The sequence below is a fragment of the Felis catus genome, chromosome A3 (assembly GCF_018350175.1).
Source record: "Felis catus isolate Fca126 chromosome A3, F.catus_Fca126_mat1.0, whole genome shotgun sequence".
Lineage (NCBI taxonomy): Eukaryota > Metazoa > Chordata > Mammalia > Carnivora > Felidae > Felis > Felis catus.
Genome location: NC_058370.1, coordinates 78,955,390 through 79,064,543, shown reverse-complemented (window position 1 = coordinate 79,064,543; position 109,154 = coordinate 78,955,390). Strand labels below are relative to the sequence as shown.

At 37.1% G+C, this 109,154-nt stretch overlaps 2 protein-coding genes across 6 annotated transcripts; one reads left to right on the top strand and one right to left on the bottom strand.

The window, feature by feature from the left end:
• Positions 1–5,141: 5,141 nt before the first annotated feature.
• PEX13 (peroxisomal biogenesis factor 13) lies at positions 5,142–25,149 on the bottom strand. Its single transcript, XM_003984030.6, has 4 exons — positions 25,008–25,149; positions 11,007–11,701; positions 10,349–10,474; positions 5,142–8,032 (listed from the first exon to the last, which is right to left on the bottom strand). Exons 1-4 carry the CDS (start codon positions 25,097–25,099, stop codon positions 7,734–7,736), a joined length of 1,212 nt encoding a protein of 403 aa, XP_003984079.2. The 5' UTR covers positions 25,100–25,149; the 3' UTR covers positions 5,142–7,733.
• PUS10 (pseudouridine synthase 10) lies at positions 25,149–99,180 on the top strand. 5 transcript variants are annotated; one of them, XM_045054248.1, is made up of 19 exons: positions 25,149–25,271; positions 29,486–29,626; positions 30,709–30,732; positions 32,698–32,961; positions 33,695–33,781; positions 63,755–63,789; positions 67,757–67,868; positions 69,979–70,040; positions 70,286–70,331; positions 72,724–72,788; positions 74,137–74,222; positions 75,300–75,425; positions 81,741–81,797; positions 82,644–82,720; positions 82,814–82,869; positions 83,921–84,038; positions 92,080–92,222; positions 95,495–95,594; positions 97,663–99,180. In XM_045054248.1, the coding sequence occupies exons 2-19, from the start codon at positions 29,501–29,503 to the stop codon at positions 97,699–97,701; spliced, it is 1,623 nt and encodes a 540-aa protein (XP_044910183.1). In that variant the 5' UTR covers positions 25,149–25,271; positions 29,486–29,500; the 3' UTR covers positions 97,702–99,180. The 5 variants fall into 5 exon arrangements, 4 of the variants coding, with proteins under 4 accessions (XP_044910183.1, XP_044910182.1, XP_044910181.1 ...); XM_045054247.1 differs by lacking the exon at positions 25,149–25,271 and adding an exon at positions 25,484–25,633; XM_045054246.1 differs by lacking the exon at positions 25,149–25,271 and adding an exon at positions 25,588–25,712.
• The last annotated feature ends 9,974 nt before the right edge of the window (positions 99,181–109,154 follow it).

Below are 109,154 nucleotides of genomic sequence, written 5' to 3'. Positions count from 1 at the left end.
GGATAGTTGAATTCAGGTAAATAGCAAATCCTATGCATGCCCTCCAAACTAGCTTTAACATAGTTCGCAAACCAGCCCGACCTGCCTGTTCAAGATCTTCAATTAGCTGTTTACTCTCTTATTATTATTTTTTAGTAAGCTCTATGTCCAATGTGGGGCTTGAACTCAGGATCTTGAGATCAAGAGTTGCATGCTCTACCAACTGAGGCAGTCAGATGCCCCTGGTCTCTTATTCTTAAACATAAGCAAACAACCAAAATTCAGCAGAAACCTGAGGAAAAGATTTGTCATGAAAGACCAAAGATATACAACAGGGGGAAAAAGACCATGTAGGAAAATGGAAACCTCGAAACAGAACCACCAGTTCTCTTATGTGGAATGACTCAAGAGAAACATAATGTTGCTTTCTGTTACAGCTTATTAAAAAAAAATTTTTTTAATGCTTATTTATTTTTGAGAGAGAGAGTGCAAGCAAGGATGGAGCAGAGAGAGAGGGAGACACAGACTCCAAAGCAGGCTCCAGGCTCTGAGCTGCCAGCCCAGACAGAGCCCGATGTGGGGCTCAAACTCACAAACAGTGAGATCATGACCTGAGCCGAAGTCAGGCATTCAACCAACTGAGCCACCCAGGCACCCCATGTTACAGCTTATTTTTAATGTGATAGAGCCTGGGTAAGCCTGGCCCAGATTATTAGCTGTATGTGATTAGCTAAACTGCATGGTGATGAAGTCCTTGCCCTTTTCCTTCAAGTCCTGTTCCCTGGATCATTTGAGAACACACAAGTGATCTACTCCTGATTGAAGGATGGCCACAGGGAACTTAAAAGCAGAAAAGCCTAAGCCCCCACTCCCCTGGACTGTGTTACAGGCAGATATTCAGTTCTAGTAGTTGGTACTTTCCAAAATACACTAACTGTGGATAACCCTGGGTTTCCTAAGATTTGCTCAGGACCTTGCCCAATGATTTCTCCAGAAATGGTTCTTGTAAATTCTCAGAGAAACTGAAGCCAGACTATGATCCAGTGCGTCTTTTCAGCTTATCTTCTCCCGGGACACCTTATCAAACAGCAGCAATAGTACCTTCTGTATACAGCTAGATTTCTGCATGCTAGTACTTTTTTTTTTTTTAAGTAGGCTTCATGCCCAGCACAGAGCCCAATGTGGGGCTTGAATGCACGACCCTGAGATCAAGACCTGAGCTGAGATCAAGAGTCGGACACTTAACCCACTGAGCAACCCAGGTGCCCTGCTAATACCTCACTTTTATATTAATCATCTTACACACACACACACACACACACACACACACACATATATATGTATATGTGTATATGTATATATGTATACATACATATATAAATGTATTTTTTTTGGTAAAACAAATTATTTCATCGAAAAAAAATAGTACCCAGAAGAAATGCAAGAATGGTTTGATATCAGAAAATCAATATTATTCATCAATTACTATTACTAGAGGTGAAAAGTCAAAAGACAATCTAAACAAATTTAGATTTAAAACAGCAATAAAAGGGAACTTCTTTGGATAAAAGACTAGCATAAGTCTCACAGTAAACATCACATTTAATAGAGCAACTTTAGAATCTGAGGTAGAAAAAAATAAAAATGCCTGCTACCACAGCCACTGTCAAAAACAGATGGGCAATAAAGAGAATGCTAAGCACAAAGACTAAAAAGGAAGAGATAAGACTGTCATTATTTGCATTTACATAGACAATCCAAGAGAATCAATATTAGAACTAATAAGCATTCTTCAAAGCTGCAAATACAAGATCAACATACCCAGTTCAGTACATTTCTCTGTACCAGAAATAATAGGACACCATTGTCAATGGCAACATAATTTATAAAATCCCTAGGAACAGCCAAAACAACAAACAAAAACCCAACAAGCACACATACACATAATGTCCTGAATAAATGGGGAAATTATGTTCATGAATGGGATGATTTAACCGTATGTCAATTTTTTCTAAATTAACCTCTATATTCAATGTAATTCCAACCAAAATCTCAGCAGCTTTTTTAAAAAAGGGAACTTGATAAACTGATACTATAACTTAAGCCGAATAAAAACCCACAAATGGCTAATGTAATTTTCACAAAGTAGGGCAAAATAGATTCACCTATCATATATTAGGACATACTACCAAGTAACGTTAAGTAAGACAGTGTTGTACTGGGAAAGAAAGGAACTGATATATATATCAATAGAAGATAGAGAGCCTCAAAGTTTCATGTTTATAGGAACTTGGTACGTAAGAAAATGGGGGAAGATGTGGATTATTTGGTAATGGTTAGAAAAATGGACTACCATCCTACCCTGCATGCCCAGCAGACATTCACAAGACCCAAAAGGATATAGCTCAGCACAAAGGTCACTTAGCTTGGCAGGATATACCATAGTAAATAGATCATGTAGAGAAGAGCATTCTCCTTAGGTAAGCCTCATGTGCCACAGGAACCACTATCTTGTAAAAATCCCTGATGGTAGGTTCCAAGTCTCTGCAATGAGGAACAAGCTCAGTTACAGTCTTCCCTTTCTCTGAGAATTCTCAAAGCCTGTGTTGTTTTTTTGTTTTTGGTACAACACAAAAATCTTGCTGGGTAAGTGGTTGGCATTCCATATTTATCTTAATAGATTTCGGAAATTGTGCTAAGGAGAAGGTAAAACCAAAATAATTTCCCCATACATAGAGAGAAGGGATTTTGTTAATCCATTCCCTTTTATGACTAGCTGGAGACAAAGTTGGATTCACACCACATGCTACATCCAAAGATAAATTCCAATTAAACTAAAGGCCTAAATGTAAATGGTGAAACTATAAAACTGAGAAGAACAAGACCTAAAAAGCACAATTGGGAAAATTGAGGATTTCTATTCCATGAAGGACACCAAACACAAGAATTAACAAATGACAAGACCAAGTTATTTCCAATGTCTGAACCTGACAATAACACGTCTAGACTCTATAAAAAGTTTCTTGTACTATATAATCAGCAAGAAAGATAAAAACTTAATAGGAAAAAAAGGGCAAATTATAAGTACAATATAGTATTTTCCAAAGAACAGAAAACCAAAAAAGTATATGCCTACCCTCATTAGTAATCAGACAATGCAGATTAAGACAAAAACAGTTTCACATATCAGCTTCACAAAAAATCAAATATATCAAGTGCTGTTGAAGAGGCAGATAAAATGTAATCCTCATGTTTTGCTGGTCCAAGTGTAAAATGGTGCAACCATTGCTGAAAACAATGCAGCATTACTTAACTGAAATTAAATATGCATATACCCCCAACCCGAGGCATTCTACTCTAGGACATATATCCCATACAGATGACAGGGCAGTTTCATAGGAAGACATGTACAAGTTTGTAGAAGGGGAAACAGCTGAGAGCTTAAGTATCTGTGGCTAGAGGAAAAGATCAGCTGTGGTATGTGAATGCAGTATAATGATATGCACCAGTCAGAAGCACGTCATATAAGGTAACATGAGTGGGTCATAAAACTTAATATTTTAAGAAAGTTAGAAGCAAAATAGATTCATACCACATTATCATTTATATAGAACACATATTAAATATATAGTTTTAAAAAACATAGTTTTTTAAGGAAATATATACAAAATTTGGAAAATGGCTCGGAAGGATAAACATTTAGTAGGGAACAAGGAGTATGGAATAGCAGGTAGGAGAGGAAGAAAATAAAGGTGAAATAAAACAGAACAAAAGTGTAGCCTTTCTAGACCAATGATATTGGTGTCATTAATAAAGAGTATGATCAATGACTGACTCAATTCTGAACACCTGAGATCCTCACAAACCAAAACACTCATTTTACATGAGCAGAAACATTAAGCCTTAAGTTAAACATTAGTTCTTTAAATGTGAAAAACTATTCATGAAGCATAATAAGTATCCCAAAGGATTCATGCATTTGCTGAGTTTAAAAGAAACAGTTCATTCTTCCAAGTAAGATAAGCTCAATAAAAAACTAATACGAAAGAACATGTCAAGGCAATGCTGAAAAAACAAAACTTCTTGCGTTGAATAAATATTCCAATGTGTTTTTCTAAGTTAGGCAGTTCTAGTATTCAGCAAAATAATTTTAAATTGCATTTTAGGCAAAGTTATAAGTACAAGCAAATTTTGATTTTTTTTTTTTTAATAATTTTTTTTTAAGTTTGTTTATTTTTGAGACAGGGAGAGACAGAGCATGAACAGGGGAGGGGAAGAGAGAGAGGGAGACACAGAATCAGAAGCAGGCTCCAGGCTCTGAGCCATCAGCCCAGAGCCCGACGCGGGGCTCGAACTCACGGACCGCGAGATCGTGACCTGAGCTGAAGTCGGAGGCTTAACCGACTGAGCCACCCAGGCGCCCCGCAAATTTTGATTTTTAATTAAGTATATGTGATTCTGAAATTCTAGATGGATATAATTCCTTTGTGACATTTTTACAGAATGTAAAAAGTTTCAATATACACAGAAAAATTTACAAAACATATACTTGCTGTAACATTGTACTTTTGATTTTGCTTTACATTTTTTAAAATGTTTATTTTTGAGAGCGAAAGATAGAGTGTGAGCGGGGTAGGGGCAGAGAGAGAGAGAGAGAGAGAGAGAGAGAGAGAGAGAGAGAGAGAGAGAGAAATCCAAAGCAGGCTCCAGGCTCTGAGTCAGCAGAGCCCAACGTGGGACTCAAACCCACAAACTGGGAGATCATGACCTGAGCCAAAATTGGATGCTTAACTGACTGAGCCACGAGGTGCCCCTGCTTTACATTTTTTAAGGAGTACTCTCACGTGAGACAGATGTAGCAGCTATGCCCCATGTTATTAGTGAGGAAACTGAAAAATACTGTGAGCTAAATCTTGCAGTAAGTTCATAGTGGTAACCAGACTAGCAAATAGATCTCCCAAAACCTAGATTTGTGGTCTTGTATTTATAACCTTTTAGGTTTTTATTTTTATATAAATGTAAATCTGATATTTTTCTTTACATCACAAGGAAATAGAACAAATTGGTTTGCAGTAGTTAATATATACAATGATATGAAGAAAAATAGAGACTTTTTATATTAATTTCAACCTGCAAAGAGTTAAGTTTATCTTCAAAAAATGTCAACCAAGTTTAATATACTTTTATTTGTCCAGTAAAAGTAACTTCACAATCTATTCAAAATCAAATTTTAACTGAAGAACAATTTCTGTTCTTTTTTCCATCAAAGAAAGCAGAAGATAAAAGACAGCTATATTCAAGTAAACATATAATTATGACATAAAGATAGACTGAATCAAGTACCTACATAAAATGTTAAAACATGAAAATTTATAGTCCTCTTACCTTTTCCTTTCTAAACTGATAAAATACAATCGGAAAATTTTTTTAAATGAAATCTGTTTTCTTACTGTAACTTGTGATTTATTGTTCTGTTTAATTGAAAATGTTTTGGTTTCAGTTAGTAATTTCTGTAAAGTAGTACTCCTTAAATAAGTTTCTAAAAACAATAATAGATCTGTGAACATTACATTTAATCTCAACTAAAAAATTACACTAAAACTATCATGATAAAAAAGGCTACAAAATTTCTCTGCTTATTTTCCTAAATTCCTTTTACAAAATTCTAACCGAAAAGGAATTTTCAGAAACAAATAGTTACCAGATAACGTATATTGCAATTTAGCATACTTAACCAAAAAACAAATACCCTAAGAAAAGTGAAATTGTTTTTGTCATTCATTCTGTGCTATACTCTTCTCCCTAGGCACCTTTAATAGTCACAAATTCTATCCTTAATGCCTCAGCATTTCACCCCTACTTGACTTGACTTCTAGCAATCAATTTAGATGTTTCTTTAAAAAAATTTTTTTTTAAATGTTTATTTTTGAGAGAGACAGAGAGAGCAGGGGTGGGGGGCAGAGAGAGAGGGGGATGGAGGATCTGAAGCAGGCTCTGCGCTGACAGCACAGAGACTGATGCAGGGCTTGAACTCATGAACTGTAAGATCATGACCTGAGCCAAAGCTGGACGCTTAACACACTGAGCAACCCAAGCACCCCCAATTTACATGTTTGAACACCAAATTTAATAATTTGCCTTATCAAAATTGTTTCAAGGACAAAATCTCCATAAATTACTCTAACAAAACCAGAACCTCTAATTGTAGAACACAAATGGAAAATAATATGCAAGGAACTTTATCTCAACTTGAAGACTAAGTATCTCAGTGTTCGAAAAATAGGCTTAAGATAAATAAATTTTACTATCTTATTATTTTTTTCTGCACAGGGTCAATATTTGTATTTTAAATTATATGTTTAAATTATATGTTACTTATTATATTGTCATTTCAAAGGAGAGGCTCCCAAAAAGACTTTAGTAAAGTTCCATGCTATATATTTGTATATACGTATATATCTGGATCTTCTATGTTTTAGTGTGAACTGTTCTAGAATTATTTACAACATAAAGTCTGTAAGAAGATGAAAATACTAAATCAAAATCTTTATCAAATAGTCCCAGGCTTTCAGCAAGTATCTGTAAATGTATTTTTGTACACCTGTATTCCTGAAAGTATTATTTTGTATTATGATCACAACGTTTGGGTTTTCCAATTTTGTATGATTTTCCAATTTTATGGCTAAATATTCAGTGAAGTTTAACTGCATTTAAAGTCATTATTAAATATAAAACAAGTTGTATAGTATTATCATATGCTAAATGGCATTGCATTTATAGTCTCAGTAGTAAAAACTAAACCTAACAGAATGTGTATCCAATGTGACACGTTTTCAATGTTTACAGAACAGCCTGAATATGGAATTTAAAAAGTAATTATACGAGGGAAAAGCAGAGAATCCATGAAAAGATATAAATCATTACCGCTGGAAATGATTATACTGTAATGTGTAAATTTGAAGGATTTGAGTCTTGGCTGTAGAAAAAGAAAGTAAATCTTTCATATATTCTGATTTATCCAGGATGAAAACTAGTCATATTGTAAAGGGATAAAACATTCCATGATCATCAGAAGAAATGGAAATAATCTGGAAGAAAGAGAATTTTCAGCCTTTTTTACTAGCAGGAAAAACTATAAGGGCTAAATATCACTCTAGAACCATGCTTCTAGTGACCTTTTCAAGACCTTTTCAAGATGAATTTTTAAAAATACAATAAAAGGTAAAAGTATTAATTGTTAGTAGATAAAAATATATTACTGCCTAAAGCAAACCCAAGACTGCATATAACACAGATCAGAAAATTTTTATTATTCAGTTTAATTAAAGTTGTTAAAAAAAAATTAGCCTTTTGCCTGTTCTCATATTTGTGTGTTATCACCCGTTATCTGAGGATTCCAAATCAATTCCAAATCTCTAACTTTAAAAAGCATTAATGACCCCTACTGTAGCAGTGTATTCTATAGTTCATCAAACTCATTATTTCAATAAACACAGGATTTTATATAAGATGAAAATGACAGCAGTCTCCATAATTTTAAAATCTAGGTGAAACAAATACCCTCATGGTCTAAGAACTCGTAAAATGTAACCAGGTCACTAGACCAACATACTAGTGTACAACTTTAATAATTTCTAGCAGCAAAACACCTGGAATAGCCATTAACAAATGTGTTCACTGGATTGTAGATTAATTTCTTTGTAAGAAGTAATTTTTAAAAAGTATAGTTCAATTGCAGGCAAACATGAAAGATATCAAAGATCTTGTTTATCTCCACCTTTCCCAGTGGAATCAGGTGCAACTGGAACCTTATTAGTCTCAACAAAAACAGATTCAAAGGCAGCTTCCTGTTCATCCAAAGAATCAGCAGCCGTGGCTCCTTTAATTAGTGTTGTGTTGGTAAAAGATTGTTGCTGCTTGGAAATTTTACTGGATTCCATTGCTTTTCTACCTCTTCTTTTACCAAGAATTTTGACATAATTAGCAGGTATAAGTCCTGTTGTTTGACCATCAAGACTAGCCAGAAGCCAACCACGCACTTTGGGTTGCTGTTCTGATGGAAGAAAAGACAGCCTTGTAATTATAACACATTTTGGAGTCCAACAAAATATTAATAATAAAATATTAAGATCTGTTACACTTACACAATAAAATACGTAAACAAATACATATATTCAAAATCAAATGAGTAGGCTTAACAGTTCTAGAGTCCCTTCTTACAATTTATACTTTTTATTTTATACTTACTATATTTTCAGCCTTGAAGAACATGAAGTTTATTATTAGTTGGTCCATTCATAGAGTAAGGAGATTCAATTCTCCTAAAAGCTAAAACTAACATCACTGTCTTTCATATTTTTTTTCAATATATGAAATTTATTGTCAAATTGGTTTCCATACAACACCCAGTGCTCATCCCAAAAGATGCCCTCTTCAATACCCATCACCCACCCTCCCCTCCCTCCCACCCCCATCAACCTTCAGTTTGTTCTCAGTTTTTAAGAGTCTCTTATGCTTTGGCTCTCTCCCATGTCTTTCATATTTTAAACTGAAATTTAAGAAATGAATTTCTCAGTCCTTCTCAATAGAAGTTACAGGGAAGTATAGAAAATACATACCTTTATACAAGCCAAATTTCTTTACGTAACTTTTGGCCAAAATACAAAATTCATTCCATGTGATTGTGAGGAATAATTCTGAAGATACTGAATGCTAACTTTAATCCAAGATAGGCAAAAATAAAGACCTCAGTTACCTCTAGGCACATGACAAAAAGGTAAGGCAGTACTCTAAGCTTAAAGTAGGAAAGATTTATTTAATATATTCAATTTTGTTTTTTGGTATTTTAAAGATTACTCATATCTTTAAAAAGCTGTTTAACTGTTAGGGTTTTAGGTCAACACTATAAGTTAGGCACAATATAACATTTTTATGTTTAATACTCTACAATAGAGAATAAATAAAACACTTAAAATCAACCATGTCTGTGACTGATTTTGTTCTAAATGCTCAAATGTATTTTGGGCAAAGGAAGAAAACAAAGAAGCAAAGCTAAAGTGTTAAGAGGTGTCATTAGTGGAAGAATAATATGAGATATAAAATTTTCCTGAAATACTATAATTGAAAGAAACCACACTTGATCTTCTTTATACTTTATTTAGATTAAAACTAATTATTTGTATGGGTCTAACAATAAATCTTAAAAAGAAATCACTCTTTTGTAATCCAAAATAGGAAAGTGCTATTTTCACTAGAAGAAAAATATGAATCTAATACTTAGAAGCCTAGGTTTTGTGTATGAGGGATGAGGCAGAGATTTAGCAAATTTGATCCAAAATTTTCAATTATTTATACAATAAATTATGTGAACATGGAAGATATTTTTTCCCTATGTAATGACTAGAACTAATTAAAGGCTCAAGTTTCCATTAATAGATCACATGGAAAACAGCCAAAGTGGTTACGCGTAGAGGTTCTGAAGTCAGACAAACCTAGGTTCATAGTCCAGCTCCATCACACCTTAGCTTTGTGATCCCATTTAGTTATTCTGAGTCTCTGTTTTCTCATAAGTAAAAAAAGGTCAGGATAATAATAGTACCTACATCACAGCATTATTATAAGAGTTAAATGAAAGATATATAGTGCCTTATCCTATAAAGGATAGCTGTTACTATTGTCACTAGTATTTTTACCAACAAAATGTTACTCTTCCTAGTAAACCTGAATCCCCACAAACACACAAAAATCTTTTTTTTTTTTTTGCAAATCCATAAAAATTCTGATCATCCTTACTGAGGAAAGCTAAGGGAAAAGGCCATTTTACCTGGAACCATTAAAAACTATTAGTGACCTGGTTCAAAAATAAACCTGTGATGTGTATAAATTCCTTGCTGAAGTTCCTTAATACTTCATGACAGTAATTCCTCAAATACTCATGTTGGTAGTTTCTGAAGTAAACTAGTCAAATAAAAAAGAAAGCAATACCAGTCCGAGCAATTAAAGACTGACAGGGATACTTATGTCACAGGAGAATTTCTTCGGGTTGTTAGATTTGTTACATGTAGTGTTAATCTCATGTTTTTGTGTGGGGATTAACAGAGTTTGGAATTCAAGTTTTGAGTTTATAAGTGATTATATACATAAACAAAATCTTTCCTTATCTCAGTGAAATACTATTGGGACAACCCTGTTGAGCATTTTTCTTCCACATCCCTGGATCTGGAAGGTCTAAACTGACACAAAAGAGAAATACTAGCAACTACTTCTGAGTTAACGAACAAGGACCAAGATCTTTTGTTGCAGTTTTTAATAGTACATTTACAAATTCAAAAAACTCATGGGTAATTTCAATTTATTCATGTTTTGTTACCTTTGAGAGCTAAGTTTAGCATATCACCAGCACGGAAAGAAATTTCTTCTTCGGACACAGCAGCAAAATCATATTCTGCTCTAGCAACTACATGGTCATCCTCACCACTTGCCCAGTTGGTGTTGTCTACAAACCAAATTAAGAATTAAAGTTAGGGTTAGTGTTCACTGGCTATGGTGTAAACTGTATAAATCTATTTGCCAAGAAAAAAGCACCACCCTCCACCAAAGTAAATTCTATAATTAACACTATGCAAAATCCAAAAATATGCTCACTAGGATATATATTATGAACCTTCTCCTTTTTTTCAAGGTCAAAATTACAATTACCTGTATATTGTCTTATCCATCCCTGCCAGTAAGTTTTAGAAAGATAAGGGAATTATGTCCTATGCATACCTGTAGCCTCTACAGCATCAAGTTCAGTACCCTGTAAACAGTAGTCAGGCAATGTGTACTCTTACATTAAACAAACAATAAACCAATCAGTAAGCCTGTTTTTGCTATATATTCATTTTCCAGTTTTCAAGTTCTTAACTGAAAATATAATTGGATCAAAATATTGAATACAAATGAACACAAAGAACGTTAATTTAACAAATCTATTCTTAAAATTCGAGATTGTTATGTGGTTTTTGAACCTATTCTATTACTCTTACCTGTGACTTCATCATTATGGGTAGACAGAAGTTTCCAGATGAGGTAAGGACCACCAAGGATAACAGCAAAGAACAAGAATATTGGCCAAGATTTGGCTGAATTAGCTGCTTTGTCCTCGGCACCAAGGCAAGCCACAGTTCCTTCACTTTCTGCCCACAGGTCCTCATTCTCAGAGCCTCTTCTTAAACCTATCATCCACTGTAACCGTCTGTATAGATACCTTATAGTCCTAACTAATGCAAAAGCTGAAAAAACCTTTGTGAAATGTATTTTTAATCGGGAAAAGTGATTTGCTACATCCAATACAGCCCTGAAACTGTTATAGACAGCTGAAAAGGTAGCATCCATCATCATACTGACAGAGGCAAATGCATGCACAATACTTTCAATGGACTGAAATGCACCTCTGCTGCTTTCTTCAGCTTGCTGAACAAATCTACTGGGTGGCAGATCATCTACACGGAGGCGGTTATAGCCCAACCCATTATATCCATAACTATAAGGGCTATAGCTTCCATAAAACGAATTTCCATAGGCACCATATCCTGAAGAAAATGAACTGTAAGCAGGTCTGAAAGTATTCACATTGCTGCTTCCTGTCTGCTGTGATGGCCTTGGAAGAATAGGTGGGGGCACTCTGGTAAGTGTTGGTTGTCCAGGTCTTGTCAATAAACTAGGACCCAAATCAGCAGATCTAAAAAAAAAAAAAAAAAAAAGATTCAAAATAGTATCTTAAGCACATAATAAATTCAATTCAAAGTAACTATTAAACACCTCGTACATACCCAGTGTTAATGACAGATCTACTGAAGAGGTGGTAAGAATAAGGATTAGTCTCTAATACCTACATGCTTAGAATCTCAGTGTTAAAATGAACAAGATAAAAGAGCTGACTAAACTCTGCTATTTTCTTGTTTACTTGCTAGCATTATTAGCAGTATCTTCAACCTATTTTCTCAGGGTTAGTTACAACTAGGTATTTGTCCATCCTTGCCCCTAAATGGCACTATCTTTTTTTTTTTTTTAATTTTTTTTTTCAACGTTTATTTATTTTTGGGACAGAGAGAGAGACAGAGCATGAACGGGGGAGGGGCAGAGAGAGAGAGGGAGACACAGAATCGGAAACAGGCTCCAGGCTCTGAGCCATCAGCCCAGAGCCCGACGCGGGGCTCGAACTCACGGACCGCGAGATCGTGACCTGGCTGAAGTCGGACGCTTAACCGACTGCGCCACCCAGGCGCCCCTAAATGGCACTATCTTAATCACTATAGTTTTATAATAGGTCTTAGCAGTATTCAATAAAACACGTCCTCCTCCAATGTTCTTCATCTTCAAGAGTGTTTTAGCTTTTTTGACCCTTTGAATTTCCATATACATTTTAGAATCAGAGCTTTAAGTTCCACACCCTCTCCCTCAAAAAAACCCTATTGAGGGGTGCCTGGGTGGCTCAGTTAAATGGCTGATTCTTAGTTTCGGCTCAGTTCATGATCTCATAGTCTGTGAGTTCAAGCCACACTGACAGCGCAGAGCCTGCTTGGGATTCTCCCTCTTTCTCTGCCCCAAGTGCGTGCACTCTCTTTCTCTCTCTCTCTCAAAATAAATAAACATTAAAAAAAATACTTACCAAAAAACCCTGTTGAGATTGTTTGGGATTACAATGAATCTGTAGGTTAATTTGAGATAAACCATATCTTTATAATATTTAGAGTTTCAACCCACATTTATTAGGTTTTTGTTTTGTTTTGAGAGAGACACAGAGAGAGCACAAGTGTGCAGGAGAGGGAGGGGGAGAAAGAAATTCTCAAGCAGGCTCTATGGAGGCCCAGATGTAGGGCTGGATCTCACAACCTCAGCTGAAACCAAGAAATCAAGAGTCAGACACTAAACCAACTGAACCAATCAGGCGGCCCCATCAGATCTTTTAAAGATTTTTCTGAATAATGGTTTTTAAAAATAACTTTAAGTTTCCATACTGTTTTATAGTTTCCTTGTGGCAGGTTTTCTTTAGATTTATTCCTGTATATTTGATATTTTCTGATGCTACTATAAACGGTGTCTTCTAAAATTTCACTTTGATACTGTTATGTAGAAATAATGGATTTTTTTTTAATATGGTGCTTATATCCAACAAACTTGTTTTTGATTCTTCTGGATTTTCAATTAAGGATTTGCAGTCATATTGTATGTGAATGATAGGTATATTTCCAATTCTTACAGTTTTGATTATTAAAGAAGGTATTGCACCTAAGACATGTGTCCAATCTTGAATAGAAGTGATTAATAGGCATTCTTGTCTCATTTCTGATCTCAAAGGGAAATTTCTCAACATGTAACCATTATTATGTTTACTGTAGAGTTATTGTAAATTTAGTAATTTGTTTTCTATTTCTATTTGCTAAGAGTTTTTACCATGAACATTGACTTTATCAAATGATTTCTCAACATCAAGATGATTATGATTTTAATTACAAATTCAATTTCTTTAGTATCATGCTACTTAAAATATGGTTTGTCAATCAGTGCTAATTTATGAGTCATATGCACTGACCTATAATGAGAAAAGTACAACAAATAAGACTGTTTAAGCAATCTGACATTGTTATATTTTTACTGTATTTTATAAAGGTATTAGGTATCAGCACAAATATTTTGAGAAGCATTGTTGTATAATTACAAGACTACTCCTTTTCTCTATTTAAAAACTTTTTTTTAATGTTTACTTTTGAAAGAGAGAGAGAGACTGGGAGACACAGAATCTGAAGCAGGCTCCAGGCTCAGCGCTATCAGCACAGAGCCTGACATGGGGCTCGAACCCACAAACCATCAGATCATGACCTGAGCTGTCGGACGCTTAACTGACTGAGCCACCCAGGCGCCCCTCATTTTCTCTGTTTTTAAATTATACCTTGCTTAATCCTCTAAATCTCTTCCCATCCTTTCTGCATTTTCTGCCCTTTTGTCTCTTTGTGCAAAAATATGTTGGATATTTTCTTCCTAATTATCCTTTAGGTCCTGCTATTCAAAAGGGCCAATACATCACAAAATAAGTATCTTGTACCATAATGTGAATTAATGAACTCTTTAAAAAAATTTTTTTAAGCTTATTTATTTATTTTTAAGAGAGAGTGTGTGTGTGAGTGGGGCAGGGGCAGATAGAGAGGGGGACAGAGGACCTGAAGCAGGCTCTGTACTGACAGCAAAGAGACTGATGTGGGGCTCAAACTCACAAACTGTGAGATCATGATCTGAGCCAAAGGCAGATGCTTAACCAACTGAGCCACCCAGGTGCCTCTTTATCAATGAATTCTTAATGCCAACTGAACTAAATAGTGTGCTTAGTATTAATGTTGCTTTACATTCTGGACAAAGTTTCATTATCTTTTTGTGGGCTGCTAATTTATAGTTTGAAAACAGCAGCCAGTCTTGGTAGCTACAGAACACACTTAGAACGTTGCTCTAAGTCACTAATTATCTCTGTAGCAGTGTCTAAACTGTTGCTAAACCCAATGAGTTACTAAGTTTGGTTACTGCATTTTTGTTCTACATATTCCTTTTCCTTTTGATAGTTTCCAATTATCTGCCAAATTCCTTGTTTTCTTCTATTGCCTTCAACATATTAAACATTTTAAATTTATGTTAAAGTCTGTTCAGTAACTCCAATTTCTAGAGTCCCTTTGAAATCTGTTTTCTCATCTGTTGTTTCACTTAGTTTCAATTTATATTATCTAATATCCTTCTGGGTCCTGCTATTTGATTTTGCTTATGCATGAGACATACATGAAGAATTGTGGCAAGAATTTGAGACTCTGGATGATGCTCTCTTCCTCTAGATGTATTTCATTCTGGATACTATTTTCTGAACTATCCTCTAGTTTGCTTCAGGCAAACTAGCCTGCTAAAGCTATTATCAATCCATGATTGTCCCTAATCTAATTTCAGAGATTGAGATGATCTGAAGCTGGGTTTATGCTCCTGTAAGGGAGTGTCTGCTTCTTTTATACTCTCATATCTAGATAGATGTATCTTTTTAGGGTCATAACACAAGGTATGGGTAATTTATCAGCACCCTGTCTTGGAGGACTACTAGACTCTAACCATACTCCAAGAATCTGTCGAAGGTGCTCTTCAACTAGCTTCCCATCATCTAAACTGCTTCTTTTGGAATGAGCAGCAGCTTCTATGAGAATCTACTCTCACCTTTGTGGATTTCCATCTTTCTCTTTTTCCATCTTTTGGATCTGGGCTCCATAAATCTTTACCTTATTTATTCTATAATGCATTCAAGCAGATGTTTTTATATTCTGCCTAGCTTTTCTATTTGCCCTTAATAGCGTTGTTTTTTTTTCCTTAAATTATTCTACTGTCATCAGAAGTCCTTCCCACAATTCTTTGTCCATCATCGTACAGTATCTTACATTTGTATACATGTCTGCCTCTTCTACAAGGTGAGCTCCTCATAGGTGCAGGAGTTATCCTTGTTTCTCCATCAACTACTACAGTGCTTAGCATATAAAAGGTACTGATACAACCACTATGCTGAAGTCTCTTTTTAGTGAATATTTAAAACACACATATCACACAGATGATTAATACAGGTTATTTTTTCTTTATATATCCTTCTTTTATAAGTTTTGATGAATATGTTAGTTTAAAAATTGTAAGGAATTAAATGTAAATACTTAATAAAAAAAAGAAAGTTTCTTCCAACTCTTCTCTGGTTGTAATGCTATTTTTGGCATATACAAGTACATTCAGTGTCCACATTCCATCCGGCCTTCTGTTACAACCAGCAAAATGAGAAATCAACACACCTACAACTTATAACAAAAGATGTATATTCTGTGCTGAATGTGCCAAAAGTCTCACCAACCCAACTTTTTATTTTGAAAAATTTCAAACAGAAAAAAAAGTTGAAAGTACAATGAATACCTTCATTTCTTCTATCTAGATTCAACAACTATTATTGTTTTGCCACATGAACTTTCTTTCTCTCACTGTCTAGTCTTTTAAAAATTCTTGAACCATCTGAAATTAACTTGCAGACTTGATACATTACTCCTAAATACCTCAACATGTTATTTCCTAAGAGCAAAGATATTTCAGACAAAACATAATGCCATTTTCACATCTCTAAAAATTAACAATTCCATATCATTATCCAATTAAAATTCAACACATATCCATTACCCTCAAGTGTCTTCAAACAGTTTTATTGAGATACCAGAGGTGTACAACTACCAACCTATGTAATTCCAGAACATTTTTAGCATCCCAGTAAGAAATCCCACATTCATTAGCAGTCACTACCTATTTCCTGCTCTATTCCCTATCCTAGGCAATGACTAATCTAAATTCTGTCTCTATAGGTTTGTCTATTCTGGTGATTTCACATATAGTTAATTCTTGTTATTTGCGATAGTCATAGTCTATAAATTTGCTATGAACATCTAATTAACAAATAGAATCATTGTTCCCGGGGGAAACAATGCACTTCAGCATTATACTTAGAGGCCGTTTTAAAATAGCAAAATCACCAACAAAAATATGAAAAATGTGGCATCCATTTGGTTGTTAAAAGGACACCTGCTTAAAGCTTAAAGCTAAAACAAGAAGCAGGAGTGTTGCTTTGTTCAATCTCAGCTCATCTCATCTGAGATGACTCAAATCTTTTGCCACCCTATCCATGTCTGTGAATGATCATGAAAGTGTCATGAGCATTGATTTGGGGGTTACAATAAATTTTAGTGAGGAGAATTAGCAAATTTGGCATCTGCAAATAATGAGAATCTACTGTAAATGAATCATACAACATATAGTATTTTGTGACTGGCTACTTTTACTTAATGTTTTGAAGTTTCATCCATATTGTAGCATTTATCAGTACTTTAGTCCTGTTTCCTGCTGAGTTATATTTATTTATGCATCAGTTGATAGATATAGTGTTGTTTCCACTTTTTGGCTTTTGTGACTAATGTTATCATAAACATTTATGTACAAATTTTTGTGTGGACATACGCTTTCATATCTCTTGGGTATATATACCTAGGCATGGAATTGGTGGATCATAGAGTAACTATGCTTAACCTTCTATGGCACTGCCAGATTGTCTTCCAAAGCAACTGTACCATTTTATATTCCTATCAGTAGTGCATGACGGTTCCAATTTCTCCACATCTTTGCCAATACTTGTTATTATTTATCTTTTTCATTATAGCCAACCTAGTGGGTATGAAGTGGTATCTCATTGTGATTTTGTTTTGCATGTCCCTGACAGTTAATGATGTTGAGTATCTTTTCATGTGCTTATTTGCCAGTTTTATTATTATTTTTTTAATGTTTATTTCTTAGACAGAGATAGAGCATGAGTGGGGGAGGGGCAGAGAGAGAGGGAGACACAGAACCTGAAGCAGGCTCCAGGCTCCAAGCTGTCAGCACAGAGCCTGACGCAGGGCTCGAACTCACAAACTGTGAGATCATGACCTGAGCTGAAGTCGGTCGCTCAACCGACTGAGCCACCCAGGTGCCCCTTATTTGCCAGTTTTAAATCTTCTCTGGAGAAATGTGTATTTAGATATTTTGCCCATTTGAAAAATTATGGTACTTGCCTTTTTATCATTGAGTTTTAAGAGTCAAATGTCTTTTAGGTTGTTGTGGGTTTTTTTAACAAAAATTCAATTAAGGTTCACACACTGCATTTGGTTGTTTGTCTCCTCATTTCTTCTAAATTAGAATCATTCCATTTTTTGGAATGCCCTGGACTTTTTGAAGAGTCCAGCCAGTTTTCTTTTAGAATGTCTTACATTCTAAATCTGTGTTTTCCCAAAATGTTGTTTAAATATATCTCTATCCTCTACATTTCCAGTTAAATTAAACATTGCATCTAAAGGTTTAATTAGAATCATGTTAACATTTTTGGCAAGAATAATTCACGGGTTATGTTTACTTCATATTGTATCACATCACAAAAAGTAGAACCAAACTTTAAAAAGGGTCAGGTGACTAACAGTGTAGTTATTTCCTGGTTTTCATAAAGCAGCTCTGCTCTAAAGTAGGAGCAATAATAGATAAAACAAAAAGAACAAATAGGCATATTTAGATTTACATAACAGAAACCAAACAGAAATGTAAAATGATTGGAAGGGTGATGCTACAGGCCTACTCAATTCTGGGTTTGAAATCAGGTAGTGACAACCAGGACTTAGACTTCTAGGAAGTAACAAGAACTAACAGTGCTCCTTTCTAATGGAAATAATTCACTGCTTGAAGCTGTGGCCTGGGATGCATCACTTTGGCTTCTAAAAAGAGATTATGAAACTTGCTGACAGTAGTTTAAGATTTTTAGAAAGTTACAGAACTAAGAAGGGTAGGACTCTGACTAGGCCTCAAGACCAGGAAATGAAACAACTACTGACTCAGTGACTTCATCTTTGACATCCTTAATCTAAGCCACCATTTTTACACCTGATTCTTACATGGGAGGGTGCATGCTGAAGGAGCAGGGAGAGTCAATAGAAAACCTACTAGACACAGAGAGATAAATGGAAGGGAAAGGAGAGGAAACAGAACTCAAAAATGCCTATTCAAAACAAACATATCAAAAATGCCGTACACAAGAAGAAATAAAAACATTAAGAAACCAAACTAACAAAAATCAACAATTAGAATGAAAATTCATTCAAGGAAAAATAAGTTTCATGTAACAGATCAACAAGGATTGCAAATATGTTTAAAAATTTTTTTTAAACATTTATTTATTTTTGAGACAGAGAGAGACAGAGCATGAATGGGGGAAGGTCAGAGAGAGAGGGAGACACAGAATCCAAAACAGGCTCCAGGCTCTGAGCTGTCAGCACAGAGCCTGACGCGGGGCTCGAACTCACAGACCACGAGATCATGACATGAGCCGAAGTTGGACATTTAACTGACTGAGCCACCCAGGTGCCCTGCAAATATGTTTAAAATAGACATCAATGAAGCAATGACATCTGTGAAATAAAAATTGAAATGAAATAAAAACATGTAAATATGAAGAAAACTCCATTACAAAGCTTAGACATGATGCTCACAGCCACAGGGATTATCTTGCAACTATGAGGCAAAAAGAAAATTAGTTGTAGACTAAGGAACACAGTGAAAATATAGATAGAACTTGGGGAATTCCACTTCAAGCAATGGCATTCTAGGTAATCAGACTAATCCTGCCACTAAAAAAAAAAAAGTAGAAAAGCTAAAAACATACATTACCTGTTTAAAACATGAAAGAACAAGGTACTGAAGAATTTAAAATAACTGAAACTATGAACTTAATGACTGGTTCAGTACCAGATTGGACATTTTGAAAGAAAAACATCAGTGAACTACAAGAGAATTCCGAAGAAAATACCCAGAATGAAGTATGAGTAACAAAAGAATATATACAGAAAGGAGTATAAGGTATGGGCTGTACAGTGAAATACAGAGCATATATGCTGTTGGAGTCAAAGGGGTGAAAAGATAATGGGCCGAAGGAATATTTGAAGAGATAATGGCTGAAACTTTTCTGAAATTAATGAAAGACATCAAATCAGATTCAAGTATCTCTATGAATCCCACCCAAAATAACACAAACGAAACTGTTTACATTGAGGCCCAACAAAGTATAATCGCCAAAAACCAAAAACAAAGAGGAAAATCTTTAAAGCACTGGAGGAAAAAAAGAGATTCCTTTCAAAGAAGAAAGACTAATACAGAAATGGCCCAAACTCTCAGAAAGCTTACAGAAAAAAATTTAAAAAGGGAGCCAGGAAAAACATAGGTTCCTAATGACAATGTTGAGTTAGGAGATCTCTAGACTTTTTGTTAACTAAACAAGAAATGTCTTTATAGTCCAAAACTCAGTAAGTCACATATTATTACTTGTAGTGAAAACTATTCCTGATACAATGTTTAATAGGAGTCCCCCAGAAGAAGAGATGGGAAAAAATATTTCTTCAACAATAGAGATATAATTAGTGAAAAATTTCCTGAATTAAAAGAAAAATTGATGGCACAAAAACAGACCCATAGACCAATGGAATAGAATAGAAACCCCAGAACTAGACCCACAAACGTATGGCCAACTCATCTTTGACAAAGCAGGAAAGAATATCCAATGGAAAAAAGACAGTCTCTTTAACAAATGGTGCTGGCAGAACTGGACAGCAACATGCAGAAGACTGAAACTAGACCACTTTCTCACACCATTTACAAAAATAAACTCAAAATGGATAAAGGACCTGAATGTGAGACAGGAAACCATCAAAACCCTAGAGGAGAAAGCAGGAAAAGACCTCTCTGACCTCAGCTGCAGCAATTTCTTACTTGACACATCCCCAAAGGCAAGGGAATTAAAAGCAAAAATGAATTACTGGGACCTCACGAAGATAAAAAGCTTCTGCACAGCAAAGGAAACAATCAACAAAACTAAAAGGCAACCTACAGAATGGGAAAAGGTATTTGCAAATGACATATCGGACAAAGGGCTAGTATCCAAAATCTATAAAGAGCTCACTAAACTCCACACCCGAAAAACAAATAACCCAGTGAAGAAATGGGCAGAAAACATGAATAGACACTCCTCTAAAGAAGACATCCGGATGGCCAACAGGCACATGAAAAGATGCTCAATGTCGGTCCTCATCAGGGAAATACAAATCAAAACCACACTCAGGTATCACCTCACGCCAGTCAGAGTGGCCAAAATGAACAAATCAGGAGACTATGATGCTGGCGAGGATGTGGAGAAACGGGAACCCTCTTGCACTGTTGGTGGGAATGCAAACTGGTGCAGCTGCTCTGGAAAACAGTGTGGAGATTCCTCAAAAAATTAAAAATAGATCTACCCTATGACCCAGCAGTATCACTGCTAGGAATTTACCCAAGGGATACAGGAGTACTGATGCATAGGGGCACTTGTACCCCAATGTTTATAGCAGCACTCTCAACAATAGCCAAATTATGGAAAGAGCCTAAATGTCCATCAACTGACGAATGGATAAAGAAATTGTGGTTTATATACACAATGGAATACTACGTGGCAATGAGAAAGAATGAAATATGGCCTTCTGTAGCAATGTGGATGGAAGTGGAGAGTGTTATGCTAAGTGAAATAAGTCATACAGAGAAAGACAGATACCATATGTTTTCACTCTTATATGGATCCTGAGAAACTTAACAGAAGTCCATGGGGGAGGGGAAGAAAAAAAAAAGAGGTTAGAGAGGGAGAGAGCCAAAGCGTAAGAGACTCTTAAAAACTGAGAACTGAGGGTTGATGGGGGAGGGAGGGTGAGTGATGGGTATTGAGGAGGGCACCTTTTGGGATGAGCACTGGGTGTTGTATGGAAACCAATTTGACAATAAACTTCATATATTGAGAAAAAATAAAATAAAAAGAAAGAAAAGAAAAAAAATAAAAGAAAGATTGAATCCTTACGGTGAAGGATTATGAGTGAGCATGAACACTGTAGCTACTGAGCAGGAGGAAAAAATATACATGTCTGTATATTCATACCTGAACAGAGCATAATAAAGTTGCAGAGGACCAAGGTATCAGGTAAAATCTTAAAGACTACTAAGGAAAAAATAATCTACCTATAAAGGAATAAAAATAAGACTCAAAAGAAAAATTTCTGTACCTATGCAACCTGGAAATAAAGCTAAAAAAGGATAGTGCAAAGAAAGAAAATTACAGGCTAATTTCACCTAGAAATATACATGCAAATATCTTAAAATATTAGAACAGAATTCAGCATTGTATTTTACAAACAATCACAATTAAGCAGTTCATCCAGAAATTTAAGGATTGATTAAATTAGAAAGTTAATTGATGTAAATAAATCACATTTCAAATTTTAAAAAATACATAACGATTATCTCAACAAATTCATAGAAGTCATTCAAAATATTTAATACTCCTTCATAATAAAAATCTGAGCAAGGGGATGGAAGTTCAAAAGGAGAACTATCAAAACCAAAAATCAAATATCAAACTTAATAGTGAGACTTGAGAAGCATTCCAATGAAAGTCAAGAGCAATACAAGATTGTTGGTTATCTATGCTGGCTTATTTGTAAATGACAGGACTGCAACATGGAGCAAAGAGAATTTCAACCAAACCACCAGAACAAATTAAGTCTGAATTATGCTGGATATAAAAGATGGAAAAGTACTTCATGGAGACAATCACAAAACACAATTGGAGGCAAAAAGTCCGTATTTTCATAAAATATAAAGCTTCAATAAAAATCACAGTAAGTCTTTTTATAATGGCTAAATGTAACAAAGGCAATTATGAAGAACAGCAATGTGGAGAGGTAACTGATATACTGGATATCAAAACTTATTAAAAACTGTGGCGGTTAGAAAGACCAATAGAATCCCAAACAGAACCACACATTTAGGAAAACTCAATGTGATGACATTATAAACTAGCACAGAATATATAAATTAATGGTACTGGGACAGTTATCCACATGGAAAAAAAACTAGATTACCTATTTCACATTGATTTTGTACAACAAAGTCAGTTCTAGGTGGATTAAAAATATGAATGTGAAATGCAGAACATGTAAAAAAAATAGAGAGAGAGGGGTGCCTGGGTGGCTCAATCAGTTAAGGGTCAGTCTCTTGATTTTGGCTCACATCATCATCTTGTTGTCTGTGAGATCCATGCCCCCACCTTCAGACATCCTCCCCCAGTGCTCTGTGTTGACAGTGTGGAGCCTGCGTGGGATTCTCTGGATGTGTTTCTCTCCCTCTCAAAATGAATAAGCTTAAAAAAAAAAGAGAGAAAAAAAAAAGAAAAAGAAAATAGAGAAAAATTTTCTTGATCTAAGACAGGAAGGGTTTCTTAGCCAAGACACAAAAAACACAAACAATAAAATATGAAAATTTTGGCTACATTGAAATTAAAAAGTATCTGTACAACAAAAATGAACACAAATATAAAGCAAAAAGACAAGCCACAGCCTGAAAGATATTAAAAACAAACATAATAGAATTAGTATAGAATTAGAATAAAGGACTCTTACCAAGTGAAGAAGCAAACATATAGCCAATTAAAAAGTGAGCCAAAGATATCAACAGAAAAATCTCAAATGTCGAATTAACTTTCAAAAAGACAATCTTATTACTAATCAGAGAAGTGCAAATTAAAGATGAAAATGTCATTTCACATCCTTTAGATTAGCAAATACAGAACTAAAAAATAACATCATCAAGTGTTTGAAAGAATGTAGAGAAACAGAATACCCTGCTAGTGAAAATGTAAACTCTGGTATAAAACCACTTTGGGAAGCAACTTGGCAACAGTTAGTACTTAAAGATAAGCATACCCTCTACCAAGCAATTCTATTCCCAATAACATTATTAGAAAGCCTCTTGGAAATGTGGACAAGGAGAAAGGCACACGAATGGTCACTGAAGTAGTTTTTAATATATAATACTTTAATACAACAGAATAGTTTGTTTTTATATAATAGAATATCCTATGGCAATTAAAATGGACTACAGCTATACGTATGAACAAGATAAATCTCAAAATCAATAATATTTAAGGGGAAAACATTTTGCAAAATGATATACACACATATGATTTGAAGTTTAAAAACATAGTGAATACTGTACACACACATATATATAACATATAAACCTAGGTACTAAAGTATCAAAGTATGAAAACACAATTGGGTACATTAAACACCAAATAGGGACAGTAGTTACAGGAGGAAAGAAGAAAGAGAGGCTTAACCATTTCTGTAATTTTTATTTTTTAAAAAATATGAAAAAATGAGGCAAATCTGGAAAAATGTTAACATTTCTTAAAGCTAGGAGTGAATACACAAGTATTCATTATCTTACTCTCTACTGGTCTCTACGTGTTTAAAATTCACAATGAGAAAAAGTGGGAAAATGGTTAATTTTACATAAACAGAACTTTAACAGGATGTCAGGTGTAAAATCTGTCTTCCAAATAGCTGTCCAAACTTTTTTAAAAAGTCAAATCGCTCATAAAAAAGGTAGCAGAAAGTGTCGCCTCATCTTAACAGTATAATTACGGCTCATTACTTGTTATGTATCTGTCATTATTAAATTAACTTGCTAATATGTTCAAGCATCGTGACGTTTAAATAAGGATTACAAGATTTTAGAACACAGTAGAAATACATTCCAGTATACTGGGGATTTTTAGGTGTTAGGTAAACCTACTGTATGATAGGTGATGACATCCGAATGTCACCACTTAAATTTGGATGTCCAGATCCACCCAACACGAAACAGACAAGGCTGTGAAACTCTTCTCTCGTTCTATTTTAACTTTTTATCCATTTAACACTGATTAAAAACAAATACAAAACACACAGGGCTTAGAAAAATGACACACTATTTTGCACACAAAGGCCATCCATAGGCCTTGGATTTAGAACTCCGCTTAGAAGTTGCTTCTCCAAACCTTTATCCAAAACGTTGCTGAGTTATGCTAGAAAACAACTCAAAGTTGTATAGGCTTGGGTTCCAGTTGCGTAAAAGCGACCTTTTGGGCTTTCACCAACTTATTGAGAGGTTGTTAAAAGCTTTGGAGAGACTTTGTTCCCAGTCGAGCCGGGGCTGGGCAAGTGCCAGCCACTCTCATCTGCGGAAGACCGAAAAGTCTAACGCTTTAAAGGGGGTCTAGCAGTTTTGTCAAGGCGTCCCGCTAACAGCAAGGGGCTGGAAGCCGCCCCCTTTCTTCCAAGCACCGGGACCCAGTGAGGCGCCCAGAGGCTCCCTGGACAGTGTCCCTACCAAGAGCCGTCAAGTCAGAAACAGCTGTTTGACATCGAAATTCCCCACACTGGCGCCCTGTCCCCACCTTGATACCCTCACCGTTGGGGTTTGGTTGAGGGGGGGAGGGGACACCTCAGCCCAACAACGGCCTCAACCGTCTCCTGCCAAGTTCCCGCTCCAGCCCGCCAAACCCGCGGTCTGAAAAATCCCACACTTACTGGAAAGTGGGGCCGGGTCCTGGTCCTGGCCCGGCCCCCGGAATTCGGCGGGTCTCCCAGGGTTTCGGGGGAGGCGGCGGCTGGGAAGCCATCTCCTCCGCCTCCGCTCACTCCTGGTCCGCGCTGGGACGCTCCAGGCCCGGGTACACTAGTACCTCGCGCGCCAGGCGCAACGGGCAGAATACCGAGCCCTCCACCCCGCCCACCCCTGCAGTCAGGACGTCGCTTGTGGTGCTTTGCTGGCTGGGACTTGAGGATAGGAAGGTGCGGCTAATCCACGGGGGTGGGGAACACTCTCTTTATTTGCTTAAGCAAGAATTTCCATTCTAAACCTGAGGCTAAGGGCTCATCGATATTTCTAACAGCGACTACAACTTCCTAGACGTCGGAGTCCACGGAGGCTTCTCTGGGACTAGTCTGGCTCTGGCGGGGTGTTGGATCCCACCGACTCCTACCCCAGAAGGGGTGGGGATGGGGTGAGGGGTTGGGGCGGTGCACCAGGCAATTTTTCTGGTTTCCCTACAAACGAGAAGGGGAGAGAGTTCATTCAGGCCCTGCGAGAGGACCTGGTACTTTCGTTCTAAAGCTCTCGTTTCCTCGGGGAACAGAATTGCTACACGCAGTAGGTGCGTTGTCTTTAGTCTTCCCCGTTCCCTCTGGGAGCCGGAAGGGGTTAAACCTTAGGCTCCGGCGTCGCGGGAGAAGGTGAGGCTGGAAGGTCCGAGGGGTGGGAGTGTGGCTTGGGCGCTGGAGAGGTTTGGATGAAGGGGGTCGTTTCCTTTCTGCTGGAGCGACCTTGTTAGCAAGGAGGGGTGAGTGGGAAGTTTCTTGGACCTGACTGAAGGGGGTAAGGGCTTGCTTGGCCGAAGGAGAGACTCGAGGTTAGATCTTGGATGAATTTCCGAGACTAGAGTACATTCTGCAGCTGAGTGTAACGGTAGAGCAATGAAGTTCTGAAAATACACTTCTCCCCACCCCCATGAGACGAATGACACCCTTCTCTGTGGAAATGAGTGTTAAAAGATCACGGGATGCGAGACTCAGTCTGGCCATTTTGGTGTTTTTTCACTCGCCCTTGCCCCTTCTCTGTTTGCAACGAATGGTTGCAGTTGTCGTCCAAGAGGTGAAAATAAAGTCCATCGTCCTCTCCAGGTATCATTGTTTTGTGGAGAAGGGACCCGAAACCCGTAGGGACGCTGACACGTGGGAGGAAGTTCTGTTGCAATGACTTGTTCCGATTCTGTCTGTAAAACAAGCAAAAAAAAAAAAAAAAAAAAAAAAAAAATCTTAAGAAAGGCAACCAACAATGAAAACCGTACAGTATGGGATACATTTCTCAGGGCTTGCTTTCAAAGATAATAAACATTATATGAAACAACTTATTTCTGATGTCTTATGAAATCCTTTCAGTGCTGTACATCAAAATAAAACAACCAACCTTAAAGCATAACGCATTTCCTCCTTTTAATGTTAACATGCCAACTTGCTTGAGAAGTTGCTAGATTGTTGCTAAATGAAAATAATCTTGAGAGGGTTTGGAAGACTGCTCCATTAGTAACACATAAACGCCAAAGAGAGGGTTTTGTTTTCTCTTTTAAGACCTTCAAATTACGTGGGGCAGGAGGTTTCCTAATTCTGGAACAGGTTTGGGAACTTCTCAGAGCCAAAAGATTGTAATGTGTCATGTATTGACTTTGCATGCTACTTTTAAGTGTGCTTATTGGAGAAATAAACAGTCTTTGAGCCAAAGGAAAGAAAGCATCCCCCCCCCTTTTTTTCAATTAAAAAGTTGTTTTTACTTTAGTGTACTTGACAGTGTTACATTAGTTTCAGGTGTAAAACATTGTGATTCAACTTCTCTATGTTGATATGCCGTGCTCACAAGTGTAGCTACCATCTGTCAGCCTACAACCTATTATAATATCATTGCCTTTTATTCCCGTGACTTATTTCATAGACTTATTCCATAACCGGAGGAAGCCTGTATTTCTCACTCCCCTTCCCTTTGGCAACCATCAATTTGTTTTTTCTCATTTTGTTTTTGTTAAAAAAATTTTTTAATTTCACTTATAGGTGAAATCATATGGTATTTATCTCTCTTAGTTGGAGTTATTTCAGTTGGCATAATAAACTGTTAGGTCTGTCCATGTTGTTGCAAATGGAACGATCTTATCCTTAGAATGCATCCATTTGTTTTTAAGTTTATTTATTTATTTTGAGAGAGAGAGAGAAAGAGAATCAATCCCAAGCAGGCTCCTCGCTGTCAGCAAGAAGCCCACGTGGGGTTTGATCCACAAACTGTGAGATCATGACCTGGGCAGAAATCAAGAGTTAGATTAATGGAATGAGCCACCCAGGTGCCCCTAAGAAAGCATCCATTTTAATAAAAAATAGTTAACTTAAGTCCCCAGGGAAATCTTTGATACAAAGTGACCTTTTAAAGAACTTACTCATCCACTTATTTATCAGGGAGGAGTGTTTGTTTCTCTTTCTGAGTTAAAGATTAATTCTGAATTAAATGAAATCTTTGGCCTTAACTAATGGAAAGGAGAAAAAAAGAGTGAGACAGAAATAGTTTCTCTGAGAAGGGAGTGCAATCAGGGACATACTTTAAATGCTGATAATCAGCCCCTCAGTGAATGCCACCCCTTGTCACTATCAAACTAGCAGATTAAATGGACTGGCGGAAGGAGTTCATATCACTTATATGATGATGACCACACAGAGCTTCTCTATGTACAAAGTGTTCTCCAAATACTCTGTGTCATTTCATGAAAATGGCCTCGAGCCCAAATGTACTTAGGCAACCCTAAATCAGAGCTTCAGTCTCAGTGTCTCAAAGTTCTCGCTGGTGTATCCAGGCATGTCTGAGTTTCTTCTCTTTCTGCCTACCAGCTCCCATGTTGTATTCACCTGAGTTAGAACTCAGCCAGAGGGAGTCTGTTTTTTGTAGTCCTGGCTGCTGACCTGATTTTTATGGTGAAGGGTTCTGTCTAAGATACACTCTACCTGCCTTCCTCACTCTTTATGTGAAGGGTATGCTGTTAAGTGTCCATGAACATTTAAAAACTTGCAAGTAAGAGTGGGTTCTAAAGGGTTGGAAAACAAGCTAATTCTAAGAATCACATCTTCAGAGTAAGGAGTTGGTAAGAGCTTTACCTTCCCACAAATTTTAAGCAAATTCATTTGGATTATAAAACTGCACAAATTAAAAAGTGCCACTGTTTTTTTTAATGTTTTATTTATTTTTGACACACACACACACACACACACACACACACACACACACACACACACACAGAGTGTGAGTGGGGGAGGGGCAGAGAGAGAGAGAGGGAGACACAGAAATGGAAACAGGCTCCAGGCTCTTAGCTGTCAGCACAGAGCCGGATTTGGGGCTCAAGCCAACGAAGTGTGAGATCATGACTGGAGCCTAAGTTGGATGCTTAACTGACTGAGCCACCCAGGCGCCTGTCAAAAAATGCTACTGTTTTTTATCTGCATGACCATAGTTATACCATCCCACAATACTGCCATGCAATTATTGTTTTATAAAATATTGCCAGTTCCTCATTTTAAAGTAATATGAGGTGGTACAATAATCAATATCTATATTTGAGAAACAGAATGATTATGTAATTTAATTTTAGAGAAATATTTGAGAAACAGAATGATTATGTAATTTAATTTTAGTAATTTAATTTTATTTGGCAATAAGAGTTTTATATTGGATTTTACCCCATTCTCTTGTATTTGTTTCTAAGGGAGTTTATTCAAATTGCAAAAAGTAGCAACTTGTGGTAGATAATAGTTACTCTAAATTATTTTGCATGTAATTTGTGGGTTTTTTTTTTTTTTTTGGTGGGGGGAGGTTTTACTTGTGCATCAGAGGAGCAGGTTTTTCTCATTTTCCTAATGGTTATCATTTAGTTATTTCATCAAACTATAATTGGTATTTTTAGATCTACTGGTCAATTTGTTTTAAATACTTGACTGCTTAGCTATCAGTAAGGCTAGTAAAATATTATATAGACTGCTCCAATTATTTTTTCCTAGCAAACTCATTTTTAATTTCTAATAGGGAAAATTTATTGAATTTACTACTCTGTGTTCCCAAACAGCCCTGAATGGTATAAAATAACAAAATTTCACTCTGCATTCTTTGTTTGACTTACCCTCCTCAGAGACAACTGTTCTTGATTATTTTTATTTCTTTTGATTGATTTAGTTAAATTGACGTACTTTATCAATAATCCAGAATGCTAAGCTAAATTCCTTGACAATTAGAAACTTTTACCTGATCCATCTAATAAATGTCTTTCAAGTTTATGTTTAAGTATGCATAAAATGAGAGGGATACTGTTGAAGAGTATGAAATAGTGTTTTCAAATTAAAGCTAGTTTTTATCCCTAAAGGTGACATATTTGTCTGTGAAAGTAAAACACGAAAGGTATTCATTACTTTTTCTTTCTTTCTAGTTATAATTATTTAATATGTTTCCACTGACTGAGGAAAATAAGCATGTGGCCCAGTTGTTGCTCAGTACTGGTACCTGTCCAAGATGTATCTTCAGATTCTGTGGTGTGGATTTTCATGCACCTTACAAACGTCCCTACAAGGTACTTTCATTTTGTTTCTAAAGAAAGTTTCTCTATTCTAAAATGAATACCTGTACATTTGGGGGAAAGTATCCATAGCTCTTAATTAAATTAAAAAAAAAAACTATAATAAAATAATTCCTGATAATGGCAATTATGGAATTTCCACTAGACCATAAAAGTGTAAGTTCCTTCTTAAGTGATTATATCTGACACTTAATGTAGTGGGATCTTTGTGAAGCACATCCCTGGTGTATGTAATGTTTGTATATACTTCTCCCAAAGAGTAGACAGATATCAAAAAATAGTACTTCTAACCAGATGTTAGTAATATATGTGACAGCAGAATGACAGTCCTGAGATCTTCTATCAAGTGGAAGATCTATTAAGTGTGGATTTGGCTGCATTTTTTTCTTTTTCTGTTTTCTGTATTACCATTTGTACTTACAAATAGGTATTTGTAACCCTCTAGAAGTAAATGCTTACCATCATCATTTTTTACTATTAATAACAACAAAAATAATATACAGGGATCTTTGACATTTATGATAATATACAGAGGTTTGACTAGCAATACTTTCACATAAAATGTAACATATTTTGTGAAATATACTTGATTCTGCTAGTGATGGTCTTTTTAGAGACAATAATTATATATATGTGAATATATACCTATATTAACAGTAATATGCACACGCACACTCTGTTTCTTACAATTTACGATTTTTTTACATGTTTATTTACTTTTGAGGGAGAGTGGGGGGTGGGGGGTAACGGAGGGGAGACAGAAGATCTGAAGCAGGCTGTATGCTGACAGCACAGAGCCTGATACAGGGCTCAAACTCACAAACTGGAGATCATGCCCTGAGCTGAAGTCAGACACTTAACCAACTGAACTGCCCAGGCACCCCATTTTACAGTTTTTAAAAATTGTTCAGGAGTTAGAAATATAAGTCATTTCCTTTATGTATTAGTTGTTTCTATTATTTTGGAAATAATAATTATATCCAGTGTTCATATAACATTATTATATGTCAAGCTCTCATTTAATCCTAATAATAACCTATCAGGTAAGTACATACTATGATTGTCTCTATTTTCAGATGAAGAAACTGAGGCACAGAGAGGTAAACAACCTGCCCAATTTACACAGCTATTAAGTGAGCAAGCTAGGATATGAACTATCTGTCTGAATCCAAAGCCTAGAATTTGGAGCTAGAAGACATGGATTTGAATCCCAGTTCCAGCTTCAGTTTTCTCCTCTCTAAATGGGATTGATGATAACATCCACCTCACAGGATTTTAAGGGACAGTATCTAATAAAGTATGTGAAAACACTTTGAAAATGGTACATATGCTATGATGATTAATATATATGTGTATATTCATTTATACACACTGTGACTATAAAGTAATAAGACTGGTTTTGTATAACTCTCCTTACACATTTTTTCAGACACATTATTTTATCATTCTATGCATTTGTCGTAAGATTTAAAAAATATATCTTATAAAGACACTTAGTCTTACCAACTTTTATTTGTATCATTTTATGTAAATATGAAAATATTTGAAGACTTTTTTTGTAATATACTTAGGTTTTGATCTGTTCTAGTCATATTACTATTTTGTACACATACACATGTACTATGTTATACTGACATTATAGAATTTAGGTAATAAACATTTGTGTAGGTCACAATATACCTATATGTGTGTGTATATACGAATATTTCTGTTAAAGATGAAATAGGGGAGCTAATGTCTTAATAAAATAAATTAGATTTGTTTGAGTGTAAGATTTTTTATTCTTTAGAGCCAGTAAATTGTAACCTGAGTGAATTTCAAAAGTATATTTATTCAACAACTGAATAATAAAATCTAATTTAGGCAAAACAGAAAAAAAAGTCCTCTGAGATTTTAGATGAATGGAATGCTTGAAATATGAGAACAGTTTCAAAGAAATGCAACTTTTAACATTCTACTACAAAGGGTGACAGAAATTAGGCAAACCAGAGTGCAGTAGAAGGCTTCTTTCAATTAATGCATACATGGTTTTTGTAATTATGGTGCCTAATGTCAGCATTGCCAGCATCTGTTTACCTTTGTTTAGTAATTTGTCTTGAAATTATTTTTACTTAATATACGTATAATCTCTACTTTTTCAGAATTCATATTAAATGAATATTGTACAAATGAGGTTTTAGTGCTTGTGAGATTATTAAATAACCTAGCAATAATAGAATTCAGTTTGTATTTCTATTTGTTAATAATTAGAAGCGAAGCTTTTTTAAAATCTAAAATTAGCAAGTGAATGATCCTCATGACATAACTACAAACCAAATTACAGGCATACTTCAGAGATATAGAGATTTGGTTCTAGATTACCGAACTAAAGCAAATATCACAATGAAGTGAGTCAAATTAATTTTTTGGTTTCCCAGTGCATATGAAACTCATGTTTTCACTATACTGTAGTCTTTTAAGTGTGTAATAGCATTATGTCTAAAATGTACATAATTAAAAAATAATTTATTGCTAAAAAATGCTAACCATCAGCTGAGCTTCCAGAGAGTCATAATCCCTGGTCACAGATCACTATAAAAAATATAATAATGGAAAGGTTTGAAATATTGTGAGAATTACTAAAATGTGACACAGAGACACAAAGTGAGCAAATGTTGGAAAAATGGTGCTGATAGACTTGCTTGATGCAAGGTTGCCACAAAACTTCAATTTGTAAACACACAGTATCTGCAAAGCAGAATAAACTGAAACACCGTAAAACGGGTTACACCTGTAATAAATTTGTTAATGGAACCTTTCTGCCTCAGATTTAGGACTTTAGCTTCACTGATATATGAAACTCTTTTGGAAAAATATTCACACATATATTGGAGGAGTTACAGATAATTCTCTTTTAAATTCCCCAGAAAGCCAATGCTGGATAGTAAGGTTAATTGATTTCTCCAAAATTGATATAAATCAACATTGTATAAGTCTGTGATATATAGTAATTTCACTCCTGTTTTCATCCTAACCTTAAGGGCATTGTCAAAAGGTTATTACTTTTTTCCAAATTAACTTTCCAGGAGTTGCTCAATGAACTACAGAAATTTTTGGAAACTGAAAAAGAGGAATTAATTTCGGATGTTCCAAACCCACCTCCCAAGAAAATTCGACTACAAGAACTAGAAGATGGGATTGATGGGATTGATAATCTGAGTCAAAATGGAGAGGGGAGGGTCTCCATTTTGGAAGATGGTAGCATTGCTTCTAAGAACTCAAATTTAAATGTATGCAATGTATGTCTAGGAATTCTTCAAGAATTCTGTGAAAAAGAGTTCATTAAAAAGGTAAATAATCTGTTTTTTTATTATATGTGCAATTATGTAGAAATTTTCAGTCTTAAGGCCTAGAATTCTTGAATCTGAAGGAGCAATGCCATTCACTTCAACTTGTTTAACACCAATGGATCATTAAAACATTTTTACATTTTTTTGAAAAAACAAGCTGACTCTTTTCAAATTACGTTATTAACAAGATATCTGAAAATTAATGAAATATGTGTCCTTGTGTTTGTCATGAGTGCTACTCAACTGAAGAAAAGATAGCAGTTTCCTTCTGCTGTTTAACATAGGAGTTAGAGAAAAGCTCTTAGTCATACCTATTAGTGTCTTGAAATGACAAGTGTTACCATCTTGTGGAAGGTACATGATTGAATGTGGGATGGCCTTTTGTTTCTTAGCTGTCAGGAGTGCCAAATTTGGCTTCATTTTGCTTAAAAATATTTTTTAAATTAGGAGGTGATCTAATAGAAAACTATTTTGACGTTCCACAGATTGTTCTGCAAGTGAATCCTGGCTGTTTTGAACCTTGTGATATCAGTTGTTCAGGTTATAGTTAGCAAATATTTGATTTCAGGATGTTTATGAGAATTCCCAAAGGTGAAAGTTTAGAAGTGTAGTGTGATCTCCTAGACCAAAATCCATGTTATGAAGATTAGTGTAAAACTTGCAGCAATTCCTGAGAATTTATAGAATACTGTTTTATGTAATAAAAAAATGCTTTTATGTAATACTTTTTTAGGTGTGCCAAAAAGTTGAGGCCTCTGGTTTTGAATTTACCAACTTGGTATTTTCAGTCTCCTTCCCACCACAGCTATCTGTAAGAGAGGTAAGGTCATTTAAATGCATGAAACTATACGTGAAATGCATGCTAGAAATTTCTCAAAAAATGGAGATGTAAAAATATGCCTTACCATATTTTCTACTTGTTGTGTACTTATTGAATAATTGATGATTGAAAGCATGGCATTATTATAGCTGCTTAATAATGTTGAATGAATGGATGAAAAAAAGGAATTATTGATTAAGTTAGTTTATCATAGGACTGTCTCTCTTTTATTTATTTTTTTAGTTTTTAATATTTATTGTGTCAGCAGGGCTGAGAATATCACATGGTTTCAGTCTTCTGTGGGAAGTTATATAATAAAAGCCTAGCGCCTTTGAACATGAAAAACATCCCAAAGGCCAGGAGTCCTCTAAAGGAATTGAAAGGTAGAGATTTCAGAGAATTTCTCTCATTTTCAATATGTAAAGTGACTAGTTTAAGTCACTTTTTGAAGACTTAGTGAAGAGAACAGTGTTCCTTGTGCCATTAAAAGGACTGTCTTTTTTTTTTTTTTTAAAGGTCCTCATTCTGTAGCAGATATTCATTGAGCTTTAGATCTGTGTGAGGCATGTTGATCAGAGAAAGAGATTTGACCAGGACTTCAGAAATGTTTTGGGGCAGTTGTATACATTTTATAAGGGTCTTTGGGATGGGATCATTTCAGTTATGATGAACCTTCTTATTTTCTGGAGTCCATGGAAAAAGGGAGAGGAATGGCCTCATGTTTATTTTAACTTTTTTCCTTTGTTAAGTGAAAAAAATAATAGTAGTCATTACTGTAACATTCTTGTATGTCAAAACTGACATGAAAACATAAAACTATCTTTGTTAATACTGTTAAATGAATTATAGGGAGAATGACCCCTGTAATCTCAAATTATAACAATGAGTTCTAAACATATTCATTTATGGGTGTAAGGTGTCTTTTCCCTAAGAATCTAAAAGTGTCAGCAGAACATTATATCTTATACCATCACTCTCCTTGGTTGAAGAAAGTATGTTGTAGCAAATTCTATGTTTATTAGCCTCCAAAGGCCGAAGATTAACTTACGACTTGTTGAAGCTGGTTGAATGACAAAGAGCTGGGAGGTGAAAAAGAGTAGAGTATTTTTAAGTAGTATCTCTGTCGATGACAAGATGGCTGAACTAATAGAATAAAGGGGATGATGATGAGGTACAGAGGTTTATAAACACATAAAATCATTTTCTAGTGAATCATCAAAGCGTTTTTCACAGATAGGTCATTTTCTGAATCCAGTTTTGGTAGCAAGAAACCAACTTCCGAAAGCTAAGTAACTCATAAAAAGTTGCAGTGTTTGAGTAATAAAAATAGAAATATGAAGCATATTTTCTAAGTGCGGTTATATATCTTACCACCAAGTTCTTCATCTCAAAGTTTATATTTTGACATTAAAATTTGTATTTTCCATTTTTATCACTTAAGTGATCATTTTAACATATCCATTTAATAGTTATTGAATACTTATGAAGTATTTATATTCCATATTAGAAACAGAATATTTCTAATTCTGCTTAAACTTTATTTACTTTTTAAAAAATATTTATTCATTTTTGAGAGAGAGAGAGCGAGCGAGTGAGCATGAGCAGGGGAGGGGCAGAGAGCGAGGGAGACAGAGGATCCAAAGCGGGCTCTGCCCTGACAGAAGTGAGCCTGATGTGGGGCTCGAACTTATGAATTGCAAGGTCATGACCTGAGCCAAAGTCAGATGCTCAACCGACTGAGGCACCCAAGAACCCTTCTGTTTACTTTTTATAACTGATTTTAACCACAAAACTATTTAGCAGAAATATGTGAGCATTCCAGTTATTGCAGAATTAATACATTTCCACAGAATAGTGTGTTCAGTGACTCATTGTTTTCCTTTATTTTTTTTATTATTTTTTTTAATGTTTGTTTATTTCTGAGACAGAGAGAGAGAGAGCATGAGTGAGGGAGGGGCAGAGAGAGAGGGAGACACAGAATCCGAAGCAGGCTCCAGGCTCTGAGCTGTCAGCACAGAGCCTGACATGGGGCTCGAACTCACAAACCATGAGATCATGACCTGAGCCGAAGTCGGTCTCTTAACTGACTGAGCCACCCAGGTGCGCCTCATTGTATTCCTTTATATTGAGTAATACATTTTTACCCATTCTTTTCTTAAGAATATTAATTATTCAAAAAGTATGCAGTCCTACGTGCTGTATACTATGCAGGTTTTTTCAGCAAATTGTGTTTATGGTTCATTTTGTGATTTTCTTTCATTATTACATGTTGTCACTTTCTTGTATTGCTGTCTTTTATTACTTCTTTGGAGTTAAGATATGATATCTAGGCCAGAGTGGATATAAATTGCTATTCAAACTAGTTAACATATGTGTTACATATCCCAATTTAAACAAATTACACATTTTTCGTGTATTCTTGCATTTTGAATATAAATTCTTGACTTCTCTAGTGACATGTTTCTTCTACATTGTAGTTTTTCACCTTAGAGCTTGTAAAACTTAGAACTTATTTTTCTGTGTGTAAGATAAACATTAATATGTGTGGAATCGATTGATGCTAGTTATCTCATAATTCAGAGTGGAATACACAATTGAGTGAATTTGAATGATTCAGTGTTTTCCACTTCTAAAGAAAAAAATTATGATCACAGATACATTGAGTTGAAAACAAATAACTTTTTATCAACATGGTAATAGTGTATGTCTCCTTACTAAAGAACTAAGGGAAAGGATGAGCTCAACTAAAGGTGTTTTTTTTTAATCAAAGTATTAAATTTATATTAATTCTTCCATATTTGGCCCTATCAATCCCTTCTGGCTACAGCTATAGTTTTTATTTATCATCATTATAAATGCACTAATTTAAAAGCTTAGGAAGAAAAGCTTGCAGTTGATATAATCATCATCTTGCACTGAGTTTGGGAGAATATGGAGGGAGAGGTAGAATACATCTGTGTGTGTTTTCCTAGGAACTGTCTTATCTGGTTGGGACAGTTTTAGACTGAATAGTGCCGAAGAGGAGGAAAACAAGCAAATTAACTGGTAAAACCCTGTTAGACATCAAGTAATACATGGTTAGCAGAATAAATGGAAGCAGTATTTAGGGACTCACAAAAGACAAATCTTGAACCTAGCTGGATATAATACTTAGAGGCTCCAAAGTCTTTATAACAGTACACAAAATTCGAATGATAAGGTTGAGATTATAAGGGATAGTATATCATGTATATCATTTATAAGTATATCATTACCATAATGATGACTTTGTGGATTTGGGCTCACCACTTGAATGTAACAAAGGAAGGATGAGTTTTTTTATGAGAATCAGATTTGTTAAGAGGAGAGATATGATGGTGTGATATGGCAAGAAATTATATACCTGCATTGAGATCAGAGATCCTGTGAGTGGAAGAATGCTGAACACCATCCAGAGGAGAATAAAAGGAGAGAGACGGGATGGACACAGGCATGGAAGTGTGTTGTATGGCCAAAGAAGAGGTGATGAGTTGCAAACATAAGAGAGTCATAAAGGTTAGTGTTTACAGTAGTATCAGGGACTCCCAGTGTCTAGGCACTTGATGCAAATCACATTTGGTTAAAAGCACATTGATGGCTTTTGAATTGGAACAGTGTCTTCTCCTAAAGTAGTGGTTCTCAAACTCTAATGTGCATAGGACTCATTTGGAGAGTTTCCCAGGCCCCATCCTTAGAGATTGTGATGATAGGTTGGTTGGACCCATGAATTTGTGTTTCTAACAAGCTCATGGGTGGTGTTGGTGTTGCTGGTGTTGCTACAAAGGACCACACCATGAGAGCCACTGTCCTAAAGGATAATGGCAGAAATAATCTAGTCTGATAATAAACTGAGAACTTTTTAAAATTTATATTCTTTTTTTTTAAATTAAAGTTTATTTATTTTTGACAGATAGAGAGAGAGAGAGACAGAGCATGAGTGGGGGAGGGGCAGAGAGAGGGAGACACAGAATCCAAAGCAGGCTCCAGGCTCCGAGCTGCCAGCACAGAGCCCGATGTGGGGCTCGAACTCACAGACTGCGAGATCATGATCTGGGCTGAAGTCGGATGCTCAACTGACTGAGCCACCCAGGCGCCCCTAAAATTTATATTCTTGACAGGAAGAGAGAAACAAGCATAATGAGAATATATTGTACACTTTTTTTTTTTTTTAATCCTACGCTTTTGATGGGTAGATGTCAAACAGTCCAAAGAAAAGGGAGTCAGAGAAAAATGGCAGAGGAATCTGGGCTGGAAGATAAAAGGATTCGGAGGTTCAGAGAAAGTGCAATTCAGACTTTAATTAAAACCAAATTATCCCAACCAATAAAAGAAAGTTTAAGGATAAAAATGCATCTCAATGAAGAAGAAATTGGGGGATCTCTTTCTCTCTGTATTTATATAAACATTTGTATTTGTACATTTATATGTATTTATTTTATCTTTTATTGTAGAAAATTACAAAAGTAGCAAGGCTAGCCTAGTGAGCCCTTAAGTATATATCACCCAACTCCAGTTGTAATTTTTTTGCCATACTGAAGTCAGTTTCCAAAAAAAGAGATGGGAAAGGTAAAGTCAGAGTAATGCAGGTATAAGGAGGAGGCTTAGGTCTGTAATAGCAACTGGAAAATAAAATCTCTAATGAGTAGAAGCTTGCAAGAATTGCTAAGGAAGACTTGGGGTACTTTATGATTATAGGAAGAAAGAGATGAAAAAGGGGATGTGTCTGCTATTTGGAACTGATGGTATATTGCTGATGGATGATACAGAGAAAGTGGAACTTCTGAAAATCTTATTTTGCTTCTGTCCTTCCTATGAAGGAAAATGATGTCCAACCTAAATGGGTGGAATGATCATTGCCTGCTGGGGGAGAGTGAGAGCTCCACATGGTGAAGCTGCTCTAAATAGGTTCAGGTATTTGGGCCTGGTTGGATGACGTTCCAGGGTGGATTGAGAAAGAACTTGCAGTTGTCCATGATCTTTGAGAGCTTTTAAAAGATAGCAGATTTTCCAAAATCTGGAAGACAGAGAAGGGCAGCCCCAGTTTTCTAAAGGTGGTTTTGTTAACTACTAACTGGGAAGCTTGACCCTAAACTCCTGGCAGTATTCTAGATCAAGAACTAAAAAGTCAATTGTGGGCACTGAGGGTAAGGAAAACTTGGTGAACACACCAAACAGATTATGTGAAAAAATTATAAACAAATTGTGAACAAATTAAAAACAAATTATGTCTGCGTCATTTCTTCCTTTTATAGGCTAGCAGGACTATAAAAGGGATTTAGCTAGTGATTTGACCAGGTTTCTTTCTCATGATAACTTCCTGTGGCAGGAAACATGAACAGAATGTGAAGACAATTGGGTGGGTTGTATGTGGCTGGACATACCCAAAAGGAACTGATGAGTAACTGATTTCAACCTGGACAGTGTTTCTCCAAGTGTACTCTGCTGATTGAAACCCACTTGGAGAAAGGTGTTGAAAGCAGATTGCCGGGCCTTGTCTTAAACCTCCTCAATCAGAATCTCCAGATATAGGGCATAGAAACCCTTCTACAATTAAATTACACACCGAAATTCAAGAATCACGCAACTTCAGAGAGATTTCTGATGTGCTGCGAGGTTTTTTTCAGATGTCTCATTCATGATTTCTACTAGTGGTGCTATAATGGTAGCACTGCAGATGTGCATGACACAGAGTTAAAAATATAGCAGATAGGCTGAGTGTTAGACTTGAGATCCGAAAGATCTCAAGAATAGGGAAAATCTAACAAGTTGAAATTTAACAGGAGTAAACATAAGTTCTTATACATGGGTTTAGAAAACCACTGCCAACTAAAGGACAGAGCGGGAATGGCTTAAAAGCTGTGTTTATAGACAAGGTGTGGGTGTTTTAGTTAATAGCCTGGTAAGAATTAGGGGACTGATGTGGATAACCTCTTTGGACTTCAGTACAGATATGAAAGTGTAGTATCTGGAGAGATGAAGGTGATGGTCCGTCTGGTTTTACTCAGTGCTGACCATTCATGGACTGCCATATGCAGATGGAACATATTACTTTAGGAGGAACAGGGACAAATGGAAAGGCGTTATGTGATAGTCCACCTCCTAATCCTTGAAACCTGGGAATATGTTACTTTACGTGGGAAAAAAAGGGGGGGGTGTGATTTTATGGATGTAATTAAGATTAAGGATCCTGAGATGGAGAAATTATCCTGAATTCTCTGAGTGAGCTCAGCATAACTATATGAGCCCTTAAAAGTACCCTTCTTGGCTGAGGTCAGTGTCAGAGGAAGATGTGATTATGAAAGAATGGTCAGATGCAATGTTGCTCGCTTTGTAGATAGTGGAAAGGAACCAAGGAATATGGGCAGCCTCTAGAAGCTAGCAAAGGCAAGGAAATGGATTCTCTTAGCCTACATCCTCCAGAAAGGAATACAGCCCTGTTGACAGCTTGATTTTAGCCCAGTGAGACCCATGTTGGACTTCTGACCTAAAGAACTCTAAGATAATAAATTCATATTGCTTTAAACCACTTTGTTTGTAGTGGATTAGTTATAGTAGCAAAAGAAAACAAATACCCTTTAAGAGGAAGGAGTGCATTCCAAATGGTGGACACATCTGAAACCTGGTCAGGGAGCCACTGTTGAAGGAACTTGGGTCGTTTAATTTGGAGAATGTATGAGTAGTGGGATGAATTTGCCATTTTTCAATATTTGAGGGGTTTTCTGTTGCAGAGATGGAATCAGGAGAGAGATCATTTTCAGCTATAAGGAACTATTCAGAACAGGATAGACTTTTCAGAGATGGTATATTCCACCAGAATATTTAAGCCAACGCTGGGCAATTACTTGGCAGAGATATACAGAAGGAAAGTGTACACCATATAGATGGTTAGACTAGAAACTTTGTTCAGCCTTTTCAATTCTAAGATCCTATATAGTTTTAAGAAAAATATTTATTACATTAGTTATTTTTTTGTTACCTTATATTCATGATTGAGTCCTCTAAACTTTTTCACCACATTCAAATTAGTGCCACACTAAAATTATGAGAGAATGAATGATCCAGACTTACCCTAATATTAGGCTAAACTGACGTTTATGGGAAAAATCATTCCATTTAGTCCTTTTAAAAGTAAACTCTTTAAAGTCCTGTTCTTTTAGGTTTATCTTTACTAGTGTGGTCCAGTAGAGGGCAATATTGCACTATCAGTTTGGTTTTTTTGGTAGCGTGTGGAAACAGTTTGCTCACTTTATTGACTCTTATGCGGCTTGTTGGGAGTTGCATTTGTCAAATCAAAAACTTTTTGCTTCATTTTTTTAATGTTGGTTTTTTTTTTTTTTTTTTTTTTTTTTTTTTTTTGGAGAGAGAGGGAGACAGAGCATGAGCAGGAGGCCGGGGGAGAGGGTGGGACAGAGAGAGGGAGACAGAGAATCAAAGCAGGCTCCAGGCTCTGAGCTGTCAGCACAGAGCCTGACACGGGGCTCGAACTCACAAACCACAAGATCATGACCTGAGCTGAAGGCAGATGCTTAACTGTCTGAACCACCCAGGATCTCCCCACACTTTCATTTTTATACTTGTAATATCTTCATGCTTTGCACTAAGTACTATAAATTATACACAGCTCTAGAAAACTAACCAAAAATAAAAGCAGTACCATTTCTGTGGTAGCAGTTTATATTTACAATTTTTTTCTTAAATTATGACAAATGGATATTCAAAAGATTGGATTTTTACTTAAATCTGTGGGTTCATAACCAATTTGGGATCATCATCTCATTAAGAATCTAAAGAAAGCAATTGAATTCCTTTCCTAGACATGTGTATATTCAAAAATTTGCATGTACTTATAGGGCCTCTTAAACTCCCAGCCATTAATCTAGGATCTTTCCTGATCGAATACTCCAGAACCCCCCCCCCCCGCCAACTGATTGATGTAGTTACTTTTTCTAAAGGGCAATGTTTTTTCTAATTATGTTGAAATCACTTTGACTTCAAATACAGAGACTATGCTTTCAAGTTCATATTGTGTATGCAGGCTCATTCATTAACCTGACTCTGATTTAGCATGTGTAGTTTCAGCTTTTTGTTCATGTTCCATGACTTCTCACATTCTTGTTTTGCATGACAGGCATCTTGCCTAAATCAGTTTGTGTTCTCTCTCACCTACCATTTAAGAGCAACTCAAGATTCACTTTGACTAACAAACTTTTTCCGAGCTTACTAAGGAGATTTCAGAATTTGTAGCCCTATTTTTTTATTAGGTTAGTTGGTTAGAACTTGCTTCAATCCCTGTGTGGTCCACTAAATCATGCAGAATGTGTTTTTATAAGGTTGCTGAATGAGACACTGAAAAACATGCAGAAATTACAGAGATCACTGTCTCTGCTCCTTAGGTGTCTTTCAATAGACTCTTTATGGACAGGTTGGGGGGATAGTAACCTTGCTATGTTTTAGATACACAGGCTGCAACGTTAAAAACCCTTCAGAGGACGTGCAACAACTTAAACCTATCTTCCTTATAAAAAGTAACTCCCAAAGCATGTCCCTGTGAGCACAACAAGTAAGTAGAATCACAGAATCATAGATCTGTAGGAGACCCTGGTGAACTAGAACAAAACTCCTAGCTTTTTATGGTACTCACTGAAAAACGATGATGTGCATATAGCTGTGATTTGTCAGAGCTCTGACCATGCCCCACCCTCAGTGTAAATAAATCCATTCAGAATTTCTGATGGAGAATCCAGGAGTTCCCAACCTTTGTGTATAAGGTGATCCCCTTTTAATCTCTCACAGTTCAATGAATCCCCTATATCTGTGATTTAGAAAAAAGATACGCTCGGATTATTTTTTTTGCCTCACAGATTGGTACTGCTTCACTAATCATCTCACTTATCCTCACTTGAAGAGGAGAAAAACCAAAGCTTGCCTAATGTGGCATATTTATTGGAATTTGGGGTGGCTCTTTTTTGTTTTTAGACCATACCATCTTTTCATCTTGTTACATTCAGGTGTGGTTATTTACCTAACTACCATGGCTCTATGGGCATTGCCTTTTTTAAACTACTCCACTTAGTAAGCCATCCACTCAAGAACACAAACAAGGACCAAGGGCTCACCAGAATGATGAATCTAGTCAAAGGTGCTGTGTTAGGGGGAACATGGGACTTGACATGGTAGTAGGTTCAGGATTCTGTTACTCAGTGCCTATCTGGGACATGTGTTCCAAGGGAGAAAGGTTGAGTAATATGCAATTAGTCAAAGTCTATACAGAAGCCCAGTCCTGGTTAGAATGGGTAGTCAGAAGTCCAGCTGTCAAGGAGTCAGAGCAGGTATTGAAGAGGTCTAATAACCCATTGTTAGGGATGCAGGCCCAGGGGAGCCCAACATGTAAAACAAAAACCTCTTCCTGAGGTCATTGCAGCATGTAGCAAAGAGGAATGGAGCCTATTCCTGGGAAGGAGATGCCATGGTGAAGTAGGATGGAAACAAGGCTAATTCTAAAGACCATCACAGTAATAATATGTATATTGAATTCAAGAATGCAGTTGGCAAGGCTCCAGGGTGGCTTAGTTGGGTGAGTGTCCAACTCTTGATTTAGGCTCAGGTCATGATCCCAGGATCATAGGATCTAGCCCTGAGTTGGGCTCCATGGTGAGCATGGAGCCTGCTTAAGATCCTCTCCCTTTCTCCCTGTCTTCCCCCTGGGTATGCACATTCTCTCTCTAAAATAAAATTAATTAAAAAAAAAAAAAAAGGAATGAAGTTGGCAGGGTATTCACACATATGTTTAAATACTTGAATATGCATATGCTTACTTCCTAGCTTTGTTTTTTTCTTGGTCTGAACTAGCTAAGTATAGGTGGAGAAGGCAGCAAGAAAGAAGAGTTGCTATGTCTTATCAACCCATGCAGGTCATTGAGAGGTAGTAGGGTGCAGTAAGAATATGAGGCAGCCTTTAAATTTTGAAGTTTATTGTTTTAATTTGTATGGTCCCTTCTTGTGAATTGTTATACTTTTGCATATTTAAAATTTACAAGAAGAAATACAAGAAATAAATACAATAAGGAATATAAAGTAAATTGTTTTTCTTTAAAACTCAGTTTCCCCATCAAATGCAACATATTATCACGTTGCTACTTACCAACTGTTGAGTTCCTTATCAAACTTTTTTTTTTTTTCATTAATTTTAGGACTTTGTGGCCTAGTAAACTAAGTTTCAGAAAAAGGGAACTTCTAATTTAGGCTCTGCCTATTTCAGATTTGGGTTTCTCTTGTTACATAGAGAAGTCATGTCAACTGTCCTTTTTTTCTGATGTCACCACCATGTTTTAGACTTATTAATTCTAACCTATGAAGTTATGATTGTTTTTGGTATGTATAATTTGATATATATATAATATATGTAATTTAATCCCCACAACCTCTTGAAGTAGATGGTGTTATTATCCCTATTGTACAGATGATGAAACTGAAACTCAAGATCACATTGCTAATAAATAACAGAGCTAGGATTTGAATGCTCATCTGTCCACTCTAAGGTTTATGCTTTTGATTATTGCTATATCCCACTGCCTAAATTATGATTTGGTAAGATTTCAAAAGTGGGTTATTGTGTTGCTGTGTTTATAGGAGAGACTTAGCCTAGGTTTTGACCTTCACTGGTACTTTGTTTCTTCAGAGGGTACAATATCTTCAAAGTCAGAGAAAGGATACTTGGTTAAAAAAAAAAAAATATATATATATATATATATATATATATATATATATATAGGGGCGCCTGGGTGGCGCAGTCGGTTAAGCGTCCGACTTCAGCCAGGTCACGATCTCGCGGTCCGGGAGCTCGAGCCCTGCGTCAGGCTTAGGGCTGATGGCTCAGAGCCTGGAGCCTGTTTCCGATTCTGTGTCTCCCTCTCTCTCTGCCCCTCCCCTGTTCATGCTCTGTCTCTCTCTGTCCCAAAAATAAACAAACGTTGAAAAAAAAATAAAAAAAAAATATATATATATGTATACACATACACACACACACACACACACAACCAGAACTCGTAATATTTTAACAAGAATGAGGATAAATCACCAGTTTATTTGGTGTTTTTCTAAAAATATGGTTTTTAAAAATAAAATTAAAATTACATTTTTTAAGACTTTCCCACCACAGTTGGGTTCAAGTTTGGTTATCAGATGACTGGAGTAGGTGGAGAAGACATTTTGAATTGAGTATTTTATTACAGCAGATATCTTAAAATAGAGGAATTTCCAGTCATTTTTGTGAGGAGCTACTTTTGATTTTCCTTTGATCTTAGGACGATTGGTACGTGTGTGTGTGTGACACGATGAATTATGATGTTACAGTCCCTTAATAATTGGAGGTGGGCGTGCCAGTAACGTGTTCAGCCAAGTCACACATACGTCCAAATGTCCAAGAAGAGGGCCTGGGTGCAGGTGCCACCCTGAAGTCAGACTCGTCCAACTTCATTACTGACTTGTCAGAAACCTCATTTTTAAGAAATGCTAGTGGTACTTACTTTTCTTTTAGAAAAAGGCAAGATCAACGAAATAGTTTTAGATTAGGTCAGTCAGTTAAAAAGTGTTGATTAATGGAAGTGCTGCAGCTGTTCCTGCTTTTTTAAAAAATTAGGTTGGGGCGCCTGGGTGTCTCAGTTCGTTAAGCGTCTGACTCTTCATTTTGGCTCAGTTCATGATCTCACAGTTCATGAGTTTGAGCCCTGTGTTGGGCTGTCTGTCTGCTGTCAGCACAGAGCCTGCCTTTGGATCCTCTGCCCCCCCTCTCCTCTGCCCCTCTCTCTCTCTTTCAATAATAAATAAACATTTAAAATTTTAGGTTGTAGTGCTTAAAATATTGGAAGTTATCTTTATTAATCTTCCCTTTTAAGTAAAATCTGCTCTGGTTTTCTTCACTGATATTAATACTGGATCAATACTAATGGAATCCACTTTCTAGAGTAGATACCATTCAAGGCCTTTGTGGGAATGTTTATCTGAGAAATCTTTTTCTAAGAAAAACTGTCTTTCTCTTTGCCGTTGTTATTTTTTTTATTTTAATTCCAGTATAGTTAACATATAGTGGATGTTAGTTTTAGGTGTACAAAACAGTGATTCAGCAGTTCCATACATCACCCAGTGCTCATCACAAGAAGTGTACTCCTTAATCCCCATCACCTATTTCACCCATCCCTCAACCCACCTCCCCTCTGGTAACCATCAGTCTATTGTCCAGAGTTAAGATTCTTGTTTCTTGGTTTGTCTTTTTTCCCCTTTGCTTGTTTGTTTTGTTTCTTAAATTCCACATATGAGTAAAATCCTTGCCACTACTTTTATTGTGCGTAGTTATCCAATTTTAATGCTATAAATATTTTCAACCAATTTGGATACTCTAATCATTTCTAAAACTCTCATGTAAAGACTTCAGTTGTACACTGGGTTGTCAGTTTTCAGAACTACTTCCTTTCTACTGCTTGTATCTTTTGGTTTAACAATTAGTGTGTCAGAGATTAGCTGGATGCATGTCAGTCTGTACAGTTGTGGCAAGAGTCCTCAGAGCAGGCACTAGCAGAAAGAAGAGGTTAGGTTTTTTATTTTAAAAAACCCCACAAATATAATATATATATAGCAAGTTAAAGAATCATATATTGTTTTCATTACATCGTAATTTAAAAGCTGTTCATGTAAGTAACTGTTAAAGTATTGCTGCAACTGAAATTCTTGATGGTTTTTTCTGCTAGGATCTCAGTTTGCTCTGAAGTGATTGTTAAAAATGTTGCTGTATCTGGGCAGAGATACTGTAAGGGGAACTAACTTGGGTGGGGAAAAAGAAAATGGATTTTATTTAAATTAAAGGTAGTCGTGAAGCATGCAAAAGGAAATGAAATCATGAAATAGATGTAAAGGTGTCAACATAGGTAGTAGCCCTTTTATGCTTGTATTAAGACTCATAATCTTTTCAGAATTCAGTTCATATCTAGGATTTACATTTTCTTGGGGGCACCTGGGTGGCTCAGTCATTTAAGTATGTGACTGTTGATCTCCGCTCAGGTCGTGATCTCCTGGTTTGTGAGATCAACTCCTGCATTGGGCTCTGCACTGACAGCACAGAGGCCATGTGGGATTCTGTCTCCCTCTCTCTCTCCTCCCCTGTGCATGCGCACACACACGTGCATGTGCTTTCTCTCTCAAAGTAAAAAAGTAAACTTTAAAATTTCTCTGAAGCTTGGAGATTATGGTGTATTGTCACTATAAATTCATGTTAGAAACCATGAGATAGTGGGGCACCTGGGTGGCTCAGTCGGTTAAGCCTCTGACTTAGGCTCAGTTCTTAGAGTTTGAGTTTGAGCCCTACATGGGTCCCTGCGCTGACAGCGTACACCCTGCTTGGGATTCTGTCTCCCTCTTTCTCTACCCCTCCCCCACTCACTGTCTCTCAAAAATAAATAAACATTTAAAACAAAAAGAAACCATGAGATAGTGATTTTAGTGAGACTTTGGATCATAGCTCTGAAAGCATCACAGAAACCCTCTACTTATCAAGGAATTGGACACATGCATTTCAAGCCTATTTAGTAGATCAGTAACCATGTATGAATGGTAAGATTTTTTTAAATGCGTGTATGTATTAAGGACACTTCTGTTGGATAAAATTTTTATTCATGATGTAACCTGAGTTATTTTGCAATTAAGATTAAGATGTACCACATGTGTCTTCTCTTTGTTTTTTTAATGCTTGTTTATTTTTGAGAAAGAGAGTGAATGAGAGTGAGCATGGGTGAGGGGCAGAGAGAGAGGGAACAGAGGATCTGAAGTCAGCTCTTTGCTGACAGCAGAGAGCCCGATGCAGGGCTGCAACTCATGAAATGAATCATGAGATCATGACCTGAGCTGAAGTCAGACACTTAACCGACTGAGCCACCCAGGTGCCCCCCGGATAAACAGTATTCTGTTAGCACACAGACCTTTTTTCCCCTGAACTTGAGACACAGTATGTCTGTTGGTTAACTTACTGGACATCTTAGGTAAAGTCTTATTCTAGTTTGATTAGTCATTCATTTCTCATATTTAAGTAATGGCCTTATAGAAAACACAGATTACATGATGAGTCCTCGAAGTTGAACTCTACCCTCTATTCTAGAATAGAAATATTTTCTTCATTTTATTAAGTTTTGTTTTAATATTCATCAGTAGTTATCCCCTGTCTTTGCCCCTAAAACTAGAGTTTAAGTGTGCCTGATTTTGATCTATATAAAATAGAATCATAACATAATATATCTTTTGTGTCTGGCTTCCTTCATTTGGTATTATTTTTAAGAGATTCATCTATATTGCTATGTGTAGCTATAATTTATTCATTTTCATTGTTATACAGTTTTCAGTTGCATAAATATACTGCAGTTTATTTATACTATTATAAATGGATATTAAGTTCATTTCTGGTTTTTGGCTACTTCTAACAGTAAAACCATAAGCATTCTTGTAGCTGTATTCTAGTGCACATACGTAGGAGTTTATCTAGGCTATATGCCTGTGAGTGGAATTGCTGAGTCATAAGGAATACATTTAAATAATATAATCTGAATTAACACTACAATTTATAGCCTGTTAATCAGCTTTATTAGCTCATTCCTCCTAAATCAACTTAATGACAACAGCCTTAACTTTTCACTAATATTTTCTGACTCCCTGTCAGTGCCCTTATTAACATTAATGATATGACTTTGTCCACTAATACCCATAGCCAGTCAGTTTCATCTATCACTAGATGAAAGAATCACCAACCTTCCTTAGAAACTATATATTACAATACTAGTTATGCTACAAATATTCTTAATTACAACTTTTACTGCTATAGAATGAATTTTATTTTATATTTTATTTGAAGCAATGTTAATTCCAATCCTAATCATCATCAGCCACTAAGGACACCAAATAGAATGATTAAAAGCAGGACTTTATTTTATATTCTAGTAGGATCACTCCCACTTTTCATTGCCCTAATCTTTATCCAAAATCTTACAGGTTCATTAAACTTTCTAATAATTCAATCCTGAACCGAAACAGTATCTAGTTCTTGATTTGGTTGAATGTCGACATTGGCTCAGGTCATGATCTCACGGTTTGTGGGTTCAAGCCCCACGTCGGGCTCTGTGCTGAGAGCTCGGAGCCTGGAGCCTGCTTTGGATCCTGTGTCTCCCTCTCTGCACCTCCCCCGCTCACACTCTGTCTCTCTCTCTCTCTCTCAAAAATAAAATAAAAACATTAAAAAGAAATCACTCACTGCATATTCCTTTCTTAGCCACATAGCACTAATAATTGTAGCCATTCTTATCTAAACACCATGAAGTTACATAGGAGCTACAGCCCTAATAATTGCCCACAGCCTTACATCAACACTATTTTGCCTGGCAAATTCAAACTATGAACAAATTCCCAGCTGAACTATAATTCTAGCTCAGGGATTAACAGACTCTCCTTCTACTAACAGCAGCATGTTGACTTCTAGTGAACCTTACCAATTTGGTCTTATCCCCAACAATTAGCCTAATTGGAGAACTATTTGTAATTAATTACATCATCATTTTCATTATCCAACATTATCATTATCCTAATAGGAATTAACATTGTTATTACTACCCTATAGTCCCTTTATATATTAATCAAAACACAATAGAGCAAACCATCATTCACATGAGAAAATGCTCTCATAGCCCCACATTTACTGCCCTGTGACTTATATCAGTTAACCCCCAAATTATTTTGACATCCATTTTTAATAAAAATAAAATTAAATATATTTTACCTAATAAAATATATTTTAATATATTTTAATAAAACTATTAGATTGTGAATCTAATAATAGAAACTCAAAACATCTTTTTTACTGAGAAAATATGCAAGAATTAATTCATGCCTCCATGTATAATAATAACAGCTTTTTAAAACTTTTAATGGCTAGAAGTAATAATCCATTGGTCTCAGAACCAAAAAGTTGGTACAACTCCAAATAAAGGCAATAAATCTATTCACCTCTTCTATACTAATTTCACTATTTATGTTAACTTTACCAATCATAGTTATCACTTCTAAGATCTATGAAAGCAATCTATATCCATACTGCATAAAAACTATCATCTCATATGCCTTCATCCCACAATATTTGTTTATTGGGCCAAGAAAAAATTATTTCAAACTGACACTGAATAACCATTCAAACCCTGAAGTTATTGCTCAGCTTTAAACCAGATTATTTCTCGGGTGCCTGGATAACTCCGTTGGTTAAGTGACCAACTCTTGACTTTGGCTCAGGTCATGAACTCATGGTTTGTGAGTTCTAGCCCTGCATTGGGCTCTGTGCTGACAGTGCTGGGCCTGCTTGGGATTCTTCTCCCTCTCTCTGTGTCCCTCCTCTGCTTACACTCTGTCTGTCTCTCTCTCTCTCTGTACTAAATAAATAAACATTAAAAAAAAAAAAAGAGTATTGCTTTTTCCACCTCAAGCCAGTTAGGCCTAACAATATGAAATATCTTAACGATATTAATCAACCATGTCTAACATTCCTACACGTCTGCACATTCATGCATTACAGTTTTCGGGTTCTTTGAATAAAGCTGGTGTATACAAACTTTTATGTGTAATCATTTGTGTGTATATTTTCATTTTGGGTAAATACCTTAGAGTGGAAATCTAAGTCATATGGTAGGTATGTGTTTAACCATATGAGAAGCTGCCGTGCAATTTTCCAAAGTAGATTTACCAGTTTATGTTTATAATCCACCAACAGTATGTGAGCATTGTAGTTGCTTCACATTCTTAGTAACACTTGGTATCGCCACTTTCTTTCATTTGAGCCATTCTAATGGGTGTGTAGAGATTATATATTTATTTTTCTACTGACTAATAATGTTGAGCATCTTTTCATGTCGTTACTTGCCATTCATATATCTTTGTGAAGTCTCTTCACATGTGACTTTATCAAATATTTTGCCCATTTAAAAAATTTGGGTTATCTTCTTTTCATTGAGTTGTAACAGTTCTTAATATAGGCCAGATCCACATCCTTATTATGTATATATGTGTTGCAAATATTATCTACCATGTTGTGGGTTGTTCTTTAATTTTCTTAATGATATTTGTCAAAGAAGACAACTTCCTACTTTTGATAAAGTCCAGTTCACCAGCTTTTTATTCATATGGTTCATGCTATTTGGATCCTACCTAACAAATTTTTGTACACTGCAAGTTTACAAAGATTTTCTCCTATGTTTTATTATAAAAGTTTTCAGGGGTGTCGGGGTGGCTCAGTTGGTTGAGCCTCTGACTCTTGATTTCAGCTCAGGTTATGATCCCAGGATCGTGGAATCAAGCCCCGTGTCAGGTTCTATGCTGAGCATAGAGGCCTGCTTGGGATCCTCTGTCTCTCTCTCTCTCTCTGTCTCTCTGTCTCTCTCTCTCTCTCTCTCTCTGTCCTTCTCCCTCTCTCTCCCTATCTCTCTCCTACTCCCCCTCCCTCCCTTCCTCTCCCTCTCTCTCCCTCCCTCCTTCTGCCCATCCCCCTGCTCATCCTCTGTCTCTAAAATTTTAAATAAATAAATAAATAAATAAATAAATAAATAAATAAATAAATAAATAAAATAAAATAAAATAAAATAAAAAATTTTCTTCCTTTTAGCTTTTATATCTCTGATCCATTCTGAGTTAATTAAAAAAAATTATTTTAACATTTATTCATTTTTGAGACAGAGAGAGACAGAGCATAAACGGGGGAAGGTCAGAGAGAGAGGGAGACACAGAATCCGAAACAGGCTCCGGGCTCTGAGCTGTCAGCACAGAGCCCAACGCGGAGCTGGAACTCACAGACCGTGAGATCATGACCTGAGCCGAAGTCGGACGTCCAACCGACTGAGCCACCGAGGCGCCCCCTGAGTTAATTTTTTAAATATACTGTGAGGTAAATGTTGATGTTTGTTTTTCTTTTCAGTACCATATGATGAAAAAGCCTTGGTTTCCCCATTGATTTCCTTGCTAACTTTGTAGAAAATAAACTGACCATATGTGTGTATATATATGTGTGTGTTTTTCTTCCATTGATATGTCATCAGTGGATTGTATATCAATAGTAAACTGTCTTGATTACTCCAGCATTATAGTATGTCTTGAAAACAGCAAATCTTTGAGCTTTGTTCTCTTTAAAATTTACTTTGGTGAGGAGTGCCTGGGTGGCTCAGTCAGTTAAGCGTCCGACTTTGGCTCAGGTCATGAACTCAGTTCATGAGTTCGTCCCACATCCGGCTCTGTGCTGACAGCTCAGAGCCTAAAGCCTGCTTCAGATTCTGTGTCTCCCTCTCTCTGTTCCTCCCCTGCTCACACTCTAACTCTCTCTCCCTCTCTCAAAAATAAATAAACATTAAAAAAAATAATAAAATTTGCTTTGGTGATTCTAGGTCCTTTGCATTTCCATACAGATTTTAGAATCTGCTTATCAATTTATTTTTTTTATTAATTTGGCTTAAATTTTGACTGGGATTGCATTGAATTTATAGGTAAACTTGATAAGAATTGGTATCTGACTTAAATTTGGTATTTTTTAACTTCAAAATAATGCTCTTGTGTGTTTGTACGCATATGTGTGTGTTTTGCCATTCCTTGTGGCAAAGCAGAATCAATTCAGAATTTTTAGAATGAGAAAATTGTATTTTGTCCAATATATTTCTCCCCTTACAGCGCTGTAAATTAAATGGTAAATAAATATTAAAAAAAAAAAAAGAATTGGTATCTGGATAGTATTGCATTTTCCAATGTGTGAATGTGGTATATTTCACTCTTTGCTTTCTTTTAGCAATGCTTTATAGTTTTCAGTGTACAGATTTCACACATGTTTTAAAAGTTTATCTCTAAGAATTTCATTCTTTTGGGTGGTATTATACATGGAATTGTATTTTTATTGCATTTTTAAATTTTTCATTGCTTGTTTATAGAAATACAGTTGGTGTTTTATAACCTTGTACCCTGCAATTCTGCCTGACTTTTTTTCATAGTTGTAATAGTTTTGTTGGAGATTCCTTAGGATATTTTACAACATGATCATATTTTTTAATTACAAATTCAGTTTCTTCAGTTGATACTGATCTATTCAGTTTCCTATTGTTTCTTCTGTCAGTTTTGATAATTTGTATCTTTGAAGGAATTTGTTTCATCTAAGTTGTCAGATATATTGACATAAAGTTTTTCATAATATTTCTGTATTATGGACTAATATTCCCTAACAATGGTAATTTATGTCTTTTTTTTTTTTCTGTGATCAGTCCAGTTGGAGAGTTACCAATATGATTGACCTTTCCAAAGAACCAGTATTTGGTTTCATTGATTTACTTTTTTCTAAATGTTTGTTTGTTTATTTACTTTGAGAGAGAGAACGTGCACAAGCAGGAGAGGGGAAGAGAGAGAGAGGGAGAGAGAGAGAATCCTAAGCAGGCTTCATGCCATGAGCATGGAGTCTGACACGAGGCTCAATCTCACGACTGTGGGATCATGACCTGAGCGGAAATCAACAGTCAGGCTTAACTGACGGAGCCACCCAGGCACCCCTTGATTTACTCTTTCTATATATTTATTTTCTATTTCATTGACTTCTGCTCTTTATTATTTCCTTCCTTCTACTTTTTTTTGGCTTTAATTTGCTCTTCTTTTTCTATCTTCCTGAAGTGGGAGCTTAGTTTATTTTAGGCTTTTCTTTCATACTGCAATAGCAGAGTTGGGTAGGTGCGCTAGGACATCCTGGCCAGCAAGGCCCAAGATATATGTACTGTCCGGCCCTTTACAGAAAAATTTGGCCAACCCTTGCTCTAGGGGCTATAATATGCATCTTCACCTTAATTCAGTCGGGTAAAATATAGTAACTTTACAACATTATATTTCAATTTATTGTCCTTGGTGTAATTGTTGTATATATCTGTTACATTTATATACCTTTTAACCCAGCAATGCAGTGTTACAACATTTGCCTTAAATGGTCATATATCTTTTTTAAAAGAGAAGAAAACAGTATACATACCTATTATGTTTACCTATAAACTTACCATTCCTAGTGTTCTTCATTCTTACTTGTAGATCCAAGTTGCCATCTGGTGTCATTTCCCTTCTTCCTGAAGAGCTTAAGGTTTTTATTTTTGTTTTTAATATAGATTTACTGGTGATGAATCCTCTGAGTTTTTGTTTATCTGAAAAGTCTTTATTTTTCCTTCAGTTTTATAGTATAGTTTCATTGGATATAAAATATTTGGTTGACAAAATTTTTTCCTTTCAGCACTTTGAATATGTTGTTCCAGTATCTTTTGTTATTTGTTTTTTGTGATGAGAAGCCTGTGATTAATTATACTGTTCCTTTTTATGCAACAGGTTGTTTTCTATGACTTCTTTCAATTCTGCAAGCTCTTTCTGCTAAATTGAATTTCTGGGCCCACTCAGGGTCAGTTTCTGCTGACTGCTGTTTTCTTAAAAACGAGTCACTTTCTTGTTTCTTTGCATGTCTAGTAATTTTTGTTGGAAATTATATATTGTCTTGACCCTCAAGAATAGGGATGTTTCTAGAATTTTGTGATATTAAGTATATTGTTAACTCTTTTCTGATAGATACTCTTTAAGGAAGTTTGCTTCTATTCCAAGTTTAGTAATTTTTTTTTAATGTTTATTTATTTGAGAGACATAGGGGGAGAGGCAGAGAGAGAGAGAGGGAGAGGAGGATCCGTGCTGACAGCACAGAGCCTGATTCAGGGCTCAAACTTACAAACTGTGAGATCATGACCTGAGCCAAAGTCAGACGCTTAACCAAATGAGCCACGCAGGCACCCCCAAGTTTAGTAAGTTTTTCAAATCAGAAAAGGATATTTGCAATCATTATATTTTTCTCTTTTTAACTATTATTGTAGCCAAGTAATTGAATAGATTTTCTTGTGTTGAACTTTTGTTTTCCTGAAATAAACATTTTTTGTTTTATTTTAATAAAATTTGATTTATTAATATTTTATTAAGTTTTTTACATATATACATGCATATATGTATTTGTAAATAAGACTAGCCTATTGTTTACTTTTTAAATATTTGTTGCATCTTTTTAATGTTATTTCAGTGAAAGTTGGTTCATCACACTATACATGGAACTACAAGCCGAGACCAGAACCAAAAGCAGAGCTATAGCCTGGTAAAGCCTCAGCTTATTCTTTTAGGAAATGGACTGAAGACTGTTGAGCAAAAGTTAGTTAGATCCCAGACTAGAAAAGACCCCAGTTCTCCTTACGTAGTTTTCAAAATCATTTCCTTGATCCTGAGGTGGAGGGTGCACAGACAGGTTGAGCAATTACCTGGATTTTAACAATAGCCTCCTAACAACTGCCTCTGTTTCCATGCTTGTCCCCTATCACTTTAAAAAGTAAATCATTGGGGCGCCTGGGTGGCGCAGTCGGTTAAGCGTCCGACTTCAGCCAGGTCACGATCTCGCGGTCCGGGAGCTCGAGCCCCGCGTCGGGCTCTGGGCTGATGGCTCAGAGCCTGGAGCCTGTTTCCGATTCTGTGTCTCCCTCTCTCTCTGCCCCTCCCCCGTTCATGCTCTGTCTCTCTCTGTCCCAAAAATAAATAAAAACGTTGAAAAAAAAATTAAAAAAAAAAAAAAAAGTAAATCATTTCGAGTCCTTCCTTTGCTCACTCTCCTATTGTCCCCATCTCCCTCAGAGTAAAAATCAAACTCCTTTAATTGTTTAAAAGGGCCTATAGCAGCCCTGTCTTAGCACTGCACCTCAGTTCTTTGACTTCTTCACCTGTTTCTGTGTTCTTTGACTGTTCAGCCACATTGGCTGCCTTACTGCTTATTCACTGGATACACCAGGCACAACTTCTGCCTCAGGGCCTTTGCTTGCTGTTACTTCTGCATGAAAGGTTTCTTCCTCAGATATATTCATGGCTTATTCCCTCACTGCCTTCACATCTTTTCTCAAATGTTGCCTTCACAGTGAGGCTTTCCTTGACTACTGTAGTGGAAATTGCAGATCACTTCTTCCGTTCCTCGTTCCTCTCACTTTTCTCCACTGTCTTTATCACTTCGCATTGCATTTATCACATAAAATAGTGTGATTTCTTTGTTTTGTTTGTTTTATGATTCTTGGCCATCGGTTTTACAAAGGCAAGGGTTTATGCCTATTTTGTTTACTAATATATGCCTAACACACATGGGCACACATTACTTGTCATTGGGTGTGGCCACTCTGGACCATATTCAGCACGTCTTGCCCAAGTCCCCAGCAGCAGCAGTGCAGTTTATGTCTGTCCAAAGGTCAGATTAAAAGGAAGAAATGGAGAGTAGGAGGAAGGAGGTCCTACGTTCTCCCCTACTGCCCTCCCCTGCCTGGGCCCTCCTACTTTTTTTCTTTGCTGAAGAAACAGAAAGCCTTTGAAGTTGAGATAATATACAGTGGAGAAAGAGACAGAGAAAATCATGTTCCAAAATAAATGACAGTGTATTCTGTACTTTCTAACATGTTATTTAAAAAGAATAAAAGAAAATGAAGGGGAAAACCCCAAACCTTCTCCAAATATGTGGTTCTAGTCCCTTTTTCATTTCTGTTGTTTGCTTAAACTAAGGTGCAGTAAGTGATTTTCAGACTTTTTTTGCTTATATACCCTTCTGCTGCCCCAAAAGAAGTTTGGGAAACTAAGTACTCCCTCACATGTTTTGAAATCAATGTCTAAAATGTTTCCATTATAAGTTTAATTGGTAGTAAAGAATGCCACTTTTAAAAATGCTTCCATTGGACAGTATTCACAGGTGAAATGATTTGTCTTGGATTTTCTTTAAAAAAACAAAAAACTTGATGGGGGCACCTGGGTGGCTCAGTCGGTTAGCATCCAACATCTTCTCAGGTCATGATTTCATGGTTCATGGGTTTGAGCCCCATGTCAGGCTCTGTGCTGACAGCTCAGAGCCTGGAGCCTGCTTTGGATTCTGTGTCTCCCTCCCTCTCTCTCTCTCTCTCTCTCTGCCCCTCCTCCACTCGTGCTCTGTGTCTCTCTCTCTCTCTTAAAAATAAATAAGCATTAAAAATTTTTTTAAATAAAAAAAATAAAAACTTGAGGTCATTTCTTTACAAAAAAAAGGTAATGGAGATAGATAAAACTAGATTGGCAAAATGCTGATAACTTGAAGCTGGCTCAAAGGGTACATGGGAATTCAGGTATTACTCTTTCTTCTTTTTTCTATTTATGTGTTTGTTGTTTTATTTTCTTCCTTTCATGTTGGAGATTTTCTCTAAATGAGTAAGTGATCTTTGTTCATTCATTGTTAAGCATCGGGCATTTTAAAAGCGATTGAAAGTTAGGTCTGTATAGAGCAGGACAGTGGTCCTTGTGGACTGGGTTTTATTGGAGGAAAACAGGTAGTAAACTGACTTTTTTATATGGAGACCATATATCACTTTCTGAAACTTTTCCCTCAGAAACCATCTAGTTCATTCAATAATGAATCTTCTAATCTTCTGTCCAGAGAAGTATAAGTTTGGCTGCCTCAGTACCCAGAGCAGGGTGAGAGAGGGAACTGCAGGTCTCTATGCGGACTGTAAACTCTCACTGAACACTTCTGTTTTCCTTGCAGGGCCTTACTCCAGCCGTCCTCTTGCCAGGGGCTTCTGAGTGTAAATACCTCTAGTTTGGTACCCAGAGTATAAATCTGCCCTTGCGTGGTGTCAGGGAGAGGACATGGCATAGACTGTTCCTTCCTCATACCACCTGTTAGCTGTTTCCCCTGTTAGCCCATTTCACACTCTGTTGTCTTACACGTCCAGTCCTCAGTTTTGCTGGGTTTGGAGGGGCAAGTATCTCCTTTTGCCAACACTTAAGAATCCACTTCCTATGCTCTGCTACTTTCCATTCCTGCATTTCTCTTTTGTCTTCATGTATGGAGACTTGGGGTGATGAGTTATTTTTTTGTTTCATTGTAGATGGAGTTTATTTTTCTGTTTCTCATTCTCCATCTTATGTTGAGATGGTTTTCCAAAGAAGAAGCAGACAGAAAGGGCTTTATTCTACCACCTTGAAGCCATAAATCTTTATTTTATAGTAACAAATTACTTTAGCATATTTATAAAGTAATACCTAAATTTTTAAAAATTATTTTTCAAGTGTATTTATTTAGAGAGATAGTGTAGGCCTGGAGCCTGAACTGTGGATTCTGTGTCCCCCTCTCTGTCCCTCTGCTACTCGTGCTTTGTCTCTCTCTCTTTCTCAAAAATAAATAAACATTAAATTTTTTAAAAAACCTGTTTTTCTTGGTAGTAATTTTGAGGTAAAATTGTATTTATGTCTTGAAATTGAGCTGTATTTGATACATTGAAGTCTCTTGAATCTGCAAGTTCACTTTATGTTAACTGATACTTCAGTGAGGATGCTACTTTTCTAAAATCACATTCTAGGGGGAAATATATTTGCATCCCCTCAGCCACACCCAGTTGCTAACAGATACTTGTTGAGATAGCTTCGCTTCACTGATATTAACTTCAGAGTTACCTGAAATTTAGTTGCCAAGTTATCCTCTCATTAGTGTATGACATTAAAGGACAGGACTGAGCCATATCTGTCTTTTTTTTTTTAATTAAAATTTTAAATTTGAATACAGTTGACACATAATGCCACATTAGTTTTACGTGTGCAACATAGTGATTAGAAAGTTTATACATTATGCTATGTTTACTACAAGTGGCAGCTACTATCTGTTGCCATACATCACTGTTAAATACCATTGACTACATTCCTTATACTGTGCTTTTTATTCCCATGACTTCTTCATTCCATAACTGGAAAGCTGTATCTCCCACTCCTCTTTATCCATTTTACCAATCCCTCATTCTCCTCCCCTCTGGCAACTACCAGTTTGTCTTCTGGATTTATAGGTCTGATTCTGCTTTTTATTTGTTTACTCATATGGTTTTGTGGGGGTTTTTTAGACTCCACATGAGCGATATTTGTCTTTATGTCTATCCCAGAGCCTTTCATTCATTGTCATCTCCCTTCCTCCATCCTACCCCACCTTCCCACCCCCATAGAATTTCCTCTGGTGGTTATTTCCAATTAAGTCCTTCAGAGCTAGGCAAACATCAGCACCTAGAATATTGGAAAATACAAGAAGAATTCTCCTTCTTAAACCTCAGAACTTAGAAATAGGATTCTCCTGGGAACTGGGTCAGTAGAGCTGTACACCCTAATTTTGCCTCGCAGATTCTGGGGCATTCTGTCTTTGCTGACTTGTCTTTGCCTTTTCCCTCTTGTCTTGTCAAAAATAAAAAGCTCAGTCTTCTTAATGCTGTCCAAAGGTTGTATTGCCAGCAGTGTTAGGGAGGGCTGGAGTGAGAAAGTTTAATCCCCCACTTCATTTTTTTCTCCCTCAACCCTATAGGGAAAGATAATGTAGAGGATATGAGTGGCTTTTCAAACAGAGCTGACATAACTTTTATTCATCAAAAGAGACACCCAGACTCATTCTGTTAGTCATTACATCATGGATGTGAGATCAGAGACTCCGGAGAAGAAGAATAAGATTGAGGCAGGGAGGTGGTAGAGGTGAGGAGACATGGGTGAGGAGGGGTCTTTACCTCAGCCAGGTGGGGGAGCCCAGCAATGGTTATAAGAATGTATTCTCCTGCCTCCTCTCTTACCTTCCTCTTTCTGCCACTACGCCAGACACCAAACCTGTCGCGAAGTGAGGAGCAGGCCCCGGTGAGGCAGATGCTCACGGCTGTAGCAAGCTGGGGAATGGGGAGGAGGAGAAGGAAAGGTTAGGCAGGCATGCTGGGAAGAGGAAAGAAGAGTTACTGTTGTTACTGACCTCGTCGTTGAACCTGATTCCCAGCTGCCTGTTTGTGTGAAGGTGGAATACATAAATGTGTGTGTGTGTGTGTGTGTGTGTGTGTGTGTGTGTGTGTGTGTGTGTGTTAGGAGAAGAGAGAATGGGGGGAATACCTCTAGCTTTCCACACAACTCTTGTCATTTTCCTGTTGGTACATTTTCTTTGTTATTATGAGTCATAAATGAGTCCAGGAGATGTGTAGAATTCAAAAGATTTTTAGAGTTTTAAAAAGGGCATTAGTGGTAATTTAGAAACCCTAGTATCACTGCTGGTCGCCAAGTCCTGCCTGTCTCTCTCCATTACCTCTTAAAGCTGCTTACTCCTCTCCATTCCCACGCTATATTTCCCATGTAGGATAATGAGGCCTTCTGGTATAAGAACTATCTTATTTTCTTAAGCTACCATGTAAGAAAAATAATAGTGTGCAGATGATGGCTGTTGTGACTTAATTAAAGAAGATCAAATATTGTTCATTCTTTGCGCTGCCATGGGACTTTGTATATACGTAAATGTGGCACTTCTTCTGTTATGGTTTCATGCTTTGGAGTCATGCCCTAGCATGGCACTTAAAACCTGCTCATCTTTCGAGTTTCATCTCTAGTTGTTGAATCCCTACTCACGTTTACGTGAACATTATATATAACCTGAGCACCAGTTTTACTGAATTGTAGCTCCCCAACATACCATTTTTAACACCTCTCTTTCTGTCCTTCCCACCTGCCACCTCTACTTAAATCGGTGTCAATTTGGCTCTACTGTTACCCACTCTCACTGGTGCTAGATGAACCCCCAGCTCAGAACCCTAAGCTCAAAAGCCATTCCGAGGCATAGACTTTCCATGGTGTGTGTGTGTGTGGGGGGGGGGTGGTTACCAGAATACACAAGCACTTTAGCAAGCATGTTCTTCTGCTTCATTTAGCACTTGCCTAGAATTCTGTAATACAGTTAAAGCAGAGTCTGGGATTAAGTTGTGTGGTTCCTGAATTTTCAGGAGATAACATACTGCCTTTGGTACCAAATTTGATTAAACTTGATAACTTTAATGCCATTTGGTTCTGTTGGGGAGGAAGAATTAAATTGCTTACTCTAGAGAATGATTTTTTTCCCACTGACTAAGGAATAGAACATTTATTAAAAATATCTTGGTGACCTGAAAGAGAGAAATGTACTTTTCTTCCTCAGCAGAAGCAGGTCCAGGACATTATTAGCACGTAGTAAAAATTGAATAATTGAGCAACACTGACTTCTTTGGGATTCAGTCTTCCAGCCCCTGCTGTGTGATTAGTTCTGTCCAACCTGCTGGCATGCTTGAGCAGGAAGCCTGCAGAGGATTAGGAAGGGAAAACCCTTTAGCAAATCTCAGGTACTGAAGACAGTTGATTTAATTTTATATGTTACACATGGTAATCTGGTCTCCCTTGGCAACCTCCATTTCTGCCCTACTTTATAATCAGAGGATGGCAGGACATGTTGCAGATTTGATGGGCATCACCTGAAAGTGACTGTAGAAAACAGGATTTGCTTTAAAAGCAGAGATGAAAAGTTCACTAAAAAAAGACAAAAGGGGGGTGCCTGGATGACTCAGTTGGTTGAACATCCAATTCTTGATTTTGGCTCAGGTCATGATCCCAGGGTCATGGGATTGAGCCCTGCATCAGGCTCCATGATGAGTGTTGGAGCCTTCTTAGGATTCTGTCTCTCTCTCTCTGTCTCTCTCTCCTTCTCTACCCCACTCATGCTCTCTCCCTCTCAAAAATTTTTTTTTAAAAAAGGACAGAAGAGTCTGAGTCCCCTTAAAGAAGGGACAGATAGGGGCGCCTGGGTGGCGCAGTTGGTTAAGCGTCCGACTTCAGCCAGGTCACGATCTCGCCGTCCGTGAGTTTGAGCCCCGCGTCAGGCTCTGGGCTGATGGCTCAGAGCCTGGAGCCTGTTTCCGATTCTGTGTCTCCCTCTCTCTCTGCCCCCCCCCCCCCCCGTTCATGCTCTGTCTCTCTCTGTCCCAAAAATAAATAAACGTTAAAAAAAAAATTAAAAAAAAAAAAAAAGAAGGGACAGATAGTTCTCTATAGCTTAGATACCCATGAGGATTTTATTGATGAGAGAAGTTCCAGAACTACCTATGGCAGAGCAGTTTGGGAATCAAGTCATGGAAATCTTTTAAGGGATAATAATTTTATTATTTGTGAATTTCAGTTAAGGTTTTAATTCAAAAATGACAATAATAGTTACTATTTGTTAAGTACATGCCAAGAATCTTACTTGGTTCTTTACATACACAACTTCATTAAATTCCCACAGTGTCCCTTGAAGGGGAGTATTAATACCCCTTTATGGATGAAAAAACAAGTATTTATTGACCTCTTAAAATATGAAGGCTAAAGGAAGGTGGGGCAATATTGACTGCAAGTTTCAGCTTTGGGAGACCATTATTCACTTTTTTCTATGATCATAAAGTCCTTTAAGTCTTAATAGCCTCTGTTACAAAACAGTGTACTAACTAATGCCCATTAATGATGACTTTTGCCATCCAGAAAAGTTTCAGTTCATTCATTTTAGTCTAATTGTTTCATTTGGCACATTAGGAAACTGAGTGCCAGCAATTTAGTAATGCCTAAAGCCAGGTCTCCGGACTCCTACTAATTTGTGTGTTATACCATATGCCCACATTCTTTGAAAGAGGGCTTGAGTAAATGAAGGAAAGAAGGATAGGGACTTGTAGTGCTATCAAAGGTGTTAGATTGAGCTAGCAAAGTAAACTACTGAATCAGAAGGTACTGATGAGATGTTTAGGCATTGGGAACAGCTCTAGTTCTAGTTGGCTCATGTCTGAACAAAGTAATTCACCTAACATTTCTGAAAGAGTAGAAATCTTTAAAACTATCTAGTGTCCCTCTGGTCTTTTGAAGTTTAAAAGGACAGGATTCTACATATGAACCACAATATGTGTGTAGAGGTGGGCGGGTCTACTATTCTAATAGCAGTAATGAATGGCCACTCCTGTGACATGTGGATGCAGAGACTACATATGGTATTTTATTGACTTATACACACGTGCTTCTGTCATGTTCACAAAATGCTATATGCTGAGGTAGGACTTGTCATTTGCTTTCTATAAGGTGACAGCTATGGGATGTCAATGGCAGACTGAGAAATCTTAGTGCCACACACTTACTGTGTCAAGCATTTTGCATGAATTTAATCCTTATAACAACCATGATTGTGAATGTTATTGTCTCCATTTTAGCAACTTTTTCAGTTTTTATTAACTCTTCCCAGAACATTTTCTCTAACATTTTATTATGAGCATTTTTTAAGGTTTTATTTTTAAGTAATCTCTACACCCAACATAGGGCTCGAACTTACAACCCCAAGATCAAAAGTTGCAAACTCCACCAACTGAGCCAGCCAGGCACCCCTATTATGAGAATTTTTAAATGTTCAGTAAAGTTGAAAGAATTGTACAGCGAACACCCATATACCTACCTGGATTCTATCATTATTACTCTTTCTATATTTCCTTTATTGTATATCTAGTCATCAATTTATCCATCCACCCATCTTAGTTTTAGTTTTATTCCAAAGTGACTTACAGATGTTGGTACACTTACATATGGATATCATTAATTAGATAGAATTAAAAATGTGTAGCCCTCTTTTAAAAAAAAAAAAACTGAGGCCTTTAATTCTGTTTGGGGGACATAGTTTGTTCTCCATTACTTTGGGCCTTCCTCTGTGAAGAAGTAAGATATTTTAAGAAAAAAAGTAAACTCCTTATGCTACAAACTTGTATCTCATTAATGAGATAGAAATCTGTAGGGAGGAGGGAGATACCCCTGTTGAATTCCTACGCCACAGTGACCCAGCATTGCAAAGTGGCATCTTACCTCATTTCTGACCTTAAATGAGAGTGAGGTCATTGCCACATTTCTGAACACTTACTACTCCCCTAAAAAGAGTTTGATTAGCAAATTAGTTAAGCACTTTAGTAATGATATTGGAACTTCATTTCAATGAACATTTTTCCCCCTTTTCTCTTCTTCTGGGTGTGATTAAATTGCCTACAGCATGCTGCATGGTTGCTGGTAAAACAGGAAATGGGGTAAGTAATTTAGGTAGGGAATTTTTTCTACCATTTAAATATAAGCTACCTGATTCTTTTTTTTTTTTTAATGTTTATTTATTTTAAGCTACCTGATTCTTAAAGTACTTTTACTACTACTGCCTCCTTTTTTAGAGTGAGTTCACTAGCTCCTAGAGAAATTAACAGAAAGAAAACAAATTTATGGTATGACTTAGGTGTCAACCTTATTTAATTAGTTTATTTGCATGGCATCTTACTAGTGTCTATTAAAGTGGATTCTTTTTTTGTAGATTTAACAAGAATGTAAATACATATTTTACATTTATATAAGGCACTTATATAATGTAGTTTGGCAAGCTGTTATAAAAGAATAAATTTTATACTGGTCTTAGAAACTAGATTATAAAACTATGCTCTAAAAGACACAAAGTAAAATCCTAACTAAAGCAGAAAAACAGTTGAGTTTATACACAGATAAAACATAGGTCCACAGTCCTTTATCTGAAACCCTTGGGGACCAAATATGTTTTGGAACTTAGAATTTTTTTAGGTTTTAGAAATGCAATATGGTGTTAGATACCATATATAACATACCCCTCCCCTCATGGTCTGAGGTGGTACTCTGTAATCAAACACATTTATATTTCTGCAGTGAAACATGAATATTCACACTAAGTTTGATACACAAAGTCTCTAAAAAGCTTCACACGTTCAAGTCAGTGTTTGCTTACCGAGTTAAGAAAAAAATCTTTAACTTTCCAGACCCTCTTGGATTTTGAAACTAAAAATTTTATACCAATATAAAAAGGGCCATGTGACTACTAGAGGTTCCTGTGTACTCTGGAGAGAAAAGCACAGAGAGAAGTAAAGATTTCTGTATTAGAATCTTATACTTGGTTAAGTGATTTATAAAAAAAGTAATTGATTTGGCTTGTTTGTTGATTTATTTCCTCTTTCATATCTGCTTTTCTGGGAGGGTAATAGCAATATATCTGTTAAAGGTTTTGGGGTTTAGTTAGGTTGTGTTAGATTAGTCTCAAATGCTTGTGTTTCTGGAATGATAAAATTTGATCCTGTGTTTGAGAAATTTTTTAGCACAGAGAATGCTATTTTCTAAATGTTTCCAGTTTCCATCCACATTGCTTGTGAGCTGCTGTTGTTATCCTTTATTGAAGAATTTTAAACTAAGCTTAGCTCTTCAAAAGATCCTGTTCAATATAGAGATACTGGAACAGAAAAAATATAAACTACTAATCTTTTCCCTCAGTGTCCATAGTTCATTCTACATTCAAAATATTGTAGAGGAATTGCCATTAAAGAATTGATTCAAGGAATTAAGAAAAATTAATTGTGCTTGGATATTTTGGTTCATCTTTCCTCTGGAATGGCTGTCATGTTGTATTGATAGAAAAAGTGATTGCAGTTGACATCCTTATCAGTAGTTATCTGACACAGGAGAGAGGGAAACGTGATACTAAGTACTAAATTGGGACTGAATTTAATTCAATGACTACTAATTCCTCTAAAGGACCATCAAGCATATGCTAAGGACTTCTATGAAAACATTTACCCTACATTATGTTAGAGAAGTTATGGGGTGCCTGGGTGGCTTAGTCGGTTAAGCATCGGACTCTTCATTCTGGCTCAGGTCACGATGTCACGGTTTGTGAGTTCAAGCCCCATGTCGGGCTCTCTGCTGACAGCATGGAGCCTGCTTGGGATTCTGTCTGTCTCTGCCCCTCCCCAACTTTCTCCCTCTTTCACTCTCTCAAAAAAATAAACTTAAAAAAAAAAGTTATTAGCTACATTCATGTGGCAGAAAGTGAAATCTGGCATTTTAAAGTGTTAATTATTTGCCTTATATATTAAGGTTTCCAAGCTGTCTGTTAACCCTTTCTAACAGCTCTTTAATCTGGAAGGAAAAAATAATGGATTTTTTTTAACTGGACTAAGATATCTAAATATATTTAAAAGACTATGAAGGGTTTTAAATGCCACTTTTCTTAAATACATGAGTAATGTTTTAACTCATATTTAGGATTGGTTTTTGCTGTAACCCCTTGTACTCTCTTGGGTCTAAACAATGTTTAAATGGTTTTCTATTCTTGTATTTTTTTGTTTCAACTTTTTATTCTTTAAAATGTGTTCTCATAGATTAATTATTTACTTTTCAACTGTGATGCTATATTATGCCAATATCATTAAACTGTTGATTCAACATCAAATAGTCTTTAAAAATTTTTTTTTAATTTTTTTTTTCAACGTTTATTTATTTTTGGGACAGAGAGAGACAGAGCATGAACGGGGGAGGGGCAGAGAGAGAGGGAGACACAGAATCAGAAACAGGCTCCAGGCTCTGAGCCATCAGCCCAGAGCCTGACGCGGGGCTCAAACTCGCGGACCACGAGATTGTGACCTGGCTGAAGTCAGACGCTTAACCGACTGCACCACCCAGGCGCCCCAAATAGTCTTTTAAAATACTTAAAAAGTTTCTAATATTCAGAGAATTGGGAACAGTTTATGAAGCTCAAACACTTAGTGTTTCAATAAGTTCTTAAATGTAGAGAAATAATATGATTATTTGTCAGATATAGTTTATCAGGGTATTTCATTGTTAAACCACAATTCCAAAGCATATGAAAGCATTCTGTGTAATCAGCTATACTTTCAACTGGATATCGAATTGGTACATCAATTATTTCTTAACTTTATTTCTAGAGGAAAGTCATCTTTACATATTTTTTTAGATCAATTACATTGAGCCATTAGCTAAATTATTTTTTGTTTTCTACCTGCAGTTAGTAGTGTCTTTTGGTCTTCAAGAATTAAATTACAATGAATATTTGATATAAGTAGTCATTTTCTATCAGTGAAAGTTGTACATTAGAGGAAATGATTCACAAGTTGGCCCTAACATCTCTTTTGTTAAAAGAAGCCCCGTATATAGCTGTAAGACTGATTTGTAGTTTTAATAATTTGAATGAAGTGGACTTGTTAATGTATTAGTGATATAATATTATACTCAGCATAACAAAGCAGTTTTAATAATATCATAGCATGCATGTTTTTCTTTTCTTTTCACTTCAGTTCCTTTCTTTTTTTCTTCCTCCCTCCCTTCCTCTTTCTCTCCCTCTTTCTTCCTTTCTCTCTTTCTTTCTCTCTTTTTATTTTTTAAGTAGGTTCCATGCCCAGTGTGGGGTTTGAACTCATGACCCAAAGATGAAGAGTCTCATGCTCTACTGACTGAGCCAGCCAGGCACCCCCTTCAGTTCCTTTCTATAACAATTTTACTTATAAAATTGTTCAAACTCAAACTAAAAGCTAGAAATCATAATTGGGACTTCCCCAAATCTATTTATTGGCTCATGAGTAGATTTGGGGGGAATGTCAGATTTTTTTCAGACATTTTTCTGATATTAAATTGACAAGCATTTCAGCACATCGATATTTTAGAATTTAATGTTTCTTCTTCAGCAGTAAAATACAGCTTGTACACTGATTTCCCAAAAGTAAGCCCCATTATCAGGAGAGTAGATGCAAACATTTTTAGTCTGGATGAGTTATCCTAATACACAGTTTTGTTGTTTCTGAGCAATACATAATCCCTTCTATTACACCTTTCTGTCTTCTGATGTATAAATCCAGGAATCTGGCAATGATAGCTCAGAAAAGGTCATTAGTATTCTTTTGTCTTTGAAGTTTAAAAACTATCTTATATACCATTTTATTTTATTTTGTTTGTTTGTTTATTTATTTATTTATTTCATACCATTTAAAATGTTGTTTTTTGATTCTACTAGATGATAAGGTCCACGAGCTGAGGGATTTTTGTCTACTTGTTCTCTACTTTCTAGCTAATGTGTAAAATAGCGCCTGGCACATAGTAGGCACTCAATAAATATTTTTAAATAATTGCATAAATTTTTGCCTTTAGTTGAAAAAGTGAAATTTTTCATGTCAGTGAATTAATTTTTATGTTATTCAGAAAGCAGAATCTGTCGCTGGGAAGAAACGATATAGTACAGCTAAAAGAAGCCTACAAATGGATAACTCACCCCCTGTTTTCAGAGGAACTGGGTGTTCCCATTGATGGAAAGGTATTTGATCATCAGCACTGTTAATTTTGTTCGCTGGTTTTACATCATCATATGGCAGAGTTTTGATTAGTCAAAATAATCTTCTCTTTAAATAATGGAGGATTTTTAAACTTTTAACATATTAATTTCTAACAGTCTTAAATTGAGAAAGTTTTTATTTTTTTAAGACTTCTTTGTGATCTAAGACATTTATGTGTATAACAAGTACAGTGTACCCTAATTGACTTTAAAAGATTAGAAATTAATCTATGCCTTTAATATATTTATAGTTTAATTGGAGAGACACATATTAATACAGAGCAATACATAAGTAACTATGAGTGACTTATGTAACTTAAATAGTCAGCTCTGGTTATCTGTGGCTAATCTTATTTTCAGATATAATCAATCAACTACAGTGAGCGTGGGTCCAATCTATCGCACCTTGTTGGTATCTCAAGTCCCTCCTTTTCAATTTTAGGTAGACACCGCCTTTGAAACCAGAACACTTAGCTGTCTGCCCTATTCCAGAACAGACCTCACCTCAGTCTCCAGAATGGATTGAATTTAGGGGAGAGTTCGACAGGTTTCCAGATATGGAAACAGGACATATTACCAGCTTCTCTTAAATTAGATTTTAATAGTATGGCCTCAAAGCTTTATCATTTTGCTTGAAGGAAATTCCCTGAATATCAGATACACCTTTATTCCAGTAAAATCACCAAACCATCCTTCAAAGCTAAATAGTTAAACAATTTTTTTCACCATTCAGAAAAATTCTTAGCTCTGTTTCTCTCTGTTAGTATGAACAAACTCTGTCCTTTAAACTGAGTACTGATAGAATAGAGAATAAAACCACTTCACACATATACGGAGAGGAAATGAGGTAATGAAAGTACTTTGGAAATTAGAGAAGTTATTGATGCAAAATATTTTTACCTCAAACTTCAGTTTTGAAGCATAAGTAATTTTACATGTTGAACCAGTGAGAACAGAAAATAGAAAACAAAAAGATGCCAGTGTTCTAATAGATTCAGAATGAGTGAAGTTTTCTTGAGTAAAAGGAATATCTTGTGATTTTATTTTTACTTTGTAGATTAGAGAGAGAAAAAAACCTAGCTATTCATTATTGTGATTCTAGAGTAGCTAATATGCTTGCTGATGATTCAATGCAATCAATAAATATAGAAATACTCAATAAAGAAGAATAAATTGTTACATGGTGTGGCATTTATTGTTTTTCTCTATGTTGAATTTTTGTTCTCTGTGGAGATTAATGTATATAGAGTATGAAATTGTGCTTATTTTGTATGCAAGGATGTTCATTATAGCATTTTTTAATAACAGAAAAGCTTACAACTTAAATGTCCAACAGCCCCTAGAGTTGAAAAGATGTCCCTGGCATATTAATTAAAGTAATTTTCCAAAAGTATGTTTAATATCCCATGAAGTATATACATTTATGTTTATATTATAAAAATAGCTAAAAGGAAACACGCCAAACGGTTACTACATTCTACCTCAGTGGTGTGGGATTAAAAAATCCATTCTGTGTTTGATTATTTTATAATTTGTATGTTTCATTTTTGTGATAAAAAGCTAAGATCTCTCTTTTAAAATTCAAATCCATTAAGAAGTTTGAGCACTTAAAAATAAAGCCTTAACACAAAAATAATAAAAAAATAAAGCCTTGTACAGAGATTTTAAGTATGTGAATAAAATGCTTTTGCCTTACTAATAATCCTAATCATAATACTGGCAGGAACAATTCTTTCAGTTGTCTCTTTCCAGTTCCCTGAACTCTCTTTCATGTTCACATTGAATTTATATACATGCACAAAAATCATACAAATTTATTTCAAAATTTGTTAAATTTTTTTTTTGGTAGAATCACTAGTAATTGAGCTTTGAAGTGAAAAAAAAAAACAAAAAAACAAACAAAAAACCCAACAAAATTATATCCTTTTCAGTGGCCCTGTGAACAAGCTGATTTGAGAACAGTAGTATTCCAGTTTTCCTTCTCATTCGTTTTCTGAAGCCAATCTTTGAGAGTTAATTTCTATTTCCATTCATAAGTGGTTAGATGTTGGTTTCCTTTTGCTCATTTTTAAACTGTCTTTATAATTTTTAGAGCTTGTTTGAAGTGAGTGTGATCTTTGCTCACCCAGAAACAGTTGAGGATTGCCACTTCCTGTAAGTTGCTACGTAAACAATGTCAATTGTGTAACATTGTTAATGCTTTTGGATTTTCATGAAACAGCCCTCTTTGTAACTTGTCATGTTTTAGCAGATTAAACCAATACAGCTGGTATAGAAATTCATTTTGTCTGTTCCTAATATCCTGAATCTAGCAGCAATATTATATAAAATATATTTGAGTTATATTCACCCCAAAATAAACTCATTAACTTTTCTTTATTAACTTGGATTTTACTTAGACGTGCAATATGCCCAGATTGCTTCAAGCCAGCCAAAAACAAGCAGGTAAAGATTCCTCCTTTTTATTCTTTATTGAGTTTTATTTGAGCTGAGTATTCAAATTAACAACAAAATGATATGTGTTAGAAATGTTGTCAATGTATCTTTTAATCATTCTTTAAATATTTCCATTTGCTACAGTTATTTTTTTTTCAACTCTGAACACCTTTGCCTCTAGCTAGGAAGTCATAACGCAAACAATCTCATATTTGTGTCACTGTCTAGGTTGTCTGCCTGGTGTTGTTAAATTTAGAACCAGTGTTTCAATGATGTTACTGTTATCCGTTTGGGGAAATTCAACTTTGAGGTTTTATTCCCAAAATTGCATCATTGGGGAAAATCCATGTTAATTATTAGCATTCCAAACTTTTGTCTAATACTCATTTTTAGAAATTGGTATTTAAGAAATATAATCCAAAATAAATTATTTTACTTAGGACAATCTGAATTAATATGCCTATTTCAGGCTACATTTGCAAAAGGGCATTTTATACAAACTCCCCTTTATTTGATGTGAGCTGGTTTTCATGTTAATGAGCAAAATAGTTAGCATGCATTTCAGTTTCTGCTATGCCAGGGTAGAATGGCAAGGCAACGATATTGGCAAGCTTTCATGCCACAGATACTTACCTGGTTTTATGTGAAGATTCAGGCATTACTTTTACTGACATCCATTTTACCCTTATGGTCGTTAAAAAGAATATAAACTTGGGGCATCTGGGTGGCGCAGTCTATTAAGTGTCTGACTCTTGATTTTGGCTCAGGTCATGGTCCCAGGGCCATGGGATCAAGTCCCACATTGGGCTCTGCACTGAGCGTGGAGCCTGCTTAAGATTCTCTCTCCTGGGGCACCTGGGTGGCTCAGTCGGTTAAGTGTCTGACTCTTGATTTCAGCTCCGGTCATGATCTCAAGGTTTGTGGGTTTGAACTCCACGTAGGACTCTGCACTGATTGTGCGAAGCCTTCTTGGGATTCTCTCTCTCTCTCTACCTCTGCCCCTACCCTGCTCACATGCGTGCACGCACATGCTCTAAAAAATGTGTGTGTGTGTGTGTGTGTGTGTGTGTATGTGGTAGATATGCTAGAACAAATTAGTGTATATATACATGGTGTATATATACATATATATACGTATATATACATATATGTGTGTTTGTGTGTGTGTGTGTGTGTGTGTGTGTGTGTGTGTGTATTCATTGCCAAAGATACATCTGTTAGTCTTTACTCTTGCTTTGACTGGTTGCTGAGCCTTTTGGAACCAGGGGGTGGTAGGGGGAGGGGGTGTTGAGGGATGGGAGACAGAGTTGGCACCATTTGTCAAATTCCCTGTGCAGCAAGTCTAAATGTGCGAAAGTCTAAAGCACTGCTTCCCACCTTTCTCACATCATGATACACCTAGAACATTACCATGTTTTTTCAGCACCCTGAAGTTAACAAGTTGCTCTAATCTGGAAGCAATTGGTCTAGGGGTTCTTTGGCCCTTGTGAATTAGAGGGCTCAACATCTTGGCACAACTGTAGCTTATTGCTTTGCCATACTAGTTGGAAAGCTCTGCCCAAATGACCTGTAGCCATGTTTATATTGAAGATCTCATTGTATTGTTTGTTATCTTTGAGGAAATATACAGGTACCAGCACCAAATTGTAGAACAAGGAAATTTTTGTCAAAGCATCACAGATACCTCATCATTTGGCCAGTGGTATAGTGTATGTAGTTTTCCTGCCTTATTGCTGAGAGCAAACTAAATAACCTTTTGAGATTCTTTCAGGCTTAAGTTTTCATATCTTAACAAATAGGCACTGAATTTTCAGTTTTAACCCTATAATTTGGGGTTCTCCAAAATATGGTTTAGAAAATCATTGATTTGATGATAAACTGTTGAGAGACCTACATTGTGCCTCTTTTTAGTCAAGTGTAATTTCACAAAACAGAAGAAGTAATTGTAATTTATCATAGTAAGCCATGTATATATACACTAATTTGTTCTAGCATGTCTACCATATGGTTTGACTTTTCTTATTTAAAAAAAACCCAAAGTGGGACATTTGTTATAGATGCCCTTCTGTTACAGTGGATTTGTTTACTTTCTCTGTGGTTGGCGAGTGGTGTTGAGCTGCTAGATGCCAGGGCGGGCTTGTTGGCTCTATTTACTCTTAGCCTGGCAACCAACTGCTGAACTGTTCTGCTAGACCTACATGGTGTTATGGACACAGACTAGATTGAAAATAAAGGCTGTGGGGAGAACTGCTGGAATAAATGCTTGTGTTTTACCTTCTTGAAGCTATTATTTCTCTCCTTTAAAATGATGTAATTTCCCCAACTATGTTCTGTGTTTCACCTTTGATGTTTTCTTGTCTGAGTGATAAAATGTCTTTTCTTTTCATTTTACCTTATATAGTCAGTGTTCACTAGAATGGCAGTTATGAAAGCGTTGAATAAGATAAAAGAAGAGGATTTCCGCAAGTGAGTAGAAGTATAGAAACATGGCGGCATCATGGAATTTTAGAATAAAGGGAATGTTAGAGATAATCTAACATCCAGTCTCCAAAACAAGACTGGATGTATTTCAGGGATGAGGATTGTGTCTTAGTCATTATTATATTCCCAAATCCCTGGCTCAGTACCTGGCATGTACTAGTGTTCAGTAAATGTTTATTGGACTGGTATTCGAATTGGTGAGTCAAATCCAACTTCTTTATCTTTAGAAGAGCATGTAGAGGGAGTTGACTTGCCTAAGATTTCAACTGGGTAATAGAATAGGCTTAGAGCCAGGGTTCCTGTCTCTCCAGCCCAGAGTTGGTCCCATTACATCCCCCGTTTTGAGTATTGTCCATCTGAAGACGAGGGAGAAAAAGGCCCTTCACTTGTTAAAATATGCTGAAATACAATAAACCTCATATTTTAATTCTCATTGTATTCATTTTGTTCAATAAAATATCATGATTATCTTTCCAGAATATCCTTGAATAAATTTCAAACAATAAAGTTGTGAGGAAGGTTTTATGTATTTTATTGACTGAAAGTGTCAGGAAATGGAAATACTTACACTAAATTTTAGAAAGTAAAGTCAGCCTCTCTTTGCAAGCAATAGGTCCTGAACTTCTAAGTCATTTTTTTTGTTAAGACATCTTGGGAAACTGTATGAAATTTTCAAGCCAAGCATTTGGAGTCCATCCACATTGAGTCATTTACAGGTAGACTCCAGTCCATGGCTTTGGAAGTTCCCAGATGGTAGACAGAAAATAAAGCCATACGTTGCTCTTTTCTGTCCTCAGATTGAAGTTTTTTAGTTAAAAGGGCAGAGTCTGCACATTCCACTTTTTCTGGCCCTGTGTGTGATCTAATTCCCAAGGTCATAGTTGGAATGAGAGAGAGAAAGAGAGAAAACTGGTGGAGACCCTCCCCACAGGTGGGACTTACCAGCTTTACCCAAATGATTAACGATTTTTTAAGCTGGCACCAACTGTTCATAGGGAGCAAGATGGCTAAAGACCCTGGAGAGGCTTCCACTTCATAAATATGGGTTTTTCTCTCAGATCTCAAGGCTGTTAGAAATTATCATCTGGGAACATGCAGCCTCCTGAGTGAAATGTAGTAGCAGAGCCCTGATTTGCTTTGTGTCACTCTCGTGTATTAAAGTGTACTTGAGGTGTAAAAGATCTTTATGATTTCAAAACTTAAAGTTAGGGAGTGGCTTAGTCCGTGAGAGACTCGGGTTCCGTGTGTCTCAGACAATGCTGATTCATCCTAGTTATGTGGTTCAATATCTTTTCTGGAAAATAGTAGCTGTAAAATTTATTTTGTTTTGCAGGCAGTTTCCTTGTCCTCCAAACTCACCAAAGGCTGTATGCACTGTTCTTGAAATTGAGTGTGCTCATGGTGCTGTTTTTGTGGCTGGTAAAATATTTAGTCTAGAATATACTTATGCTGTCAACTTACTATCCTTTCTGAAAACTCAAGTCACCTCTCCTCTGTTTCCTTTTAATTTTTGTTATCAGGTTCTGATTAATTAACTCTTTTGAGAAATAGGACTGATAGTCAAGCTTATTTTAGCTTCTGTAGGTATTCTCAAGGTCCACTCATAATGGTTATTTGAAATACCATGCCAAAGGGAAATGACACTTCTTAAGTTTTAATAGTTTCCATCAGAGGTGGCCAATACCCATAGATATATGGGTAGATGCAGAGACCCGAAACTGATCGGGAGAAACATAGCTACAGAAAGCATGAAAGCAAACTTGAAAAAAATAATTTTATTATCTGCAGAATGACTGAAGATTTGAGTTTCTGCTTAAAAATAAAAAATTGTTGCATCGACCTTCCCAAGAGGTAATCTAGCCGATAGTTTTTGTTTTGAAAGCTACATCTATTTCATAGTAATGGCCGAAATGAAATTGTTTCGTGGTCTTAACTATAATACTCTGCCCTGTGGTAATGAAAGCTACCTGCCATAGTGCAGCTTTCTTCATAAAGCAGTGAGTCATTTTCTGTTTGGTTTTTTTTTTTTTTTTTAATTAAAAAACTTCAAAATTTCCCGTATTTGAACTCTTTGGAATATATTATCACCAATGAGTATTGCATTAAAGTATTATTAATCAGGCATAAAAGCAGTAGTTGCTGGGTTTTTTGGTAATGACCCTTGGTGTGTTCCATAATATAACTTGTTCAGCCAGCCAATCGGATTAATAAATATATTGAGCATTTTATTTTATTTTTTATTGAGCATTTCTTTAGAGCTCATTTGATGATTCATATCATGTCTTTAACCATCTCTTCTATTGTTACCTTAAATCTTTTAATTTAATTATTTATATGTCTGTATGCTGGCTCCCCAAGTTAGATTGTAAGTTAGTTGAAGGGTAAGCCTTGCCTTGTATCGTGGCACCTAGGATATTGGCACTCAATATATAGTTGTTTTATCTTATTATGTTAATTATATCATTCCATCCAGGCTACCTTGTGTTTCTTTGGCAGGGAGATATAATAAATATTCCAGGAATCTACCGCAAACTCCTTGGATAATTGATGGAGAAAGGAAGCTGGAATCGTCAGTGGAAGAATTAATTTCAGATCATCTTTTGGCAGTATTCAAAGCAGAGAGTAAGTGTTATAATATTCATATTTTAAATACATTGTCATTCATGAATAGGTTTCTTTGAGGTGGCGGGAAAGATTTCTAAATTTTGTAAATCACCAGATCTAGACTCCTTGCCTGGCAGCTTCCCATGAACAAGGGTCACCATGTCCTGAGCACCTCTGGCTTGGGCTGGATTTGAGCTGAGGATTTCTTTCGTCTCTCAAGATGACTATTCTTTCCTGGGCAAATTCAAAACCACTGAAACTATTTTAAGTGAATGCACTTAAGTTATGACCTTGGGACACCTCAGACTTGGCCTCTTTTGGGGGAATATGAGGAAATTAAAACACAACTTCCACATCCAGTTCTTGTTCAAGAATAATCGCTGGCAAATGTCTAGCTTCCACCTTAACTGCTAAAATGTCCTGGGATAAAGTTCAAGCCTAGAGAAAGCAGGTCAACAGCTACCAGTTCATGAAGACTTCATGATAGTTGTGTTGTATTTTAATTTTCCAGGTATTAATGATCCCAGGTTTGTGGGATGAGTCAGATCCTGCCAGGCTTAGGTTTTCTCTGTCTCTGTAGGTCTGCCAGGTCGCAGACCACATAGAGCCTGTGATTTCACCTAGGATTAGGCTAGAGGGAAGGGACTAAGATTTCAATTGCAGGAAGTCATGTTGTACAATAGGAAAACCTGTAGGCCATAAGCAATGATTGATTTACTTTAAAGTGGGTCTCCTAGCATAATTAGAACACTTTTTTTGAGGAAGCAACTAGATATCTACTCTTCTCTCTGAAAAACCTTGAGACAAGACTGCTTTAGGAATGGCAAGCAGATGATTGAGATGAGATATGGCTATTCCTTCCACCTCTCTGGCTTGTCAAGAAGGAAGACAAGCACTTTAAAACACATCCCTCTTATTATTTGTTGCCTATCAGGTAGGTGGACTCTCTTTGTAAGGGTCTTTAAGAATTGTTTACTGAATAAAGAAGAAATTAACCTAGCAACCTAACGTTTTCCAAAATCTCAGCAGTAAAGACTCTGGGATAAGTGGCACCTGGGTGGCTCAGTCAGTTAAGTATCCGACTCTTGATCTTGGCTCAGGTCATGATCTCACAGTTTGTGAGTTCAAGCCCCATGTAGGGCTCTGCAGTGACAGTGTGGAGCCTGCTTGGGATTCTCTCTCTCCCTCTCCTTCTGCCCCTCCTCCGCTTGTGTGTGCATGTATTCTGTCTGTCTGTCTGTCTGTCTCTCTCTCTCTCTCTCTCTCTCTCAAAATAAATAAATAAACTTTAAAAAAAGGACTCTGGGATATTGCCATGAGCTTTTACTTGCTTAATATCTACATACTGGGTATCTTGTAAGATTTATCCAAATTATAAAGAAGTGAAAATTAAGCTTTAGTACAAAAAGTTTCTTTCAAACTCTTTTTGGAGCCACCTGACTCTCTTTGTATAAGATGATTCAAGAAACTTTCAGTTTTGATTATTTGGGTCTCAAGGAAGGCCCCATTGCCAAGAGGGCCGTCAGGAGGCTCTGAAACAGATGTATGTTTCCCCCTTGCAATCTTTCATGAAGTTAGCTTGGTTTCATTTTCCATTTGAGGGGGGGAAATTGTCCCCAAACTGAAAATGAAGCAAACTGTGTGTTTAGCATCTGTAATTGTGTCCTGAGGAAATTTATTGAGAGCTGCTTGAGAAAAAGCAGACCTCTGGGCCTTGGTGCTAACTGGCTCCTTGTCAGGGGATAAAACCTGTTGTTAGAAATGCCTGATTGATAGCATCAATTTGCTAAACCTGTGTATCTCAGATATATTACTCATTATTTCTGCAGATAACATGTGACAACTCTGGGAAGATGGTTCTGACTGATGTAACTCTATGTTTTACAACTCTTTGAAAATAAGTGGTATTATATGAGGCAGTCTAGCTACTCGTATAAAGGTCCCTTCCCCTAAATGGGAGATTTCTCAGTCACTTCAAACTGGCACATCATATTATCGATTTGCTAATCCCCTGGTTAATGAGTAGTAAGCTTGGACACACTCTCAAAGTCACTGTGTCTAAGAAACTTTCCCCTAATGCATTTGCTATTTCACTTATTGAATAAATATCTGTCATGTTATTTCCCTACTGAAAACTTGTCAATGACTACATGCAGGATAAAATCCAAACTATTGAACTTGATCTTCTGAGGCCTTCATCATCTGGCCTCTGCCCATTTTTCAGTTCCATCATCTGTGTGTTCTGCGTATGAGGGCCACTACCCATTACATACTAGCTGAACTGCTGATAGTTCCTGATCATTCTTGCACTTGGTTTTGTTTTTGTTTTTACAATTTCTGTTCCTTTGAGCAAAAGGAACTCACAGGATTATGGGGATAAGACAGGGCATAATGTGAATTTAGAAAACTCAACCAGGGCACCTGTCTGACCCAATCAGTGAAGCATATAACTCTTGATCTCAGGTCTGAGTTTTGAGCCCCACATTGATTGGGTGTAGAGATTACTTAACAATAAAATCTTTAAAAAAACAGAAAAGAAGGGACGCCTGGGTGGCTCAGTCGGTTGAGCGTCTGACTCTTGGTGTCGGCTCAGGTTATGATCTCACAATTTGTGGGTTCGAGCCCCACATCAGGCTCTGTGCTGGCAGTGCAGAGCCTGCTTGGGATTCTCTCTCTCTCCTTCTCTCTCTGCCCATCCCTCACTTGTGCTGTCTCTGTCACTCTCAAATCAACTTAAAAATTTTTTTTTAAAAAGGGGCGCCTGGGTCACTCAGTCAGTTAAGCATCCGACTTTAGCTCTCAGAGATCAGGTCATGATCTCACAGTTTGTGGGTTCGAGCCCCGCGTCGGGCTCTGTGCTGACAGCTCAGGGCCTGAAGCCTGCTTCGGATTCTGTGTCTCCCTCTCTCTCTGCACTTCCCCCACTTATGCTGTGCCTCTCTCCTTCAAAAATAAATAAACATCAAAAAAATTAAAAAAAAAAAAAGAAAAAAAAATGAAAACTCACCCAAATTTTAAACATGTATTTCCTAACACTTAAGGTATTAAGGTATTAAGGAGTTAATACTTAACTCCTTTTCCTTTTGTTGTTAGCTATTATTCATAATTGCATATGAATAAAGTTTTAAAGGTTACCCCCAAAAGTATTTTTAAGTGAGTTTTCTATTATGTACTTACCTATCTATTTATTTTTAGAGCAGAGAAGGAAGGAGGAAAGAGCACACAAGCAGGGGAGAGGGGCAGAAGGAGAGGGAGAGAGAATCTTAAGCATGCTCCACTCTCAGCACAGAGCCTTACGTGGGGCTCGATCCCACAACCCTAGGATCATGAGCCAAAATCAAGATTCTGATGCTTAACTGACTGAGCCATCCAGGCATGCCACCCCCAAAAATATTTCTCAATGTATTGTCCAAATTTGAGATATTTTCCTAAAAGATATAATAAATAATCGCTTCTTCCTTTGTCTGGATTTAATGTTTCTCTGGACTTCCCAAGGGCCTAGCTTGGGATCCTACACCTCTGGAATTTGTGGAAATTTTATGGGCTAATTTATGAATTGGAGATTTCTGGTCTGATTTAGCTGTCACTGTTCGACTTACCTCTCTGTGTCCCGTTCTTTCCCTTCTCCCCCATCAGTCACAGGTTATGGCTCAGTCACTGTGGATCCCCTGGTTCCCTGACATTATGGCTGGTTTGGAGATGGAGGTGGGCAGGTATAAGACAGATCACAGCCCCAGGGAGTCAGTGTCTTTCAGCTTCCCAGATGCCATTCTGAATTCCCCATTTAGCTATCCACCCCTAGTTAGTGCTACTCTTGAGTCTGTTGAGTCTGTCTAGAAGCTACTGATGTTACCATGGGTTTTATTAACAATGGAGTCTAAACATGGAGTGGAGGGTTCTTTGGGACTCAGTGGTCCACAGAATCCTATTCCTTGCCTGGCCTTGATTCTCTACCTCAAGAAAAGCCTGACCCTGTGGCTCTCATAGCTGCTTACTTGGCCAGTTCTTAGGTATTAACGCAGCACAAGTTATCCAGGCTTCTTTTTATTTTTATTTATTTATATTTATTTTTTAAGTGTGGAGCCCAACGTGGGGCTTGAATTCACGACCCTGAGATCAAGACCTGGACACCTGGAACACCTGGGTGGCTCAGTTGGTTAAGCATTTGACCCTGGCTCAGGTCATGATCTCGCAGTTTGTGAGTTTGAGCTCTGCGTCGGGCTCTGTGCTGACAGCTCAGAGCCTGTAGCCTGCTTCAGATTTTGTGTCTCCCCCTCTCTCTGCCCCTCCCATGCTTGTGCTCTGTCTCTGTTTCTCAATAATAAATAAATTAAAAAAAAAAAAAAAAAGACCTCCACATTGCCAGTGCAGAGCTCAACGTGGGGCTTGATACCATGAACCACGAGATCATGACATGACTCAAAATCAAGAGTTGGATGCTCAACTGACTGAGCCATACAGGTGCCCCAATTTACCCAGATTTCTGAGCCTAAATTCAGCTTAAATTCTAGTCCTACTTTGGCTGTCTGGCCCTTACCTAACCAGTACTGGGTTACTCCTCTCTATGAGACCCATAGCTTTGGGCCCTGTGGGAGAGAGGAGCCCACTTTACCCTGACAGTACGTGTCAAACAATAGTTCAGAACCTATGTTCCCTAAAGTGTTGACCTTGGCTTGCCAAAGGGATCTCTTAGACATGAGGAAAGGGTGAAATCCTACTTTCTTCACAGCTAAGTATCTTCAAAAAGAGGGCTAATCTTCAGTGTAGTTTTCATAGGCCTTTCCAAGCCTTTTAACCTTCTTTTTTCTAAAATCTACGTGGGACCTTTACATATAGACTCTTTCCTGGGAAAAAAGTGGCTGTCTAAATGGTGTTCACTATTCTGCCTTTACCATTTGCTCTTTCCAGCTATCTTGTTCTTCCTCATCTTGTGCTCTCCGAAGTAGCTGGACCATTGAGGAATAAATACAAATCTCATAGCTCATGTTGCAACTGTGCTCTTAGTGCTGTATGTGCTCATAATGCTATGTGCTTCCTGTCATAGCCCTACCCACTATATTATAGTCCCTATCCCTCCACAAACAGTAAGCCCTGTGAGGATCAGGACCGTGTCCATATTGTTTATCTCCCCTGTGTCTAGCACAGTGCCTTGTACACAGTGCCTTGTATAGCCTCTAATATATGTATGTGTTCAGAGATCTTAAACTTTACCAAACTCTAATGACTGACCAGAGTTCTCCAAACGTTCCAGCCTTTTCTAATCCCTGATCCAAGAAGACCAGTCTTACTTTCCCTGTGGGCATGAGTCTGAACTCTTCTGCCTATCTCTTGGTGGTGTTGTATAAGCAGTGGTTAAGAGACTCTGGATGGAGTCAGACCACTTGGTTCAAATCCTGGCCCTACCACTTACCAGTAATGTCATCTTAGGCAAGTTACCTATCCTGTCTGGGTCATTTTCCTTGTAAGTAAAATGAGGATAATGATAGTACCTACCTTATAGTGTTAACATCTGTGAAAAATTTAGAATAATGCCTGCCTGTGGTAATGTTTGCTATGGCAATGATGGTGAAATTGTCAGTTTTGTATCTAAGTAAGTTATGATGCAACAGCTGCCCCCCCCCTTTTTTTTATACCATTTCCCATTCTAATATTTGCAGCTTTTAGTCTAGGATGATCCATTTATCTTAGAATGAACACTAGTTTTGTTGTGGTCCCAGTTTAGGCTTTGCTTGATACAAAGAATTTACTTTTAAACCCTTTCCCCCCCACTCCTCTTCCTTTCATAGAGTTTAATTCTCAAATAAATGATTTTGCTTTGTTTTGTTTCAAGAAAAAAAAAAAAAAGAAGGAAAATGACAGATTTTTCACCGTAAGCTTGTGACCAGGGTTGTTGTGGAGCCTTCCTCTAAAAAGTGCTCTGCCTCTGGTCTCCCATGGGATGGTGGCGTAAGGTGATAGTTAAGGTCTGGCTTTGACATCAGAAATGTCTAGCTCTGTCTGCCATTTAATCATGCGACCTTGATAAAAGTACTTATGCTTTTAGAAGCTTGGTATTCTTTTATTTAATACCTACATCATAAAGTTCTAATAAGGATTGAATGAAATAATGTATGCAAAATGTTAGCTCAGTGCCCAGCATATATGTGCTCAATAAATGGTACTTCTTATCATTGCTATTTTTATTAGAGATTGGGATTAGAGGTGGGATGGCGACTATCCCTTGGAGTTCTCCTGTAGATTATTTCAGACAAATGGGGTTTCTACCAACGGGTGGGAATGAAAGTCTTAGGGCTATTATGTTTCTGATTATTTTTCTTTATCTCCTTTGCAAAGGTTTTAATTTTTCCTCCTCTGGAAGAGAAGATGTAGATGTGAGAACATTAGGAAATGGTAAGATTGCAACAGCATCACTTGACTAGAACTAACTTTCAGACTATCACCCTTCTCAGACAGCAGGTTCACTGTAGTTGCTCAGTTAAAACCAAAGTGGGCAAAGCCCAGAGCTTCTCCCAGTGAGGAGGCTTTGCGAATTATGGAGCTACCTTTATAAATTATATGATTATGTCTTAACAGGAATCATGTGTTCAGAAGCCATCCTTATTGCATACCTATAGGTTCTAAGGGAATTTTATGTGCATTAACAAGGTGGTAACCAAGTTTTTCCAAAAGTTTGATTATTAATTGTTCCATTTGCTAACATTTCAGCAGTACCAGTACAGTTTTCAAAATGCACATCTTCATTTAAAAAGTGATTCTGTTCTCTTAGCCTTCATTTCTCTCATTTTGCATTGTTGCATTACAAGAAAGATGCTGAGAGTTAATAGTCCCTTCCCCTTATGGAATCACAGCTTTTCCATTTCACTAGTGGATTAGGCTAGGAGGATGGATTTCAGCTTGGTATACCTGGGCATTGCTGTGTGTAATAATGTTACCTTTGTGTAACCAAATCAATTAGCAGTTGTTTGGATTTTATTTTGTAATTAACACAGGCTTGTTCATGGACTTTTGGGAGAGCAGTCATTTTCACATGTTGCCTGTCCTGGGGTTTAGCAGCCCCCCAAAAAGCCCCTTGATTCTTTTCACACATTCTTCCCTCCCCCAGATGTAGTCATGTCACTAAACTTTCAGTCCTCTAGAGCTCAACTCGTTTTTTCACACCTCCTAACCCTCTTGCATTGGCCCAAATGTTAACTCCATCAACACGTTTCTGTTTCATGACGGGGTGTGTGCTGCCAGGAAGGCCCTTTGCAATTGAGCTGGTGAATCCTCATAGAGTACATTTCACTTCACAAGAAATTAAGGAACTTCAGCAGGTAAACCACTTCATGACATGGAAATCGTCATGTTTCTGCAACTCTGTAACTGAACTAGAGTTGCTAATTGTTTTTCTTTTTCTGCTACTACAGAAAATTAATAATTCGTCTAACAAAATCCAAGTCCGTGACTTGCAGCTTGTCACAAGGTAAGGGTAGACTCACTGGAGACGAACTCAAAATGGAAGTTTTGGTTGTAGGTCATGTATCTGTTAAGGGAATTGTATCCAGAACATATAAAGAACTCTTACAACTCAGTAATACGAAAACAACCCAATTAAAAATGGGGAAGATGATTAAGTGGACATTTCTCCAAAGAGGATATTATGTTTATGCATGAATACATGAAAAAAAAAAATGCTCAATATCATTTGCCATTAAGGAAGGGCAAGTCAAAACGTCAGTGATATCCCACTTTACTCTCACTAGGGTGGCTCACTAGGATGGCTATAATCAGAAAGACAGAAAAAAACAAATGCTGGCAAAGATGTAGAGAAATGGGAACCCTGAGAAATTGCTGTGAGATTATGTGTGGCCACTTTGGAAGACAGTTGGCAGTTTGTCAAAAGGTCAAGTGTAGAGTTACCATTATGGCCCAGCAACTCCACTTCTAGATATATACCCACAAGAAGTGAAAATGTACACCCACACAAAGACTTGCTCATGAATGCTCATAGTAGCATTATTCATAATAGCAAAAAAGTAGAAACAACCCAAATGTCCATGGGTAACATATGGTATCTCCATACAACAGAATATTATTCGATAATAAAAAGGAATAAAGTACTGATACATGCACCAACATGATGAACCTTGAAAACATTATGAACTAAAAGAAACCAGACACCACACACCACATATTGTATGCTTCCATTTTATATGAAATATTCAGAGTAGGGAAATCTATGGAGACAAAGTCAATTAGTGGTTGCCAAGGGCTAGGGGAAACAGGAAATGGGAAGGAACTGCAAATAGGGATGGAGTTTCTTTTTTGGGGTGATGAAGTATTCTAAAATTAGATTATGGTGATAGCTACACAACTCTCTAAACATGCTAAAAATCACTGAATCGTACAGTTAAAATGGGAATTGTATGTAAATTTTATCTCGATAAAGCTATTTTTGAAGAAAGGGAAGTTGGGGCAAGGCTTAAGTGTATTTTGTGTGTTTAGACAAACTTTCTTTTCTTGTTTTTGTTTAGAGAGGCAATAGGACATATGAAAGAAGGTGAAGAAGAAAAGACCAAATCCTACAGTGCCTTAATATGGACAAATAAAGCCATACAGAAAAAAGACATTGAATTCCTAAATGACATAAAGGTAGTTAAATGCTCTATTTTTTTTTTTTTTCTGATTGCCTATAAAATATTTCTTTGTCTTTTAGATTGTTAGTAGCAAGTCATAAAGCATGGGCTTGGGGGAATGTGAGACCTGCTTTCAAATCCTGGCATTGCCATTTACTGGTTGAATGACTGGGCAATTCATCGAACCTGTTTGAGAGGCAGCATTGCTAGTGATTGAGATCCTGCCTCTGGGCACAGATTGCTTGGCTGCAAATCCTGAATCTGCATTTCCTAGTTGTGTGACTTTGGACGCGTTGCTTGGCTTCTTTATGCTTTGTTTCCTTCATCTGCAGAATTAGAAGAATGAAATGAGTTGTCATGCGAAGCACTTAGAACAGTATCTGGTACATAGAAAACGTGAGCAATGCTATTATTATATTTGGCCATCCGTAGAAAGGAAATATGAAATAGAATTGTCTAATAGAATTGATGCTAAGATAAAGTGCATAAATAAAATATGTTATAAATTTGTCTTAATGTTTATTTTTGAGGGAGAGAGAGAGAGAGACAGAATGGAAGTGGGGGAGGGGCAGAGAGAGGGGGAGACAGAATCTGAAGCAGGCTCCAGGCTCCAAGCTGTCAGCACACAGCCCGACACGGGGCTCAAACCCATGAATTGTGAGATCACAACCTGAGCTGAAGTCGGACTCTTAACCAACTGAGCCACTCAGGCGCCCCAACATGTTATAAATTTTTAAGAAGGATAATATATGTACAGCACAAATTTTGGCATGTGCTAGGTTTTCCTTCACATGAGCATACGGCACTGTAGAGGGTCTGCCTGTTCCTTTGCATGTTTCTTCCCACCTATCCCCATTTCTTCCTGTAAGGATAATTTACTCTCAAATGCAAGGAATGAGCATAAATGGATATAGAGGTCTGTATAGTTATCACAACGTTGTTAAAATGGGCAATATTTTGTAATAATCTAGATGACCTACTAGAGGAGACAGACTTCATCTTATGGTTTATCTGTATGATGGACTACTGCTAACCAGCTGTTAGAAATTATGTGGTAGATGACTATTGACAAAGGAAAATGTTCCTGATAAATGCTCAGGGGAAGAAAACAAGCTATAAGAGTATTTATTGGGTGATACATTGTGATTTAAACATACACATGAGAAGGGTGCCTCGGTGACTCAGTTGGTTAAGCATCTGACTTAGGCTCAGGTCATGATCTCATGGTTCATGAGTTCGAGCCCCATGTCGGGCTCTGTGCTGATAGCTCAGAGCCTGGAGCCTGCTTCAGATTCTGTGTCTCCCTCTCTCTCTGCCTTTCCCCCGCTCATGCTCTGTCTGTCTCTCTCCCTCAAAAATAAATAAACATTAAAACATATACATGAGTGTGTGTTTCTGTATACACATATATGCAACTATGTAGAAAACAAATCGTGTGGCAAAAGATACCATAAATAGGATTTCTACTTATGAAAAATGCAAACACCCAATAGAGAAAAATAGACAAAGGATCAAGCAGCTGAAAAAGAGCAACTGCATATGGCCAAGGATCATCTGAAAAGACGTTCCACTTTGGATTAAAGTAACAATAAGACATCACTTTAGTCCTCTGAGACTAGCACCTATTGGTTGGCATGGAGAAGACTAGTTGCATACTTTGTCAGTAGAAATGTAAAGTGTTTAGCCTTTTTTGGAAAATAATGTAGCAGTGATTCTAAAAATTAAAAACGTATTCGTCTTCTACCCAGCACTTCCACTACTGGCAATCTGTCCTGAAGAAATAAAACTCCAGGGCTTAAGGATTTGTGCACAAAGATGTTTACTGATTTTATTCAAAGTGGCAAAATCAACAACAACACAGCTAGAAACAAAGTGAACTTCCTTCAGAAAGGAAATGGCAGGGGCACCTGGGTGGCTCTGTCGATTGAGCGTCTGACTTTGGCTCAGGTCATGATCTCACAGCTCGTCAGTTCGAGCCCTGCATCAGGCTCTGTGCTGACAGCTCAGAGCCTGGAGCCTGCTTCTGATTCTGTGCCTCCCTCTCTCTCTGCCCCAACCCACTCGCATTCTGTCTCTGTCTCTCTCAAAAATAAATAAACGTTAAAAAAATTAAAAAAAAAAAAAAAGGAAATGGCAGGGGAAGCTGGAATATTATAAAGTTATTAAAAAAAACTAAAGCAGCATGTGATCCCATTTATGTTATTGTGTGTATATATGCCTAAAATTGTTGGAAAAAAGGATAGAAGTAGGTCCACACCTATGACTCACAGAAACACACATGACATTATGAGAAAGAAAGTGAAGTGCAGAATAATGTTTATAGTATGAATCATTCACCTGTTTAGACACATTCATCCCTAACACGGGGGTGGGTGTTGACTAGATCACCCCCAGTGGGCCTCCAGATCTTATGTTCCATGAGTCTATATCAAAAGCCGTTTGGTTTTGGGGCGCCTGGGTGGCGCAGTCGGTTAAGTGTCCGACTTCAGCCAGGTCACAATCTCGCGGTCCGTGAGTTCGAGCCTCGCGTCAGGCTCTGGGCTGATGGCTCGGAGCCTGGAGCCTGTTTCCGATTCTGTGTCTCCCTCTCTCTCTGCCCCTCCCCCGTTCATGCTCTGTCTCTCTCTGTCCCAAAAATAAATAAAAACTTTGAAAAAAAAATTAAAAGGCGTTTGGTTTTTAGCCCATTATCTGCAGCCTTTAGAATGATAGTTTAGACAGATATTCTTAAGATTGGAAAACAAATTTCTAAACCACTATTTCACCACATATGTAAGTCATTCAGAATTCTGAGGGGAAGATGAACTCATTTAAAAAATAGACTTGGGGCACCTGGATGGCTCAGTTGGTAGAACATGTGACTCTTGATCTTGGGGTCGTGAGTTCAAGCCCCATGTTGGGTATAGAGATTACTTAAAAAAAATGCATTCATAGTTTGAAGGTAGCCCTATTCACAGCTAATTTAGAAATAATGCTGAATAATGTGAAAGATAATTTTTGTAGGTACAGAGTAAGCAATGAAAGGGTCTATTTTAATGGTTCATAGCTCAAATGGACTGATGGGACTAGCTGACTTCTAATAATTTTTTTGTGTTGGGGTTAAAACTATTTCCAAACATTCCTATTGTCATCAACAATAGAAAAACTGAGGGGCGCCTGGGTGGCTCAGTTGGTTGAGGTTCTGAGTTCAGCTCAAGTCATGATCTTATAGTTCATGAGTTTGAGCTCTCTGCTGTCAGTACAGAGCCTGCTTTGGATCCTCTGTCTCCCTGTCTCTGCCCCTCCCCTGCTCTTGCTATCTCTCTCTCAAAAATAAATAAACATAAAAAAAAAAAAAATAGAAAAACTGAGTTACTACCCCATTTTGAGAAAAAGTCACTTCAAATTTACTATTTGTCTCTTTTTTGTTTTTTTCACATTTATTTATTTATTTATTTATTTATTTATTTATTTATTTAATTTTAAAAATTTACATCCAAGTTAGTCAGCATATAGTGCAACAGTGATTTCAGGAGTAGATTCCTTAATGCCCCTCACCCATTTAGCCCATCCCCCCCAACCCCTCCAGTAACTCTTTGTTTGTTCTCCATATTATGTTTTGTCCCCCTCCCTGTTTTTATATTGTTTTTGCTTCCTTTCCCTTGTGTTCATCTGTTCTGTGTCTTAAAGTCCTCATATGAGTGAAGTCATATATTTGTCTTTGTCTGACTAATTTCGCTTAGCATAATACCCTCTAGTTCCATCCATGTAGTTGCAAATGGCAAGATTTCATTTTTTTTTAATATGAAATTTATTGACAAATTGGTTTCCATACAACACCCAGTGCCATCCCAAAAGGTGCCCTTCTCAATACCCATCACCCACCCTCTCCTCCCTCCCACCCCCCATCAACCCTCAGTTCTCAGTTTTTAACAGTCTCTTATGCTTTGGCTCTCTTGCACTCTAACCTCTTTTTTTTTTTTTTTTTTCCTTCCCCTCCCCCATGGGTTCCTGTTAAGTTTCTCAGGATCCACCTAAGAGTGAAACCATATGGTATCTGTCTTTCTCTGTATGGCTTATTTCACTTAGCATCACACTCTCCAGTTCCATCCACGTTGCTACAAAAGGCCATATTTCATTTTTTCTCATTGCCACGTAGAATTCCATTGTGTATATAAACCACAATTTCTTTATTTATTCATCAGTTGATGGACATTTAGGCTCTTTCCATAATTTGGCTATTGTTGAGAGTGCTGCTATGAACATTGGGGTACAAGTGGCCCTATGCATCAGTACTCCTGTATCCCTTGGATAAATTCCTAGCAGTGCTATTGCTGGGTCATAGGGTAGGTCTATTTTTAATTTTCTGAGGAACCTCCACACTGCTTTCCAGAGCGGCTGCACCAATTTGCATTCCCACCAACAGTGCAAGAGGGTTCCCGTTTCTCCACATCCTCTCCAGCATCTATAGTCTCCTGATTTGTTCATTTTGGCCACTCTGACTGGCGTGAGGTGATACCTGAGTGTGGTTTTGATTTGTATTTCCCTGATAAGGAGCAATGCTGAACATCTTTTCATGTGCCTGTTGGCCATCCGGATGTCTTCTTTAGAGAAGTGTCTATTCATGTTTTCTGCCCATTTCTTCACTGGGTTATTTGTTTTTTGGGTGTGGAGTTTGGTGAGCTCTTTATAGATTTTGGATACTAGCCCTTTGTCCGATATGTCATTTGCGAATATCTTTTCCCATTCCGTTGGTTGCCTTTTAGTTTTGTTGGTTGTTTCCTTTGCTGTGCAGAAGCTTTTTATCTTCATAAGGTCCCAGTAATTCACTTTTGCTTTTAATTCCCTTGCCTTTGGGGATGTGTCGAGTAAGAGATTGCTACAGCTGAGGTCAGAGAGGTCTTTTCCTGCTTTCTCCTCTAAGGTTTTGATGGTTTCCTGTCTCACATTTAGGTCCTTTATCCATTTTGAGTTTATTTTTGTGAATGGTGTGAGAAAGTGGTCTAGTTTCAACCTTCTGCATGTTGCTGTCCAGTTCTCCCAGCACCATTTGTTAAAGAGGCTGTCTTTTTTCCATTGGATGTTCTTTCCTGCTTTGTCAAAGATGAGTTGGCCATACGTTTGTGGGTCTAGTTCTGGAGTTTCTATTCTATTCCATTGGTCTATGTGTCTGTTTTTGTGCCAAAGATTTCATTCTTTTTGATTGCTGAGTAATACTACATTGTATATGTATACCACATCTTCTTTATCCATTTATCCATCGATGGACAGTTGGGCTCTTTCCATACTTTGGCTATTGTTGATAGTGCTGCTATAAACATTGGGGTGCATGTGTCCTTTCAAAACAGCATCCCTGTATCCCTTGGATAAATACCTAGTAGTGCAATTGCTGGGTTGTAGGGTAGTTTTATTTTTAATTTTTTGAGGTACCTCCATACTGTTTTCCAGAGTGGCTGCACCAGCTTGCATTCCCACCAGCAATGCAAAAGAGATCCTCTTTCTCCTCATTCTCGCCAACATCTGTTGTTGCCTGAGTTGTTCGTGTTAGCCATTCTGACAGGTGGGAGGTGGTATCTCATTGTGGTTTTGATTGGTATTTCCCTGATGATGAGTGATGTTGAGCATTTTTTCATGTGTTGGTTGGCCATCTGGATGTCTTCTTTGGAGAAGTGTCTATTCATGTCTTTTGCCTATTTCTTACTGGATTATTTGTTTTTTGGGTGTTGAGTTTGATAGGTTCTTTATAGATTTTGGATACCAAGCCTTTATCTGATATTTCATTTGCAAATATCTTCTCCCATTCCGTCAGTTGCCTTTTAGTTTTGCTGATTGTTTCCTTTGCTGTCCAGAAGCTTTTTATTTTGATGAGGTCCCAATAGTTCATGTTTGCTTTGTTTCCCTTGCCTCTGAAGACGTGTTGAGTACGAAGATGCTGCGGCCAAGATCAGAGAGGTTTTTGCCTGCTTTCTCCTCAAGGATTTTGATGGCTTCCTATCTTACATTTAGGTCTTTCATCCATTTTGAGTTTATTTTTTGTGTATGGTGTAAGAAAGTGGTCCAGGTTCATTCTTCTGCGTGTCGCTGTCCAGTTTTCCCAGCACCACTTGCTGAAGAGACTGTGTTTATTCCACTGGATATTCTTTCCTGCTTTGTCAAAGATCAGTTGGCCATATGTTGGTGGGTCCATTTCTGGGTTCTCTGTTCTGTTCCATTGATCTGAGTGTCTGTTCTTGTGCCAGTACCATACTGTCTTGATGATTACAGCTTTCTAATACAGCTTGAAGTCTGTTGTCTCTTCTTTTTAAAGAGTATTCTATTTCTAAGGAAAAAAAAGTTGTTTGCGTATGTGTCTGTATTTCTGAAAATTCATCAGAATGGGGCCAGAAGAATGCAGTGTTAAAGTAAATAGTTTCCTTTTGTCTGCTGAAAACAAGCAGACACAAAACACACAGGAGTGTGTGCTGAACGAGTGTTATATTGGAAGCAGTGGTGGGTCTCCCAGCTCAGTCAGTACTTCCATTGACTAGGACTGGGAGTGAGTACTAGTACAGGGAGAGGAGCATTCCTTAGTCACTCATTTAAAGGCCAGTTATTTCTGTATTCTACAGTGAAGGCTGTATCTGTACAGATTCCTTAACAGTTCAGCCATGTCCTTTTTTTTTTTTGTCTCTTTGGCCAGAGAAATGTCTGACCTTATGTAGACAGCATATCTCAGCAGAACAACATGCTTCTAAACCCAAGAATTATGGAATCATAAAACCTACAAGTTAGGAGGGGCCATTGACTCACTGCTATGATCAAAACAGTCACACCATTTCAAGTGTAGTCTTTGTCAGAACTTGCTCTTTCTTTCTGGGTGGAAAACTTGATAGAGGGGAGACCAGACAGAAATCTTTGTTCTCTTAGCATGGCTTCAGGCACTCCCAAGTCGTATAAATTAGGAAGGAGTTGTTCCAACAAGAAATGGCAGAGGATTCAAAGTTCTCATGAACCTACATTTCTGGTTATATCCAATATCTATTTTTAAAACTTAGAATTAGTTGACCTTTTACAATTTTAATCTCTATTTCTTATTTTATGTCTTGTGACAAAAGGAAATCTCTGAAGAAAAACAAGTCTGTGCCCCTAAAAAATCTAAATTGTCAAAAGCATGTAGTATTGTTATTCTCAAGTAACTTGAACTGGGCTTACAAATACTGAGAGGCCTTGATTTATTGTACACACTTCTTTGTAGTTATTATATTGAAAATACTACCCTAAACAGTGATGTAACTTAATTTTCCAGATACATCTTTTCATATAACCAAAAAAAAAATAACCTAGTGAGTAGGTATATGGTTGTCCTTCAAACTTGCACACTGCCCATACACACAAGTGATGCCAAGGTCTCACCTTCTACAGAAAGCCATTTCTCACCTCAGCCATTCACCCCACTGTTAAATCATCTGTTGGGTCAGGGGAAAAAAAAGGTAAGAACAGATCTTCTAGAAGAGCTCTGTTAAAGTAAAGGATAGACTAGAACTCTGGGGTCCTAATCAATTTGTTAAATATTAGAGTAAAAGAGACCTTGGGGATCATTTACTTCAAAGCCTTAAAAAAAAATGTTTATTCATTTATTTTTGAGAGACAGAGCACAAGTGCACAAAAGCAGGGGAGGGGCAGAAAGAGAGAGAAAGAGAGAGAGAGAATTCTCAGCCAGCTCCGAGCTGTCAACACAGAGCCCAGCGTGGGTCTAGATCCCACCAACTGTGAGATCATGACCAAAAGCGGAAATCAAGAGTTGGAGGCTTAACTGACTGAACCACCCAGGTGCCCCATCCAAATCCTTTTTTAATGGCATACGGAGGCCCAGAAAATGAGTAACTATGGACTAGGTTATGAGAAGTTCCACAGAGCCTGAACCTTTGGAGGTACGATTTATTATAGTACCAGTATCTACCCTGACAGTGATAGATGGGGTCCACCAAAGAAGACCTCTGTGCTGAGCCATGGATGACAAAGGAGACACTGAGACGGGCTTCCCCGGGTGCCCTGGGAGCAAAGCTGACTCCATGGTTGTGTAACATATCCTCCTCTAGGACTTAAAGATTGACCAGAAAACACCCCTCCGAGTCCTGCATCGGAGGCCCTTGGCTGTGAGAACTCGCATCATTCACTCCATGGAGACGCGCTATGTGGATGAACATCACTTCCACCTCTACCTGAAGACTCAAGCTGGCACGTATCCTTTCACCTTTCGCCCAGCAGTAATCTAAGCGGAACCTTAGTGGAAGAGTTCACGCTGCCCCAGAAGATAGGTTCAACTTGATCTAGGAACAATTAGGGTAAGGATTAGGTTGGAGAAAAATTCTGTTTTGGGTGTGTGTGTGGGGGGGGGTGTCCCATTTAATTTGTATTTTTCAAAATGGCTTTTTAAACCATGAGTCAGCAGCCAATAGAGTGTGAACCTTAAAATAGTCACAGTGTCTCACACAATGCCCACTGCATAGTAAGTACTCAGGAAACAGTTCTGATTGATTCATTTATTGATTTGTGTCTTCATAACATTTTGCAAGTCGCGTTTTCATAACGACATTTGGGTCCTTTCAGTATTTGGAGCATTTGCCCCAGATTATTAAACACTGATAGTAGATGGGAGTGGCCCTACTTTACATACTGATCTACACTTTATTTGCCCACTGGCCCAAAACAAGAGAACAGTCCACAAATGATCACTTCTTCATATTGGGCTCTGCCTTGTATGGTTTTGTATTAACCCTGAGCTGCTGGTTAAAATACATCTGACAGTTGCCTTAGTCCTAGCTCTAGTTTACTTTTCAAAAGTGCTCCTAATATTTGTGTGTTTGGTTTTTGTTTTTATATTATTTAGTGATCCAATAGTATGAAGTGATAAAATACTTAACTAGAATAAAACTAACGATCTACTTATGGATCGAAGGCAAAAAAAAAAAAAAGTTATTTTAATCACCAACTAGCATTGTCACCGTATTGCTGTAATTAGTCTGTCTCTCTTTCCCCACCAACCTCCTCCCGCACCCTGCCCCTTGACATCCCAGAAGCAACCAGAATTTGCAAAGGTGAAATAGGTGTATGTTATTTACTCTTAAAATCTTTTCAACTTTTGGTTTAGATCGAGGGATTGATCTGTTGAGAAGACAGCAGGCAGACCTTTGTAATTCTGTTGTTTGGAGCACATCTGCCTACTGTAGATGGAATGTCAAAGAAATCACTTCTTTTTTGTTGTTGTTGTTCCCACTCTTTTTACCTAATTCCAGTTTAGGTGTAGTGTGCTCAGGTGAAATGCAGTGGTCTTTTGAAGAAACAAGTATCTTTTGAATCTTACTAAAACTTTTTTTTTTTTTTCAACGTTTATTTATTTTTGGGACAGAGAGAGACAGAGCATGAACGGGGGAGGGGCAGAGAGAGAGGGAGACACAGAATCGGAAACAGGCTCCAGGCTCTGAGCCATCAGCCCAGAGCCTGACGTGGGGCTCGAACTCCCGGACCGCGAGATCGTGACCTGGCTGAAGTCGGACGCTTAACCGACGGCGCCACCCAGGCGCCCCACTAAAACGTTTTTAGGACTAGCCATGTACCTGAATTTAAGGGATTAGCCAAGAAAGACTACTTGGTAAAGCTTTAGATACCATGTGGTTATACACAGAAGTATGTGGATTTTTCACATACATTGCTCAGTACACTGAACTAGTTCATTTGACTTATACCTCATCCTTCTGGATATGAATAAGAACATTCTGGCCCTTCCAGTTGGTTATTCTGGGGCTTTTTGGTCATGTCCCCTCATCACTGCTTCTCAGAAGTAGCATTCTCTAAAGAAAGTGAGAGAAAAGGAATTATAACTGTTGTGTAATTATGCATTTAGTAAAGAAGGCAGTTACTAGATAATTATATGTCTTATCCTTGAGTCAAAACATTTGGTGAAAGTAGAGTGAATAAACTTTCAGAAAGTGAGGACATCATATCAGCATGTTAATGGTGGAAGTGTTTTATCATCTAAGAATAAACTTACTTTTCCTATTCAAATTATATCAAGTTTTTATACTAAGTGCTGGTTTATAGAACACAACATAACACTAAATGAGTTTTTACTGAATGCTAGCAAAATTATATCTTTCAGATAAATATTTTCAAGCCTGTAGTAGAGTCCTGTGTAAGGAATATTAATATAACCTTAATAAGTAATTCTAGGATTAACCATTGACTTCAAAATTCGAAGACCTATGAGGGAAACACAAAATTGCCCCTTTAAAAGAAGAATTAACCTAATTCTCTTGTTAACCATGCAAGAGTTGCAAACAAGAACTTAGGTCCTTTGATAATCCTTCTGAAGGACCTTTCTCAAGACTAAATTAATATTCTCATTGTCCCTCCCATCCTACTCCTATTGTGTCACTGGGTCACATTACCAGGAAAGCCATCATCGAGGTTACTCTGTGTGTGACCCTGTGGAAACTTATCATTTGGCAGATGCCAGCTGACATTATTGAAAAATGAGGCCAAAAAGATGACAAAATGGAATTTGTGGCAGAGAAAAAATAGCTAAGGTTTTGTTTTACTTAGTATTGAACTACAGTTAACTTAAAAAAATCCATATCCATGGGCCCCTGGGTGGTTCAGTCGGTTAAGCGTCCAACTCTTGATTTTGGCTTAGGTCATGATCTCACAGTTTGTGAGTTCAGGCCCTGCCTGGGGCTCGCATTGACAGCACAGAGCCTGCTTGGGATTCTCTCTCTCCTCTCTTTTTGTCCCTTACCCTGCTCGTGTGCATGCGCATGCACACACACTCTCTCTCAAAATAAATAAATAAACTTAAGAAAAATGTACATCCAGGGTCGCCTGGCCCACTCAGTCAATGAAGTGTGCGACTCTTGATCTTGGGTTTGTGGGTTCAAGCTCTACACTGAGTGTAGAGATTACTTGAAACAAACAAACAAACAAAACTAAAAAAAAAAAAAAAATTCCATAGCTAAACTTTGGCACTTGGAGGTAAACTAAAGAAAAAAAGAAAGTCATGACTTTTAGTGCTGAGTCCTGCTGTTGGCTTCCAGGCTGGTGGGAACCAGTTTGCCAGAGCTTCTTTTCTTCTTTTTTTTAATTTTTTTTTTTTAACATTTATTTATTTTTGAGAGACAGAGTGCGAGCAGGGGAGGGGCAGAGTGAGTGGGAGACACAGAATTGGAAGCAGGCTCCGGGCTCCGGGCTCCAAGCTGTCAGCACATAGCCCGACACGGGACTCGAACCCACAAACTGTGGGATCATGATCTGAACCGAAGCTGGACGCTCAACCGACTGAGCCACCCAGGCGCCCCCAGAGCTTATTTTCTAAGACACACATCACTGGTCACAGCTCGGAAATAACCTCACCCTTGTAACATTTCTGCTTTTGTCTGTCCTTTCCCTTTTACCTATCAAATCTCACCAAACAGTTGGTGCTGCATAGCTATCTCCATTGTTTCCTTAAACAAATCCCAGCTACATTAAAGAGTTTGTACATGGAGACTTTGGGAGAACCAAGCCGAACATTGGCTCTCTAATGAATATGACTGCAGACATTCTTGAGCTGGATGTTGAGGTAAACCATTTTATTGTGGAAATGCCTGTTTGTACATTGAATTCAACAAAGTTCTGCTTTTTTGGGGGGGGAAGGGGGCATTAAGCCAAACAGGTACCTATCTCCATTCACCGTAATAGGTATTTGAAAATAGTCAAAATCTCACAGTAGCATTGTATTGCAGGGAGGGACTCTTTGGAATTTTTATCTTTTTAAAAAATACAAGGTCTCATTTGTGATTTTTGCAAATATATAGCTAATTTGCTAACCAAGTTGCTTTACATGTGGCATGAGATCTTAAACCCTTAAACGGAGTGAGGAAATGATGCTTAAGAGCCCTTCATATGTCCTTTGAACTCTAGAGAGTTAATTCCCATACCTGTTTTGTTTCAGGAGTTTCAGATTGCTCAGAAACATGCATTCAGGACAGGGATAGAAAATGAGATGAGCCAACGATTATTTATAAAAGCAGTTCTGTAAGGGTACAAATTCTCTGCTCTAAGTCTGAATTGAAACAAGGTTAAATTCTTAAGTATTTAGAAGAGTGGCATGAATAGGTCGTTCAGGAAATTCTCCGTAAGTATTTTTTCTCATTTGAGCATCAGTAGGTATTGAGTCACAAGTTGTGTCTCTGACAAATACCTGTTGAGGAAGGTGGTCCCTCTCCCAACCCACCCCCCAACAAAAACAATTTTAGGAGGCTGGCATTTTGCACCTGGGATTGATGTTATAAAAAGAAGTGGGTATAACTGCCTAGTGTGAAAACATCTATGGTAATCACATGATCACTGGAGCATTAATACCTTACTGGCAGTTTTCTTCAGAGCTTTCAGATTAGATTTTATACAGCTCCTGCAGTATAGCCAGTGACAGCACCTTCAAGGTTGCAGGGAGCCTTCTCATGAGACTTATTTTGAGGAAGACAACCTTTAGTTGAAGAAAATCTCAACTGCATTCATCTTCCTTGATTTCAGTTCTTAGAACAGTTTAGGAATATCAGAGTCACGGGCCAATGTTCCTCATCCCTGTTTGTCCATTGGAATCACCTAGGGAGCTTTTGAAACCTCTCCTGCTTTCAACACATACAAGATCATGGTCTGAAATGTTTAGTTTTCAGGCATGAGAGACAACCCATGAACTTATATATGGGTGTTAAGTACATGGCTGTGTTCTGAAACAGAACCAAAATATCTTGGGATTTCTAAAAAATACACACACACACACACACACACACCCAATTTTCCTGATTCTGGTAGTAACTTGTAGATTAATTTAAAAAAATCATGTCTAGTAAATCATACTGGGTTTTAAAATTTAAGTCTCAAAAACAAAACAAAACAAAACAAGACATGGGTACAGTGGATTTTTTTTAACTTTTCTCTCAAATTAGGCCTTCTAGGGTAGTTAAGACAAGGTGTAATTTCATACTTGTAAAGCCTAGGAAGTGATTGCTTATGTGGAGAAAAAATTATCTGCTACTGTAATTTCACTATGACGTAAAGGTTTTGTTCTAGCAGAGCCAAGCCAGGTGAGTAGAGATAGATAAATTTGATTTTTCAAGAAACAAAACTTCTGAAATGATACTCAATGATCATTTATTCTTTTCTAGTTCCAGGTGCTCTTTCATATTCATTTATTTTTCATTTGGTTGCTAGGTTACAAATAACACTGTAAGTGTATAAACTGCTTGAGTATTTGTTAAATGCAAGATGGGAAAATGAAAATGATCTGAAGAGTAAAATTTGCTGAGACTTCCGAGGGAAAGTTGTCTTGCTCCCTGAGTTTGTTTGCTACTTTACCCATAAATAACATTTAGAAAATTTAGAGGTACTCTAGTCTCTTACTGTTCAAAGGTACAGTTAATAACTGGCTGATAATCAAATAGTCTATGAATTCAGAAACAGACCTTGGGCCCAAGAATCTCAAGGCCTCACGTGGATTTTAGAGTGTTGAACTGTGGTATCTAATGACTGTTCTTCAAATGCAGTTTCTTCTGTTGTGTTATATTAACACTATTAAGTTTAGAAGCATTATCAGCAAATGCTTACTGGAACAGTAATGTTTTAATGTCTTGTTTTCTTCCTTCTAGTCTGTAGATGTTGACTGGCCCCCTGCTCTGGATGACTAGCTTTCAAACTTGGAAACACAGAGTAGGGTTTTCGTGGCACGATGTGGACATCTGTTCAGCATACACTGTATGATGGCTGTTTACTCACCATAACAGTGTCTTGGAAACCATTTGGATCATGTTGATCTATATATTTTAACATTTGTTGTAACATCTCAGGATCTATATATGTGTATATTTTGTGTTAAATGTTCTAAGGATATCTTATGATTTTTCTTGTTCCCTCTCCAACCCCTACAAGCCAAACTATGAATAATGGAAACATTCTCTTAATTATTCCATTTAGAGAAGTACACAAACAGGATGCATTCTGATAATCTGAGAAGCTAGAATTTCTTTCAGCACAATTTCCCTGCACAAGACATACCACCTTCAAAATCATGTTCTAAATTTGTTAAATGATCTTGACAAAAGATCTAGATTGATACACAGGACAGTATCCTGTAATATCCTAAGATATCAAATGTAAATCTGACATCATTAATACTTTTCCCGGTAAACTTCAAGCAAGCCGTTGTCAACAGAAGTACTCTTTGGTATAATCTGTCACAAATCTTAATGACTTCAAGTTACTATTTTGACAACCTAAAAAAATCAATACCTTTCCTGGGGAGGGAAAGTGAAACTTAGGAATTGAGGTGTACCCTGGTAAGAGACTTCCATAAATCTTTTAAATAAGGAGACACAAGTGCCTTCAGTAATTTCAAACCCAGGGATAAGATTTTGAAAAATTAAGATTGCTAAACAATCTGATATATTCCAGAGTGCTTCAATATATTATCCAATTTCACACATTTGCATCAAGTGGACAGGATTTCATCATTTCCATTTTATAAATATGAAAACCAAAGAATGAAAGTTAAATGATTTGTCTAAAATTGTTAGTTACTTCCTTAGGAGGGGCTAAAACTGAAGTGTCCTGGTCTTTAAGGTCCTTTCTTAATAAACCTTGTTATTGAGCACCCACTGTGTAAAGGAGGCACCTGAGAATGTCATTTAAATGCACTAACCATGAGAATTGACTTTTAGAATTCAGATGCCAAATCAAGGAGCTTACCAAAAAAATAGCCCAAGTATATTTCATATGATCTCATATGATGACCATTTGTTAGTAAGTTGGTACTATGAAGAGAGAACAGGAAATAAGCCAAACCTAAAGAAAATGGATGGGTCATTAAGAGGAATGTTTCAGCAATCTCATTAAAATTTGAGATTTAAGTATAATTTGTCACCCTGATTCAACTATCTGAGCTTATTTTAAAACACATGTGACTTGGATGGTATTGGATTATTGTTTTCCATCTCTTCATTAAACCTACTTCATAGATACCAAGATGTATTATTCATTTTAGAAATCAGGAAAATTATTTAATTGACATGAAGTTCCATATGTGAATACTAGCAAAAACTTTTTTCACTATTTTCAATGCCAGAAAGTGAGAAAGGGATAATGGAAATAAACTTCTGATAAACAGGTAAGAAATTTTGTGTGTTTCTCCCTTTCTGGGGAAGTCTTGCCACAAAAGATTTAAATAATTTGGGAGATATTCTTTTGCATGTTTCTTGTGGCTCAGCCTTGAATTTAGTGGAATCTCCAAACTGGAAAAATTAAGAACTTCCTTAACAGATTTCTATTTCTTAAATTTCTATTCCTGACATGCAAAGTTTTAAGCAAAAACATTAGCTGTTTATACTTTATTTATTCCATATGTTCATATATTATGAGACACAGGTTGTTAAAAGTTAACGTTAGGTCTTTGTGTTATGCAGAGCTGGGAATATTAAGTAATGAGTGCTATAGTTTCACTTTTGCCCATATAAAATTATTTTTAGTTTTGTGATCTCCCCTCATAGCTTTGTTTAAATGAAGTCTTTAATAACACTTAAAGAAAGGGCCTATTGTACTTCTTAGTATTTCTTTGTTCCAAATACAGTCTGTGATTTAGTTGAGGAAAAACAACTCTGAATACTTGGAAAAGAAAAAAAGAAAAAAAAAGATCCCAAGTAAGGTAACTGGTGACATTAACAAGTTATATGAAATAAACTTGGATGTTAAATTTCCATTTCCAAAGAGAAAAACATTTTACTTAGGCTGATCTTTTCTTTTGGATCTTTATCCTTGATTATTAAGCCCACGTAAAGAGAATGAGCTTTGACACAAGCTTTTTGGATTTTCTGAAATGGTACCCCCCTCCTTTTTTTTTTTTTTTTTTTAAGTTTTTTTATTTTGAGAGAGAGAAAGTACATACGGGAGGGGCAGAGAGAGAGGGAGAGAGAGAGAGAATCCCAAGCAGGCTCTGAACTGTTAGCACAGAGCCTGACATGGGGCTCAAACTCACGAACTGTGAGATCATGACCTGAGCAGAAATCAGGAGTCAAATGCTTAAGTGACTGAGCCCCCTAGGTGCTGCTTTTTTTATTATGGAGAAAAAAAAAATACCGCTTTTATGATATTCATTTATTTTCATTTTGAAATAATTTCAAATTTACAGGAAAGTTGCAAGAAAAGTACAAAGAACCTTTTCCCCCTAAACCATTGAGCCAGTGATGCTTCATCACCCTGAATACTTTAGTGTGTAATTTCTACAAACAAGGACATTCTTCTTCGCCACAACAGAACCATCAACTCAGAAGTTCACATAGATATTACGACTGCGTAATCCACAGACCCCACTTAAGTCTCACCAGTTGTCCCAACGGTGACTTTCACGGGCAAGGGATCACACTTTGCATGTAACTGTTACGTTCCTTTAATCTCCACTAATCTGAAAAGTTTGTCTCTCCTTGACTTTCATTACTTTAATATTTTTGAAGATTTCAGGTCAGTTATTTTGTAGATTGCTCCTACATCTGGGTTTGCTTGATGTTTCCTTATTATTAGACTCAGGTTGTACCTTCCTCGCAAGAGTACCATAGGAGATATTATCTTCTTGCATCTTATCAGGTATTCTACAATTTTGATTTGTGCAGTTGCTGACGACTGGATTTTAATCACTTAATGAAGGTAGTGTCTGCCAGGCTCCTCCACTTTTATAGTTACTCTTTTTTCCCTTTAATTAATGAGTATCTTATAAGGAGATCATCACACTTTCATCTATTAGTTTTAGCATTTACTGAAGATTTGTCAAATACTGATTTTCTAATTCCACCGTTCCTTTTACATTTCTTGGTTACCATTCCACTGAAAGGTAGAAGTTTCCCTTCTTGTGGATTTGTGGCTTCCTGTTTTATTTGACAGGTTATAATTTGTTACTTACGAATGCAAATGCATACACGCACAAACACATTACTTTACACATATTGAAAATTGGGAGTTGTATACCAGTACTTCCAATTCCAACCTTATTCTAGTTTTCTCCCTTTTCATATTTGTAATACCTTTCTCTGACAGAAATCTGGCTCCCATTAGCCTTATTTATTTACTTGATAGATCAGTCCCTCTCCTAAATAACCAATCTCCTATTTCTTATTCCAGATCCCACAAAGTCCCCTCTCTACCACCCTCAAATGTTCTCCTTCAGCTCCACCCAGCAGTCCCACACTGGGGCACCACCTTTGCCTCCTGTGGCAAAGTACTTACCTGTACCTTGCTCAGAATAAGTGAATGACTTTTGTCCTGAATTATACAGGAAGGGAGAGAGGCAGGAAATAAGTCAGGAAGGCAGAAAATGAAAATCTTTTAAAAATGCATTTTAGTACTCTGCAAAAATTATCATTTCACAGAACAGTTACATATGCAGGTATATTCAGCTATAGCTTTCCATAAAAATGCCTAATGTTTCTAAGCAACCCAACTACCTTTCCCAAGGAGGATGCTATAAATAACAAAATCTCATCAATAGTTTAAGTCAAATGACAACAAAATTTTAAGTCTTTGAGTTTTTCCATTTATTACCACGAAAAAAAAATCACTGTATACAAAGATATTACAAAGGTAATAAAATATTCTGTACAACAAAAAGCATCTTGACATTTTACAAATGATTACATCTTGATGTGACATTTAACATAAATAATTGAATACCTGAGAACTTAACAAAAACCACTTTTTACAGTGCCTTCAAATTTCTTAGAGCCCCTAAGAAGGGTAATTCATTAGTTAACACCATTTTTAAGTACATTCTTTTAAAGTCATTTTATTATTTTTTTGAGAAAGCAAAAGAGAGCACAAGCAGGGGAGGGGCAGAGGGAAAGAGAATCTTAGGTAGGCTCCATGCTCAACATGGAGCTTGACGTGGGGCCCGATCCCCTGGTGCTGGGATCATTCCCAGAACCAAAATCAAGAGTCAGATGCTCAACCTACTGAGCCACCCAGGTGCCCCTTTAATGCAGTCTTTTAAAACATAAGACATATAAAGGGTTCGTCTAGACATGGTACTTCCCAATGAAGTCTCCTGAGACTAAATTCCATAAGTAGATCCCCAAATACTCCCATCTTCTCTATTACTACATTTTATGCAAAGCTACACTGTTTTGATTATGTAATAAGAAAAACAGCCAAGATGTTTACTTTTATCAAAAACACATTTTATTTACTCTGCTGATATCCCTGAAAACTCGATTTACTGAAGCACCATTATTTACTATTATTACTGTTCACACATAACTATTTAAGGAAAAATTTTAAATTCTTTCAATTCTTTAAAATTTTAAGATTCTTTAAATTTTTGAAAGTCCAATCGTAAACTGAAGTGGAAATGAGTGGTAAGTGACAAATGATAAATTCTACCCCCTCTAAATAGATAATTACTAGCAGGTGGTATTTTTTCCTAAAGCTATAGACATTTCGAAATGAAACATATTTAGAAAATCTGTAGGAGAAATGAATGTTTAAAATTTTTATCTGTGTTTTATTTATTAGTGACAGTAGGGGCGCCTGGGTGGCGCAGTCGGTTAAGCGTCCGACTTCAGCCAGGTCACGATCTCACGGTCTGTGAGTTCGAGCCCCGCGTCAGGCTCTGGGCTGATGGCTCGGAGCCTGGAGCCTGTTTCCGATTCTGTGTCTCCCCCTCTCTCTGCCCCTCCCCCGTTCATGCTCTGTCTCTCTCTGTCCCAAAAATAAAATAAAAAACGTTGGGAAAAAAAAAATATTAGTGACAGTAGTGGGGACATAAAGGTTTTTTCTTAACCTATACTTTTGTATCATGAAAAAAATTACAATTACTTTTGAAATTCAATCTTATCCAATGATTTTAAGTCTGTGCTTTAAATTCTGCTAAGATGTATTAGTTAAAATAGCAATTTGACTAAATCTTAGACAAAGGCGTAAGATCAGACACAGACCATATATTTCGCTCTCATTAGCTGCCCACTCCTGGGCTTATGTTAAATAGCATGAAATTTTTTATTCTGTGTGCTACGAAAAGCATCCTAATTTTGCCCTTTTCATACTCAACCCCTGGGGGGGCGGGGTGGGGAAACGATCAGAAATCTTTCAGTGGCAATTTCGTTAGCTATGATGAGGCTCCCTTGTAGGAAGATAGTGCTACAACTCCCAACTCATAATCAACTTTGGCAAATAAATTAAGGATCCTAGAATTTCAGAACTGGAAATGATCTTAGGTTTGCTATATAATAGAATATAGTAGAAAATGGTTCTGTTAAAAGTAAGGCCAAATGAACAGCCTCCAGATCTGGGCACAACAGATGGTCACTCTAAAGAGAAACCCATCTCAGGGTTCCTGCTAAGGAATCTACTCCATAGTTCTCACTCTGCCATATATTAGACAGAAGGAATGTCTGGATTTAGAGATTACTCAGGGCCACAAGATACACATAGATGTTGGTTTATTAATATTTCATTAGCACTACTTAGTTTCTTGTGCATTATTTTATTTAATACAACACATCTTGTGAGGTAGGTAAAGAAGGTATTATCTGCATTTTATATCTGAAGAGAGGCCCACAGAAGGCATGATTTGTTAAATATTGCATAACCTGTAAGTTGCAGAGCTGAAAATTCACACCTAGATGTTCCGACAAAAAAAAAGTCCCTACTCTTTCCATTTTCCCACGCTATTTAACATCACGTGGCAATTTCTTTAATCCCCTATTATATAACAAGTTATTGGGCACTACCGGGCAGCCTAGATCACCAATTCCAAGTCTCTCTTAACATGGACAAATTTTTTTCTGAAACATTAGGTTTAAAACTGACAACCCAGCTTTTAGAGAAACCCAGTTACCAATTTAAAAGGCCATTATAATAGTAGGTTCTGATGAGAGAAATAAGAATAGTGGTTTTGAGATATAGGTACATTGGAAAGGGCATGGAGGAAACTTCTGGGATACTGGAAATGATTGTTTACATATGTAAAAATTCATCAAGCTGTACACTTAAAACTAGTCCACTTTCTGTACTTTGCAGAGTATTTTACCTCTTAAAAGAAAAAGACTGACATCTGTGAGAGCAGATTTATCTCCACCACCTGTTTCATTTCTAGCACCTAACACTGTGCTTTGCACATTAGACATAAAAAAATGTGCTCTGTGAGGGGAAAAAGGGGCGCCTGGGTGGCTCAGTCGGTTAAGCATCTGACTCCTGATTTTGCCTCAGGTCACGATCTCATGGTTCATGAATTTGAGCGCAGAGCCTGCTTGGGATTCTGTCTCCCTCTCTCCCTGCCCCCCCCCCCAAATAAATAAATAAACTTTAAAAAATGTGCCATGTGATTTATTACATTAATACTGGAGTGTCTGTGCAAGGGTACGGTGTTGAAGAAATGTGTAGATTAAAACTGCCACATACAGCAGAGAAAAGGAGCAAGGTCAGAGATGTGAAGCAATCCTAATAACTCTTAAAGTTTCTACCTAATACAGTTGACAGTATAGGAAGCAGACAGTAAAGTATTTCACAAGCTGGGTAATCTTGGCATCACTGCTTTTCCTACCAGCTTAACCTTTCCCCTTAAAAATCATATCCTTGTCCACATTTTATAATCCTCTGTCAGTTTTATCCTTCCCTCTTTAATGAATAGCTACCATTTATTCAACACCAACGATGCCACGGATGGTGCCAAGTGAGAGTCCAAAAGCCAAATGAGACAAACCTTTAAGGACTGTACTTGACTGAGAGGATCTTGGCGACAGGCACACGCACCGAGCTGTGTCTCAAACTGGGGGAGGACTCAGCTTCACGGAGGAGAAGCCCAGTCTTAAAGGATATGTGTTGCTTAGTTTCTGGTGAGGAAGTTTATTAGTGTAAATGCCTTTTCAAATTCCAAAATCTCAATTCGGAAATTCACTCTATGATAGAAATCTAGACCAACTGACATAATGAACAGGCTTTAGGCTCCAATGGAAAGATCAGGCCTGTCTAAAAAAGGTTATCATTGCAAATTTTTATTTTATTTTAAATCAGCAAAGCCATGTCACTTATTTATCTTCTAATGAGGATGAATATTTGCATGGTAAAATAAACACTGATGATTTAATGTACCCAGTATAAGAAGCATAATACTCATTAACAGATACAATCTTTCACTGAGACATACAAAAACATGCTTAAATAGATCTAGCTATATAATATGACATATTGATGTAAAAGTTCTCCACATTTTTATTAAAATTAAGATTAGGACATCATATCCTTTACCCATTACTATTTCAAAAAATAAAAAACTCTATATGCTTTTTCAAAAAAAGTTTATTTTGAGGGCACCCACACGGTGGAGGGACAGAGAGAGAGAACTCCAAGCAGGCTCTGGACTGTCAGTGTGGAGACTGACACAAGGTTCGAACTCCCCAACCCATGATATGACCTGAGCCGGATGCCACCGGGTCCGCTGAGCCACCCAGGTTCCACCCGGGTGACTGAGCCACCCAGGTGCCCCTATGTGCTTTTTAATTTCAAAGTGTCCTCTTCATCTTTGTGAGCTAGTTACCTACTACAAGGCATTAGTAATTCCTTTCTTTCAACTCCCTATATCTTGCTGTTTTCCTTTGTCCCCTTTGCTGTGAACCAAGGTACTTTTCTTTAGCAGGGTGTTTCTGCTGCAAACCCAGTTGCTACTGCATTATGCAATGAAGTCAGAAGCCTGAGCTTGTGACATCAATATAGGTTGCTATGGTAACGCTTTCCATAAGTATTACAGGCTCTTCGTTGTAGGTTCAAAAGAGGACTTCGGCACAGTAGCAAAATAGCTGGAGTTATTCAGCCTAAATTACAACAATAATTGATGCAAAAAATGTTTTATGCTAACTATAATAAATACAGATTTTTATATTTAAAAAAAAAAAAAAGGATATGTGTTGTTGCCGAAGAGCAGAGGCCAAGTGAGTATGTTAAAGGCATGGAGGCCTGGCAGCCTGAGAGATTTTTCAAGGAATGCCAGCTACATAATAGGGCTTAAGGAGAATGTGGTATTACTGTTAACCACAGTATACAGAAGATTCTTGTTGGGGAAAAGGAATGAAGACCTATACTAAGAAAGCACTAGGAAGGAAGGAGGGAAAAATGCAAGTCATTTTTATGAGGCAGAATTAAAAAGACCAGATAACTAAGTATGAGTGTGAGGGAGGGAGAAAAGGAATAAAATGTGACTCTGAAGTTCCTATTAACTATTCTGGCTGGCAGGGTAAATGGCAATCCCATTAATGAAAGTAGAGAATCCAAAGGGGGAGCCGGTTTATAAAGGTAAGTGTGGGCAGCATGAGAGAAAGCTGAAATCGTGGGCATTGATGAGGCCACCCAGGGGGAAAAAATAGCACCAAATGAGGGCTGGGGATGAGACTCTGGAAAAAATGTCAGCCTCGGAGAATCTTATCTACCACAGAAGCCTGGGAGGAGCATCCAAGGAGGGAGTGGCCAATAGGGAAGAAGGTTATGAATAGGTCAGGCAGGGTGAGGGCTGACAAAAAGACACTAGATTTCAAAAGGACAGTGACTGGCCCTTTCCCCAGAATGTTATGAAACAGTAAGCCAAAGAACGGGAGCTGAGGAAATGGGAGGCTGAAAGCATTTCCCAAGCCCAGATGTGAAGGAAAGGGCATGAAGTTGGTAGGAAAGATTTTTGTTTCCTTTCTTTTTAGACTAGAGAAGACATTTACCACATTTATACAAAGAAAACCAACACTAAATGGTGATATGAGGACACAAAAACAAGATGGGAGATAGAGGACAGTCCAAGGTACAAGTAGAGTTCATTTAGAAAGGCAGAAGGGCACCTTTTCCTTGGAAACTACGTGTGAGAGCATAAATACATTTAGAGATCAAGGAGAAGCAGGCTACCAAATTCTTTTTAAATTATAAAATAAATTCTAGGGGCGCCTGGGTGGCGCAGTCGGTTAAGCGTCCGACTTCAGCCAGGTCACGATCTCGCGGTCGGGGAGTTCGATCCCCGCGTCAGGCTCTGGACTGATGGCTCAGAGCCTGGAGCCTGTTTCGGATTCTGTGTCTCCCTCTCTCTCTGCCCCTCCCCCGTTCATGCTCTGTCTCTCTCTGTCCCAAAAATAAATAAATGTTGAAAAAAAATTTTTTTTTAAATAAATTCTACAATCAGTAAATAGCACCTGAAAAATGACAAATCCATTGGAAATACTCTAAACACAGATGTTGCAGTATCTTAATGGGGCTTACACAGAAAAAAATCCAAAACTGCGAAACAAGTCAATTGCTTATTTAATGAAAATCCACTTAGATATTCTAACAGTCTGTGTTTAAGCTTGCCAGTGCTAATTAATATAAAATTATAGGATTCTCTTTAAAAAAAAAAAACAAAAAACTCAGCACCTATGAACCACTATCTGGAGATATCCTGGGTTCATATTTTGAATAAAAAAGGAATTATACCTTCCAAGTTTTCCTTGCTTACTGGTTAAGTACTTCTAAAGTATGCTATATGCTTATGGTTTTTAAAGTTACATAACAAATGTTTTGATTTGAAATCAAATTTCTGAGAAATATCAGTGGTACTTGTGTGTTTACTCTTTTTCTTCTGCTTCCTAAACTATCCAGACCTCAAGTCAAGATTTATCTTGCTCGCTTTCTCATTTCCCAGGATCATTCAACTCGGAATTTTTATTTACATGACATCCACACATTTCCCATTTTGATTGTTCCAATAAACTTTATTGGTTTGCTTGGACACTATGTAAGTGAAATGACACACTGTTTCTATCTCGGAACATGTTCAATATTTATGGGAGATTCTGGTTGTAAAAGAGACTAAGTCTTTGACAAGCTATTTACTTAGCATCATGACAATTCCATCACAACTACTATTACTGCCTAAATTCTACCATCATTTTGCCACTGGGATTGCTCTGCTTTCAAACAATTTGGATTACCAGTATTAATCCTTGACCTGAAGGTACATGATTCAGACATAAACCCCATGTCACATTAAACAGAATTATAAAAAATCCTAAGCATCTAATAATTAGAGCTGGTCTTTCAAAAAACAAAGTTCTATAATACTTTGAACATTCTATTAGTACTACACTTTGAAAGTTCTAGTAGTAGTACTTTGAAATAATTACTCGGTGCTTAACAGGAGGCAGACACTGTTCCACAAACTGGGGATTCAATAAACAAATGCTTAGTAAAGTCAGATCCTGATAAGTACGATAGACCAATATAAGGGAGAGGGGGCATGGAGTGCTCATGTGTAGATAGTTGAGTAAGGCCTTGATCAGTAACAGCTGAGTGAATCCAAAGGCTGTTAAGAAGTGAGCCACGCATGTATCTGAGAGAGAAACAGGCAAGGCAGAGAAAACACCAAACACAAAGAGACTGAGGCATGAGTATAAGTGGTGTTTTTGAAGGGAGGCTCCAAATGGCTGGAGCTGAATGAGGAAAAGAAAACGGTAAGAGATGAGACAGGAGAGGGAGTGTGGGCCTGCTAATTTTAAGGACTTCGGTCTTTACTCTGTGTGGGAGTAGGGAGCCACTGGATGGTTTGAGCAGATGACTGACAGTTTGACTTGTTTTAAAAATAATTATTCTGGCTACTTTTGGGAGAATAGACAGTAGGGGCACAAGGATGTAGGAGCGTTTTTGGAGGCTATAGGCAGATGATACGATAGTGGCTTAGAACAGGAAGTTGATAGTAGAGGTCAAAAGAGGTGGTGAACTTTGGATATATTCTGAAGGCAGGGCCTACCAGATTTGCTGACGGATTGGATTTGGGAGATAAAAAAATGAAGGATGACTCCATGGTTTTGGACCTTAGCAACTTTAGGAGCATGGCATTACTATTACTAAGTTGGGGAAGACTGAAGGAGAAGCAAATTTGGGAGGGAAGATCAAGAACTCAGTTTTAGTTATGTCGAGTCTGAGCTTTAATTAGGTTCTGAGCAGAGATGTCAAATAATCAGTTTTGCATGCATAATGTAAGCTCCAAGTCTGGAGGTCAGGGGATAGGTCTAAGGGTAAAATTTAGGAAGAGGGCACGAAATTGGATGAGATCACAGTGAGTCAGGAAACAAGAAAGAAGAGAGGTCTAAGGAAACTT

What these genes read in the sequence shown, in the direction of transcription:
- PEX13 (XM_003984030.6), bottom strand. Translation starts at nt 25,099, where the DNA reads ATGGCTTCCCAGCCGCCGCCTCCCCCGAAACCCTGGGAGACCCGCCGA. An exon ending in GGACCCGGCCCCACTTTCCA is followed by an intron (nt 11,702 to 25,007) that starts GTAAGTGTGGGA and finishes TTTTTTTTTTAG; the next exon opens with ATCTGCTGATTTGGGTCCTA. An exon ending in CCATAATGATGAAGTCACAG is followed by an intron (nt 10,475 to 11,006) that starts GTAAGAGTAATA and finishes TTTGGTTTGTAG; the next exon opens with ACAACACCAACTGGGCAAGT.
- PUS10 (XM_045054248.1), top strand. Translation starts at nt 29,501, where the DNA reads ATGTTTCCACTGACTGAGGAAAATAAGCATGTGGCCCAGTTGTTGCTC. An exon ending in CTGGTAAAACAGGAAATGGG is followed by an intron (nt 63,790 to 67,756) that starts GTAAGTAATTTA and finishes TATGTTATTCAG; the next exon opens with AAAGCAGAATCTGTCGCTGG. An exon ending in GTTGAGGATTGCCACTTCCT is followed by an intron (nt 70,041 to 70,285) that starts GTAAGTTGCTAC and finishes GATTTTACTTAG; the next exon opens with ACGTGCAATATGCCCAGATT.